This window comes from Oncorhynchus mykiss, chromosome 15 (assembly GCF_057628025.1).
Source record: "Oncorhynchus mykiss isolate SJ-2025 chromosome 15, ASM5762802v1, whole genome shotgun sequence".
NCBI lineage: Eukaryota > Metazoa > Chordata > Actinopteri > Salmoniformes > Salmonidae > Oncorhynchus > Oncorhynchus mykiss.
In genome coordinates this window covers 37,302,768-37,446,946 of record NC_143036.1, presented here as the reverse complement: position 1 = coordinate 37,446,946, position 144,179 = coordinate 37,302,768, and the positions used below count along the sequence as shown (strand labels likewise).

Here is a 144,179-nt window from a genome sequence, read left to right as displayed (position 1 = left end):
ATGTACTGTTATAATCTCCACCTGGCACAGGCAGAAGAGGACTGGCCACCAGAGCCTGGTTCCTATCTATATTTCTTCCTAGGTTCCTGCCTTTCTAAGGAGTTTTTCCTTGCCACTGTGCTTCTTCTACATCTGCATTGCTTGTGGTTTGGGGTTTTAGGCTGGGTTTCTGTATAGCACTTTGTGACATCGGCTGATGTAAAAAGGGCTTTATAAATACATTTGATTAATTGATAGGTTTCAATAGCCTTGCGCTCCGGACCCGACAGTCCTCGGGTGGTTCCTGGGAGAAGGCCAATCCCTCAGCCATAGGGTCGTTGCCGTGGAAGCGAAGTGGCCTGGGCCTTTACTGAACACCCCCCAGAGGTCCTGGTACTCCACAGGAATGGCGGAGAGGTCCGGGGCAACTTCCGAGCCCCCAGGAAGACATCCCGGGTTAGTCTGTGCTGACTTCAGTCATTGAGCGTGGCAGAATGGGATCCAACCATTGATGGCAGCAACAGACCAGTCAATAAGGGGATTGTGTCGCTGGAGCCAAAATAATCTTAATGAGCAGGAATTGGATCCTCTTCCTGTGGTTCCCTAACACCCGTAGGGTGGTATTGTGGGTGACCCGGCCTATAGAGCATCCATCCAGCGCTCTAAAGTCCATGGGAATGGAGATGGTCTGAGTAGGGATGCCTATCTCGGACGCCAGGGTAGCATGCATCCATAAAGCTCTCGACTTAAAGCTCTCGATTTTGACTGGTTTCCCCTCAGCAAAATGCATGAAAAGTGTAAGGGAAGAGGAAGAGTTATCCGTATGGCCAACAAGAGTACTCACTCCTACCGGTGAGCCTGGTCTTTTAGGGGACAGGTGGATACAAAATGAGCAGTAGTGCTGCAATACAGGCAACTCTTAGTGTGATTCCTGTGTAGCCGTTCGGCTGGAGACAGCCTAGCTCTGCCTAGTTGCATCGGCAGCCTTCGGAGACTTTCTGGAGAACTCGGGTAGCCTCGGGTTCTCTCGACAACGAAGCCATCGGGGACATCCCGGAGGCGAGGTTGGAATCCTTGGGCAGACGAGAGAAATCAAATCTCTTCTCCTTCCTTCGTTTCCGTAGTTGCCCATCAATCCGAATTGTGAAGGCAGTGAGCGAGTCGAGATCCATCGGTAGTTCCTAGGGCTGGAAGCTCTTCCTTTACTTCCTCCAATACTCTGTGCAGGAACATGCTGAACAGCGCTTCTGGGTTCCAGGCACTCTCAGCTGCCAACGTGCAGAAATCCACTGCATAGTCTGCCACACTGCTGGAGTCTTGTCGAAGCTGGAGTAACTTCTGGGCAGCCTCTCTCCCGGACAATGGAGCATCGAAAACTTTCTTTACACCACAAACTCCTCCAGACTGAAGCATACAGCCGACTGATGTTCCCATACTGCCAAAGCCCAGGCGAGAGCACTCCTGGACATCAGCGTGATGAGGTACGCTATCTTAGAGAGGAAGGAGGGCTGCAGCTCGATGACCGAGAAACGCCCGACTGGTGCCCGACTCTCCATCGAAGCGTTGCGGTGGCGGTAAGTGGGGTTCCCGGGAAACCGGGGTGGTGGCGCTGCTAACAGCCGGGTTACTGATGGGTTGGGATCTTACAGTCGTGGTAGGCTGCCTAACAGGCAACCCGCGGAATTGCTCCAGCAATGTGTTGAATGCTCGGTCATGGCGTTCGGCCAAGGTCTACAACCCTTCCATAAGACAGGGTCAGGGCAGGGTCAGGGCAGGCAAAATGGTCAAAACCGAAAAACTAGAAAACAGGAACTAGAAACAGACAGGAGCAAAGGGGGAAATGCTGGTAGGCTTGACAGACAAAACAAACTGGCAACAGACAAACAGAGAACACAGATATAAGTACACTGGGGATATTGGGGAAGATGGGCGACACCTGGAGGGGGGTGGAGACAAGCACAAAGACAGGTGAAACAGAAACAGGGTGTGACAAGATTTGTATAATGCTAGTGGAATCACTCCACGTCTTGAGCAAGTTACAAAAACAGAAGCACAGATTGTTCTCTTGAACCAGAAATAGTTTAACAGAGCCATTATAACAGACAACTGTGTATGTGTGTCTGTGTGTCTCTGTGTGCATTCCTATTGCTGCGCGTGGCTGGCATGCCCAGCTGGATATGATATTGGCCCCCATCATGGAGTCAGGATGTGAGGCAGAGGCATTGTGTTTCAGTAGGCAATAAGCCTAGTGTCCCAGTCACTTCCATCAGCCACTCCCTCTCAGCGACCAGACAGCACAGACCAACAGCCCTGGAGGAGAGGGGGAGAAGGGAGGAAGCAGACGGAACATTCCACTGAGGAATGTGGGAGGGGGGGGACCAAGATCTGATTCTGCCTCCAGTTACAGTACGGGAGGGAGGAGGCTGGTACTGTAGCTTCAATATACATGCCCAAGGCACACCCTAGTTTAGGTATTTTTACTGTGACAAAGCCACTCAGTGTGAATAGTTGGTCTGGTTGTGAGTAAATGTGGTACATTTAGCTCAGTTTGTAAAGCATTGTGCTTGAAATGCCAGGGTAGTGGATTTGATTCCTGGGACCACCCATACTCATGACTGTAAGTCACTTTGGATAAAAGCATCTGCTAAATGGCATATATTGTTATATTATAAATCATGAAGGTGAATAAGATCCAGCTCAGGTTGAGTGACTGATGCGTGCCTGGCTTGCTGCTCCAGAGTTTGGCCTGATTTGTAGTGGAGGGTGGCAAGGACTGTAAGTCAGCTCCTTCCTCCGGTTAGAGTTTCACAGTCTCTCTTTTCACTACATCCATCTATTTGACAAATTGAAATTGGTTCTGGACATGGCGTACATTACATTTACATTTGAGTCATTTAGCGGACACTCTTATCCAGAGCTACTCAGGAGTAATTAGGGTTAATTGCCTTGCTCAGGGGCACATCAACAGATATTTGCTCAAGGGCACAGACAGTTTCTTGTCGACTCTGGGATTTAAACCAGCAACCTTTCGGTTACGGGTCCAACGCTAGTCTGCCTGCCGCCCCATTACAAGGTAAACAAGGCAACAGTAAACATGTCTTCCCCCACGAATAAAGCAGCTCCCCCTTGGGCAAATCAGTGTAATTTTGTAAATGCTGGATTTCTTTGGCAAGATGCATCATTCACCAAAGTTGCTTAAAAATTATGCCAGTGGTGTCTGAGATACCGTGTCCAAAATGGCACCCTATTCCCTATAGAGCCCATAGGGTCCTGCTCAAAAGTAGCTCACTACATAGGGAATGGGTGCCATTTGGGATGCAACCTCTGAGTATTTATAGCAGGACTAGAGGAAGATAATTCAGCCAGACTGCTCACTCTGTAGAGAAAAACAAAATACACAGGACATTTATCAGGACTTTGTTGTGATGGTATTGATTGCTGTTTTTCGTGTGTGTGTCTGTGTTAGTTTGTGTATGAGTCATGCATGCATGTGTGTGTTTGTGTGTGCATTCGGAATTGAAGATTTGGGGGTTGGGGAAATGTGGGGGCTATCTTGGCAGTTCTTCATTTTTCACACACACAAACGTTTAGCTGGGGACACGCTCAAGGTGAGGTGTTAATGCAGGAAGAGCCATGCTGTAATTTTTTTCCATCTGTCTATCTGTCAGGTGAGGAGCAAGAAGGGGGAACCCATCTGGGCCCAGGCATCACACACACACACACACATACATACATACAGTATATATACACATATACTATACATGGCACAGGGGGACTGGTGTGCATGAATGGAACACTGACTCAAATCCCCAGACAGACACAAACAGCTCTGCTCTCTCATCACTGGAGTAAACAAGCTAAAGCTATCGCTCAAATACTACCCCTACTAATTTACATAAACACAGATTAGGAACAATGACTAAATAATAGATGAGGCTCTGTTTCAAAGGCCAGGTGTTATTAAGTAAAGATATTTAAAACAGAGTCTGAATACAGAGTCTGTCTTTTGTTGTGCCTCTCTCTCTCTTAAAGACACGGTCTCTCATTTTATGGCAGGCAGAAATCTAGTGCGTTGCCAACCAAAAGTAGTCTCTTCTCATCAGACAGGTCTTGGAACCCTTCAATGATAGCTTCAAATTTGGGGAGACTAAACTCTCTAATTACTTAATATTTTTTACATTTTGTCAGGATATGCAGCTCTACCTCAGGTTCTGTGGTGTTGCAGGGACTGCACAGCCTTTCCGCTACAGGAAGCGAAGTCAATGGCAAGGCTTTTCTAAGGTTTTGATCAGTAACCATGGCTAAATAGTTGGTGTACAATTTAGGGCCAGATAGCATTGCATTTCGTTTTGTGCTTGTTTCCCAATAGCTGATGTATCTTTTTTGACTGTGCTTTAATTTGGTTTATTCTGATTGATTGGATGTTCTGGTCCTGAGGCTTCAGTGTTTTAGTAGAACAGGTTTGTGAACTCTGCATTAGGACCAGATGGATGAGGGGACTCTTTTCTTTGCTCAGCTCTTGGCATTGCAGTGCTTGGTAATGATATGCATGTATTTCTTTAAAGATTTTTTTTATATGAATGGATATTGGCCTAATTCTGCCTTGCACGCATTGTTTGTAGTTTTCCTCTGGGCATGTAGGACAATCTTACAGAACTCTGCATGTAGGGTTTCGATAGGGTGTTTGTCCCATTGGCTGAAATGTCATCTCCATCCACTCTCTCTCACACACAAATGACTTCACCACCTCTCATCTTCCTTTCATCCCAACCCCTCCAAGCCACTGGTTTAGTGGCAATCAATGCAGTGTACATTGACCTTTCAAAAAGTAAACAGTCTGCATAATTTCTGAGCCAAATACCCTGAGCCAAAATGTCTGAGGCAGAGATGGCACATCTATCACTCCAGTGTTTAATTGCTAAATTGTAATTATTTTGCCACTATGGCCTATTTTTTGCCTTACCTCCCTAATCTTACTACGTTTGCACACACTGTATATAGACTTTTCTATTGTGTAATTGACGGTATGTTTGTTTATCCCATGTGTAACTCTGTTGTTTGTGTCGCACTGCTTTGCTCTATCTTGGCCAGGTCGCAGTTGTAAATGAGAACGTGTTCTCAACTGGCTTACCTGGTCAAATAACAGTGAAAGAAAAAGGGATTGAGATGGCGAGAGAGAGTGGGAGAGAGGCAGCTGTGGGTGGGGTATAATGAGGTTTTGGTAGAGCGCCACAGACAGTACAGTATGTTTAATCTAAACTAAACACAAGTTCAGTACTGGTCTATATGAGGGAAGGTAGCATTCTAACACTCAGGTGGAGATAAATAGATCCTACAAGAGATAAGACGACCCCACAATCATTACAGACACCATAGTTCCATAAACTAGCTGTAAATTGGAGGGCCGTGGAAAATAGTAGCTATGCAGATTGTATGAATTGATAATTTTGTATCTCCGGTATGGTGTGGCTCTACAATGCACTTAAGCCCAAGCACCTGATACGAGAGGCTCTTATCACAGTTCTCTGTGCTGCTTCAACAGAACACTTCAGAGTTCCAAACCAATTGGCCCATCTAGAGATAACAGCTGCAGTGTGCAAACAGCTGACACAGGTATTTAACGCATCATAATGGCCTCAGAGGGAGACCGAAAATGAGAGAGAGAGAAACACAACATTGGACACTTTATGGAACACAAAGCCTTCACTATCTCATCCTGGAATATGCAAGGCCTGAGGTCATCTGCCTTTGGCCTAAAGAGCAGGAACCTGGACTTCAAAGAAATCAGAAATACAAGCAATGTCATCCTACAAGAAACCTGGTATAGAGGAGACGGACCCACTGGTTGCCCTCCAGGTTACAGAGAGCTGGTAGTCCCATCCGCCAAACTACCAGGTGTGAAACAGGGAAGGGACACAGGGGTATGCTAATGTGGTTTAGAGCAGACCTAACTCACTCTATTAAATTAGTCAAAACAGGAACATTTGGCTGGAAATTAAAAAGGAAATGATCTCAGAGAACAATGTACTGCTTTTAACTACCTATATCCCCCCCCCCCCCACTAAACAGAGAGTACACAGTGGCCCTAAATACCTGACCACTGTGACTGACCCAAACTTAAGGAAAGCTTTGACTATGTACAGACTCAGTGAGAAAAGACTTGCAATTGAGAAAGGCCGCTGTAGGCAGACCTGGCTCTCAAGAGAAGACTGCTATCTGCACACTGCCCACAAAATGAGCTGGAAACTGAGCTGCACTTCCTAACCTCCTGCCAAATGTATGGCCATATTAGAGACACATATTTCCCTCAGATTACACAGATCCACAAACAATTTGAAAACAGAAGAGGAAGTTAGAGATCACCTGCTCCTTTGTATGCCTCGGTTTTCTTGTGTTGAAGGAGAGGCGGACCAAAATGCAGCGTGGTTATTACCCATGGTTCTTTAATAAAGAAACTACACATGAATAGACTAACAAAACCAAGAAATGTGAGAAACCAAAACAGCCCTATCTGGTGCAAACACAGAGACAGGAACAATCACCCACAAACCCCAACACCTACCTAAATATGGTTCCCAATCAGAGACAATGACTAACACCTGCCTCTGATTGAAAACCATATCAGGCCAAACACAGAAACAGACAAACTAGACACACAACATAGAATGCCCACTCAGATCACACCCTGACCAAACAAAACATAGGAACATACAAAGCAAACTATGGTCAGGGTGTGACAGTACCCCCCCCCCCAAGGTGCGGACTCCGGCCGCAAAACCTGAACCTATTGGGGAGGGTCTGGGTGGGCATCTGTCCGCGGTGGCGGCTCTGGTGCTGGACGTGGCCCCCACTTCACCATAGTCTTAGTCCGCCCCATTGTCCGCTTCCGTGGCCTCCTACCCACGGCAACCCCTCTAAATGAACCCACTGGACAGAGGGGCAGCTCGGGACTGAGGGGCTCTGGCGCCCTAGACCGGAACAATCACCCACAAACCCCAACACCAAACCGGCTACCTAAATATGGTTCCCAATCATGGACAATGACTAACACCTGCCTCTGATTGAGAACCATATCAGGCCAAACACAGAAACAGACAAACTAGACACACAACATAGAATGCCCACTCAGATCACACCCTGACCAAACAAAACATAGAAACATACAACGCAAACTATGGTCAGGGTGTGACACAGTGACTCTGAGTTGCATTAGCAGCGCGCATGCCCCGCCCACCTGAGGATCTGTCTTTTTCAGCCATCTATTTCCTTTGTTTGAGGGGTGAAAAATCCACTTGTCACTTAAATCTTGCTGAATTGATTGCTTTAATTTTACTCCGGCGAGTCTTCAATACTCTTGCTTATACCTAAAAAACACCTATTTTTACCGTTAACTTTACGACCGTGGAAATGTTTGTAATGACCTGCCAAACACACGGCGGTAATGTCCGAAATAAACTCAATGGAATACATTATATTTTCATTGTATCTATAAGAACACAAAAAAAAATCTGGGATTTAGTACACTGTCGACACTTACATCACAAGAAAGAGTAGAGATACAACTTTAAATTGGGTGGTTTTGGAATTGAAAAAAAACTTAATGAACAATCGGATTATAGTGACATTATCTCACAAGCAACGTAAAGTAAGTTTAGACAGGTTTAAACTTGAGCCAAGCGTGTAGATTTTTTTATCTGAGGGTATCTTGCTATTGACACAACAGAAAGAGAAAACAAGTAATTAATGAGGCAGTCTAGGCAGCGCAGGTGAGTGCAGGTAGGGTAGACTGTGCATGTGTTTGTTGGTTGCAGCCCTGTTAAGTTCATTTATTCATATACACAAATACACCCAGTGTATTATGCAAATTAGCCACATCTCATTTTCTTTTTTAAGACAAAATAAACTAAATTACCTTATACAATAAGAAAATGTATATATGAGAGTATTCTAAGGGGGAAAAAATGTGGAAATTTACAAAAAAATTAATTTCTGAATTGCATTCATTATTTGTCCGTGCCAGTAAAATGTTTTATGTACTATATTTCAGTCAATATTTGATGGATAATTTTTTATATATATTTTATATAACTGTTGCATTTATTAGAATTGTTTTTATAACCTTGTAACAACTTCAATAAGCGTTGCAAGGTTTCAGCGGGCTCACACACACACACACACACACACACACACACACAAACGCAAGCCAAGTGGCTCATACGGGGCTGGGTTCTGTACTTCAGGGGACACCTCAAAATATGTTGACTAAAAGGCAAAATATCTACTTAATTTCATCTTGATAAAAAAAAATCCTTGCACTAGGCTACCCAAGTGGCAAAGCTCTTTTGTTTGTCCTGTGTTGTTAGATGATAATCACTCCAACATTCATGACTTAAACAGAATATAAGGGTTCCACTGATCATAATAAAAGCTGAGAAAAGCTATGGAATAACACCTGTCCAAATCCAATTAAACAGTTAAGGATATACACTAAGTGTAAAAAACATTAGGATCACCTGCTCTTTCCATGACATAGACTGACCAGGTGAATTCAGGTGAAAGCTATGATCCCTTATTGACATCACCTGTGTATATAAAGGTGAGGAGACAGGATTTTTAAGCCTTGAGACAATTGAGACATGGATTGTGTACATGTGCCATTCAGTGCAGTGGATTTAGGTATAGGCGACATGGGCAGCCGCCCAGGGTGGCATCTTGCTGGGAGAGGCATGGGGCGCCCGCACCAAAAAAAATTGGAATGGTAACATTTGCGCGATTGGTTTTCTATCGCTCATTTGCACTCATTTGCATGACACCCTGTGGGACTAGTTTGTAAGCTAGGCAGGCTACTACCTGGGAAGGTCTCCCACTCAGAAGTACGAGATGGGGAGGGGTGCGGGGGTAGGTTGACCTCAGGTTTCCACACAAAGCCCAAGGTAGGGGGAGTGGTGCATTCAAATAGTGCACCTCTAACTTTGTACAGTACTAATGCAATTAGTAAAATCAATCACACTACGAAACGCTACCATATAACCACAAATCATTCAGAATAGGATATCCAGCCAACTTCAAATAAAAAAAAATTGGTCACATACACATATGGTTAGCAGATGTTATTATGAGTTCTAGCGTAATGCTTGTGCTTCTAGTTCCGACAGTCCAGCAATATCTAGCAAGTAATCTAACAATTCCACAACAACTACCTAATACACACAATCCTAGTAAAGGAATGGAATAAGAATATATACATATAAACATATGGATGAGTAATAACCGAGCGGCATAGGCAAGATGCAATAGATGGTATAAAATACAGTATTCAGTATTCAATACAGTATTTATCCCCCTTGGCGTTTTTCCGATTTTGTTGCATTACAACCTTATATTTATATGGACTTTAATTTGGATTTCAAGGAATGGACATATACAAAATAGTCAAAATAAGTGAAATACAAAAATAAGTGAAATTAAAAAAGTACTTGTTTCAAAAAATGTAAAAAAATGTCAAACAGAAAAGTTATTAGTACATATGTATTCACCCCATTTGCTATGAAGCCCCTAAATAAGATCTGGTGCAACCAATTACCTTCAGAAGTCACATAATTAGTTAAATAATGTCCACCTGTGTGTAATCTACTTGTCACGTGAACTCAGTATATCTCAGTATACACCTGTTCTGAAAGGCCCCAGAGTCTGTAACACCACTAAGCAAGGGGCACCACCAAGCAAGCGGCAAACAGGTCAGGGACAAACAGGTCAGGGACAAAGTTGTGGAGAAGTACACATCAGGGTTGGGTTATAAAAAAATATCAGAAACTTTGAAAATACCACAGACTACCATTAAATCCATTATTAAAAAATGGAAAGAATATGGCACCACAACAAACCTCCCAAGAGAGGGCTGCCCACCAAAACTCACGGACCAGGCGAGGAGGGCATTAATCAGAGAGGCAACAAAGAGACCAAAGATAACACTGAAGGAACTGCAAAGCTCCAAAGAGCTGCAAAGCTCCAAAGCGGAGATTGGAGTATCTGTCCATTGGACCACTTTAAGCCGTACACTCCACTTAGCTGGGTTTTACGGAAGAGTGGCAGAAAAAGCAATTGCATAAAGAAAGAAATTAGCAAACACGATTGTTGTTTGCCAAAAGCCATGTGGGAAACTCCCCAAAGATATGGAAGAAGGTACTCTGGTCAGGTGAGACTAAAATTGAGCTATTTGGACATCAAGGAAAACACTATGTCTGGCGCGTACCCAACACCGGGACTGGGAAACTGATCAGAATTGAAGGAATGATCGATGGCGCTAAATACAGGGAAATTCTTGAGGGAAATATTTTGTCTTCCAGAGATTTGAGACTGGGACCGAGGTTCACCATCCAGGAGGACAATGGCCCTAAGCATACTGCTAAAGCAACACTTGAGTGGTTTAAGGGGAAACGTTTACATGTATTGGAATGGCCTAGTCAAATCCCAGACCTCAATCCAATTGAGAATCTCTGGTATGACAAAGATTACTGTACACCAGCAGAACCCATCCAACTTGAAGGAGCTAGAGCAATTTTGCCTTGAAGAATGGGCAAAAAATCCCAGTCACTAGATGTGCCAAGCTTATAGAGACATACCCCAAGAGAGTTGCAGCTGTAATTGATGCAAAAGCTGTATCTACAAAGTATTGACTTTGGGGGGTTGAATAGTTATGCATGCTCAAGTTTTCAGTTTTTTTGTCTTCTTTTTTTGTTTGTTTTACAATAAAACAATATTTCAATCGTTAATGTGGTATGCATGTTGTGTAAATCAAATAATACAACCCCCCCCCCCCCCCCCCCCCAATACTTTCGCAAGCAACTGTATGGGATGAGTAATGCAAGATATGTAGACATTGCGCAACTTGAGAAAGCTGTGGGAAGCATTGGAGTCAACATGGGCCAGCATCCCTGTAGTACGCTTTCAACGCCTTGTAGTCCACGCCCCAACGAATTGAGGCTGTTCTGAGGGCAAAAGGGGGTGCAAATCAATATTAGGAAGGTGTTCCTAATGTTTTTTACACTCAATGTATAATACTACTTGTTCTTTGGACCACTTTACAGCCATGTAACGTCCCAATAATCTCTCTTTTCTCCCAAAGTGTGCTCTTTTTCACTTCCCTTAATTGTTTGAAAGGAAATGACTAGTATATGTACCCTCCCCCCAGCACAAGCCTACACCAATCCAATGTTTTTAGATGGTGAAATAGAGTAGCGAACTAATTCACACTAAAGAAGGAAGGGGATGCTGCATTATTGGGACACAACACAATGATTCAGTAACGGGAGCTAGACCAACCTGTAAAAACATGATGAGTATGCATTTGGTGTCCTCCTTACATTCTCCACAGACAGGCCTTTTAAGAGGTGGGCTATGTTTCAAAGACCACAGTCCAGATATTCACTACTAATTGAGCCTGACACGTGGCTCGTATATCCTCCACACCTCCCTTCCTTCCCTCCTGAGTGGTACAAGCATTTGTTTCCTCTGTGGACACCCAGTGGTGCATAGCACAGTGTGGACATGAGACACACAGAGGTTCAGGACCTATGATGGAACATCTTATATTGGTGCTTTTCTATTTATACATTTCTATGTTCTCTGTTTGTGCTTTTCTATAAACACATTTCTGTGTTCATGCAAGTGAATGATTGAACAAATCCTCACTATCAGTGTCTGCAATTTGACAGTACACCCAGAACCTTGTTCAGAGAAAGGGATATCTCAGTTTCAAGGTCTCGGCTTAGAGACCCATTATTGGTTGGTCACAAGAACGAAGCATACATTAATGATTCATTAATTATGAATAAGCTAAATCATGCAAATACGACTTGTCTGTAGTATATATAAGAACTAAACAGGACTGCCCCGTTAGAGCTCCTGACAGACATTCACTATGGTGCATCAAATTTGTTTGAACCTCTTCAGCACGCTAACAATAAACAATTATTCATTTAAGATTGAGTGTCCTCTGTAAGAATTTCCACAATAATTTGGCTCCATTCAACCCCTCCCATCTATCTCTTAACACCATCCATTTTTTTCAACTGTGCTGTAATGCTTCACAAAACTACTGAACCTTTATATTCTCATAGTTTCTACAGATTGTAAATTAAAGAAAAACATTTTTACTAAAATAATTATTAGATTATTTATCGATTGACTATGACTTTTCAAATCACACAGGATTGCTATCTGCACCATTAGTTCTAGGTAAATGTTGCAATTCTTCAGCCATTCCTGGACCTGTGACCAAAAATGAGCTACTTACGGACAGTACCAAAATAAATGATATAATGACTCTACCTCCTCGCAGCAGAGCTGGGAAGATTGTATCCCCCATATATTTAAATATATATAAATGTATATATATATATAAAACATTCTATTGGTTGCAAGAATTTTGTATAATAATTGAAATGGAAAAATTTGAAGTTTTGAATCTGGTGTGTAAATTCATACACCATGTGCCATGGAATCAGTACATAGAAAATCTCTTCCCAACTCTTTTGCAATTTATATGGCACAGCTGTCAATTCTTTGGTCCTTAAATGAAACTGGTATATATTTTTTTATCACAATTTTCTTTAACCATTGTTGGTCTTTAATGCAGGGTAGACAGATAAGTTCCTTACTTTTTCCCTCTTCCAGTTCCCTCTTCCATTTTTGTGGTAATCCTGCAATTAGTTGGTTGTAATTATCGGTAGAGCAGACATTTCCATATGTCTGTGTTAGCTGCATATGTGATATAACTCCACCAGTCTTATTTATGATACCATTTACATAGATTATACCTTTCTTTCAAAAATGTTATCTAATTATTATTATTTTTTATCAGCATATTAGTATATTTGAGTTTAACCACAATATTTATTGTAATATATGTTCTGTCATTTCAGGTGGATTAAAATTGCAACCTAACTTTATAAGGCTTGTTTAAAAAAAATAACGATATTTTGGAGATTATTTTGTTTTCAAAAACCCGAAAGTGAGCAATTGTAATCTGAATAAAGGGAGAAAAGCCATTCGTGAACATGGGGTGAGACATTCTCACTAATTTACTAGAGAACCATTTCAGATTTAAGTATAACTTTTGTATGACTGATGCCTTTAGTGAGAGGTCTAATGCTTTAATCTTTAATATTTTCTGCCCTCCGAAATCATAATCATTCTGTGTCTGTGTCTGCGGGTATATAGAGGAGGAGGCGTCAATTGGTATTGGTATGTTATGCGGATCACATTTACCATCCTCCTCCCTTATCTCTTCAATTAATTTGACTTACAATTAATTTAACTTACTTACCTCAACTTTATAGACAAGGTATGTGAATGAAAAACATTATCAAAACAGTTTTTTTCATTCACATTTATCACAAAAACCAAGGTATGAATACTGTTGTATGCGTGTTTTGTTAATCATCTGGATAATTAAAATGTTTTGGATTCACAGACTTCACCCTCCCTACACTTCTGATGAATATAACAGGAAACCTGTTTGATCACCATGCACTGCAAAATCATTCTGCCTATGGATACGGAGAACATCAACAGGCCAGAGGATATATACATTGGACTTGGGGCTCTGCTGGGAGTTTAAAATCATAATAAACACTGACAACTAAAATATTGGGTTATTGTTATTATTGTTATTGAAAACAAACACTCACTTAATAGGGCTGACTGACCTCTGACCTCTGTTCTGACTTTCAGGTGAGGCCTGATCACCCTCACTAGCAAGACTGGAGATATTGGGAGAAATGTAAAGGGCCTATGTAGACTCTAATAATTAGAAGAAGTTTATAATTTATCAAGAATGCCATGTGTGATCGGACCATGAGAAGGACAGAGAGAAAGCACTGCCCCTGAATGAAGGATACAATTCTTTCCTTATGGTGTTATCAAGCATTGTAATTCTAATTTGATTTGTTATTCTAATTTGTTTATTTTTTATTTAAAAGGCAGTGTTGTTTTTTGGATGCATGAATCACAAATTTTATTTTAATTTAATATTTTTTTAACTAGGCAAGTCAGTTAACCTTTCGGAACCCCTCGACAACATTCCACTGAAAAGGCAGCGAGCGAAATTCCCAAATATTTTTTTGAAATATGTAACCTTCACACATTAACAAGTCCAAAACAGAAAATGAAAGATACACATCTTGTTAATCTACCCATCATGTCCGATTTCAAAAATGCTTTACAGCGAAAGCACAACATATGATTATGTTAGGTCATAGCCAAGTCAAAAAAACACACAGCCATTTTTCCAGCCAAAGAGAGAAGTCACAAAAAGCAGAAATATAGATAATATTAATCACTAACCTTTGATGATCTTCATCAGATGACACTCATAGGACATCATGTTACACAATCCATGTATGTTTTGTTCGATAATGTGCATATTTATTTCCAAGAATCTCAGTTTACATTGGCACGTTACGTGCAGTAATGTTGTGATTCCAAAACATCCTGTGATTTTGCAGAAATATTCATAATAAACATTGATAAAAGATACAACTGTTATTCACAGAATTAAAGACTTCTCCTTAATGCAACCGCTGTGTCAGATTCAAAAAAAACTTTAAGGAAATAGCATAATCTGAGAACGGCACTCAGAGCCAAATCCAGCCAGAGAAATATCCACCATTTTGGAGTCAACAGAAGTTAGAAATAACACCATAAATATTTACTTACCTTTGATTATCTTCATCAGAAGGCACTCCCAGGAATCCCAGTTCGACAATAAATGACTGATTTGTTCCATAAAGTTCCATAAAGTCCATCATTTATGTCCAAATAGCCACTTGTTGTTTGCGTGTTCAGCCCAGTAATCCATCTTCATGAGGCGCAGGCACTTCGTCCAGACAAAAACTCGAAAGGTTCCGTTACAGTCCTTTAGAAACATGTCAAACGATGTATGGAATCAATCTTTAGGATGTTTTTAACATAAACATCAATAATGTTCCAACCGGAGAATTCCTATGTCTGAAGAAAAGCACTGGAACGAGAGGCAACTATGTCGGGAACGCGCGTCACGAGCCTGAGACACTCTGCCAGACCACTGACTCAAACAGGTCTCATGAGCGCCTCCTTTATAGTAGAATTCTCATTCAAGTTTCTAAAGACGGTTGACATCTAGTGGAAGCCGTAGGAAGTGCAACTTCATACATATCCCACTATGTATTCGGTAGGCCAAGCTTTGAAAACCTACAAACCTCAGTTAACCCACTTCCTGGTTGGATATTTCTCAGGTTTTCACCTGCCATATGAGTTCTGTTATACTCACAGACATCATTCAAACAGTTTTAGAAACTTCAGAGTGTTTTCTATCCAATACTAATAATAATATGTATATATTAGCATCTGGGACAGAGTAGGAGGCAGTTCCTATGCTATTCATCCAAAAGTGAAAATGCTGCCCCCTATCCCAAAAGAGTTAAGAACAATTTTTTATTTTCATTGACGGCCAAGGAACAGGGGTTTAACTGCCTTGTTCAGGGGCAGAATGACAGATTTTTACCTTGTCAGCTCGGGGATTCGATCCAATCCAAGTCCAATGCCCTGACCACTAGGCTACCTGCTGCACGATGTGAGTCATGTGTCCTAAGGGGGAATTATCAGTCCCCTGGGGCCCTTTGGTAAATACAAAAATGTATTTTCTTCATATGCCCGCCTGTAAAATATATGTTGGCAATGGTTGACAGTTACTCCAAATGGATTGATTTTTGATTTTTTTTCCCCACATCAATTATTATACAGTATACTATTAAAACTATATATAAGCTTTAGAAGAGAATATACTTGAGATCAACACTAATGGAATTTGACTGCAACAGCCATAACTTGCATGTTCAACAAACCAACTTTCTGATTTAAATTAAACTCCTCAAAAAGGGGTGTATTGCTGTTGTTTTTTACCCCCTTAATTTTATCTTGCTTCAATAACAAATTTCACCAAATTGGGTCTGCTGGATGGTCAGGATTTCTCCCTAAGAATTAGCCCTCTAACTTCCTGACCTGTAACTCTGCAGTGAGATCGCCAAGATGCTAGGGAAGTATAAGCCAATTTGCAGAAAAAAATGGTTTCAACTGTGTGTTGTTATTCTCTTTGACATTTGCTTTAAAAATCTGTATTAAGAATGTTGGTAGTCGTAATAATTTGTTAGGATTTCCTGAATCAGAAATGCCCTAAACTAAACTGCTGTTCTGGTCTGTCCTCGCTCGACGTTATGGCGAAGGTGACCACAGATGGTGTCTAGATGCATGGAAGGGATTAATTAACCAAGAACAGTGTGAACCTCAACATCCCCTCTAACTCGCCTAAGTAATGGTGACAATGGCATTCAGCATAGTCCTTCACCACTTCTACCGTGAGACCTGAGTCCGAGCCAGCAACCTGTACACAGCATCCAGTCGAAGCTATCAACTGCCTTTTCTCTCATGCCTTTTCTCTCAGGAGTGCGACATGATTCCACATGGAGTGAGCATGGAGAGAGATCCAATCCAAGCTTCTCTCATGCTGCTGGTGTACTGGTAGGACATAATGGACTGTAAAGGACACTGGAGGCTCAGGTGAGACACAATGTCAAGGGCCATCCACTTTGAACATGTGCCATTGGGAGGACCAACTGAAATTGTTTATTTGGGGTATCAGGTTGATTGTGGAGGTCTGCACACTCCACAATTTATAGTAATTTAGATTAAGTATGCATTGAGATACCAATCTGTCATTACCACAAGTGATGAGAATAGTTAACGCTAGAAATATAAAATGAAAATACTGTATGTCAATTTAAATGTACATTCTGCCAGTGTCGGTGTGTGCTAAGTTGAGGGTCTTAAATGAAAGTGGTAGAAACCAACGTGAAGCACTAAGGACTGTCATTCATTCGTCGCCCCAGACCCCCGGACTGTTGCCATGCCAAGCGACACTTGGTTAGGTCCCCGGCACAATGGCATCATGGTAGTCTAATTTAAGGTGAAAGCTTTGACAGGGGTCAGAGCACCCCACGGAACACAGAACACTAGATGTGTATGTGTGTGTGTGTGTGTCTGGATAGAGATTAAATGAGACTGAACTTCAGGATGTAATTCAAGAACTGAGCAGTCTAACTAATGAGAATGAAAGAACATTTTATTATGATTTTTTACATTTTATGACATGTAAAAAAGTTATTAGTCACTAGAATAACAAGGAGTAAAAAGTATTCCCAGAACTGAAAATGTCACTGTATCAGGTGTCCCGGGCCTTTATATTTCCATAAGTGGGCCGCGAGGAGAGCTTGAAATAACCAAGTTGATGTATGATTGTATTTTCATTGGAACAAAAGCTATCTCCTGGAAGACACACACACACACACACACACACACACACACACTAAAGCGTAAGTATGCTATGATTAATTTAATTGTCATCATCCACCCATATAGCAAAATTTAGGAGTGATCTGCACGCTCTGGGACTTTTCCTGTGGTCCTATTAGCACAGACAACATAATCCCCACTGTAATCATACAACGCTGTAAGAATGCATTAAAAACAACACCCCCTGAGTCTGAAAAGACACACTGGCTGATCGAGCTTTAGCCTAAAAGAAAAACACACCAACACACTCTAGTATTGTATTGTATAATGTCGTTACGCACACAAACAAACACACTTGCACACACACACTAGTAATGTATAATGTCATATGCACTAATGTGACATTTCCCTCTCTATTGTAGCTCTCTAAATATACCTGTAAATAGCTAAGGCAACAATAGCTGACTGCAGAGAGACGGTTAATGAGTTAAATTAGTCAAGGCTCTGCGATTAAGAGAGGTGAAAATAACCATTGTCACATAAGAGATAGCAGGGCTGTCTATCTACAGGCTAGAATCAACTAACTGTATCAGTCAGCCAGTCAGGGTAGAGCAGGGCAGAGCTGTGTGTGGCTCTCTCTACCCATCACCCCAGCCAGGCCCAGCACAGTCAGTCAGACAGAGAGAGAGAGAGAGGAAGGAGCATGAAGTGCGTGTGAGGATAAAGGTTTGAGAATATCTATGTGTGTGGTAGTTATTGTGTTGGCTGTGAATGTGGATCTGGACAAAGCATCTTCACCATGTCTTCTCAACATGAACGATGAAAAGTGGGGAAACAAAAAGGCATGGATTCCTAATTGTCTTTATAGCACTTAACCTATTTTAGTTTGTTAAAGCTAAACTTAAGAGCACTATGTTCAAATGATGACAGCAGGATCAGAGTGTTCAATTAGTAATCCCAGACCTAGGGCAGCAACGTGGATTATTTTGGTAATTTCTGGGGATGGTTCTCTTCAGACAGACAACCCTCCCAACAAATTACAACTGCCTGTAGCCCAGGCCCAGAGGCAAGGATATGCATATTCTTGGTATCATTTGAAAGGACACACTCTGAATTTTGTGGAAATGTGAATTGAATGAAGGAGAATATAACACAATAGATATAGTAGAAGAAAATACAAGGAAATAAACATACGTTTTCTCTTTTTTATTGTTGCTGCATCATCTTTCAAATGACTAAGAACAGCCAAACATACAGATAGGATGCTGGGGATGATTTGAATGAAGAAAATAAGATGGCAACAATAGCTGAGCAAGTTTTGGACAGATAACTTCAAAAATGAGGGAGCTACATGACATTGAGCAAGAAGTCACCCAGGTGTCCCACACAAATGTACCCAAATGTACCCAAGTGGCTGAATTGGTACAGTGATACATTTTGAAGGAAAGAACTATAAACAAAATACATAAATGCTATTCTAACACACACACCCCCCAAAAAATATATATATACAAAAATATATATACAAAATAAATAATAAAAATAAAACAAACAATTAACAAGGGTAACTATTTACATATTTTCTATTTACAATATTGTGAAGACCCTCAGTCCTCTACACAATATTGTGCTGCTGGTGCCATGGCCCATAGCGGTCTCTTTCTGCTGTAAAGCAAAGGCTTACTGAACAGGTGGTGCAGGTGATGGGTGACAACAACGTCACCCTACTGTGCACTTTTTGCCCTGAGGCACATTCATGCCAGCAGAGATGAATCTGGGCACGTGAACACCACTGGTTGGAGCAGAAGGGACAGAAGGTGCTGCAGTGGACTTGCTGTAGCTAGCAAGCTCCTGGATGAGCAGCTCCCTGAAGGCTAGCTGTGAGATGGGGGGCTGTCCACAGCTCTTGGCCATTTCCTTCTGGAGGATGAAGGAATTCACCACAGCAATGTCAATGAAATGATAGAAAAATGTCTTGTACCATTTCATGGTCTTGTGGAGAACATTGTTGTATCCTATCAGCGCATCTGACAGGTCCACACCTCCCATGCTCTTGTTGTAGTCCTTCACAGCAGCTGGAATGGGGAAATTTGTGGTCCATGACCCGGCACCGTCCTTCACACGCCTGATGACGTGATCTCCACTGAAGGACTTGTGGATACTGGAGCACATGACCACCTCTCTGGTATCCATCCGCTTCACAAAGAGCAGGCCATCTTCACGGATCCATCGCATGGTACCCCGCTCAGCCCGCTTAGGCATGTCGTTCACCGTTGTCTTTGCCCACACATACCGCTTCCTCAGCTCTGTTACCAGGGTAGAGCTTGTGTAGAAGTTGTCCACAAACAGTTTGTAGCCCTTCCCCAGCAGTTGAAAATCCAATAACTCCATAACGGAATCATAACTCAGTCCATTACCGGTAGCAAAACTGTTTTTCCCCTCATAAACAAAAAAATTGCAAGTGTAGGCATACACAGAATCAGCCAAAAAAAACAGTTTGTAACCCCATTTAGTTGGTTTATTGCGCATGTATTGTTTGAGGCTGATTCTGGACTTTGAGGCTACCATTCTCTCATCGATGGACAGGTTCTGGACGGGCTGAAAATAGGTCTTGCAGGCCTCAACGATGTTGGAGTAGAGAGGTTTGATTTTGCACAGCCTATCAAACCTTGGTGTGCCTCTCTTCTTGTCATTCTCCCCATCAACTTCTGGGTCACTGATGTGAAGCGCCCGTGAGATAGTCAGAAACCTTTTACAAGACATGGCAGTCATGGGGAAAGGCAGTTGATAGAGAGCTGACGTTTTCCAGTAGTCCCTTAGAGTTTTCAACTTCACCAGCCCCATGTAAATGACCATTGAAAAGTAGCAGAAAAGGTCTGACATGGAAATGTTCTTCCATGCCTCTATCTTTCCTGCCTGCTTCTTAGCCACGTACTTATTGGTGTTCGACACCAGGGAATCAACAACTGACGAGGTGAAAAACAGTTGAAAAAGTTGAAGGGGGCTGTACTTTGCAGTCATGTCTAGTTGAGGTCCTGGCTGCCTTTTGGGTCTAAAAACTGGTGGATTTGGTTGCACATCAACGACCCTCTGGCCCTCTGTCTGCAGGTTTCTCTCTTCCCCACCTCCGCTTTTTTGTCACTGACTTCACATCTCTAGATGGCCGGGTAGGTATGGAGCCGGAGACAGCGGGGGTCCGGCTGGATGAACCAGCTTCAGAGGGAGATGGACACCTAGACATTGGCGGCTCATAATCAGAATCACTGCCATTGAGAAAGGTTTTAAAAAATCAGTAACAATACTTTCACGTATGAGCCCTGTATCAACACGTAAAATAAACAGATAAATATAGAGTACAGGGAACATAATCACTATGGTGAAGTGGTCAAGGGCTGTTCCATTCCATGTTTATGTCAAATAAATGTTAAAAATATATCACACACACACAGTATAGCCAATGTGCACTTTACACATTTCATTACAGATTATATTTTTATATTATTGCAAATAAAATAAGAAAATCTTTAAAAAAATCTCAAATAAATAATATTTGATATTATTCATTTCAAACAATGACATTAGCATTAGAATTTACCAATCCAGCATGGCATCCTCGCCATGCAGAAACATGTCTTCCGCCTGGGAGTCAAAACTAGCTTCGCTGAAAGATTCATCTTCCTGAAGCAACTCGGTCTCGCTGTATCTATCTATTTCCTCTATAATTTGGGTTAAATCTGTATACCTAGACTTTGTTTTAGCTTTTCCTGATTTATTCGCCATATTTTAAATATATAAACTTGTTGAAAATGCTATTGAATATGTACTGCTATCCGTAACACACGTGGCTCCGTCAAGTAAGATTTGCAATGGTGAATTAACCTCTTTTACGCCAGAGTTTATGACAAAGGCTGGTCTTCAAACGTATAACCATTACATATTGCCGTTTACCTCAGCTCATTGGCTATCTTCCAAGCTAGATTTCAAGATGATCAGTGGTCATTGGTCCAAAATACAGTCAATCAACGATAGACCAGTCCTACCATTGGTGCGCAATGATGTCATTGATTGGTGTCTTCAAATCGGTTTGTATGGTTGTGTTAGTAACAACCAGAGGATTGCAATGAAACCAATCATGACTGGATAAACTTTTGTTTAGTGTGTGTAATTACCACGAACGCATCGTCCAAAGTTGAATGAGACGGAAATCACGACGCAAGCGGTTTACAAATGTTTTGTGTTAGGCTATAAAAATGGATTTTATCAAACAAAACGAACATTCACTGTGTAGTTAGGACACTTGGCATTGCCACCAGAGGAAGATCTTCAATGGTTAGCGATTTATTTTATTGTTATTTCTGACTTTCATGACGCTAATGCTTGGTTGGAAAATGCTAGTAATACTTGTGTGTGAGTGGCGCCGTCCTCAGAAAATAGCATGTTTGCTTTCGCAGTAATGGCTTTTTGAAATCTGACACAGTGGCTGGATTAATAAGACGTTCATCTTTTAAATGATATAAGATACATGTATTTACAAAAATATATTTAGAATGTTAGCTCTCTGCAGTTTCACCGGATGTTGGCCTGGTGGGACGTCTCACCTAACCTAGAGAGGTTAAGGATTAGTCCCTTTTTTTCAATTTTTGCCTAAAATGACATACCCAAATCTAACTGCCTGTAGCTCTGGCCCTGATGCAAGGATATAAATATTATTGGTACCATTTCAAAGGAACCACTTTGAAGTTTATGGAAATGTGAAAGGAATGTAGTAGAATATAACACAATAGATCTGGTAAAAGATAATACAAAGAAAAAACCAACCATTCATTTGTAATTTTTTTGTACCATCATTTTTGAAATGCAAGAGAAAGGTCATAATTTATTATTCCAGCCCAGGTGCAATTTAGATTTTGGTCACTAGATGGCATCACTGTATGTGCAAAGTTTTAGACTGATCCAGTGAACCATTGCATTTCTATTCAAAATTGTGCACTCTTCTCAAACAATAGCATTGTATTAGTTCACTGTAATAGCTACTGTAAATTGGACAGTACAGTTAGATTAACAAGAATTTAAGCTTTCTGCTACCAGATATGTCTATGTCCTGGGAAATGTTCTTGTTACTTACAACCTCACGCAAATCGCATTAGCCTATGTTAGCTCAACCGTCCCGTGGAAGGGACACCGATCCCAAAGAAGTTTTAAGAAGCAGGATGTCCCAACTCTGCCCTTTCCTCTATGCCAAACTGACATTGTATACGTACAGACGTGTTAAGCTGGAACATTGGTACATTGTGGGGGGGAAACCTGTCTGTTCAATAGACATCTGATATGATCCAGTTGAAAAACTATAGGGACCAGTCGATGAATGTTTTTGTTACATATCCAATGGGAGCGACCTTTTCAATGAGACGTCTGAGTAAACAATAAGAATAGAACCAAACAAACAATTGACTGAGAGTAGGCCTACTGTAAGTGTTGGGAGAGAGTTAGGCCAAGATAATAAATGACTGCCTCTGAACATGAGCCACAGTTCAAAAACCTTTGGGTTGGACAGTAATAACTCATGTGGTTTGGGCTCCCCTAACACACACAGTATCTCTCGCTCTCCACCTCTCTTTTACTCTCTCACTCCCTCAGGTTACAGATGACCCTTCAAATGTGTTACTGACAGACTGCAACATGGGAGTTCAGATGTTAAAACAGCCCATGAATCAGCTACATTACCAGGTAATGTATTGCTTCAGGTTTAAGTTACAGTGGTTAACCTTTACCATAGGCCCCTTTTACAGGGTGAGAAAAGTCCTTTCCACACACACATACACACCTGTGTAACATCTCTGCCATGTGTGTTCAAAGGCTCCTAATACTGCACAGGGACCATATACCTCGGGAGAGTGGATCAAGTACATTTCTGTGGTTAAGCTAACTTTCCTTTAACTGTAAACACACACTTTAAGGTCCTATTTGTTCACAGTTAGTCTATAGAGTCCAATACTTTTTACTTTTTTGTCCTAGGGTCAAATGTTATTGAATATTTTGAAGCCAATCACTGTCACTCTACTGATAAAAATCCTCAACCTAGTAATAACCAGTCTCCATCCTCTATCCTTTGTCTCTATCCCATTCCCTCCTTTCTCTATGTATTGAGCTGTTGATGGGCCAGAACCATAGACAGACAAAGATTACTTGTATTGATAGTCCCATCAGCTGACCACTCCTGAGCCCTGCTCCTTACTCAAAATTCCTCAGTGCTGATGAGGAGATTAATCAATCAATACAACCCCATACTAGTCATACATTGGCCAATCAGCACCACAAGCAGGAAAGAGGAAATGTAGCATAGTGCACTATGGGGCCAGCGGAGGCCAGGAGGGCCCATCCCCCAGTCTGTCTCCTCTCTACAGAAGGCCTCTCAGGTCTACACTCCTGTAGGCCTGGCCTCTCATGGCTGATTGCATCAGGGTTGTTATCAGTGGACTACTCATCTCCTCACCACCCACCCGCTGAGAGGGAGATGGCCACTGCCTTTCCTCTTATCTACTCCCCTCTCTCTTCTCCCCTTCTCTCCTTGCCTCCTCTAATCTCATCTCTGCCTAGTCCAAACAAATGTAATTTGGAGTTGCAGTTGGGACTGATAAAAACTGGACAAAGGGGTCATGATATTGTCCTCCTGCCCACCCCATGTCCCTCCCCCCTCCTCCATCAAACCCAGACAGAGACATCCAATACATTTCTCTCTCGCCGTTCGTTAATCAGAGAGGAGAGGGAAGAGGGACAATGCCCCTGGAGAAGAAGGCTGATGTTTTACGTGTCTCCAACCGATTGTGTTTTTTGTTTGTTTATTTGCAACTTATTTTTTAACTAATTTTGTACAAGGTTAGCGCTACCGTGTCTTATGACCAAAAATAACTTGTGCACATCAGGACTGCGATTACTCACCACGGAATGGCAGAATCCTGTTTTTCCTTTAACCTGTTTGGGCTAGGGGACAGCATTTTTACTTTTGGATGAAAAGCATGCCCAGAGTAAACTACCTCCTACTCAGTCCCAGATGCTAATATATGCATATTATTAGTAGTGTTGAATAGAAAACAATCTGAAGTTTCTAAAACTGTTTAAATTATGTCTGTGAGTATAACAGAACCCATATGGCAGGCAAAAACCTGAGAAAAAATCCAAACAGGAAGTGGGAAATCTGAGGTTTGTAGTTTTTCAACTCAGCTCCTATTGAAGATACAGTGGGATATTGGTTATGTTGCACTTCCTAATGCTTCCATCAGATGTCAACCGTCTTTAGAACGTTGTGTGATGCTTCTACTATGAAGGGGGGCTGAATGAGAGGGGAATGAGTCAGGGGTATGCCAGCAGTCACCAGCTCAGTCAAGCGCATTCACATGAGAGGTAGCTCCCGTTCCATTGCTTTTCTACAGACAATGGAATTCTCCGGTTGGAACATTATTGAACATTTATGATAAAAACATCCTAAAGATTGATTCTATACATCGTTTGATAGCTTTCTACAACCAGTAATACAACTGGGCTCTGAGCTCCGTACTCAGATTATTGCATGGTATGCTTTTTCCGTAAAGTTGTTTTTGAAATCTGACAGAGCGGTTGCATTAAGGAGAAGTTTATCTAAAGTTCCATGCATAACAGTTGTATTTTCATCAACATTTATAATGAGTATTTCTGTAAATTGATGTGGCTCTCTGCAAAATCGCCGCATGTTTTGGAACTACTGAACATAACACGCCAATGTAAAATTAGATTTTGGATATAAATATGCACTTTATTGAACAAAACATACCTGTATTGTGTAACATGAAGTCCTATGAGTGTCATCTGATGAAGATCATCAATGGTTAGTGATTAATTTTATCTCTATTTGTGCTTTTTGGTACTCCTCTCTTTGGCTGGAAAAAAGCTGGGTTTTTCTGTGACTTGGTGGTGACCTAACATAATCGTTTGTGAAGCTTTCGCTGTAAAGCATTTTTTAAATCAGACACTGTGGCAGGATTAATGAGAATTTTATCTTTAAAATGGTGCCTAATACTTGTATGTTTGAGAAATTTGATACATGAGATTTCTGTTGATTTGTATTTGGCGCCCTGCAATTTCATTGGCTGTTGGCGAGGGGTTCCCAAACAGGTTAAGTAGTGTGACGAGCCCGACGCGAATGATATACTGTTTTCTCGGGAACATGCCCAGATCCTCGTGATTTGCGTGAAGAGGAGGCGGGGACAAAGGGACCAGAGGGCGGCTGCCTTCTGAGAATTGGTAGGCGATCAAATAAACCTACACTTCCTTCCATTCTGCTAGCAAACGTGCAATATTTGAGGAATAAAATAGATAACCTACACGGAAGATTAAACTACCAACGGGAAATTCAAAACTGTAATATCTTATGCTTCATGGAGTCGTGGCTGATCGGCGACACTATCAACATACTGGTTGTGGCTGGTTATACGCTGTACCGGCAGGATAGAACAGCGGCGTCTGGTAAGACAAGGGGCGGCGGACTATGTATTTTTGTAAATAACAGCTGGTGCACGAAATCTAAGGATGTTTTGAGCTATTGCTCGCCTGAGGTAGAGTATCTCATGATAAGCTGCAGACCACACTATCTACCTAGTGAATTTTCATCTGTAGGCTGGCACTAAGACAGCATTGAATAGGCTGTATTCTTCCAAAAGCAAACAAGAAAACGCTCACCCAAAGGCGGCGCTCCTAGTAGCCAGGGACTTTAATGCAGGGAAACTTAAATTGGTTTTACAAAATTTCAATCAGCATATTAAATGTGCAACCAGAGGGGAAAAAACTCTGAACCACCTTTACTTCACACACAGAGACACATACAAAGTTCTCCCTCGCCCTCCATTTGGCAAAGCTGACCATAATTATGTCCTCCTGTTTCCGGCTTACAAGCAAAAACTAAAGCAGGAAGCACCAGTGACTAGATCAATAAAAAAAGTGTTCAGATGAAGCAGACGCTAAGCTACTGGAATATGTTCCGAGATTCCTAAGATGGCATTGAGGAGTACACCACATCAGTCATTGGCTTCATCAATAAGTGCATCAGTGGCGTCATCCCAAAAATGATCATACGTAAATACCCCACCAGAAGCCATGGATTACAGTCAACATCCGCACTGAGCAAAAGGCTAGAGCTGACACTTTTAAGAAGCGGGACTCTAACCCATAACTTGTAAGAAATCCTGCTATGCCCACTGACAAACCATCAAACAGGCAAAGCGTAAATACAGGACTAAGGTCGAATCGTACTGCACCGGCTCTTCCGCTCGTCGGATGTGGCAAGGCTTGCAAACCATTACAGACTACAAAGGGAAGCACAGCCTAGAGCTGCCCAGTGACACAAGCTTACCAGACGAACTAAAATACTTATATGCTTGCTTCGAGGCAAATTACACTGAAACATGCATGAGAGCACCAGCTGTTCTGGAAGACTGTGTGATCACGCTCTCAACAGCCGATGTGAGTAAGACCTTTAAACAGGTCAACATTCACAAGGCCGCAGGGCCAGACGGATTACCAGGACGTGTACTGCGAGCATGTGCTGACCAACTGGCAAGAGTCTTCACTGACATTTTCAACCTCTCCCTGTCCTAGTCAGTAATACCAACAGGTTTTAAGCAGACCACCATAGGGTCTGTGCCCAAGAACACTAAGGTAACCTGCCTAAATTATTACCTACTCTTAGCACTCACGTCTTTAGCCATGAAGTGCTTTGAAAGGCTGGTCATGGCTCACATCAACATCATTATCCCAGAAACACTAGACACACTCCAATTTGCATACCGCCCCAGCAGATCCACAGATGATGCAATCTATATTGCACTCCACACTGCCCTTTCCCACCAGGACAAAAGGAACACACACGTGAGAATGCTATTCATTGACTACAGCTCGGCATTCAACACCATTGTGCCCTCAAAGCTCATCACTAAGCTAAGGACCCTGGGACAAAACACCTCCCTCTTCAACTGGACTTCCTGACGGGCCTCCCCCAGGTGGTAAGGGTAGAAAACAAGACAACCGCCACGCTGATCCTCAACACAGGGGCCCCTCAGGACAACGACATCTTCCTCTATGTGATCAAGACAAAGGAGACGATTGTGGACTACAGGAAAAAGAGGACCGAGCACGCCCCATTCTCATCGACGGGGCTGCAGTGGAGCAGGTTGACAGCTTCAAGTTCCTTGGTGTCCACATCACCAACAAACTAATATGGTTCAAGCACACCAAGACAGTCGTGAAGAGGGCATAACAAAACCTATTCCCACAAGATTATGATAGGCCCTCAGATCCTCAAAAGGTTCTACAGCTGCACCATCAAGAGCTTCCTGACCGGTTGCATCACCGCCTGGTATGGCAACTGCTCGGCTTCCGACTGCAAGGCACTACAGAGGGTAGTGTGAACGGCCCAGTACATCACTGGGGCCAAGCTTCCTGCGATCCAAGACCTCTATACCAGGCAGTATTAGAGGAAGGCCCTAAAAATTGTCAACGACTCCAGCCACCTTAGTCATAGACTGTTCTCTCTGCTACCGCACGGCAAGCTGTACTGGAGCGCCAAGTCTAGGTTCAAGAGGCTTCTAAACAGCTTCTACCCCCAAGCCAAAAGACTCCGGAATATCTAATCAAATGGCCATCCAGACTATTTGCATTGCTCCCCTCTCCCCCTCTTTTACACCGCTGCTACTCTCTGTTGTTACCTACAAACACACATGCTGAGTCTGAGCGAGTCTTAGAAGACACACACACACACAGTGCTAACAGGTGTTGGCGTCTGCAGCATGGCGGGGTGAACGTGGTCCAGCAACCGTGGCATATGTGAAGGGGCGTTAAACCTTCCTGCCATCTCCAGACAGAATGGTCTTCAAACTCACTCGGGAGGAGGAGACAAGTAAAAGGAGCAGTGATTCACATGATAGTCAGTCTGCTGTCTGACCAAAAACAAATCCACGGTTAAGTTTAAGCATGAATTCCGAATGTTAAAGGTAAGTGTTAAGGTTTGGTATGGTTAAAACAAAATAATAAAAAACGACTGCATAGCACTGGTATTGAACACACAACCCTCGGAGCTGGAGCTCACGACATCCCCATCCACAACACTGTAGCAATACCCAAGCTTACTTGATGGTAATAGTGCTTACTGTTCATCTCCCGATGTTCTGCTTACCTGGACGGACGTCAAATTTCGCAGTGGATCTTGAGCTCCCTGGCTAGTGTGTGTGTGTGTGTGTGTGTGTGTGTGTGTGTGTGTGTGTGTGTGCCCGCCGGCATGTGTGAGAGAGATGGAGAGTGGGAGAGGAGGATTAATTCAATAAAACCAGCTCCAAAATTAAAGGTGTTGAATTATTCAGTGAGAGGTGCCCTTCTGGGCCGTCTCTTAATGATAAGACCATGGGTCCTGTGCCACAAGAGGGCCTGTCCGTATGGAGGACTGCCAGCACAGCGCAGTCCAGGAGACACATGCCTGGCTTTAATAAAAAGACTCAGTCAGCACTATAACAATAAACACACAAAGACTTAACAGACACTCATAAACGCACACACCTTCCAGTACTGCATGATTAATGAAAGGAGTTAGAGATGGCGACTAGGGGGGGGGTCTCACCTCTGTCTACTCCCCTGGCGCTCGAGCTCATAATAAGCAGAGTGAGTGAGTGAGTGAGTGCGTTTACGAGTGCGTGTGTCCCGTGTGCGTGTGTGTGTGTATAAAGGGGATGACTCTTTCTCATTGGTCTTCATGTAATCTTGAAGTATCAGCATATTCACTGATTACAGGTTAGGAGCATGGCAAGCATGATGGATGGTGTCTCATTGTTTAGATAATGTACTAGCTGTAACCAATGTATTACAGTATCTCATACCAACACATAATAGATCATTTAAATATTTACTATATGCAAGTGCATTTATAAATGACTTTTCCACTTATGAAATGTCAACAAATCTTAGCAACCTATTGAACCTAACAAATTGTGTATTAAAAAAGAGAGACCACAATGCATACCTGTCACACAGTCATGAATAATGTTGTTTAAAAATCACATCAGAGCAAAAAAAATGGATCTGATCGGATTAAGGATTAAGATCCACATATGGACGTGGTATAGATTAGATTGGAAGTTAAAAGAGCAGATTCCAGGCGTTTTTTGTTGTTGCTGTTTACACATTATGGGGCGGCAGGGTAGCCTAGTGGTTAGAGTGTTGGGCTAGTAACCGAAAGGTTGCAAGTTCAAATCCCCAAGCTGACAAGGTACAAATCTGTCGTTCTGCCCCTGAACAGGCAGTTAACCCACTGTTTCTAGGCCGTCATTGAAAATAAGAATATGTTCTTAACTGACTTGCCTAGTTAAATAAAGGTAAAAAAAAAAAAAAAATGAGAAAATATTAGATATGCCAATAATTGGCAAAATATCTGAATTGAGCTACCTGTGTTCACCTAACCTTTTCTGGAGTACACACACCCACACACACACACACACAAAAACACTTCAAAACTAGAAGTATATAGTGATACTGCCACCAACATCCTCCCCACATAGGCCTAATTGCACCCTAGCCAAATAACCCAGATCTGATATCCATCCTACACTAGATAAATTACATGACAGTACTATAAGGCAGGAAGAACCCTTTCCCTCCCAGTGACCCAAAGTGAATTTCATTAGATTGCTCAATCTGCTATGTGTACAGAGGAAAACATTGGACCATGCAGAACTGTGGCTCAGTCTGCCTGGGGTGGGATGGTAATTACTGTTAATTGGTTTAACATGGGAGGAAGAGGTTGAGGGGGGAGGGAGCACATACAGCAGCACAGATACTCTCTCTCTCTTCTCTCTTCTCCCTCTCATTCTTCTTTTCCCTCTCTTCCATGGTTTGATCTGATAGAGGATTATCACAGCTCTCTATCTGTGTTCTCACTGCAGAGTGGGAGAGGCATGCAGATTGGCTGTGTGTCCTAGTAAACACACACACACACACACACTCCAGCGACGGGGGGGGGGGGGAGTTACTCATCCAGATAACAATGCAGGACTGAGAGGACCCAGGCCATTTATGCACATTTGATGCGTAATGAGCTTCTTATCAGTGCGTGGGCAGAGAAATTAGGTGTAAAGTATACCCCATTCAGCACTGTGCTGCTAATGCCCGGACCATGAACTCATCTACCGGACTCATCTAATCTCATACCCAATACAACATACACTGCCCATAGCCAGAGACAGAGAGAGAGAGAGAGAGAAATAGACAAAGAGAGAAAATAAGAGAGAGAGTTAAAAGGGAGAGAGGAGAAAGAAAACATAAAGTGGCATTTCACACTCCGATGGAGAGGAGGATAAGATTCAGGAAGTTATCAACACAGAGGTCAGAGAAGACCTGACATTATTACCACTGTTTGGCTGGTGCACACACACACACAAACACATACACATACACACAAACACGCGCACACACACACACATTTCTGATGCCTGTGAGAATAGCAATGCTGAGTAGAAGCACTTACGGGGCAGATCATAAAGACGTGTCCTATTTGACTTTATGACTACAGTCCTTCACTATGAGCAACCTCCTGTAAAATCTACCCTCACTAAAGCACCCTCCAATAAACCCTCCATTCTGTAGCAAGACAAAGACTGCGTACCACAATATAGCACACTATGTTTAACCAAGGCCCATAGAGCTCTGGTCAAAAGTAGTAGTGCACTATAGGTAATATAGGGTGACATTTGGAACGAAGCCAAAGAGGCAAAGCTCAACCACTCTGGGTATAAAACGTCTGCTTTCTCCTCTGTTGATTAGGATTTGGCCATTCATGTTACACGCAAGAGAAAAAAAACATAAAAAGCCAATCCTTTCATTTAGGCGTTGAGGGGCGGTGAAGAGTGTTTGACGCTGCAGCCTGGAAGATGAAATCACAGCCATAAACCAACGCAGATCAGTAAATATCCTCACTTGTCAGTGGCCACTGCAGCCAGCCGGGTAGTATTATCATAGTGGGAACAGTGATGAATACTAGAGAGAGAAATGTTTTGCTACACTGGCTGAGTAACTGGAGACTACCAGAACACAGACACACAAATGCTCTCACACACACACACATACTGTACACACACGCACACCCCTTCCACTTCCACAAGAGCCAGAGATGGTGACATATAGAGGGTTATGAACCCCTCTGGGCTGTGGTCAGTTAGAGAGCAGCTAGAATAAAGACAGGGACTGAGACTACAGTACAGCATACTTGTTATAGTAGGATGTTATTATTGTAAAAGAGAAAGTTCATTATTATGTTAGAGACATTGCATCACCATCAGACCTGCAGGGTTCACAGGCATTAATGGGTGTTTAAGAGAGAGGAGAGAGGGAGAAAGAGAGAGGTGGAGGAAAAGAGTGGTAGAGAGAAGGAGAGGGAGAGGGAGAGAGAGAGAAAGAGAGAGAGAAAGAGAGAGAGAGAGAGAGAGAAAGGGAGAGAGAGGAAATATGGAGACACAGACCAACTAAGGTTACCAAAACATTTCTGCAGCATTAAAGGTCCCCAAGAACACACTGGCCTCAATCATTCTTAAATGGAAGAAGTTTGGAAACACCAAGACTCTTCCTAGAGCTGGCCGCCTGACCAAACTGAGCAATCGGGGGACAAGGGCCTCACTTAAGGAGGTGACCAAGAACCAGATTGTCACTCTGAAAGAGCTCCAGGGTTCCTCTGTGGAGATCGGAGAAACTTCCAGAAGGACAACCATCTCTGCAGCATTCCACCAATCAGGCCTTTATTGTACAGTGGCCAGACGGAAGCCACTCCTCAGTAAAAGGCACATGAAAGCCCGCTTGGAGTTTGTCAAAAGACAATAAAGCAAGAATCTTTGGCCTGAATGCCAAGCGTCACGTCTGGAGGAAACCTGGCCACATCTCTACGGTGAAGCATGGTGGTGACAGCATCATGTTGTGGGGATTTTTTTAGCGGCAGGGACTGGGAGACTAGTCAGGATCAAGGGAAAGATAAATGGAGCAAAGTACACAGAGATCTTGATGAAAACCTGCTCCAGGGGGCACAGGACCTCAGACTGGGGCAAAAGTGCACCTTCCAATAAGACAATGACCCTAAGCACACAGCCAAGAAAATGCAATAGTGGCTTTGGGACAAGTCTCTGAATGTCCTTGTGTGGCCCAGCCAGTGCCCGGACTTGACCCCGATCGAAAATCTCTGGAGGGACCTGAAATAGCTGTGGAGCGACACTCCTCATCCAAACTGACAGAACTTGAGAGGATCTGTAGAGAAGAATAGGATAAACTTACCAAATACAAGCTTGTGGCGTCATACCCAAGAAGACACAAGGCTGTAATCGCTGCCAAAGGTGCTTCAACAAAGTACTGCATAAAGGGTCTGAATACTTATGTAAATGTGATTTTTGTATTTTATTTGTACAACTTTCTGAGAACCTGTTTCTGCGTTGTCATTATGGGGTATTGTGTGGAGATTGATAAGGAAAAATATTTAATACATTTTAGAATAAGGCTTTAACGTAACAAAATATGGAAAAAGTCAAGGGGTCTGAATATCTGATCACCATTAATGGTTTAGCATTAAATGCAGAGGATGAATGGGCAAGGTGACATATTTAAGTACCTTTGAACAGGGTATGGTAGTGGGTGCCATGCACACAGGTTTGTGTCAACAACTGCAACACTGCTGGGTTTCCCATGTGTATAAATACTGGTCCCCCACCATTGGACACAACTGCCAACTTGACACAACTGTGGGAAGCATTGGAGTCAACATGGGCCAGCATCCCTGTGGAACGCTTTCGACACCTCGTAGAGTCCATTCCCCGACAAATCGAGGCTGTTTTGAGAGCAAAGGGGTACTTCTTTATGAGTGCTGCGATTCTATTGCGATTCTCGCGATTCTATGTGTATTGCGATTTGATACTGCGTTTTTATTAAGATTTGAAGTTTCCAAACATATTGCTCATTACATGTCTACTGCAGAGAGACGAGAGGGCATGAGAAAATTAATTTTGATCAGTCATGGGAAAAAAGTTCTGAAAACATGTTGGCTCACTATTTTAAAAGGATATGGAGAACAAGTCAGTTTGGAAGAAAAATACAGAAGTTTTGGCGCAAATCGATACTTGGAGTCAAAGTATCGGTCTGTGTGTGCTTTTGTGCTTGTTTGTGTGTGTGTGTGTGTGTGTGTGTGTGTGTGTGTGTGTGTGTGTGTGTGTGTGTGTGTGTGTGTGTGTGTGTGTGTGTGTGTGTGTGTGTGTGTGTGTGTGTGTGTGTGTGTGGTGATGTACACTATACACTCTGCTCTCTACTCCACTATACCCATCAGTATATTGGATGGACATTGGAACCAGATGGGTCCACACATGCCAATGTACACAAGTGCATTGACATGATACACGATTGGGGGCAGGCATGTTAATATGAACAGACCGCCACATTCACACACACACTCTCAAAAACACCCCAGCATACAGGTAGGCATAATGCCCATCTGAGTTTGGTGTGTGTATGTTTGATCAGCGAGAGTTTGGTTTGGTGTTTGGATGAGTCCGTGCCATGGCCTCTTATATTTTCACACATCAATAGTAACACCACAGTGCCCCCTTCTGCTGCTGTAGAGTATGTACTGGGTAAAGTCCATGATGCCATTGACCTTAACAAGGGTCCCAGCACCAGAGCCCCATAACAACAAAGATCCACCACCATATTTTACAGTAGTTATGGGGTTATTTTCTGCTCATGTATTCTCATTTCGATGCCAAACTCACCACTGGTGTGCGTGGCCAAAGTGCTCTATTTTCATGTCATCCAACAAATGTAAACACCTGGACTGGAACCGGTTCTTTGGTTAGATGAGATGAAAATAGAGCTCTTTGGCCACATACATCATTGCAGGGCTATAACTTAGGGTTAGAACCGACGTGAGCAACTATAAGCTTTCTCCTGGCTAGTAGCCATGAACAGACAGAAAGGCAGAGAGGGATTGAGAGAGAGACGCCACAAACCAACATGTAAGATAGTGAAAAGTGCCTCTCCAAAGCTCATGTAGTTCATTGCATGTGCTAATTTCATGCAGGAGGCAGCCATGATGATACTTTATTTTTTGATAATAGGATAGAGTGGAGATTGATTCATTTCAGTTCGACCTTTCATGACTACTTATTTTTAATTAAAACAGCTTTTGAAGTTGCACTATGCAGAAATTGCTCTGACATTTCCTGGTTGCTAAAAATATAATAGTTTGCCAAGTTTCTGTTCATGTGACAAAACAAGGAAGTATAGTGTAGAGAGTCATTGTACATCCATTGCTAACATGCTGTGAAATATATTTACCATAAATAATATTTTTCCTCCAGCTGTTTGAAGCTGGTGCACAAAACCGAAAGTGAAAGAAGCAAAAAGAAAACTTAAGAACAGGAAGCATAGAAATAGCATACATAGAACAGATCTACCGCCTCTTAGACTTTCTTTCAATGAGAATTTCATAAATATAACACACATTTCTATGTGAATTTGGTCAGGTCTCCCAGAAAGTTAAATATTGCGGCTTTAACTGTGTATGTTGCTGGTTATTATTACAGTATAATATTACATTAAGTTTCAAACCATACAATATGTAGAGCAGCAGTAGTAACAACCTGACATAGGGGAAGTGGGAAAATACTAGGAAATGAATCATACAATAGCATAGAAAGAGCACAAAATTGTTGTTTAGTTGAATATATCCACATTAACAGTCAAATTGGTATTCAGTACAGTATGAATGGCCATGGCCCTAAGACTGATTGTACTGTACCAGAGTAAAGCCATCTGCATGCTTTCCAGTCAAAACAGTTTTTGTGATGTTTTTGTTTGTTTTGGTCATTGGCAAGCGTTTTTTCAGGAGTTTGTGCAAACAACGTGGAGAGGATACAGAGGCAGCTCAGAATCACTGGCACCAATGTAACAGATGAAAACTTTAGTGGCCGAAGTCTACACCTCCTCATCTGTGATTGGTCAACGGTAGGGATTCTCCAATAAAGTGTTTGTTGTCATTCAATGACAGACTACTAGTTTTTATGCACATTTTTTACATGAGAAATATTGCACCAAACATCTTAGTTATTTATAAAATTGCATGACTAAGACCTCCTCGGCAAAAATGTCAGATATCTTGATTTATCTTGATTGATGACTATTTTGAGGAAGCGTTACTGTATGTTGTTTTGTACGGTGTCTCAAGAGGGACAAACAGTAATATTGCAGATTTCTTTTGATGTTCACTTCGACTAGCCACATTCTGCTAGGAGCAAACCTAGCCAATTCAGTGCCCCTCTGCAAGACCCCTCTTAGCCTTGTAAATTAGGTTTGTCTTTATCCTTTTCTCAAAAGTCAGTAGAACATGAACATTTAAAACCTTTCTTTTATATTATCCTGGGGCATGCACCCAGACCCCCCAGTAGCATCAATGTAGGCATAATTTTGTAGTCATGAAACGTGTTAACTAAATCAGTGTAATTGAGGCTAGATTTCCAGTCTAATCATTTTTGATCTGTTGCAATATGTCAATTGAACATTCAGTTTCTGTTTTCCTATTTTTATTAGTTGTTCCTAATAGGTTGTTACTTAATTTATCTTTTTTCTTATTTTTCTTAGTAGTTCCTAATAGGTTGTTACTTCATTTATATTTTTTCTTATTTGTTTTAATTGTTCCTAATAGGTTGTTACTTCATTTATCTTTTTTAATAATTGTTTAAGTCGTTCCTAATAGGTTGTTACTTCATTTATCTTTTTTCTTATTTGTGTCAGTGGTTCCTAATAGGTTGCTACTTCATTGGGGCAGGAGTAGTGAATGGAGACAATGATCATTTCCCATGTCATCAAGCCGGCTTCACACCGGAACAACGTCAGATCAGCTGGTCTGGTAGTTCATTCCACTGCCGTTTTCCATGCAACCACAGTGATTTTAACTCAGAGCTCCATGTAATCTCCCGCTAGTAGCAATAAACTCATTGACTCAACAAAGAACCTTTCACACCATGGCAGTTTCTATTGAAAAGCAGCCCATCTTTCCTCAATGACTCATGGGTAGCCAAGCCAATATCAGAGGTGAATGTGAGAATCACCCTCTACTTCCAGGTAGCCTGCAGCAGGGGTCCCTGTCGTTTCCTATCCTGTTTGTTCACTGCAGCCACACACACACTAGATGTTCCAGCGGGTAACACTGTACACCCCTTCCCTGAATCACACCTCCACAACAGTTGTGATCAGAGACAACATACACCAGAGACTGAATACATATCACTGGGCTACAGCATGTTGTAATTAATTTAATTTCTGGGCTGGATGTGTGTGTGTGTGTGTGTGTGTGTGTGTGTGTGTGTGTGTGTGTGTCTTTAATTGTGTATGTTTTTGTTGCATAATGACTTGTGCAATCACCCCTATATAATGACACCATTCAGAGAAGAGAAGTGCAACGGTCCGGGGAATGACAATTCCCTATAGGACCTCCATTATGGACCTATTGTCTGTAAACAGGTTAGGAAACACAAACACTTCTCTACGACCGACTCAGCATGGCTGCAGTCCAACTCTAACCCGCAGGCCTGAACAGGATGGATCATCATCACAGAGGTCACTAGAGGTCAAAACACAGTTATTTCTGCTGATGGCTCAGTATACACCTCCCTGCTGATTGGTGGGTAGACGGAAAAACACAGAAAACAAATACAAGAGGGGAGAAGTGCTCCCTGTCTGCATACTTCAATACTTCATACCTGCTTTATGCGTCACTGAGCCCACCAGCCGTTAATATGAATATAAACAGCCAAGCTTGGCACTCCTCTCTGTGCTAACACAACTTCCCCACCGCACCGCGCAGTGCTGTTCCGGGGGTTTAATGCATGCAACTTCACAAGCGTTAAATAAGGCTGGGAGGGGAGAGGGCGTCATAGCTCACAGACAGGAGCCATGTTTCTTCACAGAGACACACACATGTTCTCAAAGACACACAGCCTGCTCAGTCACACACACACACACACACATTCCCAGACCCTCGCCAGCAGAGGCCGCCTGTCAAAGACTGTTTAGCGTTGTGGGCGGCATCACTTGCTAAGAAGGGCGAGGGGCTTTGTTATTCAAATCAACCCTTAGCGCCAGAGATAGGAAAAAGACGCATCAAAAATGGCTGTGCTTACAACGCAAACCTCCGTTTCTCTTTCGCTCTGCTCTGTTATTCCTATATTCCAACACTGCACCTGTCTCTCTCAATCTTCTCTCTCTTGCATACTCTCTCTGTGAAATCCGAACACTAACTAATTACTGAACATAAAAGCAGTGCAAAACACAGCGACACAGACTGTTAGGTTTGATCTAAAGGAAGTGTGATATTGTGACAGAGGAGAGCAAACAAGTGAGCGAGAACTGAAATGGGGAAAACAAAGGAATTACTAACACTGGCTGTGCCATAGATTTAAATTAAATAAACATATAAAATAAATATTCAATATACATATAATCATGAAATGGTACGAAATTGTAAAATGTCACTCTGACATACTCATTCTAGAGGACACAGAGAACACACACACGCACTCCATGGAGTATACAGAGAGGAAGTAAGAGACATCACCAGAGGATGTGAGGGGTGAAGTTAACGCATCTGTGTCAAGGCACCATCACCATCCCTCCAGAGAGTTGTAATGTCACAAATGATTCCCTGGTTCTGTGCCCCGCTTGTGGGTCACTGCCCTGCCAAATGCCCCTAGGGTCTAGAGGTGGACTGGCAACACTATGAAACATGATCCAGCTGGTACAGTACAAAGAGAGTGGGATGGGGGAAAGAGGAGGAGGAGGAGAAGGCAGCTGTGTGTTTTCCTTCCTTCCTGACATGCTAGCTAGCTAGCTACAGTATCTTCCTCCCCCTTGTATAGTGGTTAAGGAGTTAAGGATTGCTCAGTCTATTACCTGCTCAAAGTCAGAGGAAAGATGATGGCTGTCTAAAGTGTGGTACCACTAACTCAAGCATTCTATACCACTGTAAAGTAGCTAGTGTTGAACAGAGAAGGGCCTGCTGTGCTGTACGCATGTGATGGCTCTGGTACTGTGGCTGGAGGCATTTTGGGACTCCCAGACCTAATAAAGGGGATGGAATAAAGGACATATGTGTCTGTCTCTCTGTATGAGGGTACACAGGAGAGAGTGAGACAGAGAGAGACACACACACACAAAGGGATAGGGATAGGGAGAAAGATAGAGAGAGAGACACACACACAAAGGGATAGGGAGAGAGAGAGAGACACAGACGGACGGACGGGCGGACGGACAGACAGAGATGTATCCCCCCGTGTCAGCTCAAAAGCTCTTAGATCAAATGACGGGACTGTAAAAAATGAGCTGTCTCTAAATCTTCCTCGTAAGCCTTACAGCACCCTCCATGCTGTGTGGCAGTATAAAAAAAGAGAGAAGAGACTATGGAGAAATTGGGCCATTATGGCTGCATATGCAACTGTGTGTGATTACTGTGCAGCAAAGCCACCACACATGAACTGTGTGTCATTACAACAATAAGCTCATTTAGACATAAACCCCCAGAAGGATGTACAGTCACAACAACATTCCCTCTGTAACAGTGGGGGTAATTAAACATCAAACCTCAAACAATAACACAATGACAACACATACTCTCCCTGTGGGAGCTGGAGTAGACAATTCATGTGAATTACAATTCACATTAGGGATTTCAATATACAGAGAGCCCTGATGCAACGTTGTACTCACTTTCTGGTACATTTGAAGTTGGAAGTTTACATACACTTAGGTTGGAGTCATTAAAACTCGTTTTTCAACCACACCACCAATTTCTTGTTAACAAACTATAGTTTTGGCAAGTGGGTTAGGACATCTACTTTGTGCATGACACAAGTAATTTTTCCAACCATTGTTTACAGACAGATTATTTCACTTATAAAATTGTATTTGTCACATGCGCTGAATACAACAGGTTACAGTGAAATGCTTACTTACAAGCCCTTGACCAAAAATGCAGTTTTAAGAAAATAGCTTGCCGTGCGGTAGCAGATTAAACAGTCTGACTTGGGTGACTGGAGTCTGACAATTTTTAGGGGCTTCCTCTGAAACCGCCTAGTATATACAGTGCCTTGCGAAAGTATTCGGCCCCCTTGAACTTTGCGACCTTTTGTCACATTTCAGGCTTCAAACATAAAGATATAAAACTGTATTTTTTTGTGAAGAATCAACAACAAGTGGGACACAATCATGAAGTGGAACGACATTTATTGGATATTTCAAACTTTTTTAACAAATCAAAAACTGAAAAATTGGGCGTGCAAAATTATTCAGCCCCCTTAAGTTAATACTTTGTAGCGCCACCTTTTGCTGCGATTACAGCTGTAAGTCGCTTGGGGTATGTCTCTATCAGTTTTGCACATCGAGAGACTGACATTTTTTCCCATTCCTCCTTGCAAAACAGCTCGAGCTCAGTGAGGTTGGATGGAGAACATTTGTGAACAGCAGTTTTCAGTCCACAGATTCTCGATTGGATTCAGGTCTGGACTTTGACTTGGCCATTCTAACACCTGGATATGTTTATTTTTTAACCATTCCATTGTAGATTTTGCTTTATGTTTTGGATCATTGTCTTGTTGGAAGACAAATCTCCGTCCCAGTCTCAGGTCTTTTGCAGACTCCATCAGGTTTTCTTCCAGAATGGTCCTGTATTTGGCTCCATCCATCATCCCATCAATTTTAACCATCTTCCCTGTCCCTGCTGAAGAAAAGCAAGCCCAAACCATGATGCTGCCACCACCATGTTTGACAGTGGGCATGGTGTGTTCAGCTGTGTTGCTTTTACGCCAAACATAACGCTTTGCATTGTTGCCAAAAAGTTCAATTTTGGTTTCATCTGACCAGAGCACCTTCTTCCACATGTTTGGTGTGTCTCCCAGGTGGCTTGTGGCAAACTTTAACCGACACTTTTTATGGATATCTTTAAGAAATGGCTTTCTTCTTGCCACTCTTCCATAAAGGCCAGATTTGTGCAATATACGACTGATTGTTGTCCTATGGACAGAGTCTCCCACCTCAGCTGTAGATCTCTGCAGTTCATCCAGGGTGATCATGGGCCTCTTGGCTGCATCTCTGATCAGTCTTCTCCTTGTATGAGCTGAAAGTTTAGAGGGACGGCCAGGTCTTGGTAGATTTGCAGTGGTCTGATACTCCTTCCATTTCAATATTATCGCTTGCACAGTGCTCCTTGGGATGTTTAAAGCTTGGGAAATCTTTTTGTATCCAAATCCGGCTTTAAACTTCTTCACAACAGTATCTCGGACCTGCTTGGTGTGTTCCTTGTTCTTCATGATGCTCTCTGCGCTTTTGACGGACCTCTGAGACTATCACAGTGCAGATCCATTTATACGGAGACTTGATTACACACAGGTGGATTGTATTTATCATCATTAGTCATTTAGGTCAACATTGGATCATTCAGAGATCCTCACTGAACTTCTGGAGAGAGTTTGCTACACTGAAAGTAAAGGGGCTGAATAATTTGATTTGTTAAAAAAGTTTGAAATATCCAATAAATGTCGTTCCACTTCATGATTGTGTCCCACTTGTTGTTGATTCTTCACAAAAAAATACAGTTTTCTATCTTTATGTTTGAAGCCTGAAATGTGGCAAAAGGTCGCAAAGTTCAAGGGGGCCGAAAACTTTCGCAAGGCACTGTAGGTCCTGGATGGCAGGAAGATTGGCCCCAGGAATGTACTAGGCTGTATGCTCTACCCTCTGTAGCGCCTTACAGTCGGGAGGCCGAGCAGTTGCCATACCAGGCAGTGATGCAAACAGTCAGGATACTCTTGATGGTGCAGCTGTATAACTTTTTGATGATCTGGTTAGCCAATGATTATAACAGCGATTCTGATCCAACCATTAATTCATACATTGTTGTGCCCTGGGCTTAGAGGATGGAAGTTCAGTATGTACATTACTGAACAACATACTAGCTAATGTTTCCCAAATCAAATTTTATTTGTCAGAAACACATGGTTAGCAGATGTTAATGCGAGTGTAGCGAAATGCTTGTGCTTCTAGTTCCGACCATGCAGTAATATTTAACAAGTAATCTAACAATTTCACAACTACCGTATACACACAAGTGTAAAGGAATTAATAAGAATATGTACATAAAAATATATGGATGAGCGATGGCCGAACGGCATAGGCAAGATGCTGTAGATGGTATAGAGTACAGTACATACATATGAGATGAGTAATGTAGGGTATGTAAACATTATATAAAGTGGCATTGTTTAAAGTGGCTAGTGATACATTTACTACATCCAATTTTTAATTATTAAAGTGGCTAGAGATGAGTCAGTATGTTGGCAGCAGCCACTCAAAGTGTTTTTGGTGACAATCAAATTTCTTCAGCCTCCTGAGGTTGAAGAGGCGCTGCTGCGCCTTCCTCACCACGCTGTCTGTGTGGATGGACCATTTCAGTTTGTCCGTGATGTGTATGCATAGGAACTTAAAACTTTCCACCTTCTCCACTACTGTCCCTTCGATGTGGATAGGGGGCTGCTCCCTCTGCTGTTTCCTGAAGTCCACGATCATCTCTTTTGATTTGTTGACATTGAGTGTGAGGTTATTTTCCTGACACCACACTCCGAGGGCCCTCACCTCCTCCCTGTAGGCCATCTCGTTGTTGTTGGTAATCAAGCCTACCACTGTAGTGTCGTCTGCAAACTTGATGATTGAGTTGGAGGCGTGCATGGCCACGCAGTCATGGGTGAACAGGAAGCACAGGAGAGGCCTGAGAATGCACCCTTGTGAGGCCCCAGTATTGAGGATCAGCTGGGTGGAGATGTTGTTTCCTACCCTCACCACCTGGGAGCAGCCTGTCAGGAAGTCCAGGACCCAGTTTCACAGGGCGGGGTCGAGTCCCAGGGTCTTGAGCTTAATGACGAGTTCAGAGGGTACTATGGTGTTAAATACTGAGCTGTAGACAATGAACCGCATTCTTACATAGGTATTCCTCTTGTCCAGATGGGAAAGGGCAGTGTGCAGTGTGATTGCGATTGTGTCGTCTGTGGACCTATTGGGGCGGTAAGCAAATTGGAGTGGTTCTAGGGTGTCAGGTAGGGTGGAGGTGATATGGTCCTTGATATGATGACAGATGTGAGTGCTACGGGGCGATAGTCATTTAGCTCAGTTACCTTAGCTTTCTTGGGAACAAGAACAATGGTGGCCCTCTTGAAGAACATGAGAACAGCAGACTGGGATAAGGATTGATTGAATATGTCCGAAAAACACACCAGCCAGTTGGTCTGCGCATGCTCTGAGGACGTGGCTAGGGATGCCGTATTGTCCTCAAAGCGAGCAAAGAAGTTGTTTAGTTTGTCTGGGAGCAAGACATCGTGGTCCGCAACGGGGCTGGTTTTCTTTTTGTAGTCCGTGATTGACTGTAGACCCTGCCACATACCTCTCGTGTCTGAGCCGTTGAATTGCGACTCTACTTTGTCTCTATACTGACGCTTAGCTTGTTTGATTGCCTTGCGGAGGGAATAGCTACACTGTTTGTATTCGGTCATGTTTCTGGGCGCCTTGCCCTGATTAAAAGCAGTGGTTTGCGCTTTCAGTTTTGCGCGAATGCTGCCAACAATCCACGGTTTCTGGTTGGGGAAGGTTTTAATAGTCACTGTGGGTACAACATCACCGATGCACTTGCTAATAAACTCCCTCACCGAATCAGCGTATTCATCAATGTTATTGATGAAGCGTGGAATCCGATTGGTCGGACCAGCGTTGAACAGACCTGAGCACGGGCGTTTCCTGTTTTAGTTTCTGTCTATAGGTTGGGAGTAACAAAATTGAGTCGTGGAATTGAAGTTAGGCTAGCTAGCAAGTATTTTAGCCCAGTAGCCTAGGACAAAAATAAATAAAAGCGTGCACTTTATGATAGAGTGATAGTCCGTTTCATTGACATGAAAGAAAGGAGGGTGGCATTGGCGTTTCCCTATAAGTAGGGTGAGTCAACAGGTTTTCTACTTGCACAAACGCAAGTGCACGCAAAAGCACAAGCGTACAAACAGAAATCAGAACCATGGACAGCCACATCATATTTAGCTTATGTTGATTGTACTAAATTGTTTTTGGTATCTTTTAGTTGTCACTGTATTAGACTAGGCAGAGGTGATTTGTTGATGTTGAAGTTGAAATGGTGCTGGAATAGTTGAGGCAGCTCCTGTTTTCTTTGTGACTTGCGGTAAATGTGGTTCTAAATCAATAGTTGTTTAGTGGTCTAAAAATGTCAGAAAAAATATTTGTCCGTTACATGCAACTGGCTTCCCCAGTGATTTTACCCACGCACCGCTACTGCAGCACCTGAGGCATGCATACCGGCTAGGCCTAAATCATATTAGATCTAATATATTAACTTAGTTTAAGACCCAGGCTGAGGCTGTGGCAAGGCTCTTCTCCTGAAGCAATTTGAGAGGCAATTTGAAGCACCAACCTTGGAGCGACTTTGAGGCAGAGGGAGGGGAGGAATTACACAGAGAAGGTTTCAGAGAACCATTGAAGTGGAAGATGAGACAGAGAGAGTGCTTCATGGTGTATGGCCACTTGAGACCTACCAGTAACTTAAAGGCCTAATTGGCATGCAAAAATGGTTGCTCGCTGGTTGCTTTACACATGTGTAAAAGGTCAGGTGTAGTAAAGAATAGTGACATTTGACATTGGATGTTTCTAGATTCAAGGATTAGCAAACCAAATTCAGAAAATTCCCTGAAAAAATCATATTGTTTAAGAGAGAAACTATCTTTGAATATTTGTCATTGGACTGGAAGACTATAAGAAAAGCCAATGGCGCCCTCCTCAGAAAAGGTATAACAACTATAATCAACCATGTCAGATTAGAACATGCAAAAATCTGATGGATATGCTTGCACAAAGCCTAAAACATTTCAGACTTCAGCAAATACAATCCCAATGTATGTGTGACACAGACAACTATTCCATCAGACATAAAAATTAAAACACCTCAGAGTCATGCATTCAGGGCCACAAGACGAGAATCCAGCCTCTCCTCTGTGTCAGTAAATCAATGGGCCTGCGGTGTGTATCAGTCCAATATCTGTCCCATATGCCCATAGTAGGAGACGGGGCCTGTTATCTTAGCGGGTCCTGGAAAGCCCTGGGGCCCCCGGGAGTGGGGGGTAACGGAGGAGGGGAGGTAACGGGGAGCCCCATCCCAGCAGGGGGCCTGGCTATGTCGCCTCTGTTTAGGTCCCCCTGGGCAGTGCCTGACCTAAATCAGCCTCTCGGTGTTGCAGGGCTGGCCCAGGGAGTCCACGCTGGCAGCTATTAGGGCCGTTTGGCAAAATGTTTAGACACTAGAGATAGACTAGCCCTGACAGCTGTCAACAAAGACAAACATCCTAGCATGACACAGAGAGAGAGCAGTGGGGGAGTGTGTACAGGGAAGTGTGTGGGGATGGGGCTATGCGTGTGTGTGTGTGTGTGTGTGTGTGTGTGTGTGTGTGTGTGTGTGTGTGCATGTAAATGTATGGGTGTGTGTTTTCATCAGTAGTGTCGAATTCCAGGTCTGGTTTAAAGCACTAGTTATACAGGCACGTTGTCAGGAATCATTTGGTGAAATGGCAAAGTCTAAGCAAGCTGTCATGCTAGGCACATCATAAACACCTATGTGCCCAAATCTACTGAGTGCCCCTTGAAAGGAAAGCCCAGTAACTTGGCCTGATTTTAAAACCATGGTCATAAAACAACCAAATCTCCTGGCAGAACAGTGTATTTTAGCTGAAAGAAGAATGGATATCACATAGTCCCTCAGAAGGGAAGTTTTGTCCATGTCTGAAGACACCATTGAATGGGGGCTAGTTAGTGTATTCTAAATAGATGCGTGTGTGTGTACAAATCAAACTAACAGCCTAAGTATGACACCCATGAGTTTACCAGTCAATTTGCCAGGGTTAGAGGTTCCAAGCCTGTTCTATTCATTATATTTCTATTTGTGCTGCTGCAGGGAGGGGAGAGTTGCCAAGGCAACCGAAGACTTGTTTACTTGTTTCAGCAAGGAGCAACAAAGTTTAACCACTTAAGAGTCCGTGTTACCACAAAAAGAGACTCAACCACAAGAATGCCCGGCTGTCCCGTCTTCAATCAGCTGTTCAGTATTCATCCATAACTTTTGGTTACTGTTTCACGGTAATAGTGTAATCCTTAGCAGACACACACACTCTCCCTCAGTCTCCCAGTGCTCCATATTCTTCTTCCTCAGGCTTCTATTCATCCCTCTTTCTGTCTCAGGATCTGTCAATCCCAGTGGATTTTCTCCCCGGATAAAGAGGAGCTTTTGCATGATGGTGGACAAGACAGTTGTCTACCCCTCCTTCTCTCACCCTCTCTCTCCCCCTCCACACATGAAGGGAGGGATGGAGCAAGGGAGGCAGGCAGGGGGATTGGAGACTTAGACAGCAAGAGAGAGAAAATAGCCCCTTCTACTTTCTTTCAGTGAGTCTCCAATCCCCCCATCTTTTCTTCCTTTGGCTCTGTTGGGACTTTACTTTCATTAATCTGATGTCTGTTATTTATTGAATCAACTAACCATGTTTAATTGTTACCCGATTAAATTAATCATGTAACAATTAACTCATTAGGAATTTGGGGCACCACGAGAGTGGGTGTTTAAAGAGTTACCAACTCCCGAATTAAACTTTACCTATTACATCTTCAAAACAGTCCATGTATAAATCATAACCTCGTATCATATCATCACTCCAAACAGTCGTAACCTCCTGCATCTGCAAAAACCTCAGCCTTACTTCAGTACTACATTCAGTACTACACAAATTGATTTAATTATTTTCTTACTAGCTAACTAAATGATAACACAGGATAAACATACACACTTAATACATTAGGAAAAGGTCCCTAGCGGACTGACACAACATATGGCTGCTTCTTACACAATGACATGGGGGGGGGGGGGGGGGGGGAGAAAGAAAGAGACACTTATTGTTGATACATTTTAGGAACTACTTTCACAGTAATCATATACTTTGCACATGAACAACCGACCGTTTTGAATAACAAATCAACAAAATATTTACCTTAAAAATGCCTTTGTTCGCTGTGGATCTCTGTTGGAACCAGCCCTCCTTAGGAAGGGTGTTCGACTTTTCAGCGGCATGCTTGTAAGGCCCTGATTGTCCAAAAGGTGTTTCTCTGTTGTTCTCCTCTCATTTGCTCCTGAAGCTTCTTGGAAGATAGGCTAGCAAGTCGTGTCGATGGTTCCAGTGGGGTAATGAGAGTAGCGTACTACGGTGATTTTACAGAGCAGTAGAATGATCCCACTTAAAGAGATTTGACTTTGGGCAGCTAATCAGCCGTACATTATTGATTGACATTATTGTGTCAACCTCGTGTTGAGATTCAGAGTTCAAACCACATTAGAAGTGAGCTGCAGCTCCCCATCTTTCCTGGTCTAAATGTTAATTTCTTTACCAATCCTTTCATGCACTCTGGTCGAAAGGGCCGGTTCCATCAGGCTGACACTCTCTCTGACCTCACTCGGGGCGTGGCTACTTACTGTTCAAAGTTTATAGGAGAAAATGATCTCATATGGCTCCTAAAATCCATTCATATTTTAACAAAAAAACGTTCATCATTTTTCATAATTCATCCACAACGTAAACGATGGGGACTTCTTACATGTAGTGTACAGTTGAAGTCGGAGGTTTACATACACTTAGGTTGGAGTCATTAAAACTCATTTTTCTACCACTCCACAAATTTCTTGATAACAAACTATAGTTTTGGCAAGTCGGTTAGGACATCTACTTTGTGCATGACACAAGACATTATTCCAACAATTGTTTACAGACAGATTATTTCACTTACAATTCACTGTATCACAATTCCAGTGGGTCAGAAGTTCACATACTCTAAGTTGACTGTGCCTTTAAACAGCTTGGAAACTTTCGTAAAATGTTGTCATGGCTTTAGAAGCTTCCGATAAGCTAATTGACATAATTTTAGGGTGTACAGGTACAGGTGTACCTGTGGATGTATTTCAATGCCTACCTTCACACTCAGTGCCTCTTTGCTTGACATCTTAGGAAAATCAAAATACATCAGCCAAGACCTCATAAAAAAATTGAAGACCTACACAAGTCTGGTTCATCATTGGGAACAATTTCCAAACGCCTGAAGATACCACGTTCATCTGTATAAACAATAGTACGCAAGTATAAACACCATGGGACCACGCAGCCGTCATACCGCTCAGGAAGGAGAAGCGTTCTGTCTTCTAGAGATTAACGTACTTTGGTGCGAAAAGTGCAAATCAATCCCACAACAGCAGCAAAGAACCTTGTGAAGATGCTGGAGGAAACAGCTACAAAAGTATCTATATCCACAGTAAAACGAGTCCTATATCAACATAACCTGAAAGCCCGCTCAGCTAGGAAGACGCCACTGCTCCAAAACCTCCATAAAAAAGCCAGACCTCTGGTCTGATGAAACAAAATTAGAACTGTTTGGCCATAATTACCATCGTTATGTTTGGAGGAAAAAGGGGGAGGTTTGCAAGCCAAAGAACACCATCCCAACCGGAAAGCACGGGGGTGGCAGCACCATGTTGTGGGGGTGCTTTGCTGCAGGAGGGACTGGTGCACTTCACAAAATAGATGGCAGCATGAGGAAGCAAAATTATGTGAATATATTGAAGCAACATCTCAAGACATCAGTCAGGAAGTTAAAGCTTGGTCGCAAATGGGTCTTCCAAATGGACAATGACCCCAAGCATACTTCCAAAGTTGTGGCAAAATGGCTTAAGGACAACAAAGTCACGGTATTGGAGTGGCCATCACAAACCCTGACCTCAATCCTATAGAACGTTTGTGGGCAGAACTGAAAAAGCGTGTGCGAGCAAAGAGGCCTACAAACCTGACTCAGTTACACCAGCTCTGTCAGGAGGAACGGGCCAAAATTCACCCAACCTATTGTGGGAAGCTTGTGGAAGGCTACCCAAAATGTTTGACCCAAGTGAAACAATTTAAAGGCAATGCTACCAAATACTAATGGAGTGTATGTAAACTTCTAACCCACTGGGAATGGGATGAAAGAAATAAAAGCTTAAATAAATAATTCTCTCTACTATTATTCTGACATTTCAAATTCTTAAAATAAAGTGGTGATCCTAACTGACCTAAAACTGGGAATTTTCACAAGGATCAAATGTCAGGAATTGTGAAAACTAAGTTTAAATGTATTTGGCTAAGGTGTGTGTAAACCTCTGACTTCAACTGTATGTGTCATGACAGTGTTATAACCATTTTATGACAGGTTGTCAGCTATTATGACATATGACCGTGTCATAACATGTTATGACGCTAGGTGTCAAATAAAGTGTTACCCAACTTGTTTAAGCTCCTGTAAATATTTCACCTCTCCTGCAGTATGCAGTATTCCGTGAGCTCCAAAAGTATTGGCACAGTGAAACTGTTGTTGTTTTGGCTCTGTAGTCCTTCACTTTGGATGAACAACAGAGAGGTATGGCAAAATGACAATATACTGTACATTATTTACCATTGATTTATATTGGGCACACAATTATCTGAAACGCAACCAAAACAAACAGCAAATGCATCCAACAAATGTTCAGAGTCACAAGCTTGATGTAGTTACTACTCTAATACACACTGTAATTTCATTTGTCCCAATACCTTTGGTCCCCTAAAAAGGGGGGACCAAAAATTGCTGTAATTTGTAAATGGATTACCTGATATAGATGAAAATACCCTCAAATTAAAGCTGACAGTCTCCACTTCAACCCCATAGTCATTGTATCATTTCAAATCCAAAGTGCTGGAGTACAGAGCTCACTGCTGATTCATCAGATTTAAGGGAGAGAAAAAAACACATTGGACTTTCTGAATACAAAATCCAATTCTATTAGCTATATTTCCATAATGAATTTCTCAAAATGGGTGATATTTATACTGAACACAAATATAAACGCAGCAATGATTTTACTGAGTTACAGCTGCGCTCCTGCCCAGCCATGTGAAAGTACATATACTTGTATAGAGTTGTAGGCTTAATATAAAGTAATGTGCTTACTTGCTTATGGGATGTCATGCAATAGCTCTCTGTTGTTCTCAGACCAGTGTATCGGCAGATGTTATCCACGCATGTTTCATGTGATCTCCCAGGTCTTGTCTCATTACAAGTTTTTATTTTATTTAACTAGGCAAGTCAGTTAAGAACAAATTCTTATTTACAATGACGGCTTACCATGGCCAAACCAGGACGACGCTGGGCCAATTGTGTGCCGCCCTATGGGACTCCCAATCAAAGCCAGACGTGATAGGGCCTGGATTCGAACCAGGGAATATAGTGATGCCTCTTGCACTGACATGCAGTGCCTTAGACTGCTGCACCACTCTGGAGCCCATTAGAAGGTACCCAAAGTATGACTGCTTGTGCCTTGCTCAGGACGGTTGAAACAGTGACCAGCAAATCTCAGCCTCCTGGCCCTATATGTATCAAGCATCTCACAGTAGGTGTGCTCAACTAGGATCAGTTTAGTCTTTTAGATCATAATGAATAGGATTTAATGCACAGGAGTTACCTGATTCTAGCATTCCTTCTCCAATATGCTTGAGACATTACACCCGTTGATCTTCTCACTGATCCTGGGCAGAGTTTTGTACAGCTCCTGGTTGGTATAAGGTGTTGTAACCAGTGGACCCTGGTCTTGTCTCATGCATGAACAAACAGGCAGTCAACATCATTGGAATACAAGAATGCAGCATTGTAAGTTACATAACAACGTGTAACTCCATAATTATTCATAACAATGGGTCCTCTTGCACCCCACCTAGAGGTAGGCTTTTGTAATGAAAATAGACATTCCATTCATCCCCTAAGTTTCACATCACACTGACACTAGCCTCTACCACAACATGAGCGAGGCCTGGAAGCAGAGGCTACACTAACACATACACAATCCTTTAAAATATTTCCCAAAATCCCTCAGTGTTTTTATTTATTTATTTGACAAGCAGCGGGACCATGTTTGTCACCTCAATTTGTTTGTTCTTTACATTTGAAAGTAGATACAATTATCAGTATACCGGTTTTATTACAATATTGTTTTCTAACTTCGATACATAAAAAAAGAAAACTGTAAATGTGAGAAAAGAAAGCATGGTTTTCCACGTCTAGTCTCCAACATTTCCGTCAATGTCACAGCTCACTCGCTCTTTTTCCATTCTTCTTTGTTTTCGGTTAAGTCAACAAAAAATGTATTATCAGCTTTGCACACGGATAGCTATAGGCATTTTCATTGACGCAACGGTGCGTGGCACTGGTGATGTAAACAGCATAAAATCAGAAGGGGGGGGGGGGGGGGGGGGGTCAGAAGGTGTCGTGTTTCGGTGGCTGTCTGGGGTGACTTGTTTTGTTTGTTTCCAAGATGGAGGCACATAGTCCTGCTTCATCCCTCCCTCCCTACGGGAGCACGTGAGACAGCAACAGCCCAAAAATATATGAAGAAGAATGATCTCTGTCGTTCTTTGCTTGACCTGCGGTTGGTTGGGGTAGGGGGCCTTAGACGCCATTATTCCTCCATTATGCCACATAGCTGTACTCGTCTGCAGAGCTCTGGCTCCGCTCAATGTACTGCTTGTCAATGAGCACCTCAATGCACTTCTTGATCATGCTGATACTGGGGTTAAATCTGGCTTTGGACTGGTTGATGACCTGAGGGAAGAAATGGACAGACAGAAAGAGAGAAATGAACTGCCCGTGTTACTCTGTTGTTGGTAGAATCGTGAATAATGATGATTAAGAGGTATAAATATCATACCCCCACCAAAATGCTAACCTCCCGTTATTGGTAATGGTGAGAAGTTAGCATGTCTTGGGGGTATGATCTTTGTGCCACGGTAACTTTCTCACAATTCCTGATTATCCGTAATCATAGTAGCATCCACATTACTGTATAAGTGTCCAGAAACATTTTCTATTTATATTTACAAAAAGTGACTTTATATTTATTAAGGATCCCCATTAGCTGATATCAAAGCAGGAGCTACTCTTCCTGGGGTCCAGCTACATTTAGGAAAGTACATACAATAGAGAAAGAAAAAAAAGTGTTATTACATGACATTTCATAACGCTTTTCACAACACATTGTGTGCCCTCAGGCCACTCATCTACTACCACATACACTACATGACCAAAGGTATGTGGACACCTGCTCATCGAACATCTCAATGCAAAATAATTGGCATTAATATGGAGTTGGTCTCCCCTTTGCTGCTATAACAGCCTCCACTCTTCTAGGAAGGCTTTCCACTAGATGTTGAAACATTGCTGCGGGAACTTTCTTCCATTCAGCCACAAGAGATCTTAGGCTTGTGTGAGGCTGCTAAGCCATGGAAACCTATTTCATGAAGCTCCCGACGAACAGTTGACGTTGCTTCCAGAGGCAGTTTGAAACGAGGTAGTGAGTGTTGCAACCGAGGACAGACGATTTTTACGGGCTTCAGGACTCGCCGGTCCAGTTTTGTGAGCTTGTGTGGCCTACCACGTAGCGAGTGAGCTGTTGTTGCTTCTAGACGTTTCCACTTCACAATAACAGCACTTACAGTTGACCAGGGCAGCTCTAGCAGAAATTTGTTTAACTGACTTGTTGGAAAGGTGGCATCCTATGACGGTGTCACTTTGAAAGTCACTGAACTCTTCTGTAAGGCCATTCTACTGACAATGTTTGTCTATGGTGATTGCATGTCTGTGTGCTCGATTCTATACTCCTATCAGTATGGCTGTGTGGTGTGGCTGAAATAGCCGAATCCACATACAGTGTATCTACAATACAAAAATCCATGTGTATGTGCCTGTGTGTGTGTCTTTTCACCGTCCCCCCTGTTCCATGAGGTGAATATTTATCTATTTAAAAAAAATCTGATTATACTGCTTGCACCTGAGGTGGAATAGAGTTCCATGTAGCCATGGCTCTATGCAGTACTGTATGCCTCCCATAGTCTGTTCTGGACTTGGGGATTGTGAAGAGACCTCTGGTGGCATGTCTTGTGAGATATGAATGGGTGTCTGAGCTGTGTGCTAGTAGTTTAAACAGACAGCGCCGTGCATTCAGCATGTCAACACTTTATTACAAAAACAAGTAGTGATGAAGTCAATCTCTCCTCTACTTTGAGCCATGAGAGATTGACATATTCATGTTAGCTCTCTGTGTACATTTAAGGGTCACCCGTGCTGCCCTGTTCTGAGCCAATTGCAATTTTCGTAAGTCCCTCTTTGTGGCACCTGACCACATAACTGGACAGTAGTCTATGTGTGAAAAAACTAGGGCATGTAGGACCTGCCTTGTTGATAGTGTTGTTAAGGCAGCAGAGCTGTGCTTTATTATCTCCCCATCTTAGCTACTGTTGCGTCAACATGTTTTGACCATGACAATTTACAATTCAGGGTTACTCCAAGCAGTTTAGTCACCACAACTTGCTCAATTTCCACATTATTCATTAGAAGATTTTGTTAAGGTTTAGGGTTTAGTGAATGATTTGTCAAAAAATACAATGCTTTTAGTTTTGGAAATATTTAGGACTAACCTATTTCTTGTCACCCATTCTGAAACTGCAGCTCTTTGTTAACTGTTGCAATGATTTCACTTGCTGTAGTAGCTGACGTGTATAGTGTTGAGTCATCCACATACATAGACACACTGGCTTTACTCAAAGCATGTCATTAGTAAAGATTGCAAAAAGTAAAGGGACCTTGACAGCTGCCCTGTGGAATGCCTGATTCTACCTGGATTATGTTGGAGAGGCTTCCATTAACGAACACCCTCTGTGTTCTGTTAGACAGGAAGCTCTCCTCATTTCTATTGGGCACAACATAATCCGAAACACAACCAAAACAAAACAAACTGCAAATACATCCAACAAGTTTGTACAGTCACAAGCTTGATGTAGCTATTGTGTGCTAGGAATATGGGACCAAACACTACACTTTTGACTACTTTAATACACATAAGTGAATTTGTCCAAATACTTATGACACCTTCAAAATGGGGGGACTAGATATATAGTGCTTTAATTTCTAAACGATAAAACAGATATGAACGAAAATACCCTTAAATACTGTCACCTCATATGAAACATTTGATCTCAAATCCAAAATGTTGGAGTATATGTAGGGGAGTGTATGTGGTGGGAGGGTTCGCCACTAATCCAGTCCTAATTTTCTGCATTGACAGAAATAACAAATATTGAACCATTAAAGTACAGAGTGGGAAAAGGAAATAGTGGTTGGAGGTGTGTTGTGTTGTTGGGGAAACAGAATATATGTGAGTGAGTGAGATAGATTCTCCTAGTCCCCAGGCATGTTCCAAGATCATTCCAGAGGGGAGACACTCATTCCTGACATCACTCTGTTCTGTCCTGGCCTCAGAGATCTCCCCATCAAGGAAGGAATTTACCTCCCTGACACAACACACCAGAACATCAACACAGGAGGAAGAGAGCCAGGGGCTAGACTAGAGACCTGAACCAGGGAGGATGTAGTCCGACTGGTCAGGTGATAGCTCTGTCCTCAGGAAAACACTTGGATCTCTCCATTCCCTTGTTTCAACCGGTCTCTCAGGACTAGCAGGTATTGTATCTGAACAGTAACTTGCCTGTACCATTCACACACATTGCTTTAACCTGTAGCCTTGATATCTCTCCCTCTCAGCACCATGTATATGTACAGTACAGACCTGGGGTGAAATAGTTTGCTATTTCTACATGGGTTTGTGGAATATGACAGGAGTGGAACTCACCTCCTGTATGAGGGCGTTGTGTCTGAGCACTTTGCGTGCCTTCATGATTCTCACTATAGCAGCTTGTAAATACATTTTGCGGTCCTCGTCCACTGCACTCCTCGTCTGCTCCATCTCCTGCAAGGTCGAAGAAACACACACACGTTTAAACAGAGGCAGACACTTTCAGAGAATAGGTGTTTGCATTGTTGGATGGATACAGTCTTAGCTCTCAGTGTAGTAGGGTAATGTACCTGTGGTGTGTCTTTCTGCATTGACGTTGTGATCTTGAACTTTGTTCTTTTACTGGTGAAACTCATATTTAGTGAAAATGTGGACTCAGTGTCGATTTCCTCCTGAAGACAAGAAAATAGTTACATACATAGTATCCACCATGAGAAATAATAAAAATGCCAAGATGAGCTACTTTTAAATCCATCTAACCACTAAAGAAGACACTGCTGACTCTGGGTCTCCGGGTGATTCTGTGGCTGCTGATATCTGACCCCTGACCTTTTGAGAGTCGTGGTTAAGCATCTTGACGTCCAGCAGAGACTTGATGGTCTTCTGAAGCTCCTTCTCGTTCATCTGGGTGGAGTCTTGGAGCTCCTTGTAGCCCACCTGTTTGGATATGATACAGACCTCGTTCAGTGCTTAAGGGCACAGTTATTGAACTAGTTCAGTGCTTAGGGCACAGTTATTGAACTAGTTCAGTGCTTAGGGCACAGTTATTGAACTAGTTCAGTGCTTAGGGCACAATTATTGAACTAGTTCAGTGCTTAGGGCACAGTTATTGAGCTAGTTCAGTGCTTAGGGCAGAGTTATTGAGCTAGTTCAGTGCTTAGGGCAGTTATTGACAAGTTCAGTCCCTAGGGCAGAGTTATTGAGCTAGTTCAGTGCTTAGGGCACAGTTATTGAACTAGTTCAGTGCTTAGGGCACAGTTATTGAACTAGTTCAGTGCTTAGGGCAGTTATTGACAAGTTCAGTGCCTAGGGCACGGTTATTGAGCTAGTTCAGTGCTTAGGGCACAGTTATTGAACTAGTTCAGTGCTTAGGGCACAGTTATTGAACTAGTTCAGTGCTTAGGGCACAGTTATTGAGCTAGTTCAGTGCTTAGGACAGTTATTGACAAGTTCAGTGCTTAGGGCACAGTTATTGAACTAGTTCAGTGCTTAGGGCACAGTTATTGAACTAGTTTGGTGCTTAGGGCACAGTAATTGAAGTGCTTAGGGCACAGTTAACACAGTCCTTTTCCACCTGTTAGGATATTGGGGTAGTTAGTGCTTAAGGTACAGTTAAGACAGTCCATTTCCACTAAACATGTTGGTTTCGTAACACACCGTCTCACTGTTGTTGAAGGCCAGCAGCACCGCCATCTGGTAGGTGGTCACCATGGCAACATAGGGCTTGGAGAGATAGTTCATCTTCACCTCACCTAAAGAGAGAAGGGAGCCAATCATCATCATCATCACCACCACACCAATGCTGTACCACCATCTTATTCGCCACACCACCTATTGATAACAGGTTTGTATTTGTATATAAAAAAAACTGCTCTCAAGTGTAAGCAAAACCAAGAAGAAATCAGACTAAAGTAATCCCCAATCCTAATGTGTTCACTGGGTATTCTTGTAAACGCACACAGGGATTTAATTCCAATGTGTTAACTGCAGTGTCAGTGTCAGGATTGCACCTGAAGTATGTATGCTGTTGTAAACTTTGGGGGAGTTACCACATGGAGTTTGAGGGAGCTACCCCACGCTGTGGGATTTAATGGATTGTGCAGTAGTATTGCCAGGTGCAGCTCAGTGTTAGTTAGAATCAGAGCCTCTCCACTAACATGTAATAGTGTCACTATGATTTGGGATAAAACACTTCAGAGCATACAGACATAATCCATTTTAGACGATTTAATAATCATCCCGTTACTTCTGTCGAGCTATGGATGTGATTCCAGCTAGTAGCAAGTGGGCCTTCATATAGTAGCAGTTTCAGTGAAAAATAAAGTACTGCTGCTGACAAAAAATTCCACATAATTTGCACTGGGTTTTCTATACTACGATCACCTGCCGTGTGTGTGTGTGCGAGCACGCATACATACCTGTGCAGAGATAGTGCAGCCAAGTCAACTTCCTCCCACTGAAGTGCTGATTATAGAACAACTCAAACTGTAGAGAAAAACATAATCATGTTAGAATTACATAAGATTAAGATATGCAGTTTTGTTGAATAGCTATGTGTAATCTTGGGGCAATCACAGAAATAAGGTTTTATTTCTATGGGCATGCCCTCTCCAAACAACCACATCCAAGTCTCCTGAACCACTACTCACCATCTGTACACTCTTCTCCAGCTCCTGTGGGATGGCAAAGGTGGAGGAAGAGATGTGTGTGAGGGGCCAGGCTCCTGCCTGCAACGAGACAACACACACGGTGAGACATCTCCACCACCATTGTCATTGAGGTTCTCACAGCAAACCTGCCTGAAGGTGCCTAACCTTCAAACTATCTACAAAACCACACAAAATTACCCAATTACCCGATTTCACTCCAGTGTCAACAACCTTTATTATGGGAAAACAATACATTGGATACTTCTTTGATGGGTGTCGTATTCTCTTATGCTATCAACCTGCTTAACCTGCACATACAGTAATGTCTATCTATTAGTACGGCTGAGCTATCAACCTGCTTAACCTGCACATAAAGTAATGTCTATCTATTAATATGGCTGAGCTATCAACCTGCTTAACCTGCACATAAAGTCATGTCTATCTATTAATATGGCTGAGCTATCAACCTGCTTAACCTGCACATACAGTAATGTCTATCTATTAATATGGCTGAGCTATCAACCTGCTTAACCTGCACATAAAGTAATGTCTATCTATTAATATGGCTGAGCTATCAACCTGCTTAACCTGCACATAAAGTCATGTCTATCTATTAATATGGCTGAGCTATCAACCTGCTTAACCTGCACATAAAGTAATGTCTATCTATTAATATGGCTGAGCTATCAACCTGCTTAACCTGAACATAAAGTAATGTCTATCTATTAATATGGCTGAGCTATCAACCTGCTTAACCTGCACATAAAGTAATGTCTATCTATTGACATGGGTGAGCTATCAACCTGCTAAACCTGCACATAAAGTAATGTCTATCTATTAATATGGCTGAGCTATCAACCTGCTTAACCTTCACATAAAGTAATGTCTATCTATTAATATGGCTGAGCTATCAACCTGCTTAACCTGCACATAAAGTAATGTCTATCTATTAATATGGCTGAGCTATCAACCTGCTTAACCTGCACATAAAGTAATGTCTATCTATTAATATGGCTGAGCTATCAACCTGCTTAACCTGAACATAAAGTAATGTCTATCTATTAATATGGCTGAGCTATCAACCTGCTTAACCAGCACATAAATTAATGTCTAGGTATTAATATGGCTGAGCTATCAACCTGCTTAACCTGCACATACAGTAATGTCTATCTATTAATATGGCTGAGCTATCAACCTGCTTAACCTGCACATACAGTAATGTCTATCTATTAATATGGCTGAGCTATCAACCTGCTTAACCTGCACATAAAGTAATGTCTATCTATTAATATGGCTGAGCTATCAACCTGCTTAACCTGCACATAAAGTAATGTCTATCTATTAATATGGCTGAGCTATCAACCTGCTTAACCTGCACATAAAGTAATGTCTATCTATTAATATGGCTGAGCTATCAACCTGCTTAACCTGCACATAAAGTAAAGTATATCTATTAATATGGCTGAGCTATCAACCTGCTTAACCTGCACATAAAGTAATGTATATCTATTAATATGGCTGAGCTATCAACCTGCTTAACCAGCACATAAATTAATGTCTATCTATTAATATGGCTGAGCTATCAACCTGCTTAACCTGCACATACAGTAATGTCTATCTATTAATATGGCTGAGCTATCAACCTGCTTAACCTGCACATAAAGTAATGTCTATCTATTAATATGGCTGAGCTATCAACCTGCATTACCTGCACATAAAGTAATGTCTATCTATTAATATGGCTGAGCTATCAACCTGCTTAACCTGCACATAAAGTAATGTCTATCTATTAATATGGCTGAGCTATCAACCTGCATTACCTGCACATAAAGTAATGTCTATCTATTAATATGGCTGAGCTATCAACCTGCTTAACCTGCACATAAAGTAATGTCTATCTATTAATATGGCTGAGCTATCAACCTGCATTACCTGCACATAAAGTAATGTCTATCTATTAATATGGCTGAGCTATCAACCTGCTTAACCTGCACATAAAGTAATGTCTATCTATTAATATGGCTGAGCTATCAACCTGCTTAACCTGCACATAAAGTAATGTCTATCTATTAATATGGCTGAGCTATCAACCTGCATTACCTGCACATAAAGTAAGGTATATCTATTAATATGGGTGACGACTGCACATTTGCACATGATTGCTCCTATTTTATGACTAACTGATATCTTTGCTGTCCATCATATATACTACCATTCAAAAGTTTGGGGTCACTTAGAAATGTCCTTTTTTCTGAAAGAAAAGTACATTTGTTGTCCATTAAAATAACATCAAATTGATCAGAAATACAGTGTAGACATTGTTAATGTTGTAAATGACTATTGTAGTTGGAAACGTCTGATATTTAATGGAATATCTACAGAGGCCCGTTATCAGCAACCATCACTCCTGTGTTCCAATGGCACGCTGTGCTAGCTAATCCAAGTTTATTATTTTAAAAAGCTAATTGAACATTTGAAAACCCTTTTGCTATTATGTTAGCACAGCTGAAAACTGCCTCACAAGTCCTCAACTGGCAGCTTCATTAAATAGTACCCACTAAACACCAGTCTCAATGTCAACAGTGAAGAGGTGACTCCAGGATGCTGGCCTTCTAGGCAGTTGCAAAGAAAAAGCCATATCTCAGACTGGCCAATAAAAATAAAAGATTAAGATGGGGAACACAGACACTGGACAGAGGAACTCTGCCTAGAAGGCCAGCATCCCAGAGTCGCCTCTTCACTGTTGATGTCGAGACGGGTAATATTTAATGAAGTTGCCAGTTGAGGACTTCTGAGTTTTGAGGCGTCTCCTAATGTACTTGTCCTCTTGCTCAGTTGTGCATCAGGGTCTCCCACTCCTCTTTCTATTCTGGTTAGAGACAGTTGTTTGGTGAAGGGAGTAGTACACAGGGTTGTACGAGATCTTCAGTTTCTTGGCAATTTCTCACATGGAATAGCCTTCATTTCTCAGAACAAGAATAGACTGACGAGTATCAGAAGAAAGGTCTTTGTTTTTGGCCATTTTGAGCCTGTAATCGAACCCACAGATGCTGATGTTCCAGATACTCAACTAGTATAAAGAAGGACAGTTTTATTGCTTCTATAATCAGCACTACAGTTGCATTTGGGTTTTCTAATGATCAATTATCCTTTTAAAATAATAAACTTGGATTAGCTAACACAACGTGTCATTGGAACACAGGAGTGATGGTTGCTGATAATGGGCCTCTGTACGCCTATGTAGATATTCCATTAAAAATCAGCCGTTTCCAGCTACAATAGTCATTTAAAACTTTAACATTGTCTACACTGTATTTCTGATCAATTTGATGTTATTTTAATGGACAAAAAATGTATATGTCTATGTCATGTTGTATGGTTGTTATTGTTTTAATGTTGTTTCTTACCCTAACTGCACTATACACATTTGAAGACAATAAATATATGAATTGATGTGAGACTTCTAAACCCCTCTCACCTGTAATACATAGATCTGGAAGCTGATTCCCAGGTCAACCGGTGATTCCTGGGTCTTGATGAAGTTGTTGAATTTGTTATTCAGGTCTGCGCTGACGCTCATGTCTGTGTACATTCTGTGGAGCTTGCTCGTGAACTCGTAGCCGCATGCTTGCTGTAGTGGGGGAGAGAATGTGTGTGTGTGTATGTATGTATGAATGACTGAAAGACATGCACCAGTACAAACACTATAATAAACAAGTCCATCATTACGGCCAAATATCACACATGACAGACGCATTAGAGTACAGTGGAGTCACACAGCTAGAAGACATTTAGAAGCACATGCTGTAGGGCTTCGTTTGAAAGTTATGTGGAATACTAGATTAAAGGGAAAGACTGACAGTTTAGAGTGATGCTCAATTATGGCATTAATAAATGGCATTGATAGCGTTTTATCCAGAGGGTGTACCTGCACATCATGCTGCCTCATGCTACAGAAACAAGAGATAAACTCCTGCCATATGGGCCATTCTGGTTTAGAAAATGCTTACTTTAGGCATAAGAGACCTTGAATTGCACATGCTAAAGTTGAAAGGAGTCTAACTTCACCTTTAGTTTGTTGATCATGGCTTCCTCTGAGTCCATGGACAAGGACAGCCCATGTATTAACCTCTTTGCTAACATTCTTGCATAAAACTGTACAAAAGAGAAAGAAGCGACAGAGTGGGAGAGAGAGTGAAAGAGAGAGGGGGGGGCAAGAGAGTGAGTCATCAACATGGTTAAGAAGAAAACATAAGACATCAATTCAACATCTCAGTCTCCAAAAACTTTTTAAAACATTTTTAGATAATGCTCTTTAGCGAATTCCAAATTCAGTCTGGAAGGAATAAAAAAGCAGCCATACTAGCTGTCAATATCGCTGGTCATTTGAGATAATGAGAGTAATAACGCTAATGCCGGTCAATCGGCTACCTTTTGAAAAACGTCCTTGTCGTCTATGTACTTAAACACGGTGATGAAGCTAGACAGCTTGTCCTCCACCTCATTCTCTGTCATTCCCTTTGCAGACTTCTTCAGCAGATTGTCACAATACTTAGCGAGCTACATGGGTAAAGGGAAAAACAACACAAGGTCAGACATAACCATGGTCCTCAAAACAAATGTTGAAAAAACCCACAGATAAAGTAGTAGAGATCTAGACGAACTGCTGTGTACAGGGTTTTTACTTAGTTTATCACTATGGCCTTATCTGATACCCTCACACATTTCCTAACCTCAGGTGTCATGAATGAGTCTCACACTCACCAGTTCAGGTGCTTTGCAGATGGATTTGGGCTCCCTGTAGTTAACCACTGAAGTCAAAGCCTGGGGAGGATCAAACAAACCAGTAATTCCCTACCCCCCATCAGTTTCAGTACATCCACAGCTTAAGACATCAACTAATAAATACAGTTAAAAGTTATGTTTTAATTTATGAAAATCCTTAGGAACAATCTTGTGAGAAACAATATGGAGCCACATTCCATAGTGAACACAAACACCACTCACTGGCGCCACCTACTGGCTTGACCTGTCCCTAGTGTCCAGATTCTGATTTCCCCTCTAAGCCTGCCAGCCAGGGAGTCACAACATTAATACCTTATCAAGTGCGCTCATGAAGTGCTGATCCCCATTCAGGACTGTGTTAATGAGCTGAACAAATTTACTGTGAACCTCTAACACGGACTCCACAAACAGGGTTGGCATCTGAGGAGGTAACAACACAACAGGAGAATTAGTAGAGTTGTGAATATTATCTTTGTGATAATGGTAATCTGATAATGCATAGGCCTACTGATAATACATACTAATAATGCACAGCGACAATGTAGTGTTTGAAGTCCAAAAACAATACATTTAGACAAAAGGATTAGCAGGGTGCTGCTGTACATTTACAATGATGACAATCAGATAACGTACAATGACAACGTATAGTGATACACAAAGACGTGGCGTACGTTTTCCTGAGAGAGGTTACTGGTGGCCCGGAGGCCCTCGTCGTGGATATGGATCTGGAGCTCCTGGATCATGTGGGGTAAGCCGCTGGACACGGCTCTCAGCAGGGTGTACATGTTAGCCATGTCTGTAGGGGGTAGCAAGAGGGAGAAAGAGGGGAGAGGAGAGCGAGACCAGAAGGAAGGCAGAGACAGACGGCGCCAGGGGAGAGTCAGTCATAGAGACAGGGTTCGTACAGACAGACCAATTCGAGGACTTTCAAGTACATTTTCAAGCACTAATATTTATTTTCAAGGACCATCCATTTGTAATATTTCCTAACAAATAGGTGTTTTATTCATCACTACCTCAGTCATACCCAATAACACGTCTTTCAATACTTAATTACTACATACTTGAGTGGTACGTCAGTAGTGATGACGTTGTAATTTGAGAAGTGATGAGCAGTTTTGGGACGTGCCTACTGGTGAACACATTTCCTATTCGCATTACTACACAATTCCAGCTCAATGGCCGTATTGTTTTACTATAGGGAATTTGGAAATCTACTACTTAATAGCTACTAAATAGTGTAGTAACTATGCAATTGTGTTCATTTTATGTAATATTGTTTAATTGATATCACAATATGCTTAACTCTTTCTTGAACTACACTGTTGGTTAAGGGCTTGGAAGCAAGCATTTCATGGTAAGGTCTACCTACACATGTTGTACATGTGACAAATGAACTTTGACTTGATTTTAAAAAGTGTAGCCACAATAATCTTTGAAGTCACAACAACCTGTTTCTGGTGAATTCAAATTCATAAATGGAGCTATGGATCAGTCAGTGAGATCAACATGATTGTGTAAAACAAACTCAATGACAATAAAACAACCTTTAATTTTAGGTTACAGACCAAAATGTTTCATGTTGAACCATTTCCTACAACAGTCTCAAAAAAATGCATGTCAATAAAGTTAATTTAATATGAGAGAGAGAGAGATGGATTTAGATGCATTATTGAAATGGTATATAACAGATGGCAGTCTGAACAATATATCAGAGAGATGAGAATACGGAATGTGTTTAGCTAATAGTGATAATGGTTGAAATAAAGACTTTGAAAGCAAATGGTAGTTGAAGGTGAGAAAACTAGCTACCTTTTGTCTAATTAAGCAATAAGGCTTGAGGAGGTCTGGTATATGGCCGATATATCACTGCTAAGGGCTGTTCGGCACGACCCGTATATCACAAACCACCGAGGCGCCTTATTGCTATTATAAACTGGTTACCAATGTAATTAGAGCAGTAAAAAATACATGCTTTGTCATACCCGTGGTATACGGTCTGATATACAACGGCTTTCAGCCAATCAGCATTCATGGCTCAAACCACCCAGTTAATAATAAAAAACACATCCTTGGGCATAACACACATGTAACATAGTGTGTGCAGCGCAAAGATCAACATCACAGCTCACCTGATACATCATTCAGAGTGGTAGACAGGACCTTTGTCTCTCTGAAAACATTCCATTTAATTTCAACAACAATCTAAAACATTTCCATGTCAATAAAGTTAATTGAATTACACTGAACAACAAAAAAATGCAGCAATTTCAAAGATTTTACTGAGGTTCAGTTCATATAAGGAAATCAGTAAATTAATGAATGAGGCTCTAATCTATGGATATCACATGACAGGGAATACAGATATGCATATGTTGGTCACAGATACCTTTAAAAAAAAGTTAGGGGTGTGGATGAGAAAATCAGTCATTATCTGGTGTGACCACCATTTGCCTCATGCAGTACAGCACATCTCCTTCGCGTAGAGTTGATCAGGCTGTTGATTGTAGCCTGTGGAATGTTGTCCCACTCCTCTTCAACGGCTTCAAGTTGCTGGATATTGGCGGGAACTGGAACACGCAGTCGTACAAGTCCAAAGCATCCCATACATCCTCAATGTCTGGCGAGTATGCAGGCCATGGAGGAAGTGGGACATTTTCAGCTTACGGGAAGTGTGTACCGATCCTTGCGACATAGGGCTGTGCATTATCATGCTGAAACATAAGGTGATGGCGGCGGACGAATGGCACGACAATGGGCCTCAGGATCTCGTCAAGGTATCTCTGTACATTGAAATTGCCATTGATAAAATGCAATTGTGTTCGTTGTCTGTAGCTTATGCCTGCCTATACCATAACCCCACCACCACCACGGGACACTCTGTTCACAACGTTGACATCAGAAAACTGCTCGCCCACACAACCTCATACATGTGGTCTGAGGTTGTGAGGCCGGTTAGACGTACTGCCAAATTCTCTAAAACGACAGAGGTGGCTTAAGGTAGAGAAATTAATATTACATTCTCTGGCAACAGCTCTGGTGGGCATTCCTGCAGTCAGCATGCCAAATGCAAGCTCCCTCAAAACTTGAGACATCTGTGGCATTATCTTGTGTGATAAAACTGCACATTTTAGTGGCCTTTTATTGACCCCAGCACAAGGTACACCTGTGTAATGATCATGCTATTTAATCAGCTTCTTGATATGCCACACCTGTCAGGTCGATGGATTATCTTAGCAAAGGAGAAATGCTCACTCACAGGGATGTAAACAAATTTGTGCACAACAATAATTTTTTTGTGCGTATGGAAATGTTCTCGAATCTTTTATTTCATCTCATGAAACATGGGACCAACACTTTACATTGCGTTTATATTTTTGTTCAGTGTATATTGAAGAGAGTGTGTGAGTGATGTGCTCACAACAGTCCAAGCTCAGCCTTTTTATCTTCTATTGATCTTCTGAAGCTGTTGAACGTGATACTGCATTCTCTGGACATTGAGGAGGTCTGCCTCTGCAAGAGTTCCATGTCCTTTTCCAGGAATCTGTTTTTATTTGAGGTCCTCATTGTCTACCAATTGTATTTTCTCTGCCCTCCTGTGGTCACGCTGTGCATCCAGGTAGTCTTGATATTTCTGCCTTGCAGACTTGCAGGAGGATATCCTTGGTGCGTTATGTTGACTTTTTCAGTCCTACTGCATTCTCTACAGCATCATACACCGGTCTCTGTGCTGTGTAGGGCTGCTCCTTTTTGTTTACAACAGTGACAGCGGAGTTGACTGAATACCCCCTGTCTACCAAGGTCTGTCAGTGGGAGAGCAGAAGGACAATTTGAGTTGCTTGTCACAGGTCTCTGTAGTTCTCCTTACCCTTCAGCTGCTCTAAAGAGGTGCTCAGAGCAGTCCTCGGCGGATCCTACTCACTAAACGGAGTGAAGTTTCAAAACTTCCTGCGATATGAAGCACTCCAACTGCCACTGGGCATGCTTCAATTTAATTACGTAAGCTTGAGAGGACTTTTGAATTTGCACTCACAAGCTGCAGGATTCCTTGCCATCTGTTATGGGTCAAGACAAACAGCCTGCCTCACAAAACTGGAGTGATGGGGTTTTTAGCATCAACTTCCTCAAGGAGGTACTTCTTTTTGTCACTCTGAAACTCAGAAATCCTTCTCTCACTCACTTTGCTAGCCACTTTTTTTTTTAGCACCTTACAGGTTGAAAACCCAATGTCATCTTTGGAAGGGACCCACAGCATCATCCTCTGTCACAGTGTATTTTGAGAGTTTCAGGGGGGTTGTAAATGTGTCTGTCACCTCTTTTCAGGACTCTGCTCATGACATTAGTCAATAGGTCTGCCCAGTCTGCTGCCAGGAATGGGAATGTATGTACCCTTGAATGCGTTTGGCTACAAATATGCAAATAATATGTTTTGCTGGGTGAAGTTTCCCTGCTATTGCTTCCTTTACAGTTGTGCATGTAATGCATGTCGGTGTTCTGTAGGATTTTATTAGGTTTGGCAAACCCTCTAAGGCTTTAGTTACAACCTCTGTTTTTTTGTACCTATAGGTGTCCACAAAACTTTTTAGGGAAAACTGAGGAGCCTGTGGTTGTCACAAAATCATCGTGTCTTGCAGGGACGTCGTGCGTCAGTCTATAGAAAGCACTTAAAGTGCCCTCTATGTCCCTATCTATGGAGCCAAATACATTTTGAAACGCATTGTGGATACTGTGCAAGGAACATGTTCCAATGTCAATTAGCTCTCGGTTTGTGGCTTCTGCAAGGACATCAGAAGTGAATTCTCTGTAAAAACTTGTGGTTAACATTTGGTCCATCCATCGACATTTGTAGGAGGCGAGACATGTTAGGTTTATCTGTCAACTCTGTAGTGAGAGAGACGGTCCTGTACAAGTTTAATAAATGTCAACAACTTCAGAGGAATTCCAGACGAACTCGTCATTAGCAGCGGATAAGATCCACAAAGGTGGGAATTACCCCAGAGCATCCGTAATTTGCTCTGACCCTGGAGCTAGCAAGTGAAGGCTCCCCTGAGCCGCCCCGAGTACAGTTTGCAAGACCAATACATCCCGACTACAGTTTTCCACAGGAGGCATGGCTGGAGTGGAGGGTGTTCAAAGAATTAAAGAAGCTACTCACCACCGCACCCGTCTTGGGCTATCCACTCGATTAGCGGTGACCTCCTCCTTGATACAGACGTACTGAAACTTCGGCATTCTTGTCCCAAATGCAGGACGGTGAGGAACCCGTACTAGTGTATGGGAGCTGGAGGCAGTCCTCCACAGAGCAAAACTATTGTACCACACAGAGGGAGCTACTAGCAGCAATGGAGTTCATTACACACTTCCGTCAATACCTGCTCGGGAAGACATTCATTGTGCGCACCGACCACAGCAGCCTTCAGCGGCTCATAAGGATGAAGGAACCAGAAGGTCAACTGGCGAGGTAGCTCGAGAAGCTTGGGGAGTATAACTTCAAGGTCATTTTTCGTCCAGGACGGTCTTGGCATGCCCATGATTGAGTGGCAAGCCAGCCACCAGGTCGATGGGCTCTGTTACTTCTCTTCCAAGGAGCATCAAGTTCGGAACATATTAATTTCCAGGCATCCAGAGCGCGAAACACGTGAGGGGTGGGGGACTATGTAGGTAGTCTGCCTGAAAATTCATTTTCAAGACCTATACATTTTTCAAATATTTTTCATATTAACACTTTATTTTCTGTTCTCCTCTCATTTTAATTCAAGTAATTTTCAAGCAAAAGAATTTGGAATACAAGATATTTTCTCGAGTGCCAAATTCAAGTACTTCAAGCACCTTGCGCAAAACCTGTGGAGATCTTTAGTCAGTCACAGACGGAGGTTCTCTGTTCAGTTTGAAATCTGATAGCTACAGTGCATTCAGAAAGTATTCAGACCCCTTGACTTTTTCCACATTTTGTTACCTTACAGCCTTATTCTAAAATGTATTACATTGGGTTTTTTCCCCTCAAATCTACACACAACACCCCATAATGACAAAGAATAAACAGGTTTGGGGATTTTTTTTGCACATTTATAAAAAAATGTAATACATGAAATATCACATATAAGTATTCAGACCCTTTAGTCAGTAAATTGTTGAAGCACCTTTGGCAGCGATCACAGCCTCGAGTAATCTTGGGTAGGACGCTACAAGCACACATGAATTTGGGGAGTTTCTTCCATTCTTTGCAGATCCTGTCAAGCTCTGTTGGGTTGGATGGGGAGTGTCGCTACACAGCTATTTTCAGGTCTTTCAAGAGATGTTTGATCGGGTTCAAGTCCGGGCTCTGGCTGGACCACTCAAGGACAGTCAGAGACTTGTTCCAAAGCCACTCCTACGTTGTCTTGGCTGCGTGCTTAGGAAGGTTGTCCTGTTGGAAGGGGAACCTTAGCCCCAGTCTGAGGTCCTGAGCGCAATGGAGCAGATTTTCATCATTGATCTCTCTGTACTTTGCTCTGTTCATCTTTCCCTCAATCCTGACTAGACTTCCAGTCCCTGCCTCTGAAAAACATCCCCACAGCATGATGCTGCCACCATCACGCTGCACCGTAGGTATGGTGCCAGGTTTCCTCCAGTCGTGACGCATGTCTTTCAGGCCAAAGAGTTCAATCTTTATTTCATCAGACCAGAGAATCTTGTTTCTTATGGTCTGAGAGTCTTTTAGGTGCCTTTTGGCAAACTCCAAGCAGGCTGTCATGTGCCTTTTACTCAGGAGTGGCCTCCGTCTGGCCACTCCACCATAAAGGCCTGTGCTGCAGAGAAGGTTGTTCTTCTGGAAGGTTCTCCCATCACAACAGAGGAACTCTGGAGCTCTGTCTGACTGACCTTTGGGTTCTTGGTCACCTCCCTGACCAAGGCCCTTCTCCACCGATTACTCATAAACATGATGCACCTGAGCTGAATTTCGAGGCTCATAGCAAAGGGTCTGAATGCCTATGTAAATAAAGTATCCATTTTTTATTTTGAATACATTTGCAAAAATGTCTAAACCTGTTTTCGCTTTGTCATTAAGGGGTATTGTGTGTAGACTGATGAGGAAAAACACATATTTCAACAATTTGAGAATAAGACTAACGTAACAAAATGTGTAAAAAGTCAATGGGTCTGAATACTTTCCGAATGCACTGTATATCCAATGGCCAGTAACATATGGGAGTCAGTTAATGAACCATATGGGATTCAGCCAGCTCAAGTTATATTTTATTTAACCTTTATTTAACTAGGCAAGTCATTTAAGAACAAATTCTTATTTACAATGACGGCCTACCCCAACCAAACCCTCCCCTAACCCGGATGACGTTGGGCCAATTGTGCGCAACCCTATGGGACTCCCGATCACAGCCGGTTGAGATACAGCCCGGGATCAAACCCAGGTCTGTAGTGACGCCTCAGGCACGATGCAGTGCCTTAAACGGCTGCGCCACTCAGGATCCCACTCCACTCAGGATCTCAAATACAGCCTGCTTGATCGCCAATGGAAGGATGACCAATGCTTAATTAAGACTGGCTCTAAGCCAGCCCCGGGCACCCTGACCATCTAACTAACTGATTGACCATCTAAATACAGAATTACCATCTAACTAGAGTAACAGACGTTCTAAGCCAGCCCCTGTATCTATTAGTAACAAACAAACTGACCGTCACTCCTGTAACCAGACTGACCGTCTCTCTTCTCCTGGCGGATGATATTCTGACACTCCCCGTGGAGAAACTGCAGGTGGTCCGCCACCATCCTCTGCTGGCATTCATGGATGACTTTGGCGTATGAGCTGGGGTGCAGGTACTTCCGACATCGCACCTCCTCATCTTTCAACCTTCCTAAAACCTAAGTGGAGACAGGGAAGAAAGAGAACACAATGGATTCATTGATTTGTTTAATATGGTTAATTATGCTAATTTCAAAGTTGCTAAATGGCCCAACCCCAATAGGGCTGAAAGCCAATAACCCACTACAATCTAACCTGCAGCACTGTCTACTTAATGCAATGACAGGGAGGTGAACAGAAAGCACCAGGGTTGGGGTCAATTCCATTTCAATTCCAGTCATTTCAGGAGGTACACTGAAATTCCAATTCCCTTCAATGCCTTTCAATGAGGAGAATGTGGAATTGAAATTTGGTTTACTTTCTGAATTGAATGAATTTGACCCCAAACCTGGAAAGATCTATACTGGGATAAGTGACTGTGTGGGGGGAAAAATACCACATCATAAAATCAGCGCTAATGCCGCCAGCAAGCATATCCCATATACAGAGATTTCAGTCACCACCACACAGCACAACAACAGATGGACAGATGCTCCTATACACTGTAGACTGGCCACCATGCCTTTTGAAGCCAGTGTTGTGGTTATCCTTGTTAAATGGCGATCACATTAATCTTATCATTGTCAATGATTTACAGGTCCACTTGTGAACAGAGTCCCAAATGGAACCTTACTCCCTATATAGTGCACGACTTTTGACCAGACTACAGCCCATAAGTAGTGTACAATATAGGAAATAGGGTGCCGTCGCAGACGCACCTGAAGGCAGCCATGATGTGAGCTAGCTAATGTAGGGGACTGTCTGTTACCTTTCTGCGCTACAGTCAGTCAGACAGAAATACACAGACTCAACTCTTAAGTCAGCACATCCACAAGACCGCCCACACAATCTCAACACTGTCTGGCGTAAGGGCAGGGGTGGAGGGCTTCCACTCGGGCCCCGCAACTAAGGAGCCTTACGATGGAGGATTTAACCCCTTCATTGGAATTATAACACATTTTCATAAACACACACACCTGACGGTGCCACAGCTGGTAGTGAGTCTCCTCGGAGAGTCACTGAGGCCTCCAATAGTATAACACCAACAACACGATAAATGCACAGCAACAATACTCAAAACCAATTAGCAGCCATGGCAAACTAGGACCATTCGCCCAATTTTTCAGTTTTTGATTTGTTAAAAAAGTTTGAAATATCCAATAAATGTCGTTCCACTTCATGATTGTGTCCCACTTGTTGTTGATTCTTCACAAAAAAATACAGTTTTATATCTTTATGTTTGAAGCCTGAAATGTGGCAAAAGGTCGCAAAGTTCAAGGGGGCCGAATACTTTCACAAGGCACTGTAGCTGTATGGATCTCTATGAGTTGGGCTACCTACAGCCATCTTACCTTTTCCATATACTGTGAGCAGTTGGACTCTTGCAGTAAATTGGAAGCTTCCTGTTTGTAATACTCTCCCGTTTTCGTCAGAAATGGCCCTTCGAAGATTTCCTGATAAAACTGAAACACAATAAAAGAGTGTGAGCTGCATAGCGAGTTTAGAGAACACACAGAGTGCACAAACTGTACACCCATGCATAGGCATCGACATGGCTACAGTAGACCAGGGGTCACCAACCGGTCGATCATGATCTACTGGTCAATCTCCAAACATTTCAATAAAAAAAAACACAGAAAAAGCCCTGTGCTCCTACTTTCTCAATTTGTCTTGCGCTGTTGGCGGTTGCGTGCTGGTAGGCAAAGTGTTCCCATTTTGAAAGATTTAATGTGTTAGGTACAAACTCCGCCTACCCGGATGGCACGGAGAGCATATCAAGTGCACCTATAGGCCTACCGCTGGCCAATCGGATAGTTTAGATTATCGTGTCTCCCTGCAGCTTCCGCAAGTTCACAGCAAAGTTGATTTTGTGAGATTTCAAAAGTATTAAAACCATGACTAGAGAAAGACTGTCAACGAATACAGCAAAGAGATGCTGTTTTTACGAGTGAGTTTATGTTCAAGTTTTTATTCAACACGTTTATAAGCCATGAAATGCGCTTTTCCTTTCTTCCATTCACACTACAACGAGAACTGCAGCTAATAGAGGAACTTGAATTTGTGCATGAGGCAATGAGACTCCAGTTTTGCCATCAGCTGAAACTAGTGGTCTCCTTTTTGGTCAGTCTCAGCGGAGGGAGGGAGAGCGGAGGAACGGTGAGAGACTGCTCTCCACATCCCTCCACTGAGACTGACCATCAGATGCAGGCCCCATCATCCCAGTAAAAACAAAACATGTATTTCAATGTATGCTCCCTCAGCTGTGCCTCACAAGCAATACAACAATTGATCAATTCATTACCGGCGAGATCAAAAACCTCAAGTTTTTTGTTTTTTTTTACAATTGTCTGAGAAGAACATTGCCTGGGCAATTCAAGCATAGCCAACATGCGGTGATAATGTATTGGACCTATAGCCTAGGCTACTACACAAACCATCAAACACATCCTCTGAGCAGTTATCTCCACTCAAGCCATGAACTGAGTCTCTCCATCGTCGGAGAATGTCACTTTCATGGATACCATTTAACACCTGTGTCCAGTATGAAAGAAGTTAAAGGTAGTTTTGTGAGCTAATGTTAACTAGCGTGGAATGTTGTGCCACTCCTCTTCACTGGCTGTGCGAAGTTGCTGGAAATCGGCGGGAACTGGAATACACTGCTATATGCGTTGATCCAGAGCATCTCAAACGTGCTCAATGGGTGACATGTCTGGCGAGTATGCAGGCAATGGAAGAACTGAGACGTTTTCAGCTTCCAGTAATTGTGTCCAGATCCTTGTGAAATGGGACCATGCATTATAATTCTGAAACATGAGGTGATGGCGGCAGATGAATGGCACGACAATGGGCCTCAGAATCTCGTCACGATATCTCTGTGCATTGAAATTGACATTGATTAAATGCAATTGTGGTCGTTGTCCGTAGCTTATACCTGCCCATACCATAAACCAACAGACACTCTGTTCACAACGTTGACATCAGAAAACCGCTCGCCCACACAGCGTCATACACGATGTCTGCCATCTGCCCGGTACAGTTGAAACCAGAATTAATCTGTGAAGTGCATACCTCTCCAGCGGCAATCGAAGGTCAGCATTCCCCAAATTAATTTGGTTACGACGCCAAACTGAAGTCAGGTCAAGACGCTGGTGAGGACCACGAGCACGCAGATTAGCTTCCCTGAGACGGTTTCTGAGTTTGTAGCGTAATTCTAAGATTGAAACTGTGGGTTTGCACATCAGCTGTCCGGGTGGCTGGTCTCAGACAATCCCTCAGATGAAGTTGGATGTGGAGGTCCTGGGCTGGTGTGACTACACACCGTCTGCGGTTTTGAGGCCGGCTTGATGTACTGCCAAATTCTCTAAAACGACGTTGGAGGCGGTTTATGGTAGAGAAAGGAACATTAAATCCTATGGCAATCATTCTGGTGGACATTCCTGCTGTCAGCATGTTAATTGCACGCTCCCTCAAAACTTCAGACATCCATGGCATTGTGTTGTGTGACAAAACTGCACATTTGACAGTGGCCTTTTATTGTCCCCGCACAAGGTGCACCTGTGTAATGGTCATACTGCTTAATCAGCTTCTTGACATCCCACTAACAGCGATGTAAACACATTTCTGCAAAAACTTTTAGAAAATACACTTTTTGTGCTCTTGTGATCTTTTATTTCAGCTCATGAAACATGGGACCAAAACTTTACTTGTTGTGTTTATATATTTTTTAGTGTACATTACCATTGAAGTTACTGCATCACAATACCAGGCAGCCATTGCGAGAGCACCCAGGAGTTTACTAGCCTGGTTGCCATCTCTATTCAGCTATTACATTCCACTCGTCACTCCTGTCATTTGCCAAAGAAATAGGCCTTTCGGCAATCTTCAAATATGAACATTCTATCATTAATGAGCTCGAGATCAGAGGATTTGATCCTGATTCGATAACCCTCACAGCTATCAACCAATCACAATGTTTATGCAAATTAGACTGATCAGAAATCAACTTAATACATTTGATTGGGAAAATGAGGCATTCTGGAGCAATACATTTCATTGTAAACAAACATTGGGTGCGGAGGATTCACGTTTATTGTTTTTTGAACACCAGCCAATGTGATCACAGCACACCAGAGAAGCTTTCGCCATTCAAACTTCCCCGTCAGTTCATTATAAACACTGTAGCCTATTTTATATATAGACAAAAACAAATTAAATAGACAAAAACAAATAACAATTAAATATATATTAATGATTATTTTCCCCATTAAAAACACTCTTACATATCTGCCTAGGTTGGAACTGTTGCTGTTAAAATACAATAAATCATCTTCATTCTGAACTGGAATAAACTGATTTATCACATCACACGGATGTAGACTAGAAAACACACACACACACACACAGTCCTAATGAGAGCATGTCTATATTCTGGGCTCTGTTTTTGACAGTGCAACACTGAGGTCATGAACAGCCTTGAAACTGTTTCAATACTTGTTTTTTAAGTATGTCAAAATTGAGAACCTTGACTCGCATAGGTATGTGGTGCCAAATTGGACCAGAACATCTACTGCTTTCTCAGTCAGGCAGGAGACCGCTTCCTGCTGTAGATGAGCAACCCAGAACTGTGTGAGTGTGTTTGCCTCAAAAAGCATCTTGCTTCAATCAGGCTATACCAGTTCAGTTCAAACTTATTATACCAGTTCAACAAAACGTATTATTGTATTTTAACAGTTCCAACCTAGACTTGTTTTCAACAATCATTTCTACAGTAAGATGTACAATAGGCCTGGTCATTTTTCATCTTCATCTGTACTGTTGCTAGGGTTGCACTATCAGTAGCTAGCTTGCTTTGACGAATGTTAGCTATTAGCTGTGTACAAGGCCAGGGGATTGTTTGAAAGAGATACTGACATTTACTACTATGAGAGTTAGTTAGTACTCCCTTATTTCCGCTCATCAACTGTTATAAAATGACAACAATGCCTTGCTAGTTGACTAACTCACTGTCGAAGCACTGTTTCCTGAAGCATTCTGCCCTGTTCTGAAAGAACTCCCTGGGTTTACCATCATGCTGTGGATGTTTGGTCAGGACGTGTCGTTTTATTAATTTGTTTGTTATGAGAGACTCATTACTTCCCCGTACAAAACACATTGTGGGCGCTCCTCGTTATAAGTTTATATGAAAGAGAGAGAAACTCATCGCTGTATATGCGTTTCATGACAATTGAGCTCAGTCAGAACTTGTGGCTAGCATGAGTCCATTTCATGACAGCGGTGAGTGATGGCGAGTGGGAATAACAAGACAGTGGCTTGAATGACAGCGCTGCATTGTGTGTGTTGCGGAGCGATCTTCAAGAAAACTGCAGAAAAAAAGATCAGGTAAACCGCAAAGCAAACTAAGCAGAGACAGCTACTAAGCAGAGACGGCTGCTAAGCAGAGACGGCTGCTAAGCAGAGACGGCTGCTAAGCAGAGACGGCTGCTAAGCAGAGACGGCTACTAAGCAGAGACGGCTACTAAGCAGAGAGAGCACTGAACAGAGAGAGCGCAGATGCACTTGGCCATATCAATTCCAGTAATTCATTCAATAATAATAAATGTACTCTGACATGTCGTGACCCACTTTGGGTAGCGACCCATACTTTAAGAAAGGCTGTATTAAAGTAACGATGGACTGTCATTTCTCTTTGCTTATTTGAGCTGTTCTTTCCATAATATGGACTTGATCTTTTACCAAATAGGGCATTCTTCTGTATATACCGACCTTGTCACAACACAACTGATTGGCTAAAATGCATTAAGAAGGAAAGAAATTCCACAAACTTTTAAGAAGGCACATTGAAATGTTAATTGAAATCCATTCCAGGTGACTACCTCATGAAGCTGGTTGATACAATGCCAAGTGTGTGCAAAGCTGTCATCAAGGCAGAGTGACTACTTTGAAGAATCTCAAATATAAAATGATTTTGATTTGTCTAACACTTTTTTGTGCTTACTACATGATTCCATGTGTTATTGTTATTTCATAGTTTTGATGTCTTCACCATTATTCTACAGAGTAGACAATAGTAAAAAATAAAGAAAAACCCTTGAATGAGTAGGTGTGTCCAACATTTTTAACTGTTACTATATATATATATATATATATATATATATATATATATATATATATAACACACACACACACACACAGTGGGGCAAAAAAATATTTAGTCAGTCACCAATTGTGCAAGTTCTCCCACTTAAAAAGATGAGAGGCCTGTAATTTTCATCATAGGTACACTTCAACTATGACAGACAAAATGAGAAAAAAAATCCTGAAAATCACATTGTAGGATTTTTTATGAATTAATTTGCAAATTATGGTGGAAAATAAGTATTTGGTCAATAACAAAAGTTTCTCAATACTTTGTTATACACCCTTTGTTGGCAATGACAGAGGTCAAACCTTTTCTGTAAGTCTTCACAAGGTTTTCACACACTGTTGCTGGTATTTTGACCCATTCCTCCATGCAGATCTCCTTTAGAGCAGTGGTGTTTTGGGGCTGTTGTATCGCAACACGGACTTTCAACTGCCTCCAAAGATTTTCTATGGGGTTGAGATCTGGAGACTGGCTAGGCCACTCCAGGACCTTGAAATGCTTCTTACGAAGCCACTCCTTCGTGGCCCGGGCGGTGTGTCCTTGCTGATGGAAGGAGGTTTTTCACTCAAAATCTCACGATACATGGCCCCATTCATTCTTTCCTTTACACGGATAAGTCGTCCTGGTCCCTTTGCAGAAAAACAGCCCCAAAGCATGATGTTTCCACCCCCATGCTTCACAGTAGGTATGGTGTTCTTTGGATGCAACTCAGCATTCTTTGTCCTTCAAACACGACGAGTTGAGTTTTTACCAAAAAGTTATATTTTGGTTTCATCTGACCATATGACATTCTCCCAATCTTCTTTTGGATCATCCAAATGCTCTCTAGCAAACTTCAGATGGGCCTGGACATGTACTGGCTTAAGCAGGGGGACACGTCTGGCACTGCAGGATTTGAGTCCCTGGCGGCATAGTGTGTTACTGATGGTAGGAATTGTTACTTTGGTCTCAGCTTTCTGCAGGTCATTCACTAGGTCCCCCCGTGTGGTTCTGGGATTTTTGCTCACCGTTCTTGTGATCATTTTTACCCCATGGGGTGAGATCTTGCGTGGAGCCCCAGATCGAGGGAGATTATCAGTGGTCTTGTATATCTTCCATTTCCTAATAATTGCTCCCACAGTTGATTTCTTCAAACCAAGCTGCTTACCTATTGCAGATTCAGTCTTCCCAGCCTGGTGCAGGTCTACAATTTTGTTTCTGGTGTCCTTTGACAGCTCTTTGGTCTTGGCCATAGTGGAGTTTGGAGTGTGACTGTTTGAGGTTGTGAACAGGTGTCTTTTATACTGATAACAAGTTCAAACAGGTGCTATTAATACAGGTAACGAGTGGAGGACAGAGGAGCCTCTTAAAGAAGAAATCTTGCTTGTTTGTAGGTGACCAAATACTTATTTTCCACCATAATTTGCAAATAAATTCATTAAAAATCCTACAATGTGATTTTCCGGATTTTTTTGTCTGGTACAAGCAACTTGTCTGTCATAGTTGAAGTGTACCTATGATGAAAATGACAGGCCTCTCATCTTTTTAAGTGGGAGAACTTGCACAATTGGTGGCTGACTAAATACTTTTTTGCCCCACTGTATATACATACATACATACATTAGGCCTGGCTTGCAGTCGGCGTTCCAATTCATCCCAAAGGTGTTCGACAGGGTTGAGGTCAAAAACACCTACTCTTTTAATGACAGACTGACCAGGTGAAAGCTAAGATCCCTTATTGATGTCACTTGTTAAATCCACTTCAATCGCTGTAGATGAAGGGCAGAAGATAGGATAAAGAAGGATATTTAAACCTTGAGGCAATTGAGAATGTGTGCCATTCAGAGGGTGAATGGGCAGGACAAAATATTTAAGTGCCTTTGAACGGGGTATGATAGTTGGTGCCAGGTGCAACTGCTGTGTGCTGCAGCGTTTTTCACACTCAACAGTTTGTATTCAAATAATGCAGCTCAAGCTTTATTTTTTCATCTGTCAGGAAGAATTACAACAAGTACTGCAGAGATGGCAAAATAGCCTCAGGGACTGTTCTTAACCACTGCCTTTTCGCACGCATTTCAGCACCTGTGGCCTCACCCAGGTGGGTGCTACATGTTCTGCAATGGAGGACCAGTACCTACAGAGGAGCGGGTCCTATGGAGGAACTGACCGTCGGGGAAGCAGATGTGGTGCATTGGTGAAGCAATGTCTTTTTTTCTCTCTCTGCTTGTACCTTCAACAGAAGTTACCAATCTTAACTCCCAGCCTTTCATCTGAAGCCAAATGGAGACATTCAACCTCCATCTCTACCATCTCAATTTAAAAGGTGCTGTTTGTTTTGCTTCCTATGCACTTTTAGATTATTTTCTGGAAAAGTTAAATAAATTATTATTATTAGATTCCAACAGAGCACAGCTGCTTACCTTCAGAGGAAACTTTTTCTTGTACTGTTCAACATGAACAAAGGAGTTGATAACCCCATGGATTACTTTCTGATTTGGGTCTTCGCCACACCGGTCACTGGAAGAGAAGAACACAAGCTCTATTAGTGATACTATTTCTGTTGAGCATTAACCTGTGCCTAGCTAGAGAATGTAAATAAAAGAGTAAAAGGTGACTTGTGGTTTTAAATGACATATCAAAGCAGCCTAACAGTAACCCTGAACTGTATTAGCCTGCTATAACACAGTAATAGGTACTGTTAGAACAGAGCAAATGTTCATCCTTTACCTTCACAGAAACAAACCCAGAGATCAAGTCATTATGACAATCACAAGCCGCTAAATAGGAGCACTGGACATTTTAGACCTACAGTGCATTCAGTCCTGAGCGCTCTGGAGCAGGTTTTCATCAAGGATTTCTCTGTACTTTGCTCCATTCATCTTTTCCTCAAGCCTGACGAGTCTCCCAGTCCCTGCCGCTGAAAAACAACCCCACAGCATGATGATGCCACCACCATGCTTCACTGTAGGGATAGTGCCAGGTTTCCTCCAGGTGTGACTCTTCGCAATCAGGCTAGGTCTGAGAGTCTTTAGGCAAAGTCCAAGCAGGCTGTCATGTGCCTTTAACTAAAGAGTGGATTCCGTCTGAACACTCTACCACAAAGGCCTGATTGGCAGGGATGGTTATCCTTCTGAAAGGTTCTCCCATCTCCACAGAGGAACTCTGGAGCTCGGGTTCCTGGTCACCTCCCTGACTAAGGCCCTTCTCCGATTGCTCCGTTTGGCCAGGCAGCCAGCTCTAGGAAGAGGCTTGGTGGTTCTAAACTTCTTCCATTTAAGAATGATGGAGGGCACTGTTTTCTTAGGGACCATGAATGTTGCAGACATTTTTTTGTACCCTTCCCCAGATCTGTGCCTCGACACAATCCTGTCTCGGAGCATTCTAAAAAAAACAGTTTTGGCTTTGTCATTATGGGGTACAGATTGATGCGGGATTTTTTTAAAAATCTATTTAGAATAAGGCTGCAACTATGATTGCAAAATTCCAGAAACTTTCAATCAATTCCTTTGTTTTTCCAGATATCCTGGTTAGAGGAATCCAGATTTCCTTCTCATTCGTACCTGATTCCGGGAATCCTCCAACCAGGGATTTCGGGAAAAGCAGCAATTAATTGAAAGTTCCCGGAATTTTGCAAACCTAGCTGCAACGTAACAAAATGTGGAAAAATTCAAGGGCTCTGCATACTTATCGAATGCACTGTACTTCAAGCATTTCTTCTCCCAGGCTAGCCCTGCTGAATCCTACTGTACATAAACCATGAACCATGAATATAAACCATGAACCAACTTTTTGATTTCGTTCAGCAGCATCCGGATCAGGACAGCTTGCAGTGGCTCGATCATCAGCTTCCTCCACATGTCAAGTGCTAGCTGAAATGACAAAGTGGGGAGAATTGTATGAGCACATTGTCATGACTTTCCTGTGAGGATCCAAAGGATCAGGTTACAGTGTATCAGCTCTACAGAACTCTCTCTCTCCCGCAGAGAGAGGAGGGATGGATGTGGGGATTTTATGACACCTCACACACATCAAATTGTAAGGCAGCAGATTATTTATTTATTCTCTAGCATGGACGATTGGAATTTCTTTGTGTGCCTTATGAAGAATTTACAGCCCAAAACTAGAACATTAAACCATGGACACGGGGACACTATATTTCATCCTCCAAATGCTGGTAATAATGAGAGGTGGAATATGGAAAATGTATATATCTATTTTGTGATGTCATTAAAAGTTAAATGAAAATGTTATGGCAAACAATAAGTTGAAGCGTTTTCATAATGTGTATATGATGTTTACATTCTTTAAGTTGTGTAGAAAATATCCAGATTAAAGAGAATGTTTTTGTGATGATTAGACAGTGATTGAAGATGGTATCACAATATACTATGATATTGATAGACTTGTCTCGTAACTACAGTGGTTGCTCCTGGAAAAAATCCTGGAATGAGTATGTGTGTCCAAACATTTGACTGGTACTTGCTTAATGATTTTGATTAATATTATGGTGTTTCTATTCCATGAAAAATGAAAAACCCTCTGGGTTTCTGTTAGTATGGAACGGACAATATGACGCTGTACAACGTGACGTCGGCAGTACAGTACTGTGCTATTTAGCTAAAAAATCCCTGTGTTGTGCGGGCAGGGCACGCGGAAGACCGGGGTTCAACTCCCCGACGGTGAGGAAGGAGTAGGCGGTCCTTGTAAATAAAAATGTGTTCTTAACTGACTTGCCTAGTTAAATTCAATCTGGAGTGCCTGGATCATAAATTTAGAGCATTTGTAAATTCAGACCGCACACTGGACGCTCGGGCCAAGGAGTAGGGTTGATTTGAGCGTTCTGGCCTTACAACGGCAGTCAAGCACCTAAGCTAACGTTGGGTAGCTTGCTAGCTACTTCCAGACACAAATGAGACCACTCTGACCATTTTACTAGCCCTAGCAGAGCTGGTTAGGCAGTTTTTGTGTTAACCTGAGAGTTGGTGACTAACTGTGCTGCTGGAAACAATTGTTGTGTCTTTTTGTGGAGAGCAAAACTACTGTCATTTTAATGTTGGGCTTTAATATAATTTTTTCATTTATACATTTTTTACTTGAGTTTATTTGAGTAAATACTTTAACACTTATATTTCTTAAAATTGCATTGTTGGTTAAGGGCTTGCAAGTAAGCATTTCACTGTAAGGTCCACGCCTGTTGTATTCGGCGCATGTGACAAATACAATTTGATTTGAAACTGATATATTGTGACATTTGTACTGGATAACTGAGATTGTAAGTAATGAGATATGATTGGAGACTTACCTCTCCTATCTCCATAAGTGGTTCGTTCATGTCAACCCCTCCGTAGCCATACTGCAAGTCTGCCTCTGTCAGTTTGTTCTTCTTGATGAACTGTGTGTTGAGGTACCTATATTAGAGAGAAGGGAGAGAAAGAGCATTACACAACATAATATTAAAATAACAACAAGTCTGTTATTAATCTACAGTTGTCCCAAAGTATTGGTAAGACTAGCTAGCTATGGGCAACCAATAACACAATACAGATTCACTAGTGTGTGAATGGCCAAGATCCCAGGGCCAATCAGACCACAGAGAGAGAACGCAAACAGATACAGTCAGGCAGACAGACACGCTAGCTCTGAAGGCTGTCATCAGACTGATCTGACCCGGGCTCTATCTACATTCTACATGACAAGTTGTTTTCACAGCTGGGCTGTCTATTTGGCATTAGCAGGACAGACAGTGATGAGAAGAGATATGAACTCAAGTTCATATATACAAAATCCTGGGACGACAACATGCTAAATGACCCTTAAAAAATGGTTGAAAGGAGCTTGTAAGAAATGCTGATATCCAAAGCTGTCACTGTGGTGTGAGTTAATTTCCCAAAACATCTGCCAATGTGACATATGAAGTATCTGTAAATATCTAAAAGCGGCAGTGTTCTTTACACATGGTGCCAATCTCAGACTATATCAGAAATTAGAATTGGCTGAGGGATAAGCGCCAGCTACCCAATAGCAGTACATTTGGATCGGTTTGGGGTCCCGCGGACCGATCCCCTCATATATTAAACATTTGAACCGGGACCGATGCATTTCGGTGAATCGTTACATCCCTCTAAAACACCTCAACTTTTGACTACTGATGCATCCTCCAGTGTCGAACTGCATGTAACTGTGTTGACAGTCATTGATCTACAAGTCATGTTGTCTCATCAAACTGCCCGCTGTGCCCAGCTTCACGAGTTAGGCAGCTTGTTCCTGATCTTGCACATCTGTGCAGCACATTCAGCATTCAAATGCTAAAATGGCTTGCGTGATATTACACTGTATTAGTTGAGTGGCAACCTAAGTAATTTGCATATATGCGCTATTGAAAATGTTGTTTTACTGGAAAAAAAGTAAGCTATTGGAGACAACTCTCCTCTGGCTATACTTGCTCAAAGGGGCTTGCAATAGATTTTAATTTGTTTGTTCTGGTTCACCATCAGCAGTTTTGGTAGTTTTGCTTTAAACAATCAGTGTATTTGGTCTTTTTTTTATATATATATAGGGTAAAGTTGATCATTTCATATGGAGGACAGCAATAACTTTTGTGAGGCGCACTGCATGGCCAAAACAAGAGGAAAAGAAAAGACACTCAGGAAAAACTTAAAACCATTTGATTTTGAGATGGGGGTAAAATCCAAAATTGTGCTATGTATTCATTGGTTATGTCATAGTTAGATTGTAAATTATAAATATTGAAACATTACTAGCTCAAATACAATCTGCAAAAATGACAAGTTAATTAGTGGGTGATAGTGATTTCAGAACCAAAGTGGGGGGACAATACAATAAACAAAGGCTAGTTTGCCCCCCACCGCCCCAATCTGATAGTCGTGTGGTAGATGCCTCTCTCTTATGGCTAAGCTCAGGTGCCGACAAAGTGCGCGCACGGACGCACACACAAGTCAGCTCAGACAGATCCAGCTCGGAGAGGCCCAGCTCATGAGCTGTATCAGCAGCAGACTTTTAGTTAGAATGGAAAATTCATGTTTATGCAAAAAAAATGTTGGCGCATCGAATCTCTCTCTAATCAAACCGAATTAATTCAAACTAAAACGTATCGTTCCTGTATCATATCGAAGAACATATACGTATCGAATCACCGAGACAGAAAAAGATGCACATCCCTAACATTACCTGTACAAGCAATCCATGTAATCTGCTCCCTTGCTGTACTCCTCCCAGTATCTGTGGTACATCACTAAAACCTTCTCCTCAGACTCCAGAACTTTCTGAAATTACAGATTAGAGACCCAATATCAGTTTATTACCTTGGCACTTCAATGACAAGCAGACAACAAATACAACTATTAGGCTATCCGAAGCTGAGCAATGGGAAATTAGTCAATTGTGTGAAAATGGCATTATGAACTAACATTCAGTAGATAACAGATCTAATATATTTTCCCCAAATGATGAAACGTATTTACCTTGTACAACTGTCTGACATGGTTCTCCAAGAATACCTTGGTCTCTGTGTACAATCTTTCACCCAAAGGCTCTGGGTATGCAACACACAAGGCATAGATGTCACTGATTTTAGAGTAAAGGAGTCCAACACATTCATCTGTAACACTGAGGAAAAAAATCATGCAGACAATTTATTTTCTACTGGAAAATCATTAAGTGAACTTGAGAATTTCCTAAAGTTAAACCTTAAAGGGATACTTTGGGATATGTACTTTCACAGAGTCAGATTAACTTGTGGATACCATGTTTAGGTCTCTGTGTCCAGTATGAAGGAACTTGGAGGACATTTTGCAAGCCGATGCTAACTAATGTTAGTGCAATGGAATGTGCTAGTATGTGCTAGCAGATACCCATAGACCTCCGGCCATTGCGCTAATACTAGTTAGCATTGGCTTGCAAAACTACCTCTAACATTCTTTATACTGGACACCAACCACGTTTCCAACCACAATTTAAGTAGCCTAGTGGTTAGAGCGTTGGACTAGTAACCGGAAGGTTGCAAGTTCAAACCCCTGAGCTGACAAGGTACAAATCTGTCGTTCTGCCCCTGAACAGGCAGTTAACCCACTGTTCCTAGGTCGTCATTGAAAATAAGAATTTGTTCTTAACTGACTTGCCTGGTTAAATAAAGGTAAAAAAGGAAGTTTTGGTGTAATTTGTTCATCCGACATGGTGTGATCTTTTTGTGACGGGAAATTAATTATGCAGGAAATGGCAGTGGAAACGCCTTTATGCACAAATATTGATATAATAACCACCATATCAAAGCAAATTTGGAGTCTTGCGATGATATGGTTTGTGGTCCTCCTCCTACAACTCTGGAAACCATGCAGTTTATTAGGCTACGAATTAAATAAATTATGGTGAACTTCACAGGGTAGTGAAAGTGCACGGTGATCTTGCTCCTTCTATCCAATAAATGGTTGAAAGGGGGTCTCATTCTGGTGACATGATGATTGATTATTGACTGCAGTTTGACAAATACTCTCGCTCTTATCCATAATAATCTAATGTAGACTAGAGGCCCCGAACAGCCTACCGGCACTGTATCTGTGAGCTGTTGGTTAGAGTGCAGGTGCCAAGACCAGAGTAGGTAGCATGACAAAACTATCGGCTGAGTTTAAAATGCGACGGAAACACATTGAACTTTAGATTTTTATTTGGTAAATGAAAACGTAACCGAAAAAGTACATTTTTGTGTGCACTACATCATCATGCAATGATTTTTGTCCGCAACAAGTCCATTTGGTGGAAACATACCACTGGTGGGAAAATGCACATATTTAATTTATGGGGATTCTAGAACATTCACATTAAAATCTGTCAGCAATTGGATGGAAACCTAGTTAAAGACATAAAAATGGTATTCATCTGACTCTGGGGAAGATAAAGTAGATAAAGGGCCTCATTGCCCAAATCCTGAAGTACCCTTTAATGGCTTGACTATGTAAGCACAGATCCGTGGCATTTTAGCCTACTAAATCAATGGCAAACTAAACCACAAAACACAGAAAGTTCAGAAACTCATAAAAACAATTTTTCTAAAGAGCTGAAACAAGGTAGGATACGAAAATCTGTCGTTCCATGTGGCCCTCTCCACATAATCAAGCATCACCACAGCCTTGATTGTCGTCAGTAGCTTGTTCCATGTTTCATCAAAGTCCACCACCCGCGGCTTCAAGGACATCGTACGGCTTCTTCTTCAGGCTGATGTAAAGAGGTAAAAACAGCATGGTTATTGGTGTAATTGGACAGTACTGGAATATTGGAGCAAAGTGTTTAGAATTATAAATGCAAATTATTCATGTATGGATGTTGAATCAAGTAACTGTTAATACACTATGCCAAATGTAATCAATCCAACTACAATTAGGAATGATCTTTCCTCTTCAGGTTTGATAAACTGTTACATAATGTCTCAATAATTAAACAATACTTGGGCATACAGATTATTTAAAAAGACAGATTATTAAAACAAATAATAATTTACTGATCTGCCTGTAGCAGAACTCTAACTCTGAATATAAATTCGCAATTACAATCTCAAACACGATGTTGTGATAACAAGGTTATGACTAATTAATTTGTCAAATGACAGTTTCAAGATGGGTTCATAACCTAACTAAAAGACATCTCAAAATGTAAAAATGTGCAGGGGATGATAAATACTACTGTATCTCCTACTCAATATAGTGAAAGCACAAGTTATCACGATCATGTGAGATTGAACGTTACCCCTAAATACAATTACACCTCAACATACAAACAATCCTGTTAATAGCTAGCTAGAAGGTTATAAAATGGAATGTTCCACCCTTGTTCACGGGCGGTTGCTAGCAACCTAACGTAGCTTAAGTTAGTTGACAGTGTAAACAATCCAATCGCCAAAATATTAGTCATGCTACCCAAATCAAATATAGCTAGTTAGCGATTTGCTAACAATATGCAGTCATTCGTTGCATTAACGTTAAGTTGAACTGTCACAGGTAACAGGGTGAGTCGAATGCCAACGTTAGATATCCTGCAAGATTTATACAAGAAGGCCTGGCTAGCTGTCTAGCTACTGTAGCTAGTTAGCAGCTATCAATTTCATTCGTCATTCAAACAAGCAAGCTAAAGTTAGATAGCTTGTCAGTTTTGGAGAATATTGCAGCATGCTGCATACATATTTACCTTACTCACTGAAGTCACGAACAGTCATATTTTTCTCGAACAATGTTACACATTTACTAACTAACCATGCTAGGATGAGGAAGAAGCAACAACATAGCTAGGTAATAGTAGTAGCTAGCTTTGAGATCCAGTTAGCTAGAGCTAGGCACTTAATTCTAGCTAGTAGCGACCGATTTGAGGTAGCTAGGTAAACACGTTTACAACGTCAAATGGAGATTGTCTGTATATACATACCTCTAATAAATATATATACGTGTTATTAAAAAGTCAAGTTTCTCCGCTGTCACAAGCTTGATCTCTCACTTACAGCACTGCCATTTCCATACCTTATGGAATATACCATTGTATCAGCTGTAGGTGTACTGTAATGGAGTCGTTAAGGATGTAGTAGTCATGAGTATTCAGTATACTCATATTCGACAAATTAAATTTGTACCGTGCACAATTAAAATATTAATAACCAACAAAAGTCACAATTACAGACGGCGTCGATTCAAAGACTTATCAGAACAACATTGTAAAGTAAGACCCCTATTTTGTAATGGTGTCGGCGAAAACTACGGGTACCCGTTTGGGAGCTGTGGTAGAGCAAAGAGTCCTTTATGAAAACTAGAACTTAAACGTTTCCTTCATCCATATAAATACAAACTGTATAAAAAATACTAAGAGATATGCAGTATTATTCGTGTGATTGGAACGGTTAAGAAACAGTGTACTTAAAAAGTAGTGTATCATTCAAGTGGACTTGATTATTGACTGTTACACTGTACATTTATTACAGTGCTATTAATATTACAGTACCAGTCAAAAGTTTGGACACACCTACTCATTTAAAGGTTTTTCTTTTTATTTACTATTTTCGAAATTGTAGAATAATAGTGAAGACAACAAATCGATGAAATAGCACATATGGAATCATGTAGTAAGCCATTTGAATGCACAGAGATACCGTGACAAGATCCTGAGGCCCATTGTAGTGCCGTTCATCCGCCGCCATCACCTCATGTTTCACCATGATAATGCACGGCCCCATGTCACAAGAATCTGTACACAATTCCTGGAAGCAGAAAACATACCAGTTCTTCCATGGCCTGCATACTCACCAGACATGTCACCCATTGAGCATGTTTGAGATGCTCTGGATTTATGTGTACGACAGCTTGTTCCAGTTCCCGCCAATATCCAGCAACATCGCAGAGCTATTGAAGAGGAGTGGGACAACATTTCACAGGCCACAATCAGGCAAAGGAGATGTGTTGTACTGCATGAGGCAAATGGTGGTCACACCAAATACTGACTGTTTTTTTATGCGCTTAAATACTGTGATATGCAACCTGGAATAAAAATGTAAGAGGACCAGTGCTATATACAGTGGGGAGAACAAGTATTTGATACGCTGACGATTCTGCAGGTTTTCCTACTTACAAAGCATGTAGAGGTCTGTAATTTTTATCATAGGTACACTTCAACTGTGAGAGACGGAATCTAAAACAAAAATCCAGAAAATCACATTGTATGATTTTTAAGTAATTAATTTGCATTTTATTGCATGACAAAAGTATTTGATACATCAGAAAAGCAGAACTTAATATTTGGTACAGAAACCTATGTTTGCAATTACAGAGATCATACGTTTCCTGTAGTTCTTGACCAGGTTTGCACACACTGCAGCAGGGATTTTGGCCCACTCCTCCATACAGACCTTCTCCAGATCCTTCAGGTTTTGGGGCTGTCGCTGGGCAATACGGACTTTCAGCTCCCTCCAAAGGTTTTCTATTGGGTTTAGGTCTGGAGACCAGTACCTTGAGATGCTTCTTACGGAGCCACTCCTTAGTTGCCCTGTCTGTGTGTTTCGGGTCGATGTCTGTTAAAGGAATTTTTATCAATGATGACTAATTATGTATACATTTCAATCAGGACTGACTAGTCCAAATGCTATTATGTACTGTACATGTATGAATTTTCTCTCTTGCTCCCATTCCCAATTGTATATAATTTAGTCAGGAGTTTAGAACAATGCCTTGGTACAAATGAATGGACTATCTCCAGACTGTCTAGAATGCTTATCTACACTGAATGACCTTGGCTTTAGGCGAGGAGGGAAGGCTTGAGAACTATAGGGCCTCTCTACCAGTGTCAAGAAGAGATAGAACATTTAGAAAACGCTGATGTCATTTTCAGTTTATAACCTGTGGTAAAATGTGTATGAAGGGAGTACTCTCTTGAATTAAAGGCTGTTACTTGACTTTTAAGACCGGGGCTCTGTCCATTCTTATAAAATATAGGGTCTTACAAACCCTTAATGCATTGACAGAGTGTTTAATTTTGATTGGAAATTAAAACAGAGGAATTTAGAATTTCTTCAACAATGTCATGCTGGAAGACCCAGCCAAGACCCATCTTCAATGCTCTTACTGAGGGAAGGAGCTTGTTGGCCAAGATCTCACAATACATGGCCCCATCCATCCTCCCCTCAATGCGGTGCAGTCGTCCTGTCCCCTTTGCAGAAAAGCATCCCCAAAGAATGATGTTTCCACCTCCATGCTTCACGGTTGGGATGGTGTTCTTGGGGTTGTACTCATCCTTCTTCTTCCTCCAAACACGGCGAGTGGAGTTTAGACCAAGAAGCTCTATTTTTGCCTGATCAGACCACATGACCTTCTCCCATTCCTCCTCTGGATCATCCAGATGGTCATTGACAAACTTCAGATGGGCCTGGACATGCGCTGTCTTGAGCAGGGGGACCTTGCGTGCGCTGCAGGATTTTAATCCATGACGGCGTAGTGTGTTACTAATGGTTTTGTTTCAGACTGTGGTCCCAGCTCTCTTCAGGTCATTGACCAGGTCCTGCCATGTAGTTCCGGGTTGATCCCTCACCTTCCTCATGATCATTGATGCCCCACGAGGTGAGATCTTGCATGGAGCCCCAGAACGAGGGTGATTGACCGTCATCTTGAACTTCTTCCATTTTCTAATAATTGCACCAACAGTTGTTACCTTCTCACCAAGCTGCTTGCCTATTGTCCTGTAGCCCATCCCAGCCTTGTGCAGGTGTACAATTTAATCCCTGATGTCCTTACACATCTCTCTGGTCTTGGCCATTGTGGAGAGGTTGGAGTCTGTTTGATTGAGTGTGTGGACAGGTGTCTTTTATACAGGTAACAAGTTCAAACAGGTGCAGTTAATACAGGTAATGAGTGGAGAACAGGAGGGCTTCTTAAAGAAAAACGAACAGGTCTGTGAGAGCCGGAATTCTAACTGGTTGGTAGGTGATCAAATACTTATGTCATGCAATAAAATGCAAATGAATTACTTAAAAATCATGCAATGTGATTTTCTGCATTTTTGTTTTAGATTCCGTCTCTCACAGTTGAAGTGTACCTATGATAAAAATTACAGACCTCTACATGCTTTGTAAGTAGGAAAACCTGCAAAATCGGCAGTGTATCAAATACTTGTTCTCCCCACTGTAGGGAAATACACATCTCACATCTGTGCCTTTTGCAAGCTACATTTGGTTACATTGTATTTTTTTTCCTCTTCAAAGCATACTGGTGAGCAACAATAACATTTCACTTCTCCAAGACAACCATGAACTCTTCAAGTTCAGTTCTAAGCCCCAGAGATATTTGAAGGATGATTGAATTTAGTCAAGTCAGTTAAGAACAAATTCTTATTTTACAATGACGGCCTAGGGTGGGGAACAGTGGGTAAATTGCCTTGTTCAGGGGTAGAATGACAGATTTTTACCTTGTCAGCTCGGGGTTTTGATCCAGCAACCTTTCCAACGATCTAACCACTAGGTTACCTGCCGCCCCACAATAGCCTATGCAATGGTGTTGGCAACTAGGTTTCGCATCCAGCCAGTTTGTTTCTTGAGCTTGTAGCTAGCTAGCTGGCAGGCTAAACAGAATTAGCCTATTATCAAATAGCCTATAGCTGCACAATTCAGAGTCGTACACAATGTAGACTACACAACACATTTAACACGTGGTTAGCGGGATAATTCATTAATTTACAATGTAATAATTTTGATCTGATTACAGTGGTAAAATTACCAATGTCAATGTTAATAGACCTACCTACTCTAAAATATATGAATCGTACCGTAATGCCAAACCAGTGTGTCTTGTTTGCAACGCAACTGTCTCTGTTTGCAAATAATTCCATCTGAGATGTCATTATGAATCTAAGCATGGCACTTTCAGAAGTAGATTTGACATTTTAGACATGAGGCCCAAGTCTGACGCAAAAAGGAGATAGGCCTATTTAAGGGGCAGTGTTGGAGGAAATATATATAGGCAGTGGCGATTTCAGCATGTAAATCTTGGTGGGGCAAAAAATAAAACATGTGGGATGAATGCCAGCAAAGCCACTACACAACACTAAACAATACATTCAAATCAAATCAAATCACATTTATTTATATAGCCCTTCGTACATCAGCTGATATCTCAAAGTGCTGTACAGAAACCCAGCCTAAAACCCCAAACAGCAAGCAATGCAGGTGTAGAAGCACGGTGGCTAGGAAAAACTCACTAGAAAGGCCAAAACCTAGGAAGAAACCTAGAGAGGAACCAGGCTATGTGGGGTGGCCAGTCCTCTTCTGGCTGTGCCGGGTGGAGATTATAACAGAACATGGCCAAGATGTTCAAATGTTCATAAATGACCAGCATGGTCGAATAATAATAAGGCAGAACAGTTGAAACTGGAGCAGCAGCACGGTCAGGTGGACTGGGGACAGCAAGGAGTAGCTACAGTATTTGACCTTTTAATGTGTATAGTATTGCTTACCAGGTGTGTCCAATCAATTGTGTAACCACTCCCTCTTCCAATTAGGGCTAATTGAAAAGCTGTTCAAAAGAGGACATTGTATTCCATTTGCCTTGGTACTCCTTTCTTTTTGATGACCAATTTACTCCATTTACCAAAGAGCACCTTCTATCTACCAAAATGTACTATTGTGTACCTTAGTAGCGCTTCCCTTCCTCCTCTTTCTAGTAGTTAAAGATCTACTGACTCTGGGTACCTTTCCTCCCTAGATAAATGTGGTAACAGCCTGATTGATTGACTTAAAAAAAAAACACTTTGGTAAAACCAATGGGATACATTGAAAAAGATAAAAGGAATTTAGGTAAACTGTTCATCTTTACAGCATTAATCCTTCCTATAAGTGATAGTGGTAAGCTACCTCATCTCTGAAAATCAGTTTTCATTTGGGCAAGGAGGGGAGCAAAGTTTGCAGAGAAAAGAGCATGTAATGAATGAGTTACATTCACTCTAAGGTATATGAAACCAGAGCGGCTAAGCTGAAAGGGCAAGTCTGTCTGCTGGACCTGTAGCGCTGCTGTATTGATTGGGAAGCACTCACTTTTCTGGAGATTCAGCTTGTAACTGTAGAAGGAGCCAAGTTCTCTGGAATAGAAAGGTTAGAAGGTAAACAGGTTACAGGGTTATTTACCTAGAGTAACAAATCATCTGCATATAATGATAACCTATGTTCAACTCCTTCCCGTGTTACACCTTGAAATAGAGGAGGATGCCCGCAAAGCTACTTAAAGGGGCTCGAAGGCTACGGCAAATAATAAAGGGGACAGTGGGCAGCCTTGCATGTCCCACATTCCAGGGCAAAATAATCAGAACGGGTGTCATTGGTACCGACACTGGCCTGGGGAGAAGTATACAAAGATGGATCCATGAGCTAAATTTGTCCCCAAATCCAATTTTTGTAAGAACACCATATAGGTACTCCCACTCAATTCTTTCGAATGCATCTAGGCAGATTTACACCTCAGGGAAGTTGGAGAATTGTTTAGAATAAATCATGTTAAACAGCGTACGAATGTTAAGACATGAATATCTGTCCTTTATAAAGCTGGTTTGTTCCTGTGATATGAGTCCTGGTAAGACTACTTCCAGACTCCTCGCTATCACCTTCACCAGCACCTTTACATCCACATTAAGGAGACTTAGGGGCCTAAATGAAGAACAGGAAGTGGGGTCTTTCCCCTTCTTAAGGAGAAGCGCTATTGAAGCCTGTGTTAGGGTAGGTGGCAATGAGCCACGTTCAAGTGATTCATTATACATAGATAAAAGTAAAAGGGCCAACTTGGTATAGAATTTGTTAAAGAACTCAGTTGGAAACCCATCAGGCCCTGGAGCCTTGCTGCTCTACATTGACTTGATAGACTGAATAACTTCATCAAGGTTGAGAGGGGAATTAAAGTAATCTACAGTTTCAACTGTGGGAGTCTCCAGTTCACCCAAAAATGTAGTCATATTGGCAGTATGTGGTGGAAATTCAGACATATACAGGGATGAATAGAAAGATTTGAAGGTGTCATTGATCCCCGTAGTGTCAAAAATCAAATGAGTGGAATCTTTAATTTGGGGAATCAGACGGGTAGCAACACTGCGTTTTAATTGGTTTGCGAGCAGACGACTTGCCCTGTCACCATGCTCATAGTAGGTACCACGTGAATGCAATAGTAACCGTTCTGCATCTGTAGTGGATTGAATTCAGATTGTTCTTCAAGTTCAGCTTCAGAGTTATGTTTAAATGAGAAGAACAATCAATAATTTATCCTCTAAAATAGGCCTTATGTGATTCCCATAAGAGAGAATGATAGGTTGAGCTTGTCTGATTTGAAAAAGGAAATGATCAATAGAAGTAGAGAACCTTACAGAAGTCTGCATCAGACAGGAGAAGAGAATTGAATCTCCAGGGAGGAGTATGAGTTTATCCTGATAGGACAATGTCGAGGGCTAAAGGTCCATGGTCAACAATTACAATGGGTAAAATATTCAGAAGACGTGACATTTGGAAGTAACTTATGATCAATAAAGAAATAGTCAATACGAGAAAATTAATGGTGTACATGTGAAAAGAAAGAATACTCTCTTGCATGGGGATTCTGAAACCTCCAGGGATCTGTACACCCATTCTGAACCATACAATCTGAGAAGGACTTTGACATAGTTCTGGGGTTGGAGTGGTCTAAAGCCAGGCTAATAACACAATTCAGATCCCTGCCAAATATCAAAATATGAGTGTTCAGAGAAGGGATTTTCCCCAGCAACCGATTGGCAAATTCAACATCATCAAAATTGGGAGCATATACATTGACCAATACTACAAGTGTGTGCCAAATGGTGCCAGTTATGATTTCTTTTTCTTTTTTTTTTCACCTTTATTTAACCAGGTAGGCAAGTTGAGAACAAGTTCTCATTTACAATTGCGACCTGGCCAAGATAAAGCAAAGCAGTTCGACACATACAACGACACAGAGTTACACATGGAGTAAAACAAACATACAGTCAATAATACAGTATAAACAAGTCTATATACGATGTGAGCAAAGGAGGTGAGATAAGGGAGGTAAAGGCAAAAAGGCCATGGTGGCAAAGTAAATACAATATAGCAAGTAAAACACTGGAATGGTAGATTTGCAATGGGAGAATGTGCAAAGTAGAAATAAAAATAATGGGGTGCAAGGAGCAAAATAAATAAATAAATAAAATACAGTAGGGAAAGAGGTAGTTGTTTGGGCTAAATTATAGGTGGGCTATGTACAGGTGCAGTAATCTGTGAGCTGCTCTGACAGTTGGTGCTTAAAGCTAGTGAGGGAGATAAGTGTTTCCAGTTTCAGAGATTTTTGTAGTTCGTTCCAGTCATTGGCAGCAGAGAACTGGAAGGAGAGGCGGCCAAAGAAAGAATTGGTTTTGGGGGTGACTAGAGAGATATACCTGCTGGAGCGTGTGCTACAGGTGGGAGATGCAATGGTGACCAGCGAGCTGAGATAAGGGGGGACTTTACCTAGCAGGGTCTTGTAGATGACATGGAGCCAGTGGGTTTGGCGACGAGTATGAAGCGAGGGCCAGCCAACGAGAGCGTACAGGTCGCAATGGTGGGTAGTATATGGGGCTTTGGTGACAAAACGGATTGCACTGTGATAGACTGCATCCAATTTGTTGAGTAGGGTATTGGAGGCTATTTTGTAAATGACATCGCCAAAGTCGAGGATTGGTAGGATGGTCAGTTTTACAAGGGTATGTTTGGCAGCATGAGTGAAGGATGCTTTGTTGCGAAATAGGAAGCCAATTCTAGATTTAACTTTGGATTGGAGATGTTTGATATGGGTCTGGAAGGAGAGTTTACAGTCTAACCAGACACCTAAGTATTTGTAGTTGTCCACGTATTCTAAGTCAGAGCCGTCCAAAGTAGTAATGTTGGACAGGCGGGTAGGTACAGGTAGCGATCGGTTGAAGAGCATGCATTTAGTTTTACTTGTATTTAAGAGCAATTGGAGGCCACGGAAGGAGAGTTGTATGGCATTGAAGCTTGCCTGGAGGGTTGTTAACACAGTGTCCAAAGAAGGGTCAGAAGTATACAGAATGGTGTCGTCTGCGTAGAGGTGGATCAGAGACTCACCAGCAGCAAGAGCGACCTCATTGATGTATACAGAGAAGAGAGTCGGTCCAAAAATTGAACCCTGTGGCACCCCCATAGGGACTATTAATTAAATTAAAATATCAATTAAAATATCTATTAATTAGATTAAATATCTCCCATTACTGTCTGAAATAACATTAGTAGTAGAGAAGTGTATTCTTTTACTAACCAAAATTGCAACCCCTCTGGCTTTGTTAAAGTTCAAGTCTGAATGGAAAACCTGACTAAACCTGGAGTTTTGTAGCATTGAGTGATCTTTAATGCGTAAATGGGTTTCTTGTAAAAATACCACATCTGCTTTTAGCTTTTTCAAATGAGAGACACTAAACCTCTTGACAGGATTGCTCATTGCCTTAGTATTCCAATATAAAAACTTTAAAGGATTAGGCCTACCTATAGTACTATTATTAGCGTTGTTAGCCATCTAAAATATTGCAATGAAAAAGGTTTATATTTTTGTTCAGTGTATATTGTGACATGTCCATAGAACTGACTTTCCTGCCTAATATAGACCAAGCATTTGCAAAGATATCAGAGAAAACTAATGCAAAAAAGCAAAGAAAAAAATGATACAAAAATAGGACCGAAAAAGGTCCCACCCAAACCTAAAGTCTCCTTCCCCAGCAAATGGAGACAGCAGATTGAAGTTTGCGCAGCTTCAGTGCATATAAACAGAAAAACTTCCTTTAATAACACGGAGAGGCTCCAAGGCACCAGTCGTGAAATATATTTGAAAACGGTAAAGTAGGTCAACAGATAACCAAAACAAACACCCCATAACAGTGAAAAGGAACTGTCGTGACTCAGGGAGTCTTCAATCATTGCAATACGTACAATGTGTCTTAAAGATGGCCAAATAAGTGTCCCACAGTATGTTACCCTGTTACAAAAAAGAAAAGGGGCTGAGTGTCTGTACATGGACGAATTATCAATAGGGCGTAAAGTGGTGAAAAGTCCTTCAGTATGTATCTAGATGGAAAGAAAGAAAAACATTTGAGGAAAGCTCTGCAAAAGCCTGGAATTGTAGCCATGCATTACTACATTAGCCATCTAGCCAATTAAAAAGGACCTCCCAAATATGTTGCTTAAATGACAACCTCACATATTAGTCATTTTTATCAGAGTTCAATAACGTTAGTTACTGCCGAGTAGAAAAGGAATAGCAACAGGGAGAGAAGAAAAAAATGCCCTGCAGTAAAAGTCAAGCATACCTTCGACTTAAAGGCTATGCATGCTACCTGACAAAATATTAGGTCATAGATCCAAGATATGGCTCAGAAGTGACTGTCAAACCAACGCTAGGCATCCTCGTGGGAGTCAAATTGTAGATCCCTCCCCTGTGTGTTCAATGTGCAGACGAGCAGGGAAGCGGAGTGAGAATTTCACTTTCTTCTCATGAAGTTTGCGTTTCACATTGAGGAATTTAGCTCAATCAAGCTGAGGTCAGGAAAGATGAACACCTTGCGTCCGCAGAAGTGTAGCTGGTCTCTGCCCTGCCTCTGGAGGATGCGCTCCTTGTCACGGTAGTAGTGAAAACGGATGATAAACACTCTAGGCTTGGAGTTGTCATCTTCGCCCGCTGGGGAGGGGCTAATGTGGTGGGCCCTATCCAGCTTCAAAGGTGATGGAAAGATGGCCGGACTTAGCACATCCGCAAAGAATTCTGACATGAAGTTAACTGAGTTCCCTCCTTCACGTTTCTCTGGTATTCCAACAACACGAAGATTGCAACGGTGAGAACGGGATTCCAGGTCATCGGTATTGTCAATCAGCTTTTGGTTTTCGGAGCTCAGACGGGCGACAGTTTTCTCAAGTGCTACTATGCAGTCACTGTAGTCACACAGGTCATGTTCAAAGCCGTCAATTCGGCGGCCTTGTTCATCCGCAGCGGCTCGTACACCATCTAGGATGGTGGAGAAGGGGGCCAGAGCAGCATCGATGGCAGTTTGAGCTGAGTGGCAATGGTAGCTGTAATTTCCGTGACCAGAACCGTACGGAGGTTCTGAAGATCTATGGGGAGTGTGACCGCATGAGGCTCTGGAACAGTTGGACTGGAGTCGGCACCATTATTACCATTCACGTTTGCCATCGCGGTTGAAACGTTACAGGTCTTCTGCTCCTCAGGTCATGTGACATTTGAATCAAAAAAGTAACTGACTAACTCAATCAAATATGATATGTAAGAAAGTGGAATGAAAAGTACAATTTTGGCAAAATTAACTAATAGCCTCGTCCACAAGCTTCTTCTCCATTCACATGCTAAACTGGAACTCCAGAGAACACTTTTAACACCCATGAACACTGTGGAACTCAGTTGAAAAAACTGTGTTTATGTACCAAGGTTTGCCTAAAGCCCGGCCCACTCTGGGTACATGGGCTCCGGCGATAAGCGACGTACCCTGATTGGCCATACTACTTGGGGGTACTGTTGTCACAATTAGCCTTGATCGGCTAGCACCCAGCGTTGGACCGCACACATAAAAAATAGACCCAGGGAAAATACTTTATCCTGCCGACCAGTAATAGGTACTGGCGACAAAGTGCATTGTAACCTAGCTGGGAATGGGACAACTCTGAAAAACTGAACCCGTCTGTTGTAACAGACAGGTGTGATTCGTCTGATTCCCATGAATTAATAGTGTTGAGCTCAGTCGAGGCTGCTGAGGGGAGAATTGAGCAAATGGATTGGCATCAAACACATGAAAACAATGTGTTTGATGTATATGATACCATTCCACTTATTCCGCTCCAGCCATTACCACGAGCCCTCCCTCCCCAATTAAGGTGCCACCAACCTCCTGTGGTTGAGCTGGAGACAAGCAGCTCATTTGGGGCCTCATATGAACCACAGAGACTGTGTGTGGGATAAAAGGGTGGTCATATCCAACCCTGCTCGCTCCCTCGACTCCGCTACCAACAACTAATCACCTTGGAGCTCATAACCTGTATCACTAGATTAGACACTACATCGGGACTAGTGAGCTACAGGCAGAAATCAGCAATGTATCTCAGTAATGAGCCAGCTATGGGTAGGGAAGACCCCTTGTGAGCAGTCACCCAAATATACCCCTTGAACCCTATGAACACAGTGGAACACAGGGTAATAGAGGGGACCAAATTAAACATAGACAAGCTTCCAACATACGTTGTGCTTCCGTGAGACTGTAAAGCCTGCATGAAGCCTGGCCCCTTTACAGGCACAGGGGGCTCTGGCAAAAAGCTGACATAGTACCCCGTTTGCCAAAGTAATGTTTTTGCGGAGAGGCACACTGGTCACTTAGACCTGTGCCAAGACCCTTCGCTCCGGGGGTTCCCCAGCCAAGTGCTCAGGGGGCTGTATCTTCATCGACGATGCACACAAACCCTGTTTCCTTCACTCTCTCCAACTCCAGCAACTGAAAATAGAATTACCAAGCGACTTATACTCAAAGAAGCTACCCCAGCAACTCCACCGTGGGGAGGCAGAAATAGCTAGTAATAGCTATGCAGCGCTCGTTTAGCTGGCCATCGTTTTCTCTATCGTTTACTTAGCCATCTTACTCATTGCAGCAGCAAATTGAAGAATAACTAATTGTTTGTGATTAGAACACTTATGAGAACAAGTACAACCTTCAGCACACAATGCCCAGGGGGTGAGCACGCTCTACCACTATGGGACAGTTTAGTTGGAGCAAGAAAAAAAACTCATTTTCCAATTGTTTGTTTTAGTAGCGTGAATCGTTCACATTGAGATGAAGATAGAAATAATTTAAGGAATGAATCCGGCTTTGTCAGGCGTGATTGAAAATTTTTCAACCGAAGTCGCAAAAATGCAACTCCCCATAGTATGTTGTACCAAAGTTGACTGACTGAAAGAAAACAGTTAGGGTTTAATGGCTGTGATAAGAGAAAACTGAGGATGGATTAAAAACATTGTAGATATTGCACAATAATAACCTGAAAGAAAGAGTGACAAGAAGGAAGCCTGTACAGCCTGTTGTGTTTTGGGGCAAATCCAACACAACACATCACTGAGTACCACTCTTCATATTTTCAAGCATGGTGGTGGCCGCATCATGTTATGGGTATGCTTGTCACTGGACTAGTTAGTTTAAAAAAATAAATAAAAAAGAGCTAAGCACAGGCAAAATCCTAGAGGAAAACATAGTTCAGTCTGTTTTCCAACAGACACTGGGTGTCAGGTTTCTTCAAAATCGAACCCAGAAGCAGACCAGGACAAGGAGAGTAGGAAGAAGGTGAGTATTTATTTACAAGTGAAAGTGAATGGTTAGATATATCCAGGTGGCGTAGCGGGCAGCGGTGGTGAGTTGATGGGAGTAAATAGGTGGATCCAATGGGGAAGCGGAATCCTCCGACGACCAGGCGGGAATGGGGTAAATGATCCGGGTGAGTAACTGAAGACAAAACAAACGGAGGTAAGTTTAAGGCAAGCAATACGTAACAAACAACAAAACAAATTCTATCCAACTTGAGGCTGATACTCTGGCACAACATACTGTTCATGGCTAACAATCCGGCAGGGAATGGATGTCAGGTCCGGGCTTATGAAGAGGAGAGATGATGATCAGGACCAGGTGTGCAGATAGCTGATGGGATACAGGTGCGGGTAATCAGAAACCACAACTGGCTACATTGCCCGGCAACCAGACAGGGTGCGTTCCAGGACGCCGGAAAAAACACTCCAGGACAGAACATAGGCAAAAAACAGACTCAGGAAACGGGATTCGTGACACTGGGAGACAAATTCACCTTTCAGCAGGGCAATAATCTAAAACACAAGGCCAATTTTACACTGGAGTTGCTTACCAAGACGACATTGAACGTTTCTTCAGTCGTCTAGTTACAGTTTTGACTTAAATCGGATTGAAAATCTATCGCAAGACATGAAAATGGATGTCTAGCAACAACCAACTTGACAGAGCTTGAAAAAAATGTTAAAGAATAATGTGCAAATATTGTACAATCCAGGTATGTAAAGCTCTTAAAGACTTACACAGAAACTCACAGCTGTAATCGCTGCCAACATTGATTCTAACATGTGTTGACTCAGGGGTTTGAATACTTACAGGGTTTGAATATTTACTGTATGTAAATGAGAAATATCTCTTTATTTCATTTTCAAAAAATGTGTAAACATTTCTAAAAAAAAAAATTTGCTTTGTCATTATGGGGTATTGTGTGTAGATGGGTGAGAGAAAACATATATTTAATGAGTTTTGAATTCAGTCTAACACAAAAAAAATTTGAATAAGTCAAGGGGTATGAATACTTTCTGACGGCACTGTAGGGTAGTGTAAAAAGTAGTGCACTACATAGGGAATTGGGTGCCATTTGGGACGCACAGGTAGAGACATGGAGTTCAAAGTGGACCCACTTTCGTGGGTAAATGTTTTTTCTTTCAATTCAGAACCTTTCAATAGGAAAGCCCATGTTGACTCCAATGCTTCCCACAGTTGTGTCAAGTTGGCTGGATGTCCTTTGAGTGGTGGACCACTCTTGATCCACATGGGAAGGGATATTACAGTGTGGAGTAAAGTATTCTACAGTATACTACAACATTCTATAGTAAGCACTACACAATCGAAGGATACTACCTTGTGCAGTATAACATTCTACAGTGTACTACAAAATTATATGGTAAGCACTACACAATTGAGGGATACTACAGTATGTGGTATAGTATTCTACAGTATACTACAGTTTACCACAGTTTACTAAAGAAGAGCACTACAGTATTCTATAGTAAACTGTAGTATTTTGTATGTGGTTTAAGCTGTTTTTGATATATCGTTTCATGTAAATGCTCTCATACGCGGTGGTTTAGGAAAATATATGAGAAACATGCTTATACAGGTCTCCAGGGGGCACTGCTGACCAACTGCTAAATTTGTGTTGACTACCAGGGCTATTATTCCTCATTGCCTGCAAACCTCTGTCTTGTTTTGGTGATGAAGATCATTGTGGACTTGATAATGAATTGACAGATAAAAATATCATATAACTTAATTATACCATTCATACTTTAGTGTAGATGTCATTCTACCTGTAGTGAATGTCATGCTATGTAAGATTTTACATTGCGGGAGACATATTTCACGTTCGGTAAGGTTCTTAACCGGTAAGATTTTAAGAACCTCACGTTCGGTAAGGTTCTTAAAATTAATTATTGTGGGCAGAATGGTTCATTTCAATGTCGCTGCTTAAGGAAACAATACGGAGAAATTGAGGAGGAAAGATCTAAACAGCGTTCAATGGGCAACAGCAGAGGCTGCGTCACAACAAGCAACAAAAAAAAAATTCAAAGAGCAAAAGCTGGCGGGAGGGAGGCTCGAGGTCCCAGAGCTTGTGAAACATTTTCCCAGTCAGAACTCTGGGCTCTTAACCTTGGCTTCCATCCTCATCCACTCACTCTGCAAAATGTTCAGTGCCTAATCACTCACTGAATGCTGCCCAGATCCCAGTTCCACTCAGGGGGGTGGACCAGTTCCCCAACTCTGCTCACCACACACACACACACACACACACACACACACACACACACACACACACACACCAAATCAAATTTTATTGGTTACATGCACGTGTTTAGCAGATGTTATTGTGGGTGTAGCAAAATGCTTGTGTTTTTAGCTCCAACAGTGCAGTAATATCTAACAAGTAATATCTAACAATTTCACAACAATACACAACAATACACACAATACACAATACACACCAATCTAAAGTAAGAAAATATTAATATTTGGACGAGCAATGTCAGAGAGGCCTAGACTAAGATACAGTAGAATAGAATACAGTATATACATACTGTATGAGATGAGTAATGCAAAATATATAAACATTATTAAAGTGACTAGTGTCCCATTATTAAAGTGGTCAGTGATTTCAAGTCTATGTATATAGGGAAGCAGCCTTTAATGAATGTTTGTGAGGCATGTCACTTCTCCCCTATCTTTGCATAGCCCACCACTGGATGGATCCAAAATGAATTACCATTGGAAAAAACGTGACTCACCATCTGGATTCAGTCTTATGTAGCAAAATGTGAAATGGCTTTTTTTTTTTACATAGAATAAAAGTAGAGATTCAGAGCAACAAAATGGTATATCATACACTGAATTTGAGGAACAATGGGAAAATAATTCTGCTTTGAAAGTTGATCAACTTGTAAACTCACTTTTGAGAAAATCGTCTTTGAATGTTTTGGTATCTAGTGAAGAGCTCTTCTTTGTCTACACCCATTCAGCATCATTCACACCCTCCTAAGCTGTAACAACGTGTGTGTAGGTGGCAGGGAAGTCAGGCGCAGGAGAATCGAACTTGGTATGAATGGAGTCGTTTAATAAACTTAACAAAACTTCAAATCCAAAATACAACATAAATAAAAGTGGGTACAAGAACCCTAGCTAACAGTACACTTTAGCTTAAGTCATATAGCTAGCTGATTCAGGAGGGGGTTTAGGTAGCTAGGAAAACAATGAACCTATCTAGGTAAACAATGTTTAAGATCACACACACACACACACGTCACATAACGTTAGCTAATGAGCCAGCCAGCTAACATTAGCTAGTTAAGATCGGTGGCTCTTCCTAATGTAAACACACTGTCATTTGAGCTGCAAGCAATGTAATATCTCACTTGTGCAGTGTAATATTAAAATACACCGCTGTTCGAAGGCAGAATAATGGTTGAACCCATTCACTTCAGAAAAGTGTGTGATGTTAATAAGGTTTCCTTTCATTATGGCTTGTCGAATTCATAAAAATATATATACACTGCCATATACACTGCCATTGTAGTAAGGGGATTTTGCAAATATGGGCCTTTTTGGGTCGCATGGTTAGATTTTAATTTTTTATGTTTTTCATATCCATTAAGTAGAGACTAAAATAACCTTCAACTTTTTTTTTCAGCTTTCAAAATGTTTGTTTTTTATTTTCTAAAGCATTCCATGTCTGGATTTCACTGTTTTTGTCCTGTCTCACACCCAAACGTTTTACATTCTTCTATGTATTACACTTACAAAAGTTTTGATAATGACAAAATATGTATAATAATGTACAGTGTAATAATGTACAATGTAATAATGTACAGGTTAAACAATAGATAAATGGAAACCATATACTTTTTTTTTACACAAAATTGTCTAAGTATTGTATAACTACCACCAAGAAAAGCAAATGACATGATAATAAAAAATGTCAAAAGTTTGTGTACTTCGTTACCATGGATATGAACAGTGACAGTTGGCACATGGATGTCATGGATGGAAATTCCAATTTTGATGCCAGGAAATGATAGAAAAATAAAAGGTAAATATGACTTGAGAAGAGAATATTTTTATTGTACGTCATTACCAAATAGGCTATAATTTCATACAATTATGTTTGATTTTTGAAATTATGTTTAATTATGGGTATTTTTAGGATACATTGTATGCTAGCTGTTCAACAGGAGTTGGCATGCTAGATTCCCTGCTATTTATGACCAAAGACTGTAAAAATGTCATTCCCAACACACGTCATTACCACCACATAATGAACTGTGATGGTAAGGACAGAATGTGGTGGTAATGACTAAATGTATTAGTTCATACATTTCTACTTACCTTAAGACCTGAAAAGACAAGCAAATTACATATATGATCATGGTTAAATTGAAATTGAACCCTTATTTGCTAAGACCATTAAATGTTGTATTATGTTAGGATGATTGACTGATTTTGATGTCTGTTTATGTGTCACGACTTCGGCCTCTCCTTGTTCGGGCAGTGCTCGGCGGTCGACGTCACCGGTCTTCTAGCCATCATTGATCCATTTTTCATTTTCCATTGGTTATGTCTTGTCTTCCGACACTACTGTTTTCAATCCCATTCATTACCTGTTGTGCATTTAACCCTCTGTTTCCCCTCATGTCTTTGTCAGAGATTGTTTTATTGTCAGTGTAGTTTTATGTTGTATAGGTGCACGAAGGGTCCTCGTACCCATGTTTGTTTATGTCTGTACATTTTAGTGTTATGGAGCATGTTACGTGGACATTTATTAAAAGACTCCATTTACACTCCATTTTGACTCTCCTGCGCCTGACTTCCCTGCCACCTATACACACTACGCTGACATTATGTGACTTACAATGGTTATTACTGACTTTAATGATTTATTTTACATTTTTCTATAAGATGCCCCCTAAATCAACCAAGGAGAGGAAAAGGACCTACACTAAAGTATGTGGGCACCCATTCAAAATTAGTGGATTCGGCTATTTCATCCACACCCGTTCCTGAAAGGTGTATAAAATCGAGCGCCCAGCCATGCAATCTCTATAGAAAAACATTGGTCCTTACTGAAGAGCTGAGTGACTTTCAACGTGGCATCATCATAGGATGCCACCTTTAAAACAAGTCAGTTTGTCAAATATTCTGCCATGCTAGAGCTGCCCTGGTCAACTGTAAGTGCTGTTATTGTGAAGTGGAAAAGTCTAGAAGCAACAACGGTTCCTAGAAGTGTGTGGTAGGCCATACAAGCTCACGGAACGGAACCGGCGAGTGCTGAAACACGTAAAAAACGTCTGTCTTACGCTGTAACACTCACCACCAAGTTCCAAACTGCCTCTGGAAGCAATGTCAGCACAACTGTTCGTCGGGAGCTTTATGAAATGGGTTTCTTGCACAATGCAAGCGTCGGCTGGAGTGGTGTAAAGCTAGCCGCCATTGGACTCTGGAGCAGTGGAAACCTATTCTCTGGAGTGATGAATCATACATCAGCATCTGGCAGTCCGACCGACGAATCTGGGGTTGGCAGATGTCAGGAGAAAGCTACCTGCCCTAATGCAGAGTGCCAACTATAAAGTTTGGTGGAGGAGGAATAATGGTCTGGGGCTGTTTTTCATAGTTTGTGCTAGGCCCATTAGTTCCAGTGAAGGGAAATCTTAACGCTACAGCATACAATGACATTCTAGATGATTCTGTGCTTCCAACTTTGTGGCAGGCCTTTTCCTGTTTCAGCATGACAATGCCCCCGTGCATAAAGCATGATCAATTGGAACGAATGGTCTGTTCTATATCTTCAATAAAAATTAAACATGTACAACTGAGACATTAAAATGTTTAATGGTATTTTTCATCAGTTTTATATGAAATGTAATTTCCACCACACTCTGTCGTTACCACAATGCTAAGTCATTACCCTCACGGTACATATTTATGAGCCAAAGGTGTATTAAATTACATTTGATATTAATGATTTTTCCAATATGTGAACCTTATATGCTTGTTCTTAAGATAATATTTGACATTGCTTTAGAAATGAAGATAAAAAATAGTACTTTTACTCTGTATTTATTGGTTTATGTAGCTTCACATTAAGGGTGTAGGTATGGCATGTATCATTACTATTGCTCCTATTTAAAATATATATTGTGTTCTATCCAACCAGTGAACGTGTGGCTGTGACCATCCTGTTTACTGCAGGTATCCACCGATGTCAGCCACCGCATCTGCAGTGGAAGTTGGCAGAGACGGAAGAGGAAGCGAGACACTCCAGTTTTTTCCTGGTTCAATGAAAGTTTATGAACGAATTAGACCAGCCCCAGCTACTATTCCATTGGTTTCTATGGGAGACACAGGCCATACTTTAAAGTACTACTTAAGTCGTTTCATTGGGTATCTGTACTTTACTATTTATATTTGACAACTTAACTTTTTACTCCATACATTTTCCTTGACACCCAAAAGTACTCGTTATATTTTGAATGCTTAGCAGGACAGAAAAATTGTTCAATTCACACTTATCAAGAGAACATTCCCTACTGCCTCTGATCTGTCAGACTCACTTAACACAAATGCTTAGTTTGTATATTATGTTGGGAGTGTGCCCCTGGCTATCCGTAAATTAAAAATAAAATAAAAAATCATGCCGTCTGGTTTGTTTAATATAAGGAATTTGAAATGTATACTGTTAATTTTGATACTTAAGTATGTTTGAGCAATTACATTTACTTTTGACCAAATACTTTTAGGCTTTTACTCAAGTAGTATTTTACTGGGTGACTTTCACTTGAGTCATTTTTTATTAAGATATCTTTAATTTTACTCAAGTATGACAATTGGGTACTTTTTTTCACCACTGGTGTGGCCCATGATATATCCTTAGTGATGTGGACACCGAGGAACTTGGAGCTCTCGACCCACTCCAATACAGCCCCGTATATGTGAATGGTGGCGTGCTTGGCCCTCTCACATGGGCGTTACTCTTGGCCAGGTGGAAAAGGTCAGTGTGGAGTGCAGTAGAGATTGTGTCCTCTGTGGATCTGTTGGAGCGGTATGCAAATTGGAGTGGGTCCAGGATATCTGGGATGATGGTGTTGATGTGAGCCATGACCAGTCTTTCAAAGCATTTCATGGCTACCTTTAGACAGGTTACCTTGGAATTCTTGGGCACAAGGACTATGGTTCACAGTAGAGGCGGTTTATGTACTCGCCGCCAAAGTTTTTTGGGGGTTCCGGGGTGAGCAATATGCCCTGTGCCGCCGACTCATTGAAGTAGAAATGTTCATACAAATCGAGGTTAGCGATTGCTGTTCTGATGTCCAGAAGCTCTTTTCGGTCATAGACAAGATACTGGAAACATTACGTACAAAAGTTAAATTAATATCAGCGCAAAAAAACTAACAAAATAGCAGTTGGTCAGGATCCCGTAAATCCACTGCTTTCTTTCGAAGTGCCGTTCTTATATGGAGCTGAAGTTAAAGAGATTGTCCTAAGGATATCACGTGTAGGGATGCAAATTAACCGGTCAACAAACAGCAAAATGAGGTGCCCAACATAAAACACTATGCATGCATACAAGGACCAGACATGTTTCATTAAGAGGTTAACATGCAAACATTCACCTCCCATAATGAAGCCAGCTAATAAAACCTAATTTTCAAACATTGGTGTTTTCCCGCTAAATGGATTTAGGCCATTCTAAACAGCACACCTAATCCAAGCGGTTCCATATGTTGTAAAGATCAAAGTATCTGTTAGAAACAGAGAAAGAGAGGGAATCTAATAGCAATAACCAGGATGGATTGCTAATAGGACTAGTATTGTGCCTTTGGCTTCTGGACAACAAAAGAAAGTTGATATAAAAAAAAACATTTCTGTCTTCTATAGTTTATGACAGCCGCCCTCTTTTGACCGGCCTCTGCTTCGCAGCTGGCTTTATGGTGGGCGGGTGCAAATTGTTAGGTTCTGAACCAGAGTCCCCTCTCTGATGTTGAAGAGCCACAGATGGTACTCTCCTCGGAGGTCTGTGTTTGCATGTTTCTGCATGCAATCTAATGGCTAGCAGAGGCACCCACTCCTTTGTGTCGGCTCCTTTCAATGTTTGCTGTAAACTTTTGGGGTAAGCGTTGCATTAGGAGGCAATAGTGGGAGGGCATGTTTTCCCAATACTGCTTGTTTGAAGTTAAGTAAAACGTTCAGGTTTCAAACAATTATAATGCCTCAAGCTCATATTGCAAAGTGGTGGGTGACGCTGTGATAGCCTGCCTAACATTGACTATGCACTCGGATGGGAGGCGCACTTTAATTACGAGTTGAGATTGAGAAATAGAAATAGTTATTTTTAATGGTGGCAATCTAAACCATTTTTAACACGCGATTGCATTTAGAATTGTTATTTGTTGCACAATAACTGGGCATATAAAAGCACGTTTCACTCCAGTACCAGAATTTTGAGGAGCTGTTCTCGCACTGTCTGTCAGGTGAAAGGCTATTCCGCTTCTCAAACTAGGCTGCCTAGATCCACTTGCAAATTGCCCCTCTGCCCACTTCACTTTCCTTTATTGGATGGGGCACTGTTTCATTGCCCGCAAAAACATTCAAAGGACAGCAGATTGAAAAGCCCTATATGGATTGACCATTCCTCCACAGCCAGTTACATGCATGCATGCCCTGCCGAAAGACCCAAGTATGCGGAATTTGTAGTTTGATTTCGTCGGTTCCGAAGTCTGCACCAGTAATGCTAACTTTGTGTGCAACAACCAATGGTGTTGAGAAAATTTCAAAAAATGGAAAAGTGGTGCATGCAAGCCCCTAAATAAGATCTGGTGCAACCAATTATCTTCAGAAGTGACATAATTCGTTAAATAGAGTTCACCTGTGTGCAATCTAAGTGTCACGTGATCTGTCACATGATCTCAGTATATGTACACCTGTTCTGAAAGGCCCCAGAGTCTGCAACACCACACAATAATATCCCAAACTTTGAACATCCCACGGAGCACCATTAATCCATTTTTTTAAATGGAAAGAATATGGCACCACAACAAACCTACCAACCAAAACTCACGGACCAGGCAAGGAGGGCATTAAACAGAGAGGCAACAAAGAGACCAAAGATAACCCTGAAGGAGCTGCAAAGCTCCACAGCGGAGATTGGAGTATCTGTTCATAGGACCACTTTAAGCCGTACAATGCACAGAGCTGGGCTTTACAGATGAGTGTCCAGAAAATAAGCCATTGCTTAAAGAAAATAAGCAAACACAATTTGTGTTCGCCAAAAGGCATGCGGGAGATTCCCCAAACATATGATAGAAGGTACTCTGGTCAGATGAGACTAAAATGTAGCTTTTTGGCCATCAAGGGAAACGCTAAGTCTGGTGCAAACCCAACACCTCTCATCACTTCAAGAACACCATTCCCATAGTAAAGTATGGTGGTGGCAGCATCATGCTGTGGGGATGTTTTTCATCGGCAAGGACTGGGAAACTGGTCAGAATTGAAGTAATGATGGATGGCGCAAAATACAGGTAAATTGAGGGAAACCTGTTTCAGTCTTCCAGAGATTAGAGACTGGGACAGTGGTTCACCTTCCAGCAGGACAATGACCCTAAACATGCTGCTAAAGTAACACTTGAGTGGTTTAAGGGGAACATTTAAATGTCTTGGAATGGCCTCGTCAAAGCCCAGACCTCAATACAATTGAGAATCTGTGATATGACTTGAAGATTGTTGTACACCAGCAGAACCCATCCAACTTGAAGGAGCTAGAGCAGTTTTGCCTTGTAGAATGGGCAAAAGTCCCATTGGCTAGATGTGCCAAGCTTATAGAGACATACCCCAAGATACTTGCAGCTGTAATTGCTGCTAAAGGTGGCTCAACAAAGTATTGACTTTGGGTGGGTAAATAGTTATGCACGCTCAAGTTCTGTTTTTTTGTCTTATTTTCTTGTTTGTTTCACAATTTTATTTTATTTTGCATCTTCAAAGTGGTAGGCATGTTGTGTAAATCAAATGATACAAACCCCACAAAAAATACATTTTAATTCCAAGTTGTAAGGCAACAAAATAGGAAAAATACCAAGGGGGTGAATACTTTCGCAAGCCACTGTAGCTGTCTCATTACAACTTATTTAGGTTGTAGCTCATACAAGTTTGTGTATTGTCTAGATACTGCTGGTTTTGTAACGTTATCATTTGATAATCTTAGCAAGGCAGGCAAGCTAACGTTAGCCTACAAGACAGATTTTCAAGTTAGTTTGTGTATTCTGTATTGTCTATGGCAAAATAAAATAATGGATACAGCTATGTCGGAGTCTTATTAATATAGTGAACAAGGAGCAACAAACCGTAATGGCGAATGTAATACAATTTCGAGCTACAGTCGGTCTACATCTTTTAAACATAGAATTAGGGCTATATTGTAAATTAGCTTTTTGGTCTTAATTAATGGTTAGGGTTAGCAGTGTAGTTAATGTTAGAGTAAAGGTTAGGTTTAAAATCACATTTTAAGATAAAATTGTAGAAATGTGCAGGGTTTATGACTTTGTGGCTGTGGTAACTCGTGATGACATAATTAGCTTGACCCGGGTTATTGCCCTGATGATAGAAGGATTCATCAACAATGGTAATGTTTATTATGTGAAAAGGTGTATCAAAAAAATAAATACTAGTTTGATAACCTATTAGGTTCATTACTCAGCCAAGCTGATACAAGTAGTAGTTATTTTGATTGTGAAGTGCATTGTCAAAAAGTTTAGTCCTTTCTTTATAACAAAATACAATTTACCACTTGGCTGTCTATTGTATCACCCTGTCACAGGCCCTTCAAGTCAACACCACCTCATAAGATGAAGTACATTGTTTAAAAGTCATGTTGTACTGCAGCAAAATTCCATGGCACATTATGTAACACTAGGCTACTAGAAAGATCTGCCAGTGTGTGAACCTGCGGACAACTTCTAAACAAATATGTTTTCCTTCTGAAGAATATAAGTGACAAAAGGCATATTTCAAAACATTCAGGAGAAAATCCAGGCAGTCTTGCGTACTTTTTCAGAAAAGTAAGCTACTTGTCCTGTTCTGTATGTTGATCCTGTCAAACAATCATACTACATTGAAATGTAAAAAAAAGTATGCAAACAAATACAAAAAAACAGAAATATACAAACAAGAGTACATAAACCTAACAGACAGTATTACATATCAAGATACATTTTCAGTTTGTTAAATACTTTTATGGTGCGTATTGCTTTTTTTGTTTTTACATTTACTGATCATTTCAAAATAATATTTAAATTCTATCTTAAATGTGAAGAAAGGTTTGTTCTCTGCCCACTTCATTTTATGGACAAAGAATCTTCCATGAAAGATAAACAAATGAACAATGAAAGTTAAAATCAGGGCCCATTTCATTTGGATCAAAATATCAGTCTTTCAAATGAACATTAAGTATTTTCTTTTAAAATAAAATCTAACTCACTCCAAAATCTTCTGACATAAAAACAGTCCCAAAATAAATGGTCAAGAGTTTCTTGGTCACAACCACAAAATACACATTTGTTATCAATAGCTATTTTAAATCTGTGTATAATAAAAGGTCTTTACAGGGTAGATTCCATGAATGAGTTTGTATGATACTTCTTTCACCTTATTAGATATACAATATTTACCAGACAACAACAAAAGTTTGTTCCAGTTCACTTGTCCTAGGACTGCATTCCAGTACATTTCAGCAGAGGGAATAGTAACATATTGACAGTTTCCTTATATCCATGTTATTACATTTATAGTTTAAAATGTCGATTCCTTCTAATTGTATTGAGGCTACAAAATCCTCAACAGTTGCACTTGGAGTATTGTTATATTCCCCTAAAAGAAGAATAGCACCTTTAGAGATAGCTCTAACAATTTCATACTCCTCTGGAGTGAATGTAACATTGTGTGTTCTAATACAGTCTGGATAATCATATAATTGTCCATCATTGTTCAATAATTGTTTAACCCAAATAATGTTGTCAAACCAGTTCTGGAAAAATAAAGACTTGTTTTTGTATTTTATGTCTTTATTATTCAAGATTGTATACCTATGCGGGGAAAAATTGTGTTTGTACATGAGGTTCCTGTAACGGTTCTCTTGGGGTGAAGTAGAGGCGGACCAAAACGCAGCGTGATTATATTGATTCATGTTTAATAAACAAAGATAACCACGAACACTACAAAACAATAAACGTGGAAAACCAAAAACAGCCCTGGTCTGGTCTGGTCTGGTCTGGTCTGGTCTGGTCTGGTCTGGTCTGGTCTGGTCTGGTCTGGTCTGGTCTGGTCTGGTCTGGTCTGGTCTGGTCTGGTCTGGTCTGGTCTGGTCTGGTGCAAAACACAGAGACAGGAACAATCACCCACAAACACACAGTGAAACCAAGGCTACCTAAATATGGTTCCCAATCAGAGACAATGACTAACACCTGCCTCTGATTGAGAACCATATCAGGCCAGACATAGAAATAGACAAACAAGACATCCAACATAGAATGCCCACTCAGATCACACCCTGACCAACCAAAACATAGAAACATACAAAGCAAACTATGGTCAGGGTGTGACAGTTCCAAGTTAGAAGTACTTGTTTATGAAAGTTTGCAAGCTTAATTAGGGATTTTACCCATATCAAAGTTGCATTTGAGTAAGAATTCTAGACCACCAATTTGTTGGAATATTAAACTAGGAATGATATTTCAAATGCAATCCTTATTTCTTAAATAGTTTTGTATCCATTTAATCTTAAATATTATATTAGAGGTTTTACAATCCAGAGCATTCAACCCTCCCTCGCCTTGGGTGCTACATATTAGCACTTTTCTTAAATAATGAGGTTTATTCCTCCATATGAAGTTAAATCATTTAGTATCAACCGTTTTAGTTACTGACAGAGGAACATCCAAGGCAAGGGAGGTATAAACTAATCTGGACCTTCAGATTTTGATAAAAGTACACGTCCAGATAAAGACAGATCTCTTAATAACCAGGAGTTAAATCTCTTTCCAATGTTCTCTACAATAGGAGAGACATTTAAGTTAGCCCTTTCTTTCTGATCTTTGCTAACTTTAATACCAAAATATGTGATCACATCTTTTACAGGGATATTACATACTGAGTTTAAGTCACATCTTTTCAACGCAAATAATTCACATTTCCTAATATTCAGAGATAAACCTGATACATGTGAGAAGGCACTCAATAGCTTTCCTGACTTAATTAGGATCTTTCAAAAAAATGGTGGTGTCGTCAGCCAATTGTGAACATTTTATTTCTTTGTCTTGTATCTGAATACCCCTAAAACTATCCTTATTTATATGAAGTGCTATAACTTGTGTGACCAATAAAAATAAGAAAGGAGAAATTGGGTATCCTTGTTAAATTCCACGTCTAACGTGGAATCTTTGTGACGTTCCATGGGATAATTTAACAGATCTGTTACTATTATTGTAAAAGTGTCTTAATTACACTTTGAAAATATTGACCAAAAGCAAAAAAATCGAAGTCTCAAAAAGAAAATAATGTTCAACTGTATCAAATGCCTTGTAAAAGTCTACTAATAAAATAAAGCTATCTTCCATAATGTGCTCATTGTAGTCTATCAAGTCCAATACTAGTCGATTACATACATGTCTGCCCTTCATAAAACCAGACTGGGTATCATCAATGATTTGGTCAAGACGTTTTTTAAGTCTTTCTGCAAAGATAGATAGATGCAAGTAGCTTTCCATCATTTTTCATTAATGTGATTGGTCTCCAATTTTCTAAAATCACAGAATCTTTGTTTCGGTATTACAGAAATTAGGCCCTGTGTCATAGAAACAGGCAGGACATCTAAATCAATTGCCTCCTTTAAAACATTAAATATGAGTTCAATAATATCCTCCTGAAAATATTTATGGACTGATAATGCCATCATTCTCTGGAGATTTGTTCTCTTTTAACTTGCTGATACATTTTTTTATTTCATTGATATAAATAATTTCATCACAAGACTTTTGTAAGTCTTCATCTATGAATTTTGCATAGTCTTTGGCAGAGTCTAGAAAGGCAGATACGTCACTAGTAGGACAGGCATTACTGGTATAAAGGTTACCATAGAATTCTGAAACATATTTTGAAATATCTTTGGGGTTTTCTATTTTCTTTGCCATCTATATTAAGCTTATGAAAAGATGTAAATTCAGAATTTTTTTCTTTCTAGTTTGTAAAAGTATTTTGTATTTTTTTCACCTTCCTCCAACCATCTCCTTCTTGATTTTACAAATGCCTCTTTTGCTCTCTCTTCATACATTCAGTCCATTTCTAGTTGTAAAGACAATAACTGACCCTTTCCTCTTCATCAAGGTCCTCCATAGAGATTAGAGAAAGTATTTCCTTAACAAGTTTATCTTCATATCTCTTCATGGCTGTTTGTCTTATTTCATACTTCATTAATTCCAAATATTTCCAACAAGACTGAAAAAGTTGAGCTTTCCTCCAATTGTCTTGTATCATATCTTTGGCATCCATCTTGAAATGATCATCTTCCAACAGTCTACTATTGAGTTTCCAATAACTCCGATTCGGTTTAACTTTAGATCCATTACTATTTAAAGATAAGAATATAACTTTATGATCAGTAATAATTGATGGTTCAATTGATACCTTGACTACAGAATTATCTAATGAATTAGAAATCAACCAGAAGTCAATTGTTGACTGTCTGGACATGTCCTTGTTACTCCAAGTGAATTCCTTTTTATCAGGATATTTAGATCTCCAAATATAGACTAATCCAAATCAAAGACCCAAGACATAAATTATTAAACTCAGGATTAACAATGCTGGATCTGTCAATCATCACATTAGATACAGAATTAAAATCTCCACCTAAGATAATTTTGATACCCTGAAATACACCTATAACTCTATTAATCTCTTCTTCAAATTCTTGAAATAATATCCTGTTGTTTTGTTTGTTGATGGATGAATAAATATTCCCTAATAAAAAAAACACTGTTGAAATTTACTGTTAAAATTAACCAACGTCCAGAGTGGTGAGTCTTACAAACTGATGACCTTCCCTTTAAATGCACCTCTCAAAACTGCTACACCTGCAGAGTGGTTGTTGCCATTTGATAACCAGATATCGTTACCCCATAGATTTTTCGAAAAAGAAAGATAGGAAGAAAAAGCATGAGTCTCTTGTTAAAATTAAAAGTCGAAGTCCATCCTACCTTCCAGGCCTCCTCCTTCAGGTGAGCCTCGATGTCCCTCACCTTCTCCATCAGGTCAATGGGTCCGTTGTTGTCAGCACAGCCCTGGTCCGACTGGACTTTCAGGGCTTTGACTCCCCGCCTGCCCTTCTTCTTCTTGCCCCTCTTGGAGGGAGCTCCAGTTGGAGGGACGGGAACAGGTCACACGCTACTGCTGCTGAATGACTTATTTACCTGGATGGACTCCAGAGAGTGAGATCCGGGTCGAACTTGGGCTCCGTCCACCCCCACCACGTTCTTCAGTGGGGCCAGAGCTAAGTGTTCAAGCCTTCGTGGCAAAGGCCTCGGTGGAGCTTTCGGTCGCGGAATGCACTGAATAGAGGGGACGAAGTGGTGTGCGAAGGTGCTGCCAACCCCGATGAGAGCAGTCCGGACATAATTCTCATGGATAGCACTTATCTTTCTTTGCTTTGCTTCCATGGCCTCTCTCTCAGCTCTCTGCATCTGCAGAAGTCTGGCATCACTGATGAAGCCACGATGGCCCTCTGGGATTGGGTAGCTCTCCTGATAGCCCTGGATCACAATGGTACAGTATGAAATGTATAGCAGAAGTGAAGCAGGCAAAATAGTCTCTGCAGTGTGTCATAAAAAAGTTTTAAGAAAATATTTTATGGATGTAGGCCTACTTACTGTATGTCTATGAAGCCACAAAATAAACAGTGATATTTTTGGAAAAACGTTTGAAAAACTGATGAGCCTTACAAAACTTGAAAACTTGTCCTGGTCATCCTGTTGGTTTAAAGCTATGTTTATATATATATATATATATATATATATATATATATACACTGCTCAAAAAAATAAAGGGAACACTTAAACAACACAATGTAACGCCAAGTCAATCACCCTTCTGTGAAATCAAACTGTCCACTTAGGAAGCAACACTGATTGACAATAAATTTCACATGCTGTTGTGCAAATGGAATAGACAACAGGTGGAAATTATAGGCATTTAGCAAGACACCCCCAATAAAGGAGTGGTTCTGCAGGTGGGGACCACAGACCACTTCTCAGTTCCTATGCTTCCTGGCTGATGTTTTGGTCACTTTTGAATGCTGGCGGTGCTTTCACTCTAGTGGTAGCATGAGACGGAGTCTACAACCCACACAAGTGGCTCAGGTAGTGCAGCTCATCCAGGATGGCACATCAATGCGAGATGTGGCAAGAAGGTTTGCTGTGTCTGTCAGCGTAGTGTCTAGAGCATGGAGGCGCTACCAGGAGACAGGCCAGTACATCAGGAGACGTGGAGGCCGTAGGAGGGCAACAACCCAGCAGCAGGACCGCTACCTCCGCCTTTGTGCAAGGAGGAGCACTGCCAGAGCCCTGCAAAATGACCTCCAGCAGGCCACAAATGTGCATGCGTCTGCTCAAACGGTCAGAAACAGACTCCATGACGTCCACAGCTTACAGCCCAACACCGTGCAGTATGTTTGGCATTTGCCAGAGAACACCAAGATTGGCAAATTCGCCACTTGCGCCCTGTGCTCTTCACAGATGAAAGCAGGTTCACACTGAGCACACGTGACAGACGTGACAGTCTGGAGACGCCGTGGAGAACGTTCTGCTGCATGCAACATCCTCCAGCATGACCGGTTTGGCGGTGGGTCAGTCATGGTGTGGGGTGGCATTTCTTTGGAGGGCCGCACAGCCCTCCATGTGCTCGCCAGAGGTAGCCTGACTGCCATTAGCTACCGAGATGAGATCCTCAGACCCCTTGTGAGACCATATGCTGGTGTGGTTGGCCCTGGGTTCCTCCTAATGCAAGACAATGCAAGACCTCATGTGGCTGGAGTGTGTCAGCAGGTCCTGCAAGAGGAAGGCATTGATGCTATGGACTGGCCCACCCGTTCCCCAGACCTGAATCCAATTGAGCACATCTGGGACATCATGTCTCGCTCCATCCATCCATCCATCCAAGAAGCCTCTTCAGCGTATTTTTCATGTCGTAGTAACAACCAACAGTGTAAGACCAGATCTTACTTTGATGGTTTTCAAGAAGGATCTGCTCACTCTGTGCAGGGGAGCCGGATGCCCTGATAGACTGGGTAAGATTGTCCATGTCTGAAACAAAGGTACTTACCAACTCAGAGGCCTCAGGGTCAATCATAAGGTCTCTGATCTCACCTATCCTAGGAGTTGGACAAGATGATGTAGTGCCAGAACAACATGATGTACAACCCCTGAATCTTTTAACGATCTCCCGGATCGATTCAGTGGCCTTGGTCTGAAACTCCTCAGTGAGTAGTCTGTCCATACTTTGTGTTGACAGACAAAGACTAGATTTGGCACCTTTGATATTGAGGTTGCTCTCTCCTTGTTTTAGCATCTCCTCAGGACTTTTACAAGCTTCAAGCATCTTCATATGGTCAGCAACAACACAAAGCAGTTCCCTCTTGTCGGGGTCATTTTCCTCCTTATTGCTGAAGTTCAAAACAGTGCCACTGAGGGCTGTCATGACCTGTCCTGTTAAATGTGTCATATCCACCTCAACACCATCCTCTCTGAGAACAACACTCTGCTCAACACTCTTCCCATTAATGTACATCTGAAGTATGTTGGAAATGCCAGACACCATCTCCTCAACCACCTTGGTGCTGGAGACACCACCACTGGTGTCAAAAATGACAGGGGACATTCGCCCAGAGATGGGAGTTTGGATGGCCACAGAGATTATGGAATTGACCTTCTTTGACACTTCTCCAACAATAACCCGGGATAGACTTTGAGTGTCTACCTGGCCCTCTCTTTGGATACAGAGGACATTGTTCAGCGACTCTTTGAAGGAATCCTTGACACCAGTGAGGAGACTGTCCTCAGTGATCCCAAAAAAGTCACTGAGTGGCTCAGATGATATAGACTCACCATCTCCCTGAGTATTTGGCAACACTGTCTGAGACCTTTGAGAATACAAAGCAAACAATACAGCATTCCATATTCAATAGTAGACACTGTAGTCACATTAATGCATAATTCAATAATCAGTTAAACTGGTCATTAAGAGTAAACTGTTACACAGATAAACAAAACATATTTTCATTAAATGGGTTATGAATAGTTAGGTGAAACCGGTTTCTTTAGGAATGACTGAACATGCCCATTACGAGAGGAGCTTGATTTGGCTGTGCAAGACCTTGAGGATTTGCTGCTGTCTCTCTTGCGAACCTTCAGGTTTGTGCTAGAGGATCTCTCTGATTCTGTCAGAGACTTGCCGGATACTGGAGACACATGGCTGTATATCCGTACAAAATGGAAAATTGCAGGGATGATGACCTCCAGGATGGCCTCAGATACAAACCGCACAATCTCCAGGCACATCTCTGCAAGCAATGCCCTCATCACCTGTAGGACCGAAACAGTGTAGGTAGATTACTCATAGCCGGGCTCTGAAACCAAGCTCCTCGAAGAGATACCAACAATCTCACATATGTTCATGAGAATCATGAAAGTGGCATTTGGAAAGCATGAAAAGCAGTAGGCTACTAAAAAGCTCTTTGAATGTAACTGTTTGTGATAATGTGGATGACACTGTAGATAGATAAAAGGCTTGTATCTAATTTTCTTGAAACGTCTATTAATATATCTATGAATAATGTTCAAGGTTAAGGGACATACAGGGTCCATCCTGCCAATGCTTAACTGCCTCCATTGCCTATAGGAGATAATTAGATGTTTTTAGCACCAAAAAGCACACCAACACACATTCAATTTATAAAATCCCCCAGATGACATTGCATTCAAATACTACAATAGAAGTTTGGACATACTCTGTAAGTTTTTCCAGAAACTGGATGACAATCGGGTTGAAAGCATCCGGATCGATTGGCGGGAGGTCAAGAGCCCTAGTCTGACAGGCCCTGGAGACACACTCACTTAGGATCTTTTCATTAGATTGTCCCTGGTGAGATGTCCCCTGAACTGTCATCCCAGAAAATTCCACAGATGTAGAGGGACCTGTGTCCAAAGCAGCATTCACCAAGGTAAAGAAGTCAGAAAACATGTAACCTCCTGAGGCAAGTATGTATTAGCCAACTTTGTGTACTTTGTGAAGTTAAATACCCAAGAAAGTATAACATTGGCACTCTGCTATTAGTCCTCTGCTCAATAGATGTCCATACTAAATTACATTTACATGCAAAAGGATTACATTCAGTGAAATTAGAGTTTCCTTTATGACCTGCATCTGTATCAGTGATCTGCTCCACTTTGTTTCTCTTGGTCCTCTTGGTCTAAAAATACAATACAGTCAATGATATACACGTAGATACTGTATGAAGCCATCCCAATACAGCCCTTTGAGTAGAGCAAGGGTAAGACTGATTGTAGGGCTGTCCCTAAAAAATCTTTGTCGACCGAGAGTCATCCTGTTCTAATGTTAAAATGTATTTTTCCATATCAGACACACCCTATGTGTTTGAATACAATCATCTACATAGGCACTGAGCTTGTCTGATGCTTTAAGCACACTGTTTAATTAAATAATTAAGACACGCAAATGACTCAAGAAAGAGCCCGATGGTGACACTGTATTAAAAGAAATGACAGCGAGTGCCTGTGTGACAGGTGCACGTTGTCTCGCTCTCCTCCTTACTGCAGCGAAAAGGCACCACATAACAGCAAGTGTTTATTGTGCTGTCCATGCTGAAGACGCAAAATCATTTCAGCCATTTAGTTTCTTCCTTACAGTTCTGGAAACTTCTTCTTTACAGTTCTGGAAACTTTAGAGTGTTTTCTATCCTAATCTGACAATTATATGCATATTCTAGTTTCTGGGGCTGAGAAATAGGCCGTTTCAAATGGGTACGTTTTTTAGCCAAAAATGAAAATAGTGCTCCCTACGCGCAAAAGGTTAAGCAATACCAGTCTTTTCTAACGACTAAAAATTATAAAGCCATTATTACAGCATAGCAAATATTAAATACAGCCGAATCTGTGAAATTGCTTAATTCAACATTTTGCCGGTGCATGAGGCTTGGTGCTCACTGACTCAGTAGGCTATTAAACAAATACTCAAACAGGCAATAGAAGCTATATCTGTCTTACTCCTGTATATATGTATACAGTACCAGTCAAAAGTTTGGACACACCTACTCATTCAAGGCTTTTCTTTATTTGTAAAATTTTCTACATTCTAGAATAGTAGTGAAGACATCAAAACTATGAAATAACACATATGGAATCATGTAGGTACCAAAAAGTGTTAAACAAATCAAAATATATTTTATATTTGAGATTCTTCAAAGTAGCCATCCTTTGCCTTGATGGCAGCTTTGTACACTCTTGGCATTCTCTCAACCAGCTTCACCTGGAATGCTTTTCCAACAGTCTTGAAGGAGTTCCCACATATGCTGAGAACTTATTGGCTGTTTTTCCTTCACTCTGTGGTCCAATTCATCCCAAAACATCTCAATTGGGTTGAGGTTGGGTGATTGTGGATGTCAGGTCATCTGATGCAGCCCTCCATCACTCTCCTTCTTGGTCAAATAGCCCTTACACAGCCTGGAGACGCAAACCAGATGGGATGGCGTATCACTGCAGAATACTATGGTAGCCATGCTGGTTAAGTGTGCCTTGAATTCTAAATAAATCACAGACAGTGTCACCAACAAAGCGCCCCCACATTATCACACCTCCTCCATGCTTCATGGTGGGAACCACAAATGCGGAGATCATCTGTACACCTACTCTCACAAAGACATTGTTGGAATTTGGACTTATCAGACCAAAGGACAGATTTCCACCAGTCTAATGTCCATTGCTCGTGTTTCTTGGCCCAAGCAAGTCTCTTCTTCTTATTGGTGTCCTTTAGTAGTGCTTTCATCGCAGCAATTTGACCATGAAGGCCTGATTCACGCAGTCTCCTCTGAACAGTTGATATTGAGATGTGTTGGTGACTTGAACTCTGTGAAGCATTTATTTGGGCTGCAATGTGAGGTGCAGTTAACTCTAATGAACTCTGTATTCCTTTCCTGTGGCGGTCCTCATGAGAGCCAGTTTCATCATAGCGCTTGATGGTTTTTGGACTTGATGGTTTTTGCACTTGATGAAAAGTTCAAAGTTCTTGAAATTTTCCGGATTGACTGACCTTCATGTCTTAAAGTAATGACGGACTGTTGTTTATCTTTGCTTATTTGAGCTGTTCTTGCCATATTATGGACTTGGTCTTTTACCAAATATGGCTATCTTCTGTATACCAACCCTACCTTGTCACAACACAACTGATTGGCTCAAATGCATTAAGAAGGAAAGAAATTCCTTTACTTAATTTTTAACAAGGCACACATGTTAATTTATGAAATGCATTCCAGGTGACTAACTCATGACGCTGGTTGAGAGAATGCCAAGAGTGTGCAAAGCTGTCATCAAGGCAAAGGGTGATTACTTTGAAGAACCCTTTTGACTGGTAATATATATATATATATATATGGATGATTTACAAAGCCAGGCACATTTAACAATTAGGCTATTGATTATAGACCTAATTTAGTTGGGTTTTCCTCTCTCCTCAAATTTCTTAGACAATTAGGCTAAGGAAAGGGCTGTTTCCCCGTCTCTGCTGCTGCTGCTGCCTCTGCAGCACTGTTCTCAATCCCAATATGCTGGTCAACTTTGTTATTATGCACATAGCAACATAGGGAAGGGCGGCAATTCTACGGAGCACTGAAGATTATGTTTCAGAACCACGGACAGCGACCGTATCCAATGCAGGAGAAAGCGCATTTGTTATAAAATAATATTTGATTTATTAGTGTTGCACCATTATTTTAACATAAGATAACCATATACAATTTCAGTATCACGTCTTAACGTGATGGACTGTGCCATCCCTGTGGCCTCGGCAATGGATTAGTCAACTGAGATAGGCGCGAATCAGAGAGGTGTCCATGTGCACAATGAAGAAAAAAAACTTTTGCGGCTACTCGATTTAAGAAATCCCAGTCAACCAACAGCCTATCGACCAAACTGTAGACCAAATGGGGTCAGCCCTAGATTTACTATTAGGAGATAAAAGGGTATTGCATGGGCAATTTACTTTCCTCGGAACAACATGCTGTAGGGGCAGGATATAGATATGAAAGATATCACAAATATCCACATCTCTGCTCAATCTATTCCCTTACCTTGACTTTATTTCTTTTCACGGCATCCTGCTGCATCTGAGGCGGCGGATCCTTCTTCACCTTTTCCTCATCTTCATCATTCTGATTATTAACAAAATCTCTCTCAGCCGCATCACTATCAGTGCTCTGTTCAACTGTGGACCTGTTGGCACTGGTCCTCCTCTTGGTCTAAAAAGACAATACAGTCAATGACATACTGTATGTTGCCGTTGCTATACAGGCCTTTGAGAAGAGCTACAGTAAACAATTGGTGATTGAATATTAAGAGATGGAAGTCTGTTGTAAGGACAATTTATCCTCCAACCTCACAACAACATGTTATATGGCGTATTGGACAGGTTTAAAGTGTGGACAGGTAAGACCCCAGATTTCCCTTTCTCTCCTCAGTCTAGTCTCTCACCTTAACTTTTCTCCTTGTCACAGCCTTCAGCTCGATCTGAGGCAGGGGATCCTTCACTTCACTATCTTCTGGATAGTTTAAACCCAGGATATCATTCTTCATTTTCTGGACTTGACCTTCCAAACTTTGATGATCATGTGGATCATCTTCGTTTAAACTCTGGAATAAATTAGACCATTCTTTAAATGCTCATGGACAATATACCACAGCTAAGAGCTGTTCTTACACATGACACCTTGCACAGTTATTATAAACTGGTTACCAACTTAATTAGAAGAGGACAAATAAATGTTTTACGCTCTGATATACCATAGCTTTCAGCCAATCAGCATTCAAGGCTCAAAACACCCAGTTTATAATGGCCAATATATACATTTTTTTACAGAACAGGTTTTCGCTATAAATACACATACATCCTATCGCCTGATATCAAGATTCGTAATTAATGCGTTATGGAGTCACTTATTATAGTTTAGGTAGAATTATGATAAATAGCCTACTGCTCTTATCTTTACAAGGGTCATATTTCAAATCAATTTATATATCCCTTCGTACATCAGCTGATATCTCAAAGTGATGTACAGAAACCCAGCCTAAAACCCCAAACAGCAAGCAATGCAGGTGTAGAAGCACGGTTTGATGTATAACAAGTCCCAAAGGTTATTATAATGCATTCATTGTTTTACAATATAAAAATGATAATACTAGCGGCACATTAACGTTAGCCCACACCGCCACCCAGCTGCCACTACTTGCGGCACCCCCCCATGTCCTGTAAACCATGTGGTTCCTGCCGCAGCATAAAAAAAGACGGTGCAGCGGTTCCTGCACCACTGCATGGGGCTTCTCTGTTAGCAATTCATAGGCTTACCTTATTATCCTCCATGGTTAAAGTCTATGGCTGGAGCCTATGTTCCCATCATGTAAAACTTTACCAAGTGATTACCAAAGAGATAAACTATCGCATTTTATACGGTAACTCAGCCAACGTCATAATGTGAATGCACTTTGACGTAATAAAACAACTTCAGGGATGATCTGTCAATCAATGCCATCAGCGACGCAATACTGGATCCCCATACCACTAAAAAGACCACTCGAAACAATAAATACTGGTGTATTAGCTACGTTTCCGTTTTTTTGTACAATAATGTGATGAGACAACAAATAAATAAGTAAACAACAGCCGTCACCAATGATGGGCAATACATAACATTGTAAATAAGAATGTATTCTTAACTGACTTGCCTATTTAAATAAGGTTAAATCATTTTTTTTTGTTATCACAAAAAAAAAATCAAATGCAGTAATTTGAGAAGAACGCTTGAGGGCGACTACGAACCATTTTTGAATAAACGAGGACAGAAACATGCCATGTGTTGTTGGGTCAGAGGCGAAGGGTCATAGTTGAAATGAGAAAAGATGGTGGCGCACGCAGAAATACACGTGGTTCAAGGTGGCGGCAGCAAAATAAAGTTATTACAAATGACATGAGCTAAACCTGAATTAACTGTATGACACAAGTATGTCATGGATGCAAACTGTAGCCCTGGCTAGCACGTTAGCTAACGTGTTACTGTATAGCTACAACACAAGTATTCTAATCTTGAGAGAAACGTAACGTTGGCTATTGTTGCCTGCGGTCCTGTAGCTCAGTTGGTACAGCATGGCGCTTGCAACGCAATAATTGTGGGTTCGATTCCCGGGAGCACCCATATGTAATATGTATACGTGCATGGCCATTGCTTTGTCCCACAACGAACTATTATTACAGACGACTCGTTGCAGAAGCTTCCGTACGTATTCTTGCGTCCTTTATCAAACAACTCAAACGAAAATAACGTTTCCACTGAACAGCGGCATATTCAGTATCTCTAGGAACAATACTTTGCGGGACGAAGCAAGCATGAGCGTAGCTATGTCGCTTTGGGTAAAAGTTATTCCTAAATTACACAGAACCAGTGCAGTGGTGGAAAAAGTACCCAATTGTCATACATGACTGATTGTCATACATGACTTCTATTAAGGTATCTTTACTTTTACTCAAGTTAAAGTCACCCAGTAAAATACTAGAGTAATAGTCTAATAGTCTAAAAGTATTTGGTTTTAAATATACTTTTAAGTATCAAAAATGTAATTGGATAAAATATACTTATAAACCTATAAATAATTTCAAATTCCTTATATTAATAAGCAAACAGTTTTATAATGAAGAGTAGACCCAACTAAACACCCTGGATTCTTTACACACACACATTGAAGTGCAAAAATCTCACATTTGGACTCATCAGACCAAAGGACAGATTTCCACCAGTCTAACGGTCCATTGCTTGTGTTTCTTGGCCCATGCAAGTCTCTTCTTATTATTGGTGATCGTCCTTTAGTAGTGGTTTCAATGGAGCAATTCGACCATGAAGGCCTGATTCACGCAGTCTCCTCTGAACAGTGTATGTTGAGATGTGTGTTTCTTGAACTCTGTGAAGAATTTATTTGGGCTCCAATCTGAGGTGCAGTTAACTCTACTGAACTTATCCTCTGCAGCAAAGGTAACTCTGGGTCTTCCTCATGAGAGCCAGTTTCATCATAGCGGTTCATGGTTTTTGCGACCTCACTAGAATAATCTTTCAAAGTTCTTGAAATGTTCCCTATTGACTGACCTTCATGTCTTAAGCAACAATGGACTGTTGTTTCTCTTTGCTTATTTGAGCTGTTCTTGGCATAATATGGACTTGGTCTTTTACCAAATGGGAGATCTGAGTCCTGAGGCCTGGTCCTCCGAGAGAGAGAAAGAAAGAGAGAATTAGAGAGAGCATACTTAAAGTCACACAGGACACCGGATAAGACAGGAGAAGTACTCCAGATATAACAAACTGACCCTAGCCCCCCGACACAAACTACTGCAGCATAAATACTGGAGGCTGAGACAGGAGGGGTCAGGAGACACTGTGGCCCCATCCAAGGACACCCCCAGACAGGGCCAAACAGGAAGGATATAACCCCACTCACTTTGCCAAAGCACAGCCCCCACACCACTAGAGGGATATCTTCAACCACCAACTTACCATCCTGAGACAAGGCTGAGTATAGCCCACAAAGATCTCCGCCACGGCACAACCCAAGGGGGGGGGGCGCCAACCCAGACAGGATGATCACATCAGTGACTCAACCCACTCAGGTGACGCACCCCTCCCAGGGACGGTATGAAAGAGCCCCAGTAAGCCAGTGACTCAGCCCCTGTAATAGGGTTAGAGGCAGAGAATCCCAGTGGAAAGAGGGGAACCGGCCAGGCAGAGACAGCAAGGGCGGTTCGTTGCTCCAGAGCCTTTCCGTTCACCTTCCCACTCCTGGGCCAGACTACACTCAATCATATGACCCACTGAAGAGATGAGTCTTCAGTAAAGACTTAAAGGTTGAGACCGAGGTTGCGTCTCTGACATGGGTAGGCAGACCATTGCATAAAAATGGAGCTCTATAGGAGAAAGCCCTGCCTCCAGCTGTTTGCTTAGAAATTCTAGGGACAATTAGGAGGCCTGCGTCTTGTGACCGTAGTGTATGTGTAGGTATGTGTGGCAGGACCAAATCAGAGAGATAGGTAGGAGCAAGCCCATGTAATGCTTTGTAGGTTAGCAGTAAAACCTTGAAATCAGCCCTTGCTTTGACAGGAAGCCAGTGTAGGGAGGCTAGCACTGGAGTAATATGATAATTTTTTTTGGTTCTAGTCAGGATTCTAGCAGCCGTATTTAGCATTAACTGAAGTTTATTTAGTACTTTATCCGGGTAGCCGGAAAGTAGAGCATTGCAGCAGTCTAACCTAGAAGTGACAAAAGCATGGATTCATTTTTCTGCATCATTTTTGGACAGGAAGTTTCGGATTTTTGCAATGTTACGTAGATGGAAAAAAGCTGTCCTTGAAATGGTCTTGATATGTTCTTCAAAAGAGAGATCAGGGTCCAGAGTAACGCCTGAGGTCCTTCACAGTTTTATTTGAGACGACTGTACAACCATTAAGATTAATTGTCAGATTCAACAGAAGATCTCTTTGTTTCTTGGGACCTAGAACAAGCATCTCTGTTTTGTCCGAATTTAAAAGTAGAAAGTTGGCCTCCCGGATGGCGCAGTGGTTAAGGGCGCTGTACTGCAGCGCCAGCTGTGCCATCAGAGTCCCTGGGTTTGTGCCCAGGCTCTGTCGTAACCGACCGGGAGGTCCGTGGGGCGACGCACAATTGGCCTAACGTGGTTAGGGAGGGATTGGTCGGTAGGGATCTCCTTGTCTCATCGCGCACCAGCGCCTCCTGTGGCTGGCTTCCGTGTTGGATGCACGCTGTGTTAAGAAGCAGTACGGCTGGTTGGGTTGTGTATTGGAGGATGCATGACATTCAGCCTTCGTCTCTCCCGAGCCCGTACGGGAGTTGTAGCAATGAGACAACTACAACAATTGTACACGAAATTGGGGAGAAAAAGGGGTAAACATTTTTTTTTTTTAAGTAGAAAGTTTGCAGCCATCTGTCAGGAGGAATGGGCCAAAATTCAGTCGAAGCTTGTGGAAGGCCACCCGAAACATTTGACCCAAGTTAAACAATTTAAAGGCATTGCTACCAAATACTAATTGAGTGTATGTAAACTTCTGACCCACTGGGAACGTGATGAAAGAAATAAAAGTTGAAATAAATGAATCTCTCTAGTATTATTCTGACATTTCACATTCTTAAAATAAAGTGGTGATCCTAACTGACCTAAAACAGGGGATTTTTACTAGGATTAAATTACAGGAATTGTGAAAAACTGAGTTTAAATGTATTTGGCTAATGTGTATGTAAACTTCTGATATATATATATATATACATATAATAATATAATATAATATATATAATATATATATATATATAAACTCAGCAACAAAAGAAAAGTCCTCTCACTGTCAACTGCGTTTATTTTCAGCAAACTTAACATGTGTAAATATTTGTATGAACATAACACGATTCAACAACTGAGACATAAACTGAACCAGTTCCACAGAAATTTGACTAACAGAAATGGAATAATCAAAATCAATGGTCAAAATCAAAAGTAACAGTCAGTATCTGGTGTGGCCTTCAACTGCATTAAGTACTTCTCCTCCTCATGGACTGCACCAGATTTGCCAGTTCTTGCTCTACCATGTTACCCCACTCTTCCACCTAGGTACCTGCAAGTACCCAGACATTTCTGGGGGGAATGGCCCTAGCTCTCACCCTCCGATCCAACAGGTCCCAGATGTGCTCAATGGGATTGAGATCTGGGCTCTTCGCTGACCATGGCAGAACACTGATATTCCTGTCTTGCAGGAAATCATGCACAGAACGAGCAGTATGGCTCGGGTCATGTCAGGATTAGCCTGCAGGAAGTGTACCACATGAGGGAGGAGGATGTCTTCCCTGTAATACACAGCGTTGAGACTGCCTGCAATGACAACAAGCTTAGTCCGATGATGCTGTGACACACTGCGCCAGACCATGACGGACCCTCCACCTCCAAATCGATCTCGCTCCAGAGTACAGGCCTCGGTGTAATGCTCATTCCTTCAACGATAAACGTAAATCCGACCATCCCCCCATGTGAGACAAAACTGCGACTCGTCAGTGAAGAGCACCTTTTGGCAGTCCTGTCTGGTCCAGCGACGGTAGGTTTGTGCCCATAGGCGACGCTGTTGCCGGTGATGTCTAATGAGGACCTGCCTTACAACAGGCCGACAAGCCCTCAGTTCAGCCTCTCAGCTTATAGGCGGGTAGTCTGAGCACTGATGTAGGGATTATGCGTGGGAAACATGGGACAGTGTTTAAACCCTTTACAATGAAGATCTGTGAAGTTACTTGGATTTTTACAAATTATCTTTGAAAGACAGGGTCCTAAAAAAGGGACGTTTATTTTTTTGCTGAGTTTATATACACTGCTCAAAAAAATAAAGGGAACACTAAAATAACACATCTGTCACGGTTTTCTGTATGGGAAAGAGAGTCAGACCAAAATGCGGCGTGGCTATTGCGATCCATGTTTAATGAAACTGAAGCAACATGAAACCAATACAAAAACTACAAAACAATAAACGTAACGAAAACCGAAACAGCCTAATAGTGGTGCACATACACACGACAGAAAAAGGACACTAAGGACAATCACCCACAAAACCCAACACCAAACAGGCTACCTAAATATGGTTCCCAATCAGAGACAATGACGAACTCCTGCCTCTGATTGAGAACCATATCAGGCCAAACATAGAACTAGACAAACTAGACATGTAACATAGAATGCCCACCCAGCTCACACCCTGACCAACCAAAACATAGAAACATACAAAGCAAACTATGGTCAGGGTGTGACAACATCCTAGATCTGAATGAATGAAATATTCTTATTAAATACTTTTTTCTTTACATAGTTGAATGTGCTGACAACAAAATCACACAAGAATTATCAATGGAAATCAAATGTATCAACCCATGGAGGTCTGGATTTGGAGTCACACTCAAAATTAAAGTGGAAAACCACACTGCAGGCTGATCCAACTTTGATGAATTGTCCATAAAACAAGTCAAAATGAGGCTCAGTAGTGTGTCTGGCCTCCACGTGCCTGTATTTTACCTTTATTTAACTAGGCAAGTCAGTTAAGAACAAATTCTTATTTTCAATGACAGCCTAGGAACAGTGGGTTAACTGTCTGTTCAGGGGCATAACGACATATTTGTACCTTGTCAGCTCGGGGGTTTGAACTTTCAACCTTCCTAGTCCAACACTCTACCCACTAGGCTACCCTGCCGCGTATGACCTCCCTACAACGCCTGGGCATGCTCCTGATGAGGTGGCGGATGGTCTCCTGAGGGATCTCCTCCCAGGCCTGGACTAAAGCATCCGCCAACTCCTGGACAGTCTGTGGTGCAACGTGGCGTTGGTGGATGGAGCGAGACATGATGTCCCAGATGTGCTCAATTGGATTCAGGTCTGGGGAACGGGCGGGCCAGTCCATAGCATCAATGCCTTCCTCTTGCAGGAACTGCTGACACACTCCAGCCACATGAGGTTGCAGTAGGAGGAACCCAGGGCCAACCACACCAGCATATGGTCTCACAAGGGGTCCGAGGATCTCATCTCGGTACCTAATGGCAGTCAGGTTACCTCTGGCGAGCACATGGAGGGCTGTGCGGCCCCCCAAAGACCCCACACCATGACTGACCCTCCGCCAAACCGGTCATGCTGGAAGATGTTGCAGGCAGCAGAACGTTCTCCACGGCGTCTCCAGACTGTAACGTCTGTCACATTTGCTCAGTGTGAACCTGCTTTCATCTGTGAAGAGCACAGGGCGCCAGTGGCGAATTTGCCAATCTTGGTGTTCTCTGGCAAATGCCAAACGTCCTGCACGGTGTTGGGCTGTAAGCACAACCCCCATCTGTGGAAGTCGGACCCTCATACCACCCTCATGGAGTCTGTTTCTGACCGTTTGAGCAGACACATGCACATTTGTGGCCTGCCGGAGGTAATTTTGCACGTCTCTGGCAGTGCTCCTCCTTGCACAAAGGCGGAGGTAGCGCTCCTGCTGCTGCGTTGTTGCCCTCCTACGGCCTCCTCCACGTCTCCTGATGTACTGGCCTGTCTCCTGGTAGCGCCTCCATGCTCTGGACACTACGCTGACAGACACAGCAAACGTTCTTGCCACATGTCGCATTGATGTGCTATCCTGGATGAGCTGCACTACCTGAGCCACTTGTGTGGGTTGTAGACTCCGTCTCATGCTACCACTAGAGTGAAAGCACCGACAGCATTCAAAAGTGACCAAAACATCAGCCAGGAAGCATAGGAACTGAGAAGTGGTCTGTGGTCCCCACCTGCAGAACCACTCCTTTATTGGGGGTGTCTTGCTAAATGCCTATAATTTCCACCTGTTGTCTATTCCATTTGCACAACAGCATGTGAAATTTATTGTCAATCAGTGTTGCTTCCTAAGTGGACAGTTTGATTTCACAGAAGGGTGATTGACTTGGAGTTACATAGTGTTGTTTAAGTGTTCCCTTTATTTTTTTGAGCAGTGTATATATATATATATATATATATATATATATATATATATATATATATATATATATAGTATTTACAAATTCACCACATTCATGATTTTATATGGGAATCAAAAAGCTTTCATTAATGTTCACCATGTGCTGATGTGCTCAGCACTCAACAGACCCCATTATGACATCACAATGTAACGGAAGCCTTGCCATGATGTCATTCCTGGTTCCATCTGACAAGCAACATTTAATTTCCACTCATTTCATGATAGATCTCTCACAGAGATAGGTTAAGTTCTTATTTTGAGAGTGTTAATATTTATCATCAATGGCTTATCGAGGGAGAAAATCAAGTGAGTTTGACAAACTCCAGAAGGAGAACTCACAGATGAAGAGCGTCATCGAAAACCTGAGGAAGCAAAACATGGCTTTAAACCAACAGGATGACCAGGACAAGTTTTCAAGTTTTGTAAGGCTCATCAGTTTTTCAAACGTTTTTCCAAAAATATCACTGTTTATTTTGTGGCTTCATAGACATACAGTAGGCCTACATCCATAAAATATTTTGCTTAAAACTTTTTTATGACACACTGTAGAGACTATTTTGCCTACTTCACTTCTGCTATACACTTCATACTGTACCATTGTGATCCAGGGATATCAGGAGAGCTACCCAATCCCAGAGGGCCATCGTGGCTTCATCAGTGATGCCAGACTTCTGCAGATGCAGAGAGCTGAGAGAGAGGCCATGGAAGCAAAGCAAAGAAAGATAAGTGCTATCCATGAGAATTATGTCCGGACTGCTCTCATCGGGGTTGGCAGCACCTTCGCACACCACTTCGTCCCCTCTATTCAGTGCATTCCGCGGCCGAAAGCTCCACCGAGGCCTTTGCCACGAAGGCTTGAACACTTAGCTCTGGCCCCACTGAAGAACGTGGTGGGGGTGGACGGAGCCCAAGTTCGACCTGGATCTCACTCTCTGGAGTCCATCCAGGTAAATAAGTCATTCAGCAGCAGTAGCGTGTGGCCTGTTCCCGTCCCTCCAACTGGAGCTCCCTCCAAGAGGGGCAAGAAGAAGAAGGGCAGGCGGGGAGTCAAAGCCCTGAAAGTCCAGTCGGACCAGGGCTGTGCTGACAACAACGGACCCATTGACCTGATGGAGGAGGTGAGGGACATCGAGGCTCACCTGAAGGAGGAGGCCTGGAAGGTAGGATGGACTTCGAATTTATTGTAAATGTGAAAATTTGCACTTCATAATTATACTTGGACCGATAAATTGCCAAAACAGATAGTTGTTCCATGTCTTAAAATCAAATCCAAATGTATTTGTCACATGTGCCGGACACAACAAGTGTGGCCCTTCCCGTGAAACCAACAGTGCAGTTCAAGAAGAGTTAAGAAAATATTTACCAAATAAACTACAAGTAAAAATTAATCATAATTAAAGTAACACAATGACATAACAATAACGAGGCTAAATACAGGGAGTATCGGTATCGAGTCAGTGTGTGGGGGTACAGGATAGAAAGGATACTCTCTTTGACAGCATGATAGAATAGATCCTAGAATACAGGATCTCTCTGTGTATTAGTTTATGTATATACTAGTTCTATATGTATTTCTATGATGGGAGCATTATTTTCTGGTCTACACCAAAGGTGGTACATGAGGTGAAGGCCATGGGCAGGAGAAGTTTGGGCTTGGACATGTCCACGGGGGAAATAGCCACCAGCTCTCTGGGAAGCCTGAGCTCAGTGGATATGAACACACCTGCTGAGCTCCGTGACTACTTGGATGTTGGGACCCCGGTCAAGTTGCGTGACAGCCCACCCAGGCCTGCTCCCCCTCCTACCAAGCCCAGGAGCAAACTGCCTCGGCCTATAAGGTTCCTCAGTCTGCCAAAGGCTGCCACCGGCTCAGGTCAGTCCCTCTCATGTACTCACACTAATGTAAATTAGACAGGGAGATGAAGCTAGGTAGATTGATAGAAAAACAGTAGGAAGGGAAGAGACACAAATGGCTTTAGCCCAGGGCCACACTTGATTTGCCTGTTTCACAGTGAGATAACCTTTACTCAAGGCTAATTGGACCCTTCTTCTGAGCAGGGTGCGCACCATAAATATATGTGCTAAATTTAAAATGATATCATAATGAACTAGTGTTAAAATATACAAACAGATATGGAAATGAGTAAATGCATAAATAAATAGATACAGTTCATAGAGAGATAGATGTCTGCTGTCAACCCATAGACAAGATGGCAGCCAGTGAGCCAAAGGGCCAAATAAAGAACCAGGCAAGATTGCAGCCCCTATCCAACCCAGAGCAGGCCCTGACTAAGACATTCAAGCTGCTCCACTCTGCCTCTGATGACTGGTGAGCATTCACTGTAGACAAGACCAATGGAGCTAGGCTAAAGGAAGCACAGTGTAGTGTCCTTGGAAATGTAGATTTGAGCTACAGGAACTTCTGAAATTAAGAGACCAGAGTCCTAATTGATGAACATCATTATAATGTTTTTGGAAAATGTTGTGCTTACGTTTCTTTCACTGAATTGCAGGGAGAAGAAGATCGAGGGCTTGACCTCTCTCCGTGTGATGGCTCAGAACCACATGGACATACTGATGCCTAAACTCCATGATATCTGCCTTGCCATTATAAATGAGGTAGCTGTATTCATTCACTGCCCTATTCATTCATCTGCACAAATCTGCTACATTTGGAGAACAAGTCAAATTATTGTGTCATGTTTCTGATGTCCGTGGGTTGTACTGCTCAACATTAATAGCTGGTCCTGTGTGTGTTATTATGATTCAGGTGAAGAACCTGCGCTCTGCAGTGTCCTGTGCTGCCATGGCCACACTGGGTGACATGTACGTTCACCTCCAGAGGGCCATGGACAGTGAGGTGGAGGGGACGGCACGCGTGCTGCTCCACAAAGCCAGCGAGGCCAACGCCTTCATCCGGCAGGGCGCCAACTTTGCCCTGGGTCACATGGTGCAGAGCTGCACCCCTACCCGTGTCATGAATGCCCTGCTGGTCGGTGGGCTGAGGTAAAGAGGGAGAAGGGTCAAGTAACACTCACTAAGGGGTAGATCCGGACTTCCACAAATTATCCTATTATCCAAGCCTCGAAATCGAGAAGATTGAAATACTGCTAGTTTTTATTTAACTGCCTTTTTCATCAGCATGCTAGGTTATTCCACAACACTTCCGGCAGCAACTCACCCCAACGCTAGACGTCACATTTGAATGGAATCACATTTATTTGTTATGTCTTATACTTCCTTGTGTTGTGTACTTCTTATTTTACCATTGCGTTATTTCGATTATTTTTAGCCATTGGTGGAGAGGTACTGTCTACTGATGTGTGCTAGCCTTTGGGGAGTAACAAGTCATTTATAAACCTTCATAAAGTATATATAGTGAACACTTAAGATTAGGGGCTATTAGTGAGGCACTGAGGTATTAGTAAGTGCATGTACTCACATTCATAAATGCACTCATTAATAAATACACCATTCATGACATTTATAAATACATTTATAAATACATATATAAATGGTGAGTCAACCATTAACAAATGCCTTGACAATAACTCCTTTATAACTGGTTTATAGTACATTAGTAGTACATTATGAATCATTTACAAATTGTGAACATACTATGATCAAACACCTTTATTAATTATCTGATAAGTCACGAACAAATCATTTAAAATAGCGTTTATAAATGTGTAAATAACTATTTATAGATTTCTTATTGACATTTACAAATGTAGGAATAATGATTTAATAAATGGTAAGTAAACTCTTTACAGTTTATAAATGGTATATTAAGGGACTTTAATATAAAGTCTTACCGAACATTTTGATCCATCGATGAGACTTCATCAATACAATCCATTATCATTCATCTCCTAACTCATGTATCTCTATGACATGTAACTGATGTGCTCTGTTTTTCCTTCCTCAGCCACCGTAACGCTGCGGTGAGGAGCTGCACTGCTCAGCACCTGGAGAGACTGGCTGAGGTCATGGGGACGGCTCGTCTCCTGTCGGGGAAGAAAGACCTCACTGACCGTTTCTTGATTGCCGTCAGTAAACTGGCTGTGGACCCTTCACAGGAAGTCAGGTGGGAAGTTCCTCCTGTAAAGTAGCTTGCTTCAACATAACAGTTAAGGCCGGGATTCAATCCATGGCTCGCTATAGCGCTAGATCGCCGACAATGCAGCTTTTAAAAGTAATTTAGTCTTGAGTCAACATCTGCAGTGTTTACCACAAATACAAATTGAAATTGCCTTTAAAAGCCACATTGTCGGCTGTCTACAGCATCTGTGCTAAAGGGTGTCATGGATTGAATTGCGGATTTTAGGTATTCGAAAACAACCATAGGTTCTCTTGGAGGAGAATAGTAATTGAAAACAAAAAGGAACAATTATAAATACAAATAAGTTCTACGTGGCATAGGAAAATCCAAGTCCAGGCACTCATGTGGGTTTGAAAGTTAAATTGCCAAATGCTTAGCGGGGATGTTTGGCCGGCAGGGATGTTCTTCTCCCATCGCCAACTAGCGACCTCCTGTGGTGGGCGGGGTGCAATGCACGCTGACACGATCGCCAGGTGTATGGTGTTTCCTCCGACACATTGGTGCTGCTGGCTTCCAGGTTCAGCGTGCAATGTGTCAAGAAGCAGTGCGGCTTGGCTGGGTTGTGTTTCGGAGGATGCACGGCTCTCGACCTTCCCCTCTCCAGAGTCCTTACAGGAGTTGCCGCGATGGGCAAAGATTGCAACTACCTATTGGATACCACAAAATTGGGGTAAAAATTACAAATGTAAATGAGTCCAAATATTCAGTACCTGATTCAGTTTCCTTCCTTCTGTTTGGTGCCTAATGAAGACAACCCTACTTGATCACAATTGTCGGTCTGAGCCAAGTGCTGTGCAGATTCGCTAAGATTTTCATAATAACGAACGGTTAATAACCAGTTGTTATATTGTTGAGATGATTTGTAGATCAGGTAATACGGTGCATTACTCAAACCGACCCTCTTGCCAATTCTACCTAATGTATGTCTTATTTTGATGGGATATTTTTTCTCAGGTTGCCATCAATTGAGTACAGTTTTTAATCACAGACAGCAGAAATGATTTGATATGTTGCACGTTTAAGATGATATTAATATCTTTGTCCACAGGCATCATGGTCGCAATATCTTGAGAAACGTGGCCACCAATGGCGAATTTGCTAAAATGTGGGACAAATTCGCTCCGAGGAAAGAGCAAGAATCCTTGAGGGAGGTCATCTCAAAGGTTAACCTCAAAGAATGGTACATTCTCTCTGGATGATTAGAAGAAGTGTGACAAATTAGCTGATATGATTACAGAAATCCAATCCCACTGGGCACAGACATCAATGTCTAGTTTTGATTTAAATTTGGAACTCAACCAAAATGTGAAATCCACCAAAAATGTTGGTTAAAAGTTGGGTGGGAAAAAAAACAATTGTGTTTTCCACGTTGATTCACCGTCATCACATAGATTTTTGTTGTTGTTGAAATGAGGTGCAAATAATGTTTATTCAACCAGTTTTGGCCCAATGGGATGAATTTAATATACTGTAAGATTATATCTTTCTCTCTTTTCTCTTTTTCAACAGGAATATCTGAATAATCCCCAATTTTACGATAAATTTGTATCTAAATATTTGCACATTTCCCAACTTGACTATTATCCCCTCCAGTCCCCAAACTCCAATATTTTAGCTCATTCTAAGAAATTTGACACCCTCCTCTAAACCCCCATGTAAATGCATCTTTAAACTGCATTGACTCCTTGTCCAAGTCCTGAATCCACTATAAGGCCATATGAACCACATTCAAAGCACAATAGTGATCTACTGAAACCATACTCACCATCTCAGGGGGTGCTCAGATCCTCAACCACTGACCTCCACACCATCCTCAAAACCAGCAGTCCTCTTTTGGAGGCAGATTGGTCAGTGCTCCTGTATGGCACCAACATTGTGGATTTTCATCCAATACTTCTGGACTATGAGAACATTGTTTGGACAATAAAATTAGGTAAAATGGAAGCTGGCTACAGTCTCAGTTTTATCCTCCAAGACAGTGTGAGGATGTGTAACAACAATACCTGTGGTTTAACTTGATGGTCAGGGCCAGATTACCGAATGGGCACGCAGGGCACCTGCCCTGTGGGCCTCGACCTCCAGGCAATATCATCATAAATCCAAAACTAAAAGTATAGTGAATGTATATTACAGTACGTGGACGTTTTACAATTTGTGAGCTCATTTCATTCTTTGTAGCCATGTTTTATATACATTTGTGCGTATTTTGTAGTAAGTCGTGAGCATTTGAAAACATTTAGTGGGGATGTTTTATATCAATTTGCTTACTGGTGCTCTTAAATGCCGTCCCTAGGAGGGGTGCGTCACTTGAGTGGGTTGAGTCACTGACGTGATCTTCCTGCCTGGGTTGGCGCCCAGTATGCTCTCTCTAATTCTCTCGTTCTTTCTTTCTTTCATTCTTTCTTTCTTTCTTTCTTTCTTTCTTTCTTTCTTTCTTTCTTTCTTTCTTTCTCTCTCTCTCTCTCGGGCAACTGAGCGTTCCTTGCTGTCCACAGTCCACCTGGCTGTGCTGCTGCTCCAGTTTTAACTGTTCTGCCTGTGGCTATGGAACCCTGACCTGTTCACTGGAAGTGCTTCCTGTCCCAGACCTGTTGTTTTCAACTCTCTAGAGACAGCAGGAGCGGTAGAGATACTCTGAATGATCGGCTATGAAAAGCCAACTGACATTTACTCCTGAGGTGCTGACCTGTTGCACCCTCGACAACCACTGTGATTATTATTATTTGACCCTGCTGGTCATCTATGAACATTTGAACATCTTGGCCATGTTCTGTTATAATCTCCACTCGGCACAGCCAGAAGAGGACTGGCCACCCCTCATAGCCTGGTTCCTCTAGGTTTCTTCTTAGGTTCTGGCCTTTCTAGGGAGTTTTTCCTAGCCACCGTGCTTCTACACCTGCATTGCTTGCTGTCAGGAGGAATGGGCCAAAATTCACCCTACTTATTGCGGGAAGCTTGTGGAAGGCTACCTGAAATGTTTTACCCAAGTAAAACAATTTACAGGCAATGCTACCAAATACTAATTGAGTGTATGTAAACTTCTGACCCACTGGGAATGTGATGAAAGAAATACAAGCTGAAATAAATCATTCTCTCTACTATTATTCTGACATTTCACATTTCATTCATTTCATAAAATAAAGTGGTGATCCTAAATGACCTAAAACAGGGAATTTTACTAAGATTAAATTTCAGGAATTGTGAAAAGGAATTGTGAGTTTAAATGTATTTGGCTAAGGTGTATGTAAACTTTCGACTTCAACTGCATATTTCCCCTATAGGCAACAATGGTACGACCTTCAGAGTTCCACAAGCAATTTGTTGTTTACGTTACAACGTGGGCATGTCTCATTGCCAACAATAGTGAAGCAGGCATTGTGACGTAGAACAATGGGCTGGGCATAGAACATTCGGAAACAGAGTTGGTGCCACGGTGCTCAATAGAACTAATAGGAGCTGGCAGGGTGAAAAATGCTCTAAAATAAGGCCTGTTTTTTTTTACTATTTAAAAACTATGGCAAGAAGCTGGAATATGGTAATATGAAACTGGGCTCCACGGCGGATGCAATGAACTAGTTTTTTTAATCAGAAAAAAGCATTGTTAAAAATGTAATGAGTCCAGCCTAACTGGAGCATCTAGGCTAGTCACTTCTCAGGGAAAGGATGCTCTTCAGTCGGTCTCTTGTCCACCAAGTGATAAGAACACTCATAGGGTCGGTTTGGTGGTTTCTTCAAGTTCAATGCTTTGAGCCAAAGCCAAAGAGACTCCTCATCCATAGGAGGTGGGTGCAAATCAAAAGGTGCACAGCTGCACAACTGCACTCCAATCTCAAAAAGGTTTGGTGGACAAAACAGTCCTGCTCCATGAACAGCTTCCGTTTCTGCCAGTAATTGTGGCATCCCCTTACCGAACATTAAATGCCCATATTGCATGAATCCATGTTTGGGAAGTTATCGAGTTAGCTAGCTGCGAACTACTGTCCGGAAGTGCTTAACCGGAAGTCCCCCACAATTAAAAAAAAAAAACGAGACAGAACCAATCCAATCAGTTAAGTATATAGTGGGTGAAGGCATTCACAGCTGACTGCTCAGACGGGTGAGGGCATTCCAGCCAACCATTTTTTACTTGGTCCTTCTAGCCAGATTAAGTGACCAACAGTTTTTTTACATGGTCCGTCATTTCTCCGGATTTAGCTACCAATAGATTTTACAGATAACCAAGATACAGTGGGGAGAACTAGTATTTGATAACCTGCAAAATCAGCAGTGTTTCCTACTTACAAAGCATGTAGAGGTCTAATTTTTATCATAGGTACACTTCAACTGATAGACGGAATATAAAACAAAAATCCAGAAAATCACATTGTATGATTTTTATGTAATACATTTGCATTTTATTGCATGACATAACTATTTGATACATCAGAAAGCAGAACTTAATATTTGGTACAGAAACCTGTGTTTGCAATTACAGAGATCATACGTTTCCTGTAGTTCTTGACCAGGTTTGCACACACTGCAGCAGGGATTTTGGCCCACTCCTCCATACAGACCTTTAGGTTTCGGGGCTGTCGCTGGGCAATAAGGACTTTCAGCTCCCTCCAAAGATTTCCTATTGGGTTCAGGTCTCGACTGGCGAGACCACTCCAGGACCTTGAGATGCTTCTTACGGAGCCACTCCTTAGTTGCCCTGGCTGTGTGTTTCGGGTCGTTGTCATGCTGTAAGACCCAGCCACGACCCATCTTCAATGCTCTTACTGAGGGAAGGAGGTTGTTGGCCAAGATCTCGCGATACATGGCCCCATCCATCCTCCCCTCAATACGGTGCAGTCGTCCTGTCCCCTTTGCAGAAATGCATCCCCAAAGAATGATGTTTCCACCTCCATACTTCACGGTTGGGATGGTATTCTTGGGGTTGTACTCATCCTTCTTCTTCCTCCAAACACGGTGAGTGGAGTTTAGACCAAAAAGCTCTATTTTTGTCTCATCAGACCACATCACCTTCTCCCATTCCTCCTCTGGATCATCGGGTCATTGGCCAACTTCAGATGGGCCTGGACATGTGCTGGCTTGAGCAGGGGGACCTTGCGCTCGCTGCAGCATTTTAATCCATGACGGCGTAGTGTGTTACTAATGGTTTTCTTTGAGACTGTGGTCCCAGCTCTCTTCAGGTCATTGACCAGGTCCTGCTGTGTAGTTCTGGGCTGATCCCTCACCTTCCTCATGATCATTTATGCCCCACGCGGTGAGATCTTGCATGGAGCCCCAGACCAAGGATGGTTGACCATCATCTTGAACTTCTTCCATTTTCTAATAATTGTGCCAACAGTTGTTGCCTTCTCACCGAGCTACTTGCCTATTGTCCTGTAGCTCATCCCAGCCTTGTGCAGGTCTACATTTTTATCCCTGATGTCCTTACACAGCTCTCTGGTCTTGGCCATTGTTTAGAGGTTGGCGTCTGTTTGATTGAGTGTGTGGACAGGTGTCTTTTATACAGGTAACGAGTTCAAACAGGTGCAGTTAATACAGGTAATGAGTGGAGAACAGGAGGACTTCTTAAAGAAAAACTAACTGCTCTGTGAGAGCCGGAATTCTTACTGGTTGGTAGGTGATCAAATACTTATGTCATGCAATAAAATGAAAATTAATTACTTAAAAATCATACAATGTGAGTTTCTGGATTTTTGTTTTAGATTTTGTCTCAAGTTGAAGTGTACCAATGAGAAAAATTACAGACCTCTACATGCTTTGTAAGTAGGAAAACCAGCAAAATCGGCAGTGTATCAAATACTTGTTCTCCCCACTATACATGTAATACCCTTGTTTTGAACTAGGTATTGAGTTTATTCTTGTTAAAACCAAGTACTGAGTATATTTGTTATAATTAATTGGTATTATATTTAAAGGGTGATTGAATTGCTCCTAAATTGTAATGTTGTTAATGCATTTCTTTTTGAATAAATATTTATTTAATGTGTAAGTGAATAGTTGGGTTTGATTTGAAGTTAATGTTTTGACCAATAAGGTCGCTTGTTAAGCTGTGGCCAATGGGAGAGTAGACCTGGTTAATGGGAGGCTTGGGGGAAAAAAAGAGGGAAAGAGACGTTGAGAAAAGATGTACGTTTTACATTAGGACCGTTGGTGAAGAAAATTATAAAAGAAGACGACAAAACGAGAACAAAACCCATACCTACTAAGACTTGAAGGGAAATACCGATTTTATAAGAGAGTTGTTATAATTTTGTTAAGACTTAGTAAAGACTGAAGCTACCGTCTCATCGTGGAGGTATTTGACAGGCTTGAGGTTAGCCTAGCATCGTGTAACACCGAGAGATAATTGGTTGGGAAAGCTTAACGAGTTCGTGGTCCCATGGGATATCGGTTACGGCTAAGGAGTACTGTCTGCATTGATAGCGGTGCTTGCTGTGGATGTTGTGAGGAAATCTGCAAGGAACTGCCTTACTTCGCTGAAGGAATATCTACAAGTAGTGAGTAATCACAACGTGAGGTGCTTCTGGACTTTGTGTGTCGTCGGTTTTTTAAGCTCCAACGGGTTATTAAACTTGAAATAATTTAGACATGGGTTGTGCACGACTCACTGGGGTTTATAATCTTTATTTCTTTTTGATGTTGTGCTATGAAAATGTAATACACATATTGAACCTTATGTATGTTTCCTTGGTGGAGTCATTTACTGTTTCAATTTAATTGAATGTATGGGATAGCCTATCCTGATACAATAACAGAAACCTATAATAATTTCATCTGAAGTTAATACCCTGTTGTCATCACCCTAGACAGTTTACAATAGGAATTCTTATTGGAGATGTCCTTCCCACATAACATCCCATGCTGTTGAGATACTCTACATAAGTTAATAATGTGAGAGTCATATTCGAGCCTGGTGAGAGTTCTTGGCCTAACCACAGGGGTTACTTGGAAAGACTCATGAGACCATAGGCCTACTGGTAAAATGCACATGAGGGGGTACTTCAGGGGTACTCCGGGCAGAACAAAATTCAGTTGGTGGTACAGTAACCAAAAAAGTTGGGAACCACTGGTATAGCCTATGCGCACGGTTAACTGTCTCTCTGCCTGCCCCGATCCTCACTCTCCCTCGCCTGCTCCCTTTATGAAAAACGCTAGTGTGCGTTTCTCTTCGGTCTGTTGCGTGTTGAATAGCTCAGCATACTCATTGATAGCCCTTACTTTAGTGAACTTGCACGAGACATTGCAAGTCAAGAAATTGCACAATACATAATTTCAATACCCTATTGTTTTGTTTTGCACACTTCGTACAAAATAATACAATGCAGTACTACAGGATATTTCTTAACGTAACTCTTTATTAGCTAGCTATAACAGGCATGTTCACATATCGCCAACCAGGATCAATCTGCCATGACCTAACCATTTGGGTGGTCTTAACCAATCATAGCACAGTATGATATGGCGGTAAAATGCGTCCAATTACAATTCCGTATGTTTACACATGAACAATACATCCCCCTTCTTTTAAAACAAAAAAAATGTTTACATATTCTAAGGGTTTCTTTTGAATACATGCTCTGTAGTTTGATCTCAAGGTAGGTAACCATTTATATTGCATACTACACCAACTGATTCAACAGACTCAAACAATAATCCAACATACTGTTACTTTTCAAACAAGGGATTCTCAGCAACTCAGCTTTCACTGTAGAAATAACATCTTAACATTTCAAACCACTACAATACCAAAGCATTTCAAGTGAACTTTCAATAACAAGTTTACAGTCTGGAACTCTTTTAGGGCAGCGATCCGCCTACACCCTTTGACATTTCACAGGTCTAGGACAGCTCTGGGCTTGACCTCTCTTCCTGACCTTGTGCGATATGATGCTGAGCATGCTTCTGTCAGTCATCAGTTCTTATGGTGTTGCAGGTAAGTGTGGTGTATGTTGTGCTGTGTCTGTGTGTGTGTGTGTGTGTTTAGTCCATCACGTTCTCTTTCAGGGGAACAGTTCATCTCATCAGTGTGTTGTTCTTTTGTGTTCAGTAGGTGACGACGATTGCAGTGTGATCCTTCTGCGGTGCGGACGTGATATGAACGTTCTGTGTCAGCTGGCTGGATGACGACTACTGGCTTCCAGAGGCCATGCTCCTGGATTCTAACTGACTCTCCGTCAATCAGTGGTGGCAGTGGTCTAGCTGACCTGTCGTAGTGTCGCTTTTGTTGTTGTTGTTGTCTCTGTGCACGTTTTCCATGCATTTCCTATTAGCTGACGACCTCAGTTTGCAGCTGTTGGTTGGTGCTGGGAAGGATTGAGCGAAGTCTGCGGCTCATCAACAGCTGGGCTGGGGATTTGAAGTTGTCAACTGGAGTGTTGCAGTATTCAAGAAGACTGAGGTAGGGGTCTCTCGTCTGCTTTTGCTTTGTCCATGAGTGATTTAGCAATCTGCACAGATTTTTCAGCGAGGCCATTACTTTGAGGGTAATATGGGCTTGTGGTGACTTGTAAACTCCCATGCTTTTGTGAAGGATTCAAACTCATTTGATTTGTAACAGTGTCCATTGTCAGATATTAAAGTCTCTACAAAGGCTGCTTTCAGCTTGTGTATCACGGCTGCAGATGTGGTGCTGTGAAGCTTGTTGAGTTCGAAGTATCTGCTGTAGTAAATCAAATTTATTTTCAAATCAAATTTATTTTATATAGCCCTTCGTACATCAGCTGATATCTCAAAGTGCTGTACAGAAACCCAGCCTAAAACCCCAAACAGCAAGCAATGCAGGTGAAGAAGCACGGTGGCTAGGAAAAACTCCCTAGAAAGGCCAAAACCTAGGAAGAAACCTAGAGAGGAACCAGGCTATGTGGGGTGGCCAGTCCTCTTCTGGCTGTGCCGGGTGGAGATTATAACAAAACATGGTCAAGATGTTCAAATGTTCATAAATGACCAGCATGGTCGAATAATAATAAGGCAGAATAGTTGAAACTGGAGCAGCAGCACAGTCAGGTGGACTGGGGACAGCAAGGAGTCATCATGTCAGGTATTCCTGGGGCATGGTCCTAGGGCTCAGGTCCTCCGAGAGAGAGAAAGAAAGAGAGAATTAGAGAGAGCATATGTGGGATGGCCAGTCCTCTTCTGGCTGTGCCGGGTGGAGATTATAACAGAACATGGCCAAGATGTTCAAATGTTCATAAATGATCAGCATGGTCGAATAATAATAAGGCAGAACAGTTGAAACTGGAGCAGCAGCACAGCCAGGTGGACTGGGGACAGCAAGGAGTCATCATGTCAGGTAGTCCTGGGGCATGGTCCTAGGGCTCAGGTCCTCCGAGAGAGAGAAAGAGAGAAGGAGAGAATTAGAGAACGCACACTTAGATTCACACAGGACACCGAATAGGACAGGAGAAGTACTCCAGATATAACAAACTGACCCTAGCCCCCCGACACATAAACTACTGCAGCATAAATACTGGAGGCTGAGACAGGAGGGGTCAGGAGACACTGTGGCCCACTCCGAGGACACCCCCGGACAGGGCCAAACAGGAAGGATATAACCCCACCCACTTTGCCAAAGCACAGCCCCCACACCACTAGAGGGATATCTTCAACCACCAACTTACCATCCTGAGACAAGGCTGAGTATAGCCCACAAAGACCTCCGCCACGGCACAACTTAAGGGGGGGGGGGGGGGGCGCCAACCCAGACAGGATGACCACATCAGTGACTCAACCCACTCAGGTGACGCACCTCCTCCAGGGACGGCATGAGAGAGCCCCAGTAAAGCCAGTGACTCAGCCCCTGTAATAGGGTTAGAGGCAGAGAATCCCAGTGGAAAGAGGGGAACCGGCCAGGCAGAGACAGCAAGGGTGGTTCGTTGCTCCAGAGCCTTTCCGTTCACCCTCCCACTCCTGGGCCAGACTACACTCAATCATATGACCCACTGAAGAGATGAGTCTTCAGTAGAGACTTAAAGGTTGAGACCGAGTTTGCGTCTCTGACATGGGTAGGCAGACCGTTCCATAAAAATGGAGCTCTATAGGAGAAAGTCCTGCCTCCAGCTGTTTGCTTAAAAATTCTAGGGACAATTAGGAGGCCTGCGTCTTGTGACCGTAGCGTACGTGTAGGTATGTACGGCAGGACCAAATCAGAGAGATAGATAGGAGCAAGCCCATGTAATGCTTTGTAGGTTAGCAGTAAAACCTTGAAATCAGCCCTTGCTTTGACAGGAAGCCAGTGTAGAGAGGCTAGCACTGGAGTAATATGATCAAATTTTTTGGTTCTAGTCAGGATTCTAGCAGCCGTATTTAGCACTAACTGAAGTTTATTTAGTGCTTTATCCGGGTAGCCGGAAAGTAGAGCATTGCAGTAGTCTAACCTGGAAGTGACAAAAGCATGGATTAATTTTTCTGCATCATTTTTGGACAGAAAGTTCCTGATTTTTGCAATGTTTCGTAGATGGAAAAAAGCTGTCCTTGAAATGGTCTTGATATGTTCTTCAAAAGAGAGATCAGGGTCCAGAGTAACGCCGAGGTCCTTCACAGTTTTATTTGAGACGACTGTACAACCATTAAGATTAATTGTCAGATTCAACAGAAGATCTCTTTGTTTCTTGGGACCTAGAACAAGCATCTCTGTTTTGTCCGAGTTTAAAAGTAGAAAGTTTGCAGCCATCCACTTCCTTATGTCTGAAACACATTCTTCTAGCAAGGGCAATTTTGGGGCTTCACCATGTTTAATTGAAATGTACAGCTGTGTGTCATCTGCATAGCAGTGAAAGTTAACATTATGTTTTCGAATAACATCCCCAAGAGGTAAAATATATAGTGAAAACAATAGTGGTCCTAAAACGGAACCTTGAGGAACACCGAAATTTACAGTTGATTTGTCAGAGGACAGACCATTCACAGAGACAAACTGATATCTTTCCGACAGATAAGATCTAAACCAGGCCAGAACTTGTCCGTGTAGACCAATTTGGGTTTCCAATCTCTCCAAAAGAATGTGGTG

The 144,179-nt window shown here is 41.8% G+C and overlaps 3 protein-coding genes, 1 long non-coding RNA gene and 1 pseudogene across 15 annotated transcripts; 1 reads left to right on the top strand and 4 right to left on the bottom strand.

The window, feature by feature from the left end:
* Window positions 1-50,407: 50,407 nt before the first annotated feature.
* LOC110490032 (cullin-2) lies at window positions 50,408-86,040 on the bottom strand. 9 transcript variants are annotated; one of them, XM_021563123.3, is made up of 22 exons: window positions 85,702-86,040; window positions 84,363-84,501; window positions 82,755-82,857; window positions 82,462-82,556; window positions 80,576-80,681; window positions 79,060-79,142; window positions 77,694-77,790; window positions 70,505-70,615; window positions 68,986-69,172; window positions 61,983-62,107; window positions 61,624-61,731; window positions 61,291-61,350; window positions 60,958-61,086; window positions 60,595-60,681; window positions 60,005-60,157; window positions 56,527-56,604; window positions 56,296-56,362; window positions 55,535-55,629; window positions 54,707-54,814; window positions 54,448-54,549; window positions 54,215-54,331; window positions 50,408-51,132 (listed from the first exon to the last, which is right to left on the bottom strand). In XM_021563123.3, exons 2-22 carry the CDS (start codon window positions 84,479-84,481, stop codon window positions 51,001-51,003), a joined length of 2,262 nt encoding a protein of 753 aa, XP_021418798.3. In that variant the 5' UTR covers window positions 84,482-84,501; window positions 85,702-86,040; the 3' UTR covers window positions 50,408-51,000. The 9 variants fall into 9 exon arrangements, with proteins under 9 accessions (XP_021418798.3, XP_090055214.1, XP_021418796.3 ...); XM_090199088.1 differs by having other exon boundaries at window positions 54,638-54,814; window positions 69,010-69,172; window positions 85,468-86,026; XM_021563121.3 differs by having other exon boundaries at window positions 54,638-54,814; window positions 85,702-86,010.
* Window positions 86,041-98,144: 12,104 nt separating this feature from the next.
* On the bottom strand, window positions 98,145-103,342 carry LOC149977450 (uncharacterized). Its single transcript, XR_016486665.1, has 2 exons — window positions 98,416-103,342; window positions 98,145-98,313 (listed from the first exon to the last, which is right to left on the bottom strand). It is a non-coding gene; the product is annotated as an uncharacterized LOC149977450 (long non-coding RNA).
* Window positions 103,343-105,363: 2,021 nt separating this feature from the next.
* On the bottom strand, window positions 105,364-114,180 carry LOC149977449 (uncharacterized; annotated as a pseudogene).
* LOC149977448 (uncharacterized) lies at window positions 113,938-121,945 on the bottom strand. The gene is made up of 6 exons (XM_090199018.1): window positions 121,867-121,945; window positions 120,996-121,154; window positions 120,596-120,763; window positions 116,608-116,816; window positions 115,458-116,374; window positions 113,938-113,990 (listed from the first exon to the last, which is right to left on the bottom strand). Exons 1-6 carry the CDS (start codon window positions 121,879-121,881, stop codon window positions 113,938-113,940), a joined length of 1,521 nt encoding a protein of 506 aa, XP_090055144.1. The 5' UTR covers window positions 121,882-121,945.
* A 7,202-nt stretch (window positions 121,946-129,147) lies between these two features.
* On the top strand, window positions 129,148-136,287 carry LOC118938917 (TOG array regulator of axonemal microtubules protein 1-like). Of its 4 annotated transcripts, none has more exons than XR_016486664.1 (6): window positions 129,148-130,241; window positions 130,693-130,954; window positions 131,595-131,700; window positions 131,852-132,087; window positions 133,010-133,168; window positions 134,232-134,363. XR_016486664.1 is itself a non-coding variant. In XM_090200010.1 (6 exons), the coding sequence occupies exons 2-6, from the start codon at window positions 131,632-131,634 to the stop codon at window positions 134,700-134,702; spliced, it is 606 nt and encodes a 201-aa protein (XP_090056136.1). In that variant the 5' UTR covers window positions 130,693-130,954; window positions 131,595-131,631; the 3' UTR covers window positions 134,703-136,287. The 4 variants fall into 4 exon arrangements, 3 of the variants coding, with proteins under 3 accessions (XP_090056135.1, XP_090056136.1, XP_036801477.2); XM_090200010.1 differs by lacking the exon at window positions 129,148-130,241 and adding an exon at window positions 134,693-136,287; XM_036945582.2 differs by lacking the exon at window positions 129,148-130,241 and having other exon boundaries at window positions 134,232-134,496.
* Window positions 136,288-144,179: the final 7,892 nt, after the last annotated feature.

What these genes read in the sequence shown, in the direction of transcription:
- LOC118938917 (XM_090200009.1), top strand. Translation starts at nt 129,759, where the DNA reads ATGCAGAGAGCTGAGAGAGAGGCCATGGAAGCAAAGCAAAGAAAGATA. An exon ending in TGAAGGAGGAGGCCTGGAAG is followed by an intron (nt 130,242 to 130,692) that starts GTAGGATGGACT and finishes TCTACACCAAAG; the next exon opens with GTGGTACATGAGGTGAAGGC.
- LOC149977448 (XM_090199018.1), bottom strand. An exon ending in GACAGCAGCAAATCCTCAAG is followed by an intron (nt 116,375 to 116,607) that starts GTCTTGCACAGC and finishes GTATTCTCAAAG; the next exon opens with GTCTCAGACAGTGTTGCCAA. An exon ending in CCTTCTTGAAAACCATCAAA is followed by an intron (nt 113,991 to 115,457) that starts GTAAGATCTGGT and finishes ATTGTGATCCAG; the next exon opens with GGCTATCAGGAGAGCTACCC.
- LOC110490032 (XM_021563121.3), bottom strand. Translation starts at nt 84,481, where the DNA reads ATGTCCTTGAAGCCGCGGGTGGTGGACTTTGATGAAACATGGAACAAG. An exon ending in ATGTCAGACAGTTGTACAAG is followed by an intron (nt 82,557 to 82,754) that starts GTAAATACGTTT and finishes CTGTAATTTCAG; the next exon opens with AAAGTTCTGGAGTCTGAGGA. An exon ending in GCTCACAGTATATGGAAAAG is followed by an intron (nt 69,173 to 70,504) that starts GTAAGATGGCTG and finishes GTCTCCACTTAG; the next exon opens with GTTTTAGGAAGGTTGAAAGA.